The sequence below is a fragment of the Tenrec ecaudatus genome, chromosome 15, assembly GCF_050624435.1.
Source record: "Tenrec ecaudatus isolate mTenEca1 chromosome 15, mTenEca1.hap1, whole genome shotgun sequence".
Classification (NCBI taxonomy): domain Eukaryota; kingdom Metazoa; phylum Chordata; class Mammalia; order Afrosoricida; family Tenrecidae; genus Tenrec; species Tenrec ecaudatus.
Window position 1 is genome coordinate 96,266,261 of NC_134544.1, and position 144,179 is coordinate 96,410,439.

Below are 144,179 nucleotides of genomic sequence, written 5' to 3' on the forward strand. Positions count from 1 at the left end.
TTGCAACATTCTTCTCAGGTGTAGTTCAGTGGCATTAGATTATTGTTTTCAACAATTACCAACATCTGCAAAATTTCCCATCAAACATAACAGAAAACCACCCCCAAAATAATTCTGGCTAGAAACTTTCCTCTTAACATCGAATAATTAATTAAAAGTTCCTGTTTCAATTATTTTGAATAGAAGCCTGATTTAAATACTTACCCATTCCTCTGTAAGGAATGCAGCCTAAACCCTGTCGAATAACTTTGTCTTTGAGCCAGATTTTTTATACCAGTACTTTATTGTGGCACATATCTCAATATCAAAATCTTTATAGCTATGTCTGTATATCATACTTCCTTTCACTGTATCCAACTCAGTGTTTGCAACTTGTAGCACTCTCTACCTCTAAAGCTTTTCACACTGAGGGACCAGAGATAAAAAATAACCTCAGGGAGAAAGTTGACTTGCAGGGGTGCTAAGAACCCACAGGAGCCTGGATAAAGACTGCAGTTAGAACTGCTGTGCTGACTTCTGTGGTAGCTCCACTGCCATGTTTGGAAATCTGCAGAGACAACTCCAGGTCACACTCCTGACCAACAGTCTGAATGCTTATGACCAGAGAAAATGTTACTGTGTGGCCCACAGAAGTTGGAAGGCAGTGTAAGCCCAGGAAACACCTCTCCTGTATGTGATGGGTTGCTGTCAGCAGGGGGCTCAGAATACCCATCACCCACATAGGGTACTAAGCCATGGGAAGAAAAATGACCTTCTTATGATTTCTGTGGGTTCCTGTAACCCCACAAATAACCTTGTTGTTAGGAAACCTTTTTATTCCAATATTAAAAACATAATATGACAAAGTATCTTTTACCCCTTCCCAAATATTCTGAAATGTTATGGGGACAAAGAGTTTTAGGGATGACATATACTTGATTCCCTACATGGTCAGAGGTATGAAACGATTCAGGTAGGCCTAGTCTTGATTCCATTGCATGGTAAGGATAGAGATCGTATTTAATTTCACCAGATCATCTGTGTACTTCTGATGGTAATGGATGTAAAGCTACATTAAACTTAAAATCTGCACAGCTGTCCGCATGATTGGTAGAGTGAAGACCTCAGAGAGAGGGCTGTGTTCTCCCAAGGACTCCACCAGCATTGCTTTTCTAGTGTGAGTCCCAGAGGCAGGGGCCCCATTCAGCCCTTTCCACCTTTACATACCATGCACCTCCCACACGCAAATGCCTGACACGAACCCAAAGGAAACCACAGCACGCATGGACTTAAAATTTATATTCCTTCTCACCCGGAGAGCATTTTCTGGGTGTCACGAATCTTATCCACATGAACATGAAGCATGTGTGGGTTTTCCTCTTCCTGGCAACTCCGGGAGGTGAGTGGTTCAGGGAGTCAGACATGAAGTCTGGGAGTGCAGCATTCGAGCACATGACTCACTGTTTCTCTCTATCCCCAGCTGTACAGGCCCAGGTGCAGCTACAAGAGTCAGGCCCTGGACTAGCGAGGCCCTCACAGACCCTATCTCTCACTTGTGCTGTCTCTAGATTCTCTTTAACCAGCTATCATGTGACCTGGGTCCACCAGGTTCCAGGAAAGGGTCTGGAGTGGATTGGGATAATATGGGAGAATGGGGGCACAAAGTATAATCCAGATCTCCAGTACTGAGTCACCATCACCAGGGACACCACCCAGAACCATGTTTATTTAAAACTGAGCTCTGTGAATCCTGAGGGCACAGCCATGTATTACCGTGCAAGATACCCAGTGATGGGAAGTCAGTGTGAGCACAAACACAAACTCAGTTTCAGCAGAGACAAGGGAATGAAGGCAGTGAGGCTTTCCTCTCAGAAGCTGTGGTTTCCCCACCTTGTCAGCACTTCTTCAGGGACCACCGTGCATGGACTCTAGGGAACCTTCATGCATCTGACCATGCCTTCTTTTCATTGGAATGAGGTTTGTATATCGTTCACCAGGCAGATTTCAGAGCACTATGTATTGCTCAGACCTCAGTTTACAATTTAGATACAACCTACTGCCATTTGTTGTCAAACTTAGAAATATTTAATACAGTTAAAAAATGATCATGTTGTCTCAAATTTTGTCTACATCCTCAGATGTATCTTGAATTTTTTCATTCTAATGAATACTCACTAGTGCACATTGTGCGATAATTTCCTCTTAGAACACCCTAGAAAATATTGTCTATGCCAATACTGTTGTTAGGAAACAAATAATTATTAACAAATTCTCAAAAAATGAATTCAAAAGAAAAAGAAGTACAAAGTGAGGTAAGGGTCTTGCTTCATTTTTCTGCAGGTAGATATCCATCTTTTCTGGTACCATTTATTAAAGATGGCATCTGCTTCCCATTTAATATTTTTTGGGACCTTATCAAAGATCAGTTGCTTGTATGCTGATGTTTTTACTTCTGGGTTTTCGGCTCTTTTCCATTGTTCTGAATATCTGTCATTATGCCAGTACCTCTGTTTTGACTACAGTGGCTGTAAAGTATGTGTAAAGTTAAGGTAGAGCAAGCCCTCCGAATAGCCTGATTTAAATACTTCCCCTTTCCTCTGTAAAGAATGCAGCCTAATCCCTGTGGAACATCTTTACTGTCTTTGAGCCAGATTTTTTTTACCAGTATTTTACTGTGGCATATATCTCAATATCAAAATCTATATAAATGCCTATATCTGTAGATTATACTTCCTTGAGCTTGTGCCCTTTCTGAAACTTTTTCCAAGTGCAGTGGACTTAGTGGTTAAAATCCTAATGTAGTTGACTGACACACTGAGGGAAACCAAGGAGGGTATTTGCAAAGTCACTATATAGCCAGAGCTTTCCTTCTGCGTGAGATCACTGGTATGTGATGTCACATGACTACCTGTGGAGAGTTTCCCATCTTGACTGAATTGAAGGCTTTTAAATTTTGTAGATTTATGTCAAGAAAACTTAGAAACACAGGTAAAAGTTTGTTACCCACACTCATTACAGCTACATGATAACTATCCTACAAGAAAGCATTAATGAGACACGGGCTCTTCATTTTTAAAAAAAAACTTTTTTATGATTTCAAACTTTACAGAGTAAATTTGTATTCCATTGAATTCATACATTGATTGCAATTCTCAAGACATACCAGCATTCTTCCCACTTCAGCCCTCCTTGTGTTTTTATATTAGTCCTCCTTCTTTCCTATTCCTTCTTGCTTTCAAAAGTTCTGATCCATAAGCAAAAGCTCTCCTTTTGATTTAGTATGGTTGATTTTTCTAAGGAGTGCATACCTCTCAGATGTAATTTTTCCCCTCTGAGCCTGTATATTGTTGGGCTGAAACCTGAGTCAGAGGAGTGAGTACAGTTCCAAGAGTGAAGAGTCACTAGAGGCCATAATCTGGGGATTCAAAGTCTACATCAGACCAGTAAGCCTGATCTATTTTATGATTTTGGTTTGTTCCACTTTCTTCTCCCACTCGAATCAGGACCCTCTTTTGTGATCCCTTTAGAGTAATTAGCAGTAGAAGCTGGGCACCATCTAGTTCTTCTTGTCTCAGGGTTGTGGTGGTTGATGGTCCATTCATCCTCAGGATGAATTGTCCCACACACCTTCTATTTTCTTTATTTTTAATTTATTGTACTTCTGTGCTGTCACCTGGGGGAGGGGGAGGTAACAAAGAGAATGCAAGTGTGGCAGGCACAACTGGCAAGTAGGTGGGCACTCTACTGGTTGGAACATCTGTGATCCAGAAATAGGTTCAGCTCTCTTTCAGGCACTGAAAGCTGGAAGAGCATACACTCTGCGGAAGTCTGGAAGGTCATTTGCCCCCAAAATGGTGGGCCATGTCAGTAGAGGGACAGCAACACAGAACATGGGTACCCATATGGTAAGTCCCAACTGTCCTTTCCCACACTTGGCCCAGGCCAAACTCCAGCACCTCTTCATTTGTTTTGAAAGCGTTGTTAAACTAACTCCAATGAAAGGTTTCTTGTTGAAAATTTCTCATGTTTAACAAGATCTGACATCCAATATAAGATGTTCCACATTTAATTCATGCAAAGGGCTTCTTTCCTGTGTGAAATCTCTGATGTGCTGTAAAGCATTGCGTCTGGCTGAAAGCTTTACCACACTCACCACATACATAGGGTTTTTCTCCTGTGAATTTGTAGATGAATTTGAGATTTCCTTTAAGAATGAAGCTTTTGCCACATTCACTACATATATGGGGTTTCCCTCCAGTATGAGTTCGCTGATGAACAGTGAGAGAAGTCTTCTGGATAAAGCCTTTGCCACACTCACCATATACATAGGGGTTTTCTCCTGTGAATTTGTAGATGAGTTTTGAGATTTCCCTTACAAATGAAGCTTTTGCCACATTCACTACATTTATGTGGCTTCTCTCCAGTATGAGTTCGCTGATGAACAGTGAGAGAAGTCTTCTGGATAAAGGCTTTTCCACAGTCACCACATACATGGGGTTTCTCTCCAGTATGAGTTCGCTGATGAACAGTGAGAGCAGTCTTCGTGATAAAGGCTTTTCCACATTCATCACACACATGGGGTTTCTCTCCAGTATGAGTTCGCTGATGAACAGTGAGATCGTTCTTCATTAAAAAGGCTTTGCCACATTCACCACATACATGGGGTTTCTCTCCAGTATGAGTTCGCTGATGAACAGTGAGAGCATGCTTCCTGATAAAGGCTTTTCCACATTCACCACATACATGGGGTTTCTCCCCAGTATGAGTTCGCTGATGAACAGTGAGAGCACACTTCCGAATAAAGGCTTTTCCACATTCACCACATACATGGGGTTTCTCTCCAGTATGAGTTTGCTGATGAACAGTGAGAGAAGCCTTCTGGATAAAGCCTTTGCCACATTCACCACATACATGGGGTTTCTCTCCAGTATGAGTTCGCTGATGAACAGTGAGACCATCCTTCCTGAGAAAGGTTTTTCCACATTGACCACATACAAAGGATTTCTCTCCAGTATGAGTTCGCTGATGAACAGTAAGTTTACTCTTCCTGATAAAAGCTTTTCCACATTCAACACATACATGGGGTTTCTCTCCAGTATGAGTTTGCTGATGAACAATGAGAGCACACTTCCGAATAAAGGCTTTTCCACATTCACCACATACATAGGGTTTCTCTCCAGTATGAGTTCGCTGATGAACAGTGAGAGAAGTCTTCTGGATAAAGCCTTTTCCACATTCACCACATACATGGAGTTTCTCTCCAGTATGAGTTCGCTGATGACCAGTGAGAACATCCTTCCTGAGAAAGGCTTTTCCACATTCACCACATACATGGGATTTCTCACCAGTGTGAGTTCGCTGATGAACGGCAAGCTTATTCTTCCTGATAAAAGCTTTTCCACATTCACCACATATGTGGGGTTTTTCTCCAGTATGAGTTCGCTGGTGATCAGTGAGAGCAGTCTTCCTGATAGAGACTTTTCCACATTCACCACATATGTGGGGTTTCTCTCCAGTATGAGTTTGCTGATGAGCATTGAGATCACTCTTCCTGGTGAAGCCTTTCCCACATTCACTGCATATATAGGACATTCCTGCCACATGAGAATCCTGATGTCCCTTGAGGTATGACCCACTTTTGAAAATTTTCCCACATTGCAAACATTTATATAGCTTTTGTCTTTCATGACTTTTTTGATAATGTTCATTGAGTTTGAACACTTTCTTGAATTTTTGCCCACACTGACTGCATTCATAGGTCTTACCTAGTATATCAATAATCTGGTGCTCATAGAGCGCAGAGTCCTCGATGAAGGTTGTTCCACATTTATTACCTGTGTGTGGTTTATCAATTTCATCAGACTCCTGATGTTGAATGCATTGTGACTTCATGAGCCTGGGTGGTTCACACTCAGGGAATTTCATTTCAGTACAAAATTGCTCTTGTTCAATGTGGAGAAAAGTTTTCTCATCTTCACTGAGCACAACTGACTTCTGTATTTTGTTGCTTCTGTTCTGATTTAATTCTAGAATGATTAAATCTGATTTTACAATTTTTTCATGTAATCCAAACATCTCATCATTTTCCTTTGGAGGAAAATTATTTTTATGCTGAGGATATGTATTAAATTTAGAGCATTGTTCTATTCTGTCCATGCGTCTTTCAAATTGCAAGTGCTCAAGCAAATGATCATCATCTTTCTGGATTTCTATAAAAGAACAGAACATTAACTCTTTTCAACATCTTGGTTTACAATGGACCCCTTAAAATACGCATTGATACAAAGTAGATCTTTAGTGACAATCCTCTTTTATGAATATAAATAAAACACTATCCTTAATGGTTATTGCCCATTGAATGAAATACAATCATGTAAACAATTCAAATGATAAAAAATAGTTTTTATAGAAATCAAGTTGGATATGAAAGTGATGAATAGACACCGATTTGATATTTGCTTAAAGAAGTACATGAAAACATAAAACAAACATAACAGAAGGAAGACATTGAGACCAATAGACCACAGGCGTGATAAGACTTGCTAATTCCAGTGATTAGAGGTTAGATGTATTCATTTCATCCATCTTTACTGAAAGACAACTAAGTACTAGAAAAAGTTGGAAATGTAAAACATGCCAAATGTTCTACTTGGGAGAAAACCATTTTTTACAGGTATATATGAAAGGGACTAGGGTACAGAAACACATTCTTTATGTTAATGGAGCCTGTATTCTAGCTCACAGCTCTCATCTTACAGTGTTGTCCTTGGTGGCGTGTAGGTGGCTGTGATGCCAGAAGCACTGCCACCCAGTGTTTAAAATACAAACAGGATCACCCATGGTGTACAGGTCTTAGTGGAATCTTCAGAAACAAGGACTGGGAGGAAGACCTGGTGATCAACTTCTGGAACATGAACTCCTCAGGTTTAATGGCAATGAAGTAACACTGAGGAAGTACTAAATCCTTAAAGTACAGTCAACAGTAATGATGTGGATGGAGGAAGAGCTTTGGGGACCTTCAATGCTTGACATGGCATGACTGAAAATGAGAAAAAAATAGCTGCTAACATCCTCTAATCATTGGAAAATGGCACACATGCAATATCATGAAAAATGTGCAAGTTGTCAAAACAAAACGGAACGGTAAAAAATTGATAGTGTATGCATTATTCAACTGTAATAGACTGGTACTGGCTATTTTTAATTAGGTAATCAAGTGGTTTATAAGGCTGAGATTGACAAATTCAAGAAGATTGGCATCATATTCATTATCCAAAAGCACACTTCAGTGTCTTCCCTGATGTATAATCTTGTCAGTGGTAGGCTAATATTCATATGCCTGCAAGCAAGACCAGTTAGTACAAGTGTTATTTAGTTTTGTGCGCCAATTAAAGCAAATATAGAAGCATTCACTAAGTTGGAGAAGAGTCCCAGTCACATTCTCTTAATTAAAAATCATGGCCACAATATCCTCTCATTATAGTGCTACCTTAATGATACCTCATACAAGCACAGGGCTAATTACTATCTGCCAGCAGCTTTAACTACAAAAGCAGACATGTTGTTATTGTTCTCCCCGCTCAGGAGACAGTTACTCCACTCCACCTACCCTCAGCACTGGTCTTAAGTTGGTCATCCAATTATTTCAGGGATCCCCAAGGTAAAGATCCTGCCTACCTTGTTAGGTAGGTAGGTGTCTGCCTGTGCATGTGTGTGTGGGGGGGGTGTAGCAGGGGGAACTGCATGCCATGAGATTATATAAATTGGTGAAAGAATGCAAAGCCTTTTTATTTCTGCTCTTCAATTACACAACTCTCCTTTAGGAACCATCCAGAGGGCATTTAAGAGACAAAGTGATAGTTGATTCCTTTAGTGACAGCAACAAAGAGAACCTGATTGCTTTTAAAGCTAGGCATCTTTCAGCTGAGTAGCAAGAAGTCAGGCGCCTGAAGCAGCTGTACACTAACATCTTCCTGGAGGGCAGTTGTGGGGAAAACTCTATCTGGAGATTGCGCATTAGCAATTCTACCTTTGGAGCTTGTGGAGGTTTTCTTCCAACACTAGCACTGGTCTTCCAAGCCCTGTGGTCAGGAGTATAGAGATAAGGCTGCTCACACTTTCATCTAGGTTCTGTTTTCCACAATAAAGAAATTGATGGGAGAGGGGATAAAGAAGAGCTGATATCAAGGAATTCAAGAAGAAAATGTTTCAAACTGTGGTAGTAATTGTACAGTACTGCTCCATGTAATTGAACTATGGGATGTAATGATATCTGTAAGAGCACCCCCAAAAATATATTTTTAAAATATGTATTGAAAATTTCACATGAATTTTTCAGCCTGACATTGATCAATCATACAATGATGTACACTGATGAATGTAAAATTTGGGGAAAGTATCAGTAGTTGGAAAATGTGACCTTAGTAATAGAAATGACACGCAAGTTTACTGATAAAATTTTGGTACTAATGATGAATTCATAGCAAATTCCTTATTAAATACCAGAAATGGAAACTACACATATGGATCTTTCGGAATGGAACAAATGGAAATCATATCAACCACATCTATAGAAAGAAATGGTGGAGAAGCTCATTAGTCAAAACACGCCTAGGGGTTAACTGTGGAACAGATCATAAATCGCTAAAATCCAAGTAGAAGCTAGCCAAAGTAGCTAGAGCACAAGCTTAGAGACTATGTAAAGAATAAACTTGAGGAATAAAAGATTGACTGAGGACTAATGACAGAGACCAGATGGGATGTGGGATGACATGAAAGCCAACTTACACATGGAAATCAAAAGGCTACTCAAAATACAGAAAAGAAAAGAGAGCAATATTGAATATACTATGCATTGTTTGAGTAACAGCAATAAAATCTATTGGAATATACTGCAAAAATATTCTTTAGAAGCAGCAACGGTCATCGTTCGTGTATTGGAACCTGTTAAGAAATAGTGGGTCTAAGGAAGGCACACTGTAAACTAAGGAATACACAGCAGACATGTGCGTAATGAAGAAAGCAAGAATATAAGATGCTGATTGGAGGAACAGACAACTTCAAATAAAAATCTTCCAGGTAAAAAAATATTGAAGGTACAGTGCTAAAGTATGTTCTAAGCTGATAACAATTTTCTTGCTAGGAAGATGATTTTAGATACCTAAAAATAACAGAAGTCATAAATGTGTTTCACCAAAAGGAGTAAAATATGGAGAAACATGTCTGTTAAAGAATTCCAACAGAGAAAGAATTTGGCCATCTCTCTAAGAAAACAGAATAACTTATGTCACCTGCATGAAGAAAACTTTAAAGGAACAGGACAACAAACACGAAAATGGACACCAAAACCTTTAGAGAAACTCCGAGGGGGGAAGCTAAGGAAGCCCAAAGGAGACCTGCTTATGGTGGGGGCTCAAGATCCAAGATGGTGCTGCACAATACAAATGGCAATCCACTCTTACTCAGTAGGGGATGAATGTGCTGAATTCAGAGGACAGTTATAAATTAAGAGTTATCTGTTTGGAGAGAGGCTTGCAAGATAGATTTTCATAGTAAAGTGGAAACATAAAAGAAGGGAATATTTCAGAATGTTAAAGAAAATTATGGCAGCAAACATATAATAGTGTAAAACAAGAAAATAGAAATCTCATCTCATAAGAGCTACAGGTGCACTTCCCTCAACATCTAGGACAAGTGAACTCTCACATTCAAAGTAGCACACACTTTTATGCAATTTCGGACACGTATCATAGATATGAGGCCTTCTCTTTGTTGAATCAACTACCCCAGCCAACTCCCCTTAAGGGATTTTGACCATGCATCTGAAAAAATTCCACTATAGCTTGCTTCTACTACCAAACACAGTTCTCTTGTTCCAACTGAGAGAAAGCTTCTGGGGTGACAACTAGATAACCTGTTTATGAGAAATTACAGACTCTTAGACACCAACATTAACGTAACGTTTGTAAAGCCTGTAGAATTTTGTATTTCTAGGAAAATAATGTTCAAAGGAACAAAGTAAATAGTGTTCTCTCAAGGGTAAAAGACCTAACCCACTAACCTAGGATGAGACAATGAAATGAGAATCGACCTCTTTGAGAATACCACAAACACCGCAAAGTTTTTAACACATAAGACAGGAAAAGCCAATGACGAGGTCAATGACTTGAGAATTCTCCTCACCGATGGAAACCAGGTTGCGATAGTTCTCCAACATCACATCCTGATATAGGGTCTTCTGAGCAGGGTTCAGGAGCTGCCATTCCTCCCGGGTGAACTTTACAGCCACATCGTTGAATGTCAGTGGTTCCTGTAGTAAGAGGAGTCTACTAAATGAAGTATTTTCCATTTGAAAATTAAAAAAAACTCTTACAGTAAAGGAAACAAAACAGTAATAAAAACTACAGTGGTAGTTCATTCCATAATGTGCCATTAACCAAGGACAGGGTAGAAAATATCTGACCTTGCTTTACACTCACACAAAGTAGATAAACACCTATTTGTTATAAAATGGAATTAGGGTTTCTACCGGCATCACCATTATAAGAGGCTCGGTACCTTCAGTGACAAGAAGTATCAGGAACAGTGCAGATCGGGGAGGTCAAACATACCTCAACTCTCCAACATTTTTTGTCAACTCTAAAACAAGTCAGTCCTTCCACACCACTCTGTCTCACTTCTGGGTTTGATAATCTGTTGCTGTGGTCACCCAACACTCAATAGATCAAAGCGGTCTATTAATGAACAAGGTACAACTCAGGATCAGGAACAAGAAGCTATAACTCAGAACCAAGATCAGAATGTTCACAGATATTATCTCCCTTCCTGAGTGCAGAACAACTTTCTAAGCTCTTAATGGCCACTTTAGGACAAGCTCCTCTGGACAACGTTAGGACAAATTCTCCTCAGCCACCTTTGGACAGAATTACCTTTACTTTAATTGCAAGGTCCTCTTGAACCTGCCATCTTTCACCACATGCTCTCCAAGGGGCCCTCGTAGTTCTGTTGGGTGGACCTCTGGAGCCCTCCCAACCTTGCCTAGGCAGGGAAGGTGTTAGGTTGACCCAAGAAGCCATCATATCAAGAGGGAGAGAGAGAACTGCCTGCAGGCATGGTTTGAGAAGAGACAGTGAGAAATTAGCCTGTCATCTGAACTGTTGATTTGGTTTTGTTAGCCCCTGCAGCCACACAGTCCAGAATGAACCCACGGATTAGGGATTTGCAGCTTCCAGAAATTCATGAGCCATTTCTTTGAATGACAACTCTGAGCCACCTGTGTGAACTTACTTGAGAGCTTGCTCCACTCCATGAGCCAACAGCGTGCTGTCTGACCTTCCCAATTGGGTTCCTCAGCCCCTGCAACCTATTATGTGACCAGATTCAACAACTTCACCTTGTGGACTACTGTCCTGGTGATCTGGTTCATCAGCCTTTGCAAACACATCAATGAGGAGAACCCTTCAGACCAGCGGTTCTCAATCTATGGGTCTCAACCCCTTTGGGGGTCGAATGACACTTTCACAGGGCTTGCCTAAGATCATCAGAAAAGACATATTTCCAATGGTCTTAGGAACCAAGATACCGCTCCTCTATCTGTATCCAGGAAGTCCGCCCACATTCGAGTACCGGGCGTGAAGACTATTACCCATGCTATACATGCTTCAAAACAAAATTTCATTTTTTTGTCATTAGAAAGAAATATTTCACAATATATAATTACATATTGTTTTCTGATTACTCACTATGTTTTAATTATGGTCAATTTGTAACAATGAAAACACATCCTGCTCACATTGTGATTCCTAACAGTAGCAAAATTACTACAAATTAGGAACGAAAATAATTTTATGATTGGGGGTCACAACGTTAGGAACTGTATTAAAAGGTGCGGCATTAGAAAGGTTGAGAACCACTGCTCCAGAGTGATACCTGACCTATGGACTTGGGACTCACCAGCTTCCACATCTTGAAGAGTTATTGACTTGATGGCTGTTTACTTTTGTGAGATACAGCAGGGCAGATCATGGACATCCTGAAGCTCTACCTCATAGTGAAGGTCTACTGCTGGTCCTGCAAAATGAACTGTAAGATTCTTGCATCAAGAGCTGTCCAATGAAGATGACGACCAGGGCAAAGGGGACACAGTGACAGGTCCACACAGAGCTTTCCAGCCAAGATCGTGGAACAGGCCGGCAAGATCAAGAGGACAGTATCACTAAGGAGCTGATATAGATGAATTGAAAAAGATGGAACCAAGAAATGAGCTTATATTCAGAAGGCACAATGTCTGAGAGGGACAGAGAGAACAAGCCTGCTCTGAAGAAGAGCAAATCTGCCTACATGTTTCCTTAATATGAATCCCAATGTGTAGCCTATTGATTCTGTTAGCAAGTTATATTTTGTTACTTAATAAAACTTGTACCTGTGATTCTGGACTATAATTTCTATGTGGCCACTGAAAAAAAATGAATGATCTGAGAAGGAGAGAACTGTGTAAAAATAACTGCTGTCAGAACTGGAAAACCATTGGAGGGTAGATTTATGTTTAAGTTCTGCCTCATATGAATCAGGGCTAATGCTGATGGTTGGTTCTCTCTCCTACATCTATAATTAGAGGAAGTGAGAAGCCGTCAACCATTTTTAAATTAGTATTGCTACAAGGCCCATTTCAGATGCATTAATGAGAATGCTGCAGTTTGTGAGATTATTCAACACCACCTTCAGAAAGAAACATTACGGAAACTTACTCAGACAAAAAACCCATGGAATAATGGACTCTCCTAAAGAAGTGATCTTATTTCTCCTTAAAAACTGAGCATAGTGTTAAATTTGAATGATTCTCATGGGTTGGCCATAGAATAATGAATTATTAGTTGAAAGCTAATATCATCCAAAGAATCCTTAGTGATGTATTATGTTCAATGTCAGTAGTTTAGTGTTATTCCTGTGATCAACATATTCTTAATCTTCTCCATCTCAATGTTGAAGTCAGAGTCAAAGTTTATCTCTAATTTCTGCTATTTCAAATTTCCACTTTCCAAGGAACCAAATCAGTATTAACAGGCTTCTGCACTTCCAGTAGGAAATACAAAAAAGGAGAAAATGCAGCAGAATTACCTGAGCCTTGGTCATTTTCTTTGGTCCTTATAACACGGCCAGCAACTGGGATGCTCTATGCTTGTCTTAACTCTATCAGCTCCAATGATGCTCACAAATTTCAGTCTCTCATGAGGACATCCCAGAAATAATAATACCCAAACCAGGCACTTCTTCCTTCTTCCTCTAAGCTGCTGGTTGGTGAAAATCTGCAAGCTGCTACAATGCGAGAAATTTAGTTCCAGATGCTGTAAGGGTTCCTGTCCATCTTCTTAACACAGTCCCCAATACTGTTAACGATCTCCTTATTGAGTGACAGAAAACATGTTAATACCATGAGCAATAAAAGTGAAAACTCATAATTTTCAGATCTGAGTAAAAGATGACTTTACAATAAATAGGGATTGGATAATCAAATATACATGTCAAAAAGAAGAAACAATAAATCTGGACCACTACCTCAAAGCACACAGAGAATTAATTCCTTACTGTGTGACTCTCAAGGAGAATGACAAATCAATGAACCTTTATGATGATTATGTTAATTAAAGCATCTGGAAAATTTGAAATTAGCTATATAACGAACTATTATAAACTGAAGATTATTTTGCTGGAGGAACTGTAAATTGTACAATCACTTTAGAAACACTTTAAAAATCACCATCAAGTAGAGTTACACATATAAGCACCCGATAGGACAAAGGAGAACGGTTCTACAGTGTTTCCAAGACTACAGAGCCACGACAGGCAGCTAATGGGTTAGCAGTCCAACACTTACCACTTGTCAAAACCACAGCTCCATATTAAACACATATATCACCTATTAGTTTGAAATTTAAATATGTATATATGAAGTAAGAAGTATACATCCCCCATAGTGAGTGCACTTTTGAACTCCAAGACAAATAACATTTTTAATGTAGCATTATTTACAATAACCCAATGCACTTAGTTTGTCTGTACGCCTTTCTAGCGATGGCCGCATAACTCCTTCCAAATGTTTAGGTGGGTGTGTCGTTCGACAATGTGAATGAGGAAAAGGAGATCTGGTGGCATAGTGGTTACTGTTGGGCTTCTAACAGCAAGGTCAGCAGTTGGAAACCACCAATTTCTCCTAGAAAGAAAGATGGGGCTTTCTCCTTTCACGAGTGACATGGCTTTCTAGTCCACTAAAGAGTGACACTCTTGGAAACCCACATGGGGCAGTTGTACCCTGTCATATAGGTTTGCTATGAGTCAGTGTTAACTTGATGGCAGTGAGTTTGGTTTTTTGGTTTAAGAGAATTGTGAAAATTGCCAAACAATAGATTGGTACCCTTGAGACTTGGAGTTATGCAAATAAGCTGCCTGACAACCTAACCTGGAGCTGAGTCACACTGGACATCCTGTTAGGTTTAACTGAGACATTTCTGAGACACAAATTGGGATCTCACTACCATCCAAAAAAAAAAAAAAGAGAGAGCGAGCCAGGAGTAGGGGCCTTTGGATCCCAGATTCTTGCACTGAAACTCTTCAATGTAGAAGACAGAGAGCTGTGCCACAAGAGAAGAAGTGATGGGGAGAAGCAGCAACACAGACATGGTGGCAGCAGAACCAAGAGACTGAGACAGAGCAGTGCAATTCCCAGGCCACAGAACAAGAGAGCTGAGTGCCTCTGGGCAGGAGGTTAATACATGAAGTTGTATACATCTGAGTATTTATCTGGGGAACCAGATCTGCCAACCTACACAGAGTTCCATGAGGCTAAGGGACAGAGTGGGCACTTATCTGCAGAACTAAAAGACCTTTGAAACACTTGCCCATTCAGGACAGAAGCCAAAGGGCTGCAGGGCCTGACTTTAGCTGCAGGTATGGCTGTCAAGATGCTGTCCCAAAGTAGAACTGTATCTTGAGTCATTTAGGATCCAAATTGTGTGTTAGGGTACAAAAGTTAACCCTATGCCAAATATAACTTAAGGAGAACATTTATTGAACTTTAAGAGAAAACAAAAGACAAACACACACCGTATGGATAAGTGAGACCATTAGCACGAGGTCAAAATAACAACTGAGTATTCACAGCCTGGGCCCTGGGTAACAGGGCAGAGAACAAAAGGCATGTCCCAGATCATGACTGGTGGCAGATCAATACATCACAGGTACAGGTGGGACTTCAGCAGCAGGAAAGGGACCATAATTAGGACGTGCACCTTATTCAATAGAAGAGCTTACAAGACTGGTCCAGGACCTTCATACACAAGCAATCAAGGCAAGACTCATGACAATGCCCCTTGTTCTGTCCTCAGTAAGGTGACCTCCATCAAGCATACACCTAGGCAGGCCCATGGAGAGGGCTGGCTGCAAAAGAGTGCAGGCAATCTACTTTCTCATGCATTCTCCCGGAGGGGGAGATGCTCTGTATCATTGGTTAATGATCAGAGAGAATTTAATGGCGGCTTAATCAAAGTGGGGACGCAGCAAATGGACACTGAGGTATCACTGTCGTCAGTAACCCAAACCTAAAACCCCACTCACTGCCATCGAGTGGATTCCGATTACAGCGCCCCTTTAGGAGAAGTTAGAACTGCCCCAGGTGGGTTCCCGAAAGTGTAACTCTTTACAAGGGTAGAAACCCTGCTTTTCTGTCCAGGTGTGACTTGTAATTCCGAACTGCTGACCTTGCAGTTAGCAGCCCAATCTGTAACCACTTAGGCCACCACTTTTTGCAAATTGTAGGGCTCAGAACTTAAGAAGCTCTAATACAATTATAAACGGTTGTCCATCCAGTGAATTCTGTCATTCAGGGAGAGGCGCAAAGCCCTCTGGCCCTGACGGGCAGGGCACCCCGGGTGATTGTGTGTGGGCGCTCTCCCCGTCGGACCCCAGAAAGCATGGCTCCCGCCTGCTGCCCCCCCCCCCAGCTCCTCTGCCCCGCCTCGCCCTCAGGAGCCCGGGTCCTGACGCCGCACGTCCGCGCGTCGCTCGCCCTGTTTCAGAGGCAGACACGCACTTGTTCTCCTCACTTACCGTCGTCCCGACAACTTACACTACTTCCCAAAGGCTCCACCGCGCCGCCGGTGCGCAGGATCCTCCTCAAACTCCCGCCGCAGCTCCCGGCGCGACGGGGACGCTGTGCGTGACTATGGCGGCCGCCAAAGGCCAAAATACTCGCCAGATGCTGGCGACACGCACTTCCGGCCCCGCCCTTCACAGACTTGGTGGAGGGCGCCCTGCTTAGATACTTGCTGTACAAGAGGAAAGAGTGAGTGAGTGAGTGAGTGAGTGAGTGAGTGAGTGAGTGAGTGAGTGAGTGAGTGAGTGAGTGAGTGTGTGTGTCCCACTTGTTCTAATTTCATACACCTTATTTGCAGGGCCTTACCTATTCTTTGGTTGGGAAGGACAAAGCAGTGGACAGAAAGGCCATATAAAAGCAATCCATCACTCCACTCTGGTTCATGAGGTTAGTCACTCACTTTCAAATACATATATATTTTTTCTGCTGTGAAATATCAACTAGTTTTGGAATTTTATTGTTTGGGATCATTTAAATGATGTTTTCACTGACTTTCATATATTTTTTCAACATATATATGTACATATATGTACACACTATACTTTACATTTCTCATTATACAGTCATAGCTATAAAACAGGAAGTCTTGGTCATTATCTCTGATGTTCAATTTGGTAGGGTGGTAACACATGTCTAGCTAACACATGAAATGTGATCAATATAAATAAAAAACTGGATTGTAAATTTTAAGGTTTGTTTTTTGAATCGTCACAAAGTAGTGCCATCATGTTATTGCTAATTTATTTATGAATTAAAAACTCATAAAAAATTTAAGGATTGTTTAATAACCTGTGGGGAGATACGCGTTTATGGTGTAGTTTAATTATTTGAATAATTCACAGTGGAGTAGATTTGCAATCAGCATAAAGGTGAGTACTATAAGCTGGAGGTCAGATATACACTACCGTTCTCCAACTCCTTCACCATTTCTAAACCCATCAATTCTCTGTGCTTCACTCCCTGCTCAGCTGGGTTTGACAAATCCATCCACTAGCTGCACAGACTCACACCACACTCACAGGTATGTAGTTAATTGGAGGTTGAAAACAGGTTATACATTGGGATGAAACTTAATTTGAAATCAGGGGCTCGAGTGGGAAAAGAATACTTTGAAAATGATGATGGTGGCATATGTGCAAATGTGCTTGACACATGTGAGGAACATATGGATTGTGATAAGAGATGTAAGAGCCCCCAAAAAAGGTATTTTTTTAAAGAAAAATAAAAATTTGAAAGTAACAAGATACAAATTATATGTAGTTGGCTAACCAGGGGAGCTTTCGAAGCAGATAAACCTTGGAACAAAAATATTCCCTGTTGATACAATTCTTGATCAGAGCATCGGACAGTTCTCTACCAGTGGGGTCTCTCTGCTGCTCACTGGTCTAACTCCAGGTCAGTACAGAAGTTCTGCATTCGGTCTCTGCACTAGCAACCTCTCTACTGCTATGTGACCTAGCTCACAGGCAGTGGATAGCAGGTTTCTCAGCCCTTTCCTGATATCTACATTGGGTAGCTCAGGTGCCAGAATCCCTGCCATCAGATTCTCTGTTACTAACTGACCTGGAAGATCTTCTAGTTAGACCTCTCCACTGTACTGCCACTTGACTCACTACCTTCCTGCAATCACGGGATCACATCCTAAACAATAAAGTTTACAGACACGGTATCACATTTGTGACCATTCTGCTTACACATGGCTCTGCATTATGGTCAACCTACTTCCCAGCCAGTATGCTTTCTGTCATCCAAATGACTCAACCACAACCATCACCCATTTGTTGTTGTTACCTGCCATCCAGTTGGTTACAACCCCATAGGGAACTGTACACAACAGAACAAAGCACAGCACGGTCCTGTGCTTTCTTTAACATTGCTCCCATGCTTCAGCCCATTGTTGTAGACACTGTCAGTCCAGTTCCTTGAAGGCCTTCTTCTTTCCATACCCCTTCACTTCACTCCAAGTTAGTTTGTCCTTTGAGCAATCCCAGGTACTTTCAACTGTCTTCTTCAGGACCACAGTTCAAATGGATAGATTTTTTTGGTCTTACTTTTTCAACGCCAAACTTTTAAAACTCACATGCAAATCATTTTTCAGGCACTAAGTTAAAATTTCGCTTTTGGGCACTGAAAGTTGTCAGTTCTCAGCAGAACTCTAGGTCTCTTGGCAAAGCAGAGCTGTGGTCTAAAGATGCTTTTGCTCTGTGTTCTCCTGTGCCAAGTGACAGTTCCCTAAGGTGGGAGATTCAGATATCTGACCTGGGTCTACAGGGATGGTTGTAACTGCAAGTGATTGACAGAGACCAATTATCTTTATTTACAGGAGTGCAGCCTCAGCAGTCGAGAACAAGACTGGTGAAGCCCTCCCAGAAGCAGTCCCTCACCTGCACTGTCTCAGTTTTCTCCATCACCAGAATTTCCTGCTGGAACTGGATCTGCCAGACCTCAAAAAAGGGACTGCAGTGGATGTGAGCGATATGCTATGGAGTAGTACAAGTTATAACCCATCCTTCCAAAGCCAGAGACACACTAGGAATCAGTTCTTCCTGCAGTTGCACTCCATAAACACTCAGGACACGGCCATGGATTACTGTGCAAGGAGCACAGTGAGGGGATGTCAGTGTGAGCTCAGACACAAACCTCCCCTGCAGGGGAGACATGGGCAGCAGGGGGCACACAGGACCCACTGAGCACAGACGTGTTAGAATGAGCACTTCCTCTCTTAGCTCTCAGCATCCCCCGGATAGTTTTTCTCTAAATTTCTCCTCACTGCAGGCTTAATAGGAGAAACTAGCATTCTCTGTTAGTAGTCCAAATATTAAAAGTGACCCCGACCCTTCATTGGCATCCCATATGATCAATTTTCCTTCTTGGCATACAGATTATCATGATTATTATCATTTATCTGTTCGTCAAAACTTGTTGAAGGGTCAGGTGTCTGACTGCTTTGCTCCCTCTGCAATGTGAGTAGTGACTGGCTGATTTTCTATGTCTGAGATAATTACTGTGGGGACACCTGGGGCTGAACTTGTGACATGTCATTAGTGATGCTTGCTACTCATTGTCTCGGTTTATGCAGACACAAGTGTTCCAGGCAGAGAGAGATCTCTAACATAGGAAACAGGGGAACTGGAATGACCCGTCTGGTTGGAGGTGTCATTTTTGAGATTACTCTTTGGAGCATAATGAAGCAAACATTCAATGGAAGGAAACTTTAATTTTAAAAATAGCAAATTTGCCACAAGAGGAAGAAATTGCAGACTAACATCTCAGAATGCTCTTTAGAAGTGAGAATAGTGGGACTTCTCACATATTTTGAACCTGCGATCAGAGAATCCAGTTCCTAGAGAAGGACATCCTGCTTGACAGAGTGTCAGCAAAATAGGGGGAAATGCTTAATTAGATATACAGAGAGTGGCTACAAAATTGTTCTCTAGGAATAAGTGGGGACAGTCCAAGATGTGGCAGTTTATGTTTTTTTTCTGATGTACATAGAACCATGATGATCAAAGCTGACACCAAAGCACCCAACAACATCTCTGATGAAGTGTGGTGCAGAATGTTTAGATTAATGCTGTTTAGTCAAGTAATTACCTAAATTAAGAATATATTATAGTTTTTTACATTCACAAAGTGTTAAATTGTTTAATGTTTAACATTCAGTATACATACCACTCCTTATTCAGTTTACCTGTATGGCTATTAATCAGGAAAACTATGTGCAATAAATACATAATAAATGTGATATACAAATGAATACAATTGGGGACTCCACTATCATCCACAGTTTCCTGCAAAACAGAATCTCACCATTTAGACAAATGCAGTCCCTCCTCCTCTTACTTTCCAGGCATCTTTGGGAAATGATTCACTAGACCTTACTCTCAGGTATCTCTGGGTGAGTGTGAATCACCTGTTATATGGTGAGCAGAATAGAGTGTAATCCTTCACAGAGGGACTCCACATAGACCAATGGAGTAAATTTTAAAGTAAAAATTATATGCTTATACAACTTAGGTAAACTTATTTTATATAAGAGTATTAATCCCTAATAAAATGTAAAAAAAGAAAAGAGGAGAAAAAAATGATTAGGGCAAAGACTGTACAGATGTGCTTTATACAATTGATGTATGTATATGTATGAACTGTGATAAGAATTGTATGAGCCCCTAATAAATTGTTAAAATTAATAAAAAAAAGAGTATTAAATCCTCTTAAGTGAAGTAACCATTAAATAAATGATTCTGTAAGAATTAGATTTCCAAGGCGGCGGAACTACGTGGGCCGGAGGGAAGCTGAGCCGCAGCGCACCGGCCTAGCTATGTCGGAAACGGGTGACGAGCAGCCAATGGAGACGACCGGCGCCACGGAAAACGGGCACGAGGCCGCCCCAGAGGGCGAGTCGCCGGCCGGGTCCGGCACCGCGACCACGACCACGACGGCGACTGCGACTGTAGCCACCACGGCGACCGCCGCCACCCCGGCCGGCAATCAGAATGGCGCCGAGGGAGACCAGATCAACGCCAGCAAGAACGAGGAGGACGCGGAAAAAATGTTTGTTGGTGGCTTGAGCTGGGATACCAGCAAAAAGGATCTGAAAGACTATTTTACCAAATTTGGAGAGGTCGTTGACTGTACAATAAAAATGTATCCTAACACTGGACGGTCAAGAGGATTTGGGTTCATCCTCTTCAAAGATGCGACCAGCGTGGAGAAGGTACTAGACCAGAAGGAGCACCGGCTGGATGGTCGGGTTATTGACCCTAAAAAGGCCATGGCCATGAAAAAGGATCCGGTGAAGAAAATCTTCGTTGGGGGTCTGAATCCTGAGGCCACTGAGGAGAAGATTAGGGAGTACTTTGGCGAATTTGGAGAGATTGAGGCCATTGAGCTTCCCATGGATCCAAAGTCTAACAAAAGACGAGGCTTTGTTTTTATCACCTATAAAGAAGAGGAACCTGTGAAGAAGGTTCTGGAGAAAAAGTTTCACACTGTCAGTGGAAGCAAGTGTGAAATCCAGGTGGCCCAACCCAAAGAGGTCTACCAGCAGCAGCAGTACGGCTCTGGGGGCCGTGGAAACCGCAACCGAGGGAACAGAGGCAATGGTGGTGGTGGTGGAAGTGGAAGTCAGAGTCAGAGTTGGAATCAGGGCTACGGCAACTACTGGAACCAGGGCTACGGCTACCAGCAGGGCTACGGGCCCGGCTATGGCGGCTACGACTACTCGCCCTATGGCTATTACGGCTACGGCTACGACTACAGTCAGGGTAGTACAAATTACGGGAAGAGCCAGCGACGCGGTGGCCACCAGAATAACTACAAGCCATACTGAGGCCGTGGCAGGCACGACAGCTGACCGCGCCGCTCCGTTTGGATATCAGTGAACACAATTATGTACCAAATTTAACTTGGCAAACTTTCTATGGCCTGTCCCATGTGCATCTTATTTAAAATTTTCCCCCTGGAAATCACTCTCCTGTTTACTATTTCCAGAGCTAGTTGTGTTAGCAGCGTGTGGTGTATCAGAGGCCGAGCAGCATCGTGGGCCTAATTTAACACCAGGTTCCCCCAAACCCGAGGGGTGGGTGTGCGCCCTGCTGCTGCTCTGTATCCGGGGCCTGCAGGCCCTGGTGGGTAAAGAGTAAACTTGTATCTTAGGAAACCAGTGTCACCTTTTTTCACCTTTTAATTTTATATTATTTGTGTCATACATTTCCTGTTAACGGAAGTGTTAATTTTACTGTACTTTTTGGTACCTTTTAGGGAATCTAATGTATTGTAAGGTATTTTACACGTGTCCTGATTTTGCCACGACCTGGATATTGAAGCTATCCAAGCTTTTGAAATAAAAATTTAAACCCCCCCCTAAAAAAAGAATTAGATTTCCACGTGCAGAAGAATGAATCCGTGTATCAGATCATGTCCCCCACCCGCCACACACAGGCATACAACTAAAAATATCCAAAGATCTAAGCATGAACAATAAAGTCATTTTTAAGTAATTTTAAGAGTGTGATTTAAAATTTTTATTTAATGAGAAATAACCATATGACAGCAGAAGCAAGAAGCATAAACGACAAAGTAGGTTAAAGTCTGTCTTATCACAAAACTGGCTTGTGACCCAAGACCAGAGGCACAAGTGTGGGTAAAAATACTAATAATTATGGCTAACGGGGGCTGTATAATCTATCTGTGGGGTCAGTTAAATTAAAGACATAAAAGTTAACTCAGAAGCTTATGATGAGTAAATTTTGTTATCAAATTGTTAATCTTCAAAGACTTTTTTTAAACTAAGGAAATAGAACATGAAACACATTATGAACTCTGAACACAATGGAAACCTGCAATGATGGGCACATGTGTGGATAGAAGAACTGAGGAACTGTTCCCCATTGGGACATTGTGCTCACCTATTCTTTTAGGTATGAAGAGTTGTCCTCTGATAGTTTCATAGGAAAATCTTACAAATTTCACACTATAGCATTGAAGTAGCCTAACTCAAATTCTTTGTTTTTTCCCCCTAAGAGCTCAAAGAACATGGACAAAGAGCATGAGGTGAGTCTCTGGGGGATACACAGCTGAAATTTTAAGAATTCCATTTGTAGTTTTCCACCTATAAAGTTAAGATGGTAATGGTGCCTCTACCCACATTTGTGTATTTATTCAAAAATGCAATAAAGTGCTGTGTTCTCTCCATTTAGTATAGTAAAATTATACATACCTTACTTTACCCAGAATGCAGTGTCCTTCCAAAAGCACATCCAAAAAGCATCAGTGCCATTGAGTCATTTCCTCTCAAAGACACAAGGGGCCAGAGTAGCACTTCCCCTGTAGGAGTGTTAAGTTGCAAATCTCAGTGGGAGTGGAAAGCCTCATCTTCCTCCCAATGAACCACTGGTGGTTCAAACTGCTGACTTTGTAATTAGCAGCCCCACTCATCATAAACAACACGCCTGAGACTCCCTATGATACTTAGGACATTCTTATCTGCTCTTGTGATGACCTTCTCAGCAGTCATGCACTTCACTTACTGGTGTCAACCCTTCCTTCTGCTGATAAAACAACCCAGCCCTGGGAGAAGTGCCTCAACTCTGGAATTCCCAGGTGTCCAAATTCAATTATCAGGTCTGAACACAAGTCACCTTTGAGTGCTGATCCGGGTTTTCCTTGTTACTATGTTAAAAAGTGATTTTACAGAGAAAAAGCAAGCGTGAATGTGCATGGTGGAGAGACACAGTGGATGTGTGTGAGGGTTTTGCTGACTGGAATGTCCCTATGTTTGCAGGTGTCCAGTGTGAGATGCAACTGGTGAAGGCTGCGAGAAGCTGGAGGCAAACTCTTGGGGGGAAAAACTGTCTACTTCTTGGACTAGTGGGGCAGGATCATCACTTCCTTCAGCTGAGGCAGGGCCCCATGGAAGGGTGCTGACAGCTCAAGGAGCGGATGCAACAAGTGTCGTGTCCTTCACCTAAGGGACAGTTGACAGTTCCCCCCTTGTTCCCTGTAACATCGCTGAAGCAGGATGACCTGCAAATCAGCTATGCTCCTTCTTCCCAGCTTCCGACTCCCCTCGACTAGCCATGAAATTCCTTATGCCTTGCCCGTATAAATTAATGCGCTGCAGTTGCTGGGAAGCCTCCTTCCTCATCAGGGAACAGGCTCCACCTGCCTCAGCTTCTTGTATCAGGTCTCCTGTCTTTCTTCCATCCCCCACCATCCTCCTTCCTGTGCTCCTGGTCGCTGCAACCCTTGTGGATTTCCAAATGTAAACTTTGAGCAACAGGTTGGCCCCAATTTGACCCAACATGTTGTTGGCAGTAGCCTGGTTTCTATCTAATAAAGTCACTATTACTTACAGATCCTAAGCCAAACATCACAAAGAGGTGAATTCATTTCAAATACAGATACCATCCCAAATGGACACTTTCTTATGTCTTTTTGAAAAATTGGTTGTTGGGACAGGGTCTCAAACTCACACTCAGATGTGTGACAATTTCCCCCTGAAAGCATTTTATTGGAGCTCTTACAGAAATCATACCAATTCACGCCGGTCTTTTCTTTCTTTCCAACTATTTGTATTTTTATCTCTGTAATATTATATTATCCTTGCAATTGAACTTTTTCTCTTTATACTGCTTCTGTTTGTTTTCCAGGTTGCTAAGCACAGAAGGAATAGGAGCACAAACATAAGAACTACTGCAAGGGTTTATAGGGGATGGAGAGGTTAGGGCGGGAGTTAGGGAGAGTAGGTTTGAGGGAGCAAATGATGCACGTGGGATGGGGAGGGAGCACTCTTTAGAACTGATGATGATTACACAACTCATTTTAAAAGTGCTTTAACCATGGAGGCAGGAGTGAACGTTCAAAAATAAGTTGATTGGGCAATGAGTGTACAACTCTTATTATGATTGAACTACTGAACTGTGTGATAGGTGGATTACATGCCTATAACACTATTAAATTGTTTCGAATGAATAAAACCATAAAAATAAATCCACAGATGATCATGTACTGTAGTTAGGAGGCTAGAACATAATATGTCAATAGTATTTTTTTTCTTTTTCTTTATTGTCTTTTATAATAACCCCTTACTGTATTGCTTGCCTCTCAATACATGATATTCTAGATATTATCCCAGTCATCAGATTTCCTGTAATTAGTGTTCAATGCATCGAGTCTGGTCTTCAGATGTTTTTGAGGTTCAAGTGGGATAGACTCAAAGGTTGTACTTTGGCTCTCCTGGACTTGTTTTCATTTGATTCCGTTTCAACCTGAATTTACTTATAAGGCCTGTCCCACAGTCAACATGGGCCTGGTTTTAGCTGCTGATAGTGAGCATGTCCATTGTCTCTTCTCACAGATGGAGTCAGTCTGTGCATTCCATCTGGAGAAGGTCATGTTATAGTCGCCTTTTGTGTTGTTGGCAAAAGGTATTTGCAATGAAGAAGTTGTTGATCTTGCAAAGTTCTGTCGTGTGATTTCCAGCTACATTTCTATCACCAAGATCATATTTTCCAATTACTCTTCCTTCCTTTTTCTTTCCAATTGTCAACAATTATCAAAGTATCTTGATTGCATGTGTGATTTCAGACTGCACACATTGGCAGAATTCTTCAATTTCTGCATCAGTAAATTTAGTAATTGATGCATAAATTTTAATGGAAGTTGTATTGATTGGAGTTTCTTATATCTGGATAGACATTATCCTATCACAGACAGCATTGTTCTTCAAGATAAAATTTGAAATACCATTTTTAATAATTAATGCAAAGCCATTCCTCTTGACTTTGTAATTCCTGGCATAATTAAACTGTATGATTTTCTGATTCAAAATGGCAAATACAGACTATTGTAGTTCATTAATGCCTAGGTATCTGCCTTTATGTACACCATTTCGTTTTTGATGACTTCTAATTGTCTTAGGTCCATACTCTGTACACTCCAAGTTTCAATGACTAAATGATATTTTCAGTGGTTTCTTCTTATTTTGAATCCTGCCCCATCAGCAAATGAGGATTCTGAAGGCTTTCCTCCCTCAGGCTTTATCGATCGACAGCATTATGGTCCACAGTGCTTTGAGAAGGCACTTCTTCCTCAGTCGTGTTTTGAGTGTCTTCCAGCCTGAGGGGCTCGTCTCTCGGCACTATCTTTGACAATGCTCTTGTTCTATGCATGCAGATTTCAGTATCGCACACGGTTTCATAGCTATCCATATGTTTCCCTTGGCTAATTTATATGAAAGGGAAAACTTACTCCTTGTTTGCAGTCTGGAAGCTCTGTTGAAACCTGTTCCCTTGGTTACTTTGCTGGTACTTGAAATACCAGTGGCATAGCTTCCAGCATCACAACAACACACAAGGCGCCACAGGATGACAAACCGACAGGAAAGTGATGCCCCAGTGAGGGTCGCAGCAGTACATCAGTGCAATACCATGTGGAGTGTTTCCACAAGCTGCTGAAGCACGCATCTATGCCAAGAAGTTTGGAAGACAGTGACTCATCCAACTGACTGGAAAAGAGCCATGTTTGCACTCATTCCAAAGAAAGGTTATCCAACAGAAGGTGAAAATTATTTTAAAAATCACTGACATCAAATGCAAATACATTAACAGGAAACTCTCAGAGATTCAGGCTTGATTTAGAAGAGGTTGTGGAGCAAGGGACACCATTGCAGATCTCAGGTGGGTCTTGGCTGGCAGGGGAGAGATCATGATCACGAAGGTGATTTTCCCAGGGCGAGGCTTATCCATTGCACTCCGGATGTGCTGACCCCTGCGATTTTCCCAAATGTGGGAAACGCGACTGCATAATTTGTGGTAGTGGGGGACTGCGGTCACGCTCTTCCTTTGGTCATGCTTCAGAGCAGACCTGTCCTTGGAGAGGGATCTTACGCTTGGTTAAGGAGAGGGCCATAAACAAAGACCCTGGAAAAGATGGATTGACGCAGTGAATGCTGTCAATAGTATGTTTTATTGAATAAAATAGAGGGAAGGTTTGCGGGGGTGGGGAGAGGATAGGTGATTTGTTCTTCAGGAGAAAGGACTAAAATATTTCACAGGTTTAATATGGGGAGATTCCAGTAGATGAAATGTCACACTTCTCATTTACAGAGCTAAGGCACAGATTCAAGAGATAAGTGGATAACAATTTGGGGCCAAGTTGAGACCCAACAAAATAAAACCAGGGTCTTTAAGGTCAAGACTTCTGAGTACGCACTGTTGTATCTGAAAAGTTTGACCCTAATTATCCACTATTGATAAGTGCCAATTGGACAAGGCCACATAGACTTTCCCTGGTGCCTAGAGAGTAAAGCTACTTCAAACATGTTAGGAAACTGAGAGCTACAGGCCTAAGTACTATGAGACCCACTGGATCAGATACAAATGTCCTCAGGAATTGTGGTTTCAAGGAGTCATAGCCATATCCTTTACATGGAAAACCTTATGTGTCCTTGTTTCAGACCAGGCTGCTAGTGGTGCCATTGACGAGTCACAATACATTGATCATAGTTCTAGTTAAGATTTCTAGAAATAATTTCATCACCTCAATATGTATGCGGTTCCTTGTGCAGTTAACAGCTACCAAATGCTCTGTCTCACGTCTCACTATCACTTACCAAAAACGTATTTAGTGTTCCTCCTGAAAGGAGTCTCTGCTCTTCCTTCAGAATGTACATTGAAATATTACTCATGGGGTCACAAAATGCCTCAAGCCCACAAAATGCCACAGGCCCTTAAAAAAAAGTTGACACATTCTTTTTTTTCAAATCGTCTTATTAGGGACTCATACAACTCTTATCACAATCAATACACACATCAATTGTGTAAAGCACATATGTAAATTCATTGTCCTCATCATTCTCATAACATTTGCTCTCCACTTAAGGCCCTGGCATCAGGTCCTCATTCTTTCCCCTCCCTCCACACTCGCTCATGAACCCTTGATAATTTATAAATTATTATTTTGTCATGAATTTCCCTATCCGATGTCTCCCTTCACCACTTTTCTGTTGTCCGTCACCCAGGGAGGAGGTCACATGTAGATCCTTGTAATCAGTTCCAACTTTCCAACCCACTCTCTCCCTCTACACTCCCAGTATCACCACTCACACCACTGGTCCTGAATGGATCATCCACCCTGGATCCCCTGTGTTTCTGGTTCCTATCTGTACCACAGTACATCCTCTGGTCTAGCCAGACTTGCAAGGTAGAATTGGGATCATGATAGTGGGGTGAGGAGGAAGCATTTAGGAACTAGAGGAAAGTTGTATTTTTCATCATTGCTACATCACACCCTGAGTCTCCTCCCCGAAACCCTTCTGTAAGGGGATCTCCAGTAGCCTACAAATGGGCTTTGGGCCTCCACTCCACACTCCCCCCCCCCGCCGCCCTTAGTCACTATGGTAAGATTTTTTGTTCTGATGATGCCTGATACCTGATCCCTTCGACACCTCGTGATCGAACACGCTGGTGTACTTCTTCCATGTGGGCTTTGTTGATTCTGAGCTAGAAGGCCGCTTGTTTACCTTTAAGCCTTTAAGAACCCAGACGCTATTTCTTTTGATAGCCGGGCACCATCAGCTTTCTTCGCCACATTTGCTTATTCACCCGCTTTTTCTTCAGTGGTTGTGTTGGTAAGGTGAGCATCATAGAATGCCAATGTAATAGAAGAAAGTATTCCTGCATTGAGGGAGTACTTGAGTTGGGGCCCAAGGTCCTTCCTCCACCTTAAATTAAACCTATAAATATATGCACATAGATCTATTTCTGCATCCTCATATATAAATATATATGCATATGTACATGTTTTTATCTAGGCCTCTATAAATGCCCTTTGCCTCCCAGCTCATTCCTCTATTTCCTTTGATTTTCCTCCTGTCCCACCATCATGCTCAGTCCCCACCAGGGCTTCAGCAATTCCTCTTGGTTACATTACCCTTGATCATGCCCTACCAGGCCTCCCACACTCTCCTCACCACTGATTTGGATCACTTGTTGTTCCCTTGTCCCTGGCTTTGTTAACACTACTGCCTTTCCCCCCACCTTCTCCTCTCCCATGTCCCCCGGAATTGTCAGTCCCATTGTTTTCTCCTCGAGATTGTTTGTCCAGCCTATCTTATTTAGACAGACCTGAGAAGATGATAACATGCACATAAACAAGACAGAGCAAAACCAAGCAACAATATACAACAAAACAACAACAACAAAATAATGACAAAAAACAACAACAACAAAGTATAACAAGAAAGAAAAGCTTGTAGTTAGTCCAAGAATCGTTTGTTAGCCTTTAGGACTGTTTTCCAGTCCAGTCTGCTGGTACGCCATGCCCTGGCCCCAAAGTCCACCTTCAGCATTCCCTGGGGACCTCGTTGTTCCATTCCCTTGCTGCTCTGTTGCACCCCCTTAGTATTTTGCCTAGGTGTGGTGGGATCAGGTCAGGTGCAATTCCCACACTGTGTCTCCGGTGTTGTCCCCTGTAGGGCTATGGGTCAGTGAGGGGCGTCATGTCTCATAGTGGGACTGGCCAAGTGGTCCTTTCTGTGGACTGGCTGTTCTAGTTGGGAACATCGTCCTCATGCCAGATGTGAGGCCAGATGTGCTCCACTTTCTCCTCCTCCCACTTCATCTGCTCCCCTGTGCTCTGATTAGATATGTCCGACTACGAAAGCTGCAGATTCAATGCCAACCTTTGAAATAAATTGTTCTGGTGAGTGGGTCAGGTGTCCACTTAGTAGTTGAGATTGGGGCTGGATCCCCAGACTTCTCCACTGGTTCCCTGCTCCAACGCCGACATGTTGCATTCAAATCTTGGAGCACTGGGTTGAAGTCTGGTTCCTCTTTCCCTGTGGAGATTTAAACAATACCCTCTCTTTGGGTGGGTTAGTGCCCTGTGCCCCCACTAACCATTTCTTTTTTATTACTCTTTATTCCTTTTGCCCAGCTATTTTTTAGGTGTCTGTCATGTGTATCCCTGTATTTGGTCTGGTCCCTGCCATATTACCTGGTCCTCACCCCCCAGGAATGTTTGTATACAGTAGCTTTTTCCCTATGCCTTAAAAAAAATTTTTTTAAAGCTTACCTCAGCAGACTCATGTGGTACTTGTCCTTTTGTGCTTGACTTACTTGGCTTAGCATTATTTCCTCCAGTACTTCCCATGCAGCGTTGTGCTTCATACGTTCATCACTGCTTCTTAGCGATGCATAGTATTCCTTTGTATGTATATACCACAGTTTTTTAATCCAATCATCAGTTGATGGAAATTTGGGTTGTTTCCAACTCTTTGCAATTGTGAACGGTGCCACAATGAATATTGGAGCACAGATGTCTGGCCTTGGTTTGTTTCTTGCCTCTTCTGGGTATATGCCCAGTAGGGGGATTGCTGGGTCATATGGTAGCTTGATTTCCATCTATTTAGATATGGCCAAATCGATTTCCATAGGGGCTGTACATCTTTACAGGTCCACCAGAAGTGGATGAGAGTTTCTGTCGCCCCACAGTCCCTCCAACACTTGTTGCTTTCTGATTTTTTTAATTGGGCTACCTTTGAGGGTGTTAGATGGTACCTCATTGTTGTTTTAATTTGCATTTCCCTTATGGCTAAAGATCGGGAACATTTTCTCACATGTTTGTTGGCCATTCAGATTTCTGCCCCCTGTGAAACTTCTGTTCAAGTCCTTTGCCCAGCTCTCAAGTGGGCAATCAATTTTGGGGGGTTTTTTTGGGAAGCAAGCAGAGTATTATAGATTTTAGTAATAAGGCCTTTGTCTGATGTGTCATTGCTTAAGATATTTTCCCAGTCCGTGGACTCTCTTATTATGCTCTTGGTGAATTCTTTCGATGTACACAGGTGTTTTATCTTCAGTATATCCCATTTGTCAATGTGTGCATCCTCTGTGTTTGTGTCCTTCCGTATTTCTTTTTTTTTAATATAGTTAAAGTTTATTTTTTTAACAATTTATTAGGGGCTCATACAACTCTTATCACAGTTCATACATATACATACATCAATTGTATAAAGCACATCTGTACAGTCTTTGCCCTAATCATTTTTTTCTCCGCTTTTCTTTTTTTACATTTTATTAGTGACTCATACAACTCTTATCACAATCCATACATATACATATATCAATTGTATAAAGCACATCTGTACATTCCCTGCCCCAATCATTCTCAAAGCATTTGCTCTCCACTTAAGCCCTTTGCATTAGGTCATCTTTTTTTTCCCCTCCCTCCTCTTTCCCTCTCCCTCATGTGCCCTTGGTAATTTATACATCGTTATTTTGTTATATCTTGCCCTATCCGAAGTCTCCCTTCCCCCAGTCCTTCCGTATTTCTAATAGCCTGTGTATTCCCTGTGCCAAATTCTTAAGTTGGTCCCAAATCCCGCATTGATGGCCCTAATAGTTTGGGGTTTAACTTCAAGGTCTGTGATCCACCTTGAGCTTGGAGTGAGATAAGGGTCTTGCTTCATCTTTCTGCAGGTAAATATCCATTTTTTTCTGTTAAAGAGGGCATCTGCTTCCCATTTGATATTTTTGGGGCCCTTATCAAAGATCAGTTGTATATATGCTGATGATTTTATTTCTGGGTTTTCAGTTCTTTTCCATTGGTCTGAGTATCTGTCATTGTACCAATATCAAGTGGTTTTGACAACTGTGGCTGTATAGAATGGGCTAAAGTCAGGTAAAGCAAGCCCTCCCACTGTGTCCTTCTTCTTGAGTTTTCTGCTAATTCTCGGCTTCTTCCCTCTTCATATGAAGTTAGTAATCAGTTATTCCAATTCTTTGAAGAAAGATAAAGGTAATTGTATCGGGATGGCATTAAACTTATATAAGGTCTTTGGCAGAACTGACATTTATGACTATATTGAGTCTTCCAATCCACGAACAAGGGATATTCTTCCATTTGTTGAGGTCACTCTTGGTTTCTTGTAATAGTGTTCTGTAGTTTTCCCCATATAGATCTTTTGTTCTTTTAGTCAGGTATATCCCTAGATATTTCCATTTATATCTGGCTATTGTGAAGGGTACCACCTTTTTTATCTCTTCTTCTGTGGTCTTATCCAATGTGAATAATAATCCGGTAAACTGTGTTTGTTGATCTTGTATCCTGTCACTCTGCCAAACTCCTCTATTGCTTCCAGTACTCCCCTTGTGGACCTCTTGGGATTTTCTGTATATAAAATCATATCATCTGAAAATAATGACAGTTTCACCTCTTCCTTCCCCTAAAGAATACCTTTGATGTCTCTTCTTTGCCTTATGCTATTAACTAAAACCTGCAGAATGATATTAAATAAGAATGGGACAAAGGGCATCCTTGTCTGGTTCCCTTTTTCAGTGGAATTGTGTTAGTCTTTTCTCAATTGACTACCACGTTGAGTGTTGGTTTTTCATATAAAGCTTGTATTGTCTTGAGGAATTCCTATCTTCCATTCCTATCTTCTCAAGTGTCATAAACAGGAATTGGTGTTAGATGTTGTCGAATGTTTTTTTATGCATCTATCGATATTATCATGAGGTTCTTATACTTTTTCATGTCAATGTGATGAATAATAATAATGGTCTTTCAAATGTTGAACCATCCCTGCATCCCTGGTATGAATCCCACTTGGTCATAGTGAATTATTTGTTTTACATACTTTTGTATTCTGTTGGCTAGTACTTTGTTAAGGATGTTTGCATCGATGCTCATTAGGGATACCAGTCTGTAGTTCTCAATTCTTGTGGGATCCTTGCCCGGTTTTGGTATCAGAGCTATACTAGCTTCATAGAGGGAGTTCGGTAGTTTGCTGTCTTTTTCTATTATCTGGAAGAGTTTGTGTAGTATTGGTGTTAGTTCTTCCCCAAATGCTTTGTAGAATTCTCCAGTGAAGTCATCTGGTCCAGGAGATTTTTTTGTTGGTAATCCCTTGATAACCTTGTTTATTTCTTCTATTGCTATGGGTCTGTTGAGATTTTTGATGTCCACCGAGGATAGTCTAGGGAGTGATTGATTTTCCAAGAATTTGTCCATGTCTTCCAAATTGCTCAATTCATTGCAGTACAATCCTTCATAGTACTGTGTAAGTATCCTTTTTTGTTTCATTCGGGTCTGTTGTAATGTCCTCTGTGGTCCCTTATTCTTGCTATTAAATTTGTTCCCTCCTTTCTTTGGTTAGGTTTGCCAGTGGACTGTCGATTCTGTTTATCCTTTCAAAGAACCAACTTTTAGCAGCAATATTTTCCCCATAGGGAAATCTCAGCCCTGATTTTTATAATTTCCTTTCTTTTTCATTAGTAGGATTGTCCTGCTGACTGCTCTAGTTGTTGTAAATTTTGTGCAAGCTTATCAATCATGAGTCTCTACTCCTTTCTCATGTGTGCATGTATCACTATGAAACTTCCTCTGATAAGTGCCTTCCTTGTGGCCCATAAGTTTTGGTACATCGTGTGCTCATTCTCATTGGTTTTTAGAAATTTCCTAATTTCATCTCTGATCTGTGGCAGTACACATTCCTTTTGCAGTAGAGTTATTCATCCTCCAATTGTTTGCTCTAGTTTTCTTTGTCTTCGTTTTGTCGATTTCTAGCCTTATGGCACAGTGGTCAGAGAGAGATCTGTATATCAATGTGCTTAAATTAATGTAGATTCACCTTTTATGCCAACATATGGTCTATCTTTGAATATGTGCTATGTGGGCTTGAGAAGAATGTGAATTTGGATGAATAGCTCTGTAAATATCTATCGGGTCAAACTGTCTAATTGTAGTGTTTAGATCTCTAGCCTCCTTGTTGAGTTTCTTTCCCTATGATTTTTCTCAGTGAGCAGTGTGTTGAAGCCACCCACTATAATTTTTGAGGCTGTGATTTCTTTTTTCAATTTTTGGCGTGTTTGGTTGACATATTAAGCGGGTCTCTCATTCAGGGAATATATGTTCACAAAAGTTAGTGGTTCTTTGTCTACCATTCTCTTGAGTATTTTATAGTGTCCCTCCTTATCAGATACTTTGGAAATCATCAAACTGATATTAGCATTTATTTAAGACCACAGTGCATTAAAACACAAAACCAAAACTAAAACAAGTGGTGCATATTCCTGACCAGATTTTAGAGAACAACTGTGTTTATGGCCTTTAAACAACTATCAAAACACTTAACAACATAAGGCATTATTAGGTTGCCCTTTATTGTTGCTTGATTCATTCATTTCAAAAATATGGTATCTCACTGTAAAACTTTACAATTCCCTAATGACAAAGACATTTAACATGTTATCATATCCTCACCAACATACCTTAATCTTTGGTGTCTGGTTTGAATTTTTGGTTTTCTGAGGCTTGTGTGTGAGGAAGTGATAGGTTGTTTTACTTTTTATTTTTTCTTATTTAATTTATACTTTCAGATATATGTGCAGCAATATTATCTTCTGGTTGTTCCTCTGTTCCCCTTGTTGTCATTTGTCCCCAAGGGCTCTTTTTTGTTTGTGTTTTCTTTGTGGCTTTCATTGATCACTATTGCAGTCCTATAAGGCAGAAGTGATATTTCCTCTATACAGATGAGAATTTTCCAATGACTAAAAAATTCTTAGTATCCATGGTGATGCAATGGCTTAAGTGTTCAGCCACTAATAGCATGGTTGTTAGTTTAAACCCACCAGCCACTTTGCAGGAAAGCGATTAGGCTGTCTGCTTCCATAAATATCTGAAGTCTCTAAAGCACTGTGGAGTAGTTCTACTCCATTTTATTGGTTCACTATGAGTTGGAATTGACTTGGTGGCATCAGCGTGTTTCAGGGTGACTGTTCTAATACCTTTTACCTACATGACACGTGGCCCTTTCCTCTCATTAAACGAAGATTCTCATCAGCTCTGGGGTTGAGAGAATTTCTTTCTTTTGACATTTTATTAGGGACTCATACAACTCTTATCACAATCCAAACATACATCAATTGTGTAAAGCACATCTGTACATTCTTTGCCCTAATCATTTTCAAAGCATTTGCTCTCTACTTACACCCTTTGCATCAAGTCCTCTTTTTTCCCCTCCCTTCCCGCTCCCCCTTCCCTCAAGAGAATTTCTTAAGAGGAAAAAAAAAATCTTATACTGTGTGCCAAATTTACTCTCTCCCCTTACACCAGATTGAACTTTACCCAGGTGGGCCCCTATCCTACAACAGTCATACACTGTTCTAACATGAGAATGATAGGTATTTGCCTCAAAGGAAATGTCTCCAACTCAAATCAGTACTCAGACTTAAATTTATACCATATTGAACATTTTGTATCAAAACTGAACACATTACTAGTAGTTACATTTTACTAGTAGTTTTCTATTTATTGGATTGTTTTTGCTCTTTTTCTTGCTTTGAATTAGTATTTTATAAATATTATTTACATTAATTGAATTATTAAATTATTCTTGCATGAACTTTTTAAAATCTATCCTGTTTTATAACATGAATTTTTAACAATCTTATTTTATGTTTAGACAATAATACATTCCTTCCATTGAGCATAAGGATAATTTAATAACATATTTCCAATTCTTTCTTCCTTATCTTCTGTCCCTTTTTAAACAAAATCACTTGAATATAATAGATAAGTATACAAATTTGTTATTGTTTTAAATATTAATTATCTTTAAAGACAATTAAAATAATAAACAATGTTAAATTTTCCTTAATTTAATTTATTATCCCTGAAGAAATTCTTTCAGTGTTAGCATCAGACATATACTATTGTAAACTTGATTATAGTGGATTTAATCATGGAAAAATATGGTACAAGGTCACTTGATTTCCCTCTTGACTCAACCTGAATTTTCTCTAGGGTTAAATATCTTTTTATTTTTCTATGAGAGTAAGTCCTTGTCTGTTTTAAACTTATTATGAATAGACTTTTATTTCTTACATTTAATTTTTATCTTTATGTAATTATAATTGTCTAGAAGTGTTGGACACACAGAGACAATAACTGATTAAATCGTTTATCAAGGACAGGACTGAGCAGCACTTCACACTGTTGTACAGAGGGTCACTTTAAGACAGAACTCAACTCAACAGCACCTAACAACAAGAAACCAAAGGAGATCTACACAAATGGAAGAATGTCCCTGGCTCATGATAGGAAGGCTCATTATGTAAATATCAATATTACCCAACACAAATTTTAAATACCATTCAATACTGATCCAAATAATAACTTCATTCCATAATCAAATGTTAACACTAATTACTAACTTCATATGAAGGGAGAAGAGACCCAGGATAAGCAAGAAAGATCAAAAGTGCAACAAAGTAGGAGAACTCACACTACCCAATCTCAAAACCTATTATACAGCCACATTAGGCAAAACAGCATAGGACTGATCAAATCATAGGTACACTGACCAGTGTGTGTGTGTGTGTGTGTGTGTGTGTGTGTGTGTGTGGTGGTGCGGGGGGGGGGGGGCAGAGACAACTTACAAATAAAGTCAACCACCTGTAGGCAACTGATATTCAAGAAAGTGCCAACAATTAAATGGGAAGAAACCATTCTCTACAACCAATGGTGATGGCAAAATTGGATCTAAATCTACAGAAGAATTACACAGGACCCATATGACTTCTCATGTACAAAACTGAACTCAAGATAGATCAAAGACCTACCTCCATGTACAGACCCATAAAGATCACCAGTGGGAAAACAGTTACATACTTAAGGGCCCAAATACAGGGCATACACGTTTCAAACACAGCAGAGGAGGTCCACATAAGAGAAGCAAAATAACTGAGTAATTCTTTGTATAATAAGACCCATATATACATCAAAATAATTCAATAAGAGAATTAACAAACAAACAAAAAAAGAGAATTAACAATTATTTCCTGGACTGGAAAACAATTATGACCAATGACACAGGGGCAATTATATACCACTAAAATATATAGAATGATGCAAGACTTTAATAAGAAAAAAATCCAAATAACTCAACAATAAAGGCAGTAAAAATTATACCTAGACAGTTAATCAAAATAGGCATCTAAATGTCAAATAGACACATTAAAAATGTTCCTGATCAAGTGAGCACTCGGCTTGCAGCAACCATAGAAAATGTTCCTGATCATGAGCCATACAGAAGATGCAGATATGAAAAAAATGTAGATATATCATGTTACACTGAAAATGGTAGCCCATGAAAAGAAGGAAAGAAAAACAGAAATAAATGTACCAGAGAAGAAGCAGAGAGATTGGAACTCCCAGACACTGCTGCTGGTAGTTCTGTCCAACTACTCTGTAAAGTGATATGGTGATACCACAAACAAATGGGATAATAAACTGCATGTATTCCAGCAAGGCTTTTAGTGGGTATACTAAGATCACAAATTAAAGATAGACATATGAATGCCCATGTTCATCAAAGTACTCTTCAAAATATCATAAAATTGGCAATAACCAAAAGCCAACGAATAGAAGATTAGATAAAGCAACTTTGGTACATACACAGAATGGGATACTATATATGTGTAGGACACCGACAAAGCTCATCACTACACAGATAGACCTAGAGAACATTATGCTCAGTCAAAGCAGTCCATCTCAAAAGGGCAAACATTGCATAAGCCAACTATCAGCATAAACACCAACACAGAGTCTGAAACCTATTCTCAGATTAGGTAATCATTTCATATGATGCCCCAGGCAATGTTGTTACATGACTCTAGCTCAGCTCAATTTAATAGTATCACTTACTTTGCTGTTATTAAAGGAACGGAAATATTCCATTGGACTTAAAGCTGGAATATCCTGGAATGGAGGCGCAGATGACTGCTAACCCAGAGTCGTGGGCTTCAGAGTATGATGCAAGGATTTCAAATGGTAAAGCCAAATTCAGAGGAGGGAATGTTATTAGAGGTTCAATCCGTGGGTATCAGAGTTGAAGTTCTTTCTTTGTTTCTTTTGCTTGGCTTTGCACTCTCCAGAAACAAACTTTAAAAATCCCCCCAACCCCACTTGCCTTTCCAGCACTCTCAGGTGCATTCAGGGTTATTATATTTGATGATTGTTAGTTCTGTGATGTGGCTTTGTTAAAGGGAGTGGTGATTAATCTAATCTTCTGACTTTGATCATTTTTAAGGGAGCACTCTGAACCAAAGTCTGGCTTGGGACCTTAAAAGTATCCATGTCTCTCCCTCGGGGGAATTATGGGCCCAGGAGAAAATTTCTGACCCTGTCCAGGATAGAACTTATTTTTCTCTTTTCCCTCACCTCCCCTCCCAACACACTCACATCTTTTCCCCAAGTTACAGTAGTTTACCACCTGTGACCATAACATCCTGTTTTGGTGTCATTCGCTTGTGCACTTAGGCAATTATATCTTGCAGATGACAGGAGCTGTATTATGGGGGAAAATATTGTTCCCTCTGTTCCTCTTGGTGTCTATATGGATTAATCAGTACAGTAAACTCGTATAATCAGATATCATATTTCTCCAAACACTATAATTACCAGCTATTTGCCCCAGGACACCATATCTTCCCCTCAGATATCTTTCTAATGAAAGCATCTCCCAAAGAGCACATTAGTCTGCTGATGAAGAGCAGCCCAGGCTAACCCTTAAACTCTAGAAACGAGAGTGCACAGCCATGGGCTGCCCAGGTCTCCCCATTCACTGAACAGATATGATTATGCACAAATTCCAATTGAGTCTGCTGACCTAAGGTTCCCTGGTGGCAATTATAAAAAGGAAGAAAAGATGATGAACAAGAGAAACAGTGGATATCTGTGATAGTTTGCTGAACAGGATGTCTTTGTGTTTGCAGATGTCTAGGGTAAAGAGCAGCTGGTAGAGTCTGGGGGGAGACCCGAGGCTAACTAGACAATGTCTCTGCATTTACCAGCAGTTATGAATGGATTGCATCAGCCATCTCCAGGGGAGGGCCTGCAGTGGGTCTCAATTACTAGTACTAATGTTGGTACTACACCCTACATAAGCTCAGCGGGTGGCTGATTGGCAGTCCCCAGAGATAATGACAAGAACATTCCCTATATTCAAATAGTCAGGCTCAAAGTTAAGGACATAACCTTGTATCACCATAAAAGAGACACTGTGAAGGGAATCATTAAATGTTTATACACAAAACTCCCTACAGTGGGACACTGGACTTCAATGATTGCTGAGGACCCTCGGACCCAGGGCTCAGTTCCAGCAGACCAAACAGAGAGGAGTTAAAAGCTGACTTCCTGTCTGTGTCACGGGCTTCCTCTCTATCTTACCGTTTCCCTTGAGGATCTCTCTAGATGTGTGGGTTTGTACCAAACACTGAATTAAAAACATTTCATTGTAATATGAGGAAATGCCCTTCTGTTCCCAAAGAGCAGAAGACCACACAAGGAGGCACATCATGCAGAGGGAACAAGGCAAAGCTGAAGGACCTGTCTGCTCTGACACAATCCTGTCCCCAGGAACTGCTATGAGGAGGAGAGGATATAGGATGGGTAGGGGTTCCCTGAAATGTGCTCAGTCCAGGGTAGACCAGCGAGAGCACAGTGGTATCCTCAAGCCACAATTGCTCATCAGAGCTGGCAGGTGGCCTAAAAAACTAAAAAACTGGTGGCCTAAATCCTGCTACCATCCTAAGCCACTGACTGGGAATCAGGACAGAAGAAGTGACTGGTTTCAGAGGGCACATTTGGGGTCCTTGGAATAGTGTGCTCCTGTGCTTGAAGCAAGGAGAGGTACTTATTCCTGAGGAAACTACACTTTCCCTTGTGGGTTTGATTGTATATAAATACCCAAAGTATTTATAATGTGTCAGCTCTTAGAGACCATGTTAATTTAAATAATTTCATTTCATAATTTTGATTTAAATATAAGTGAAAATCAATAAATTTCAATGTAGCTTTCATTTTATTTAACTCATGATTTTCAGGACACACGCACGCACCATGTTGGGAGGAAGGGCAGTCAAAAGGAGAGATCCAGGTGCTAGAACAAGGTCCTGATCCTCAGCCCTGTATGCATTCCTAGCTTACAACTAGGCCAGCTAGCCAGACTTAAGACAAAGCCATCTTGGAAGAAAAGGCTCCATTCATCTGTTGAGCTTTTCAATCGGGCACTAGAAAAGATCTGGAATGGAACCATCTCCTCCATGCCATCTCTTAGTCATAGAGTCAGAAAAACGGAAACAAAATTTGAAGCTGCAAAGTTTTATTCTTGTTTACCAATTAACTGAACACAGCTAGTGAAAATTTGATTGTATATTCCTTTGATCATATTTTTATCATTTTGATGTTCCAGAATATTGAAGTACTTAGTGCACCTGAGTATATGACTGACCAAATCTAACCCCATGGTTGGTGCACTGGAAAACAAGCCCAGTATATCTGAGTTAAGAGTCCAAAATGTTCCTTGATAGTTCAGGGAGTACTCATGAACTCATTCAGGATATGTTTAGTAGACCTGACGTCCTTCTATTTTCAAAGGACAGAAAGCCATACACGGAGGCACACCATAAGAGGGAACAAGGCAAAGCTGAAGGACATGTCAGCCTTGATTCAAATCTGTCCCCACTAACTGCAATTGGGAGGAGAGGATATAAGATGGTTAAGATTTCCCTAAAATCTGCTCAGTCCTGCATAGACCGGCAAGAGCATAATAGAATCTTCAAGGCACAAATGCTCATCAGAGCTGTCATGTGGGTCTCAAAAACTAGCTTGCCTAAGTCCCGCTGCCGACCTCAGCCACTGTGAGTCAGGACAGAAGAGGTGATGGATTTCTGAGGATACATTTAGGTCCCCTCAGGTCGTGTGCTCCTGTGTTTGAAACTAGGAAAGGTGTTCTTTTTTCCATAAAACTCTTGTCTACAGTTTCCCTTGTGGTATTGATTGTATAGGCCCCCAAAGTATTTATAATGTGTCAGCTCTTATAGACCAGTGGTTCTGAACTATATTAATGCCATGACCCTTTAATGAATTCCTCATGTTGTGGTGACCCCCCCAACCATAAAATGATTTTTGTTGTTACTTTATAACTGTAATTTTGCTACTGTTATGAATTTGGCGACACCTGTGAAAGGGTTGTTCAATCCCCAATGGGGTCACAACCCACAGATTGAGAACCATTGTTAGACATATTAATCTAAATAATTTCATTTCAAAATTTTAAATTAAATATAAATGAATATCAATAACTTTATGTAAATTTCCTTTTCTATATCTCTTGACTTTCAGGAGACACTCAGGCACCATGTTTGGAGGAATTTAAGTCCAAAGGAGAGATCCAGGTTCTAGAACAAGATCCTGGCCTTCAGCCCTGTATGCATTCCTAGCTTTCAGCCAGGACAGCATGCCAGATTTAAGACAAAGCCATCTTGGAAGAAGAGGCTTTATCCATCTGGTGAGATTTTCAGTCCGGCACTAGATAAGATCTGGAATGGGACCTTATCCTCCATGCAATCTCTTAGTCATAGAGTCAGAAAAACAAAACAACAAAGTAGTTAGAATTTTAATCTGCAAAGTTTTATTCTTGTTTATCAATTAACAGCACAACTGCATGAAATTAGATTATGTTTTCCTTGGAATCATATTTTCTGCCATGATTTCCACATTTCAGAATATTGGGTTTTTTTAGTGCACCTTCAGTATGACTGACCAAATCTAACTCCAAGCAGTGTTTATGACTATTGTTTGCAGATTCACAGTGAATCAGAACTGACTACAGGACACCTAACAAGTACACAGCATCAGCAAAACAGTATCTGCTATGTTTAAGACTAGTATTGCAGTCACTGTATCAATGCCTCTCCCTGAGGACTTTACAGAAGGAAGTGTCTTCTCCATAGTCATTGCAGTCAGCACAGAATATCTTCAGATTATCACACTGCAGTCTGAGGACACTGCCACCTATGACTATGTAGAAAACACTGTGAAAATTCACATCCTGAAAATGTCCCAGAAACCCAGGTCAGAGGGAATGACTTTGACAATTTGCGTGCTGTCTCTCTCTATTTTTCTCCACGTAGTAGTTAAAGCTTTGAGGAAAAAAAGCTTTCATTTCCTGTGCAATATTTTCCAATTGGGGGCTGTTAAACCAGGTCCACAAATGAGAAGAAACTTTCTTTGACTCAAATCATACAATTAGGCCATACACACAGTCACCAAATCAATTCTAACTTATAGGAGCCTTGTAGGGTCTGGAATGCAAATTATTTGGAGGCACACCCTTTAATCATCTGTCCTAGAAGCTGGATTTCAGGTGGTCAATGCCCTACCCACTGTGCATCTAGGGTTTCTTAATGCTCATAGCACTTAAACAAAATAAAACCAATGTAGTACTGTTTTAGATTCCTTGGGGGGTGATTCTGATGCACTGTGTCCCATTCTGCACAGAGCAGAACTGCATTTCTATTTTAAAGGCTGAGACCTTTGAGAACTAATTCATTAAGCCTGACTTACAAGGTATTCTGGGTGAATCACGATTTGGTTGAGTGCAGTGTTGTAAGGACTTAAGCTTGACTCGTGTGCCCCGATTTTAGAATTTAGAAAAAATGGTGTCCAGGTCTCTTTAATCACTAAAATAGGTAACCTTTCTCTTCCACACCCAGTTTTGCTCCTTCACAGTGTATTATTACCCAAAAGTCAATATCCTCCTTTTCTCAGAATGTGCCCTTTGTCTCATACCCCATTCCACCCTACTTCACAAACTTAAGATTAATGCTTATCTTAGTTTCTATAAACTGCTTGCTGAAAGAAATGTGGAAGCCTCAACCTTTCTTTGATTACACTTTGTAATATCCTCAACCCCTACTGATTGCCAAACCGACTATGGTTTTTGCTCTTATAAACCTACCAGAATATCATTTTGTGCCTTGGGGAATTTCAGAGAGTTTGAATCCTCCCAAAGTCCACTAGCTAAAATAAGGATTCCCAATCTGGACATAAATGAAATTACACCACTTATGCACATCAGAAGGCTACATTAGAAGAGTGAAATGGAGGAGGGGTCAAGATGGCAACCAGGTGAGCCACACATACTGAAGGCTCTTTTGGACATGGCGGGTTAAGTGTCCTGGTAGTTGAATGGAAGGATTCTGGTGAGAGATGCCCCTGGATCTGCCCCCCACCCCCACCCCACACATCTGTCCTGAGCCGTAGACTCAGTGATCTGGGATCGATTCTTGGGAAATCTCGGCTCATCAGGCTGAGTGACCCCAGTGCACCCCCACCACTGCTGTGAGCAGTGATTTACTCACTCCACACCCAGGCCGGGCCTCCACACCAGGAGCTGCTTGGCTGCCCCGCTGAGACACGCAAAGCTATGGTGGGACTCCCTACAACAGCTGCCCACACATGGGACCCCACTAGGAGAGAAATTTCCCTTTCTCGCAGTTCCCCTCTCCCCACGTGGCAGCAATCTGCCTGGGCCCAGTAACTGACCTGAAATCTACCAGTAGCTGGCTTGGTGACTTTCACTAGGGAAAATCCGCCCCCATTGTTGCCTGGGACCTCGCCACCAGCACCCTGGTCTGCCTGCCTGCTCCTGTCAGCTTCGCTACTGCTCCCTGTCTGGGAGGCTGCATGACGGTGCACCCTTTCAGGTACCAACGCTGGGCACTCTCCACCAGCATGCACCCGCTGCCGAAGCCCATCCAGCTTCTACCCACAGAGCCACTTCAGGCTGGCCCATGCCACTGCGGTGGCCTGAGGGGTTCCCAGTGCTGGCAGCCCCAAGCGCTAAGCCTGCCTGCCCCAGCCCGCTCCCACAGTGCAGAGGGCTGGCCCCACTGCCCCGTGTTTCCCACCAGAACCACTTCTGCCCTTTCCTGGCCTGGCCCATGCAACTGCAGAGCCCTGTGCAGCCCTGCGGGGTTCACAGCACGGCCCGAATGATAAGCGTTCTTGCCTGCTAAGGAGGCTAATGACAATCTTTGGGTTTCCTGCTGGAGCTCTTTCTGTCCACTCCAGATGGCCCAAGCAAATGCAGTACCCCAAGGCGTCCCCAGCACCAGCGGCCCCAAACGCCTTCTAGCCCCAGCCCAGTTACTGCTGGCAGAGGAGGTGGGCATCTTGGTCTGGCATTTTCCACAGCACCTCTTGCTTCCCCAGTCCTTTCAGGCTGGTGGAGTTGGCTCGCTGCTGTGGTGCGTTTCCTGGATGCCTAACCTCTGCCTACTGGCTAAACACAACAGGCCTGCAGGGACCTTGGGAAGAGCATGCTTCATCTGAAGAGCATTCATTCCCACATAGCCTGGCTTTGGAGCCCTTGATCAGCACCCTTCGGGTGACAGTGAGCTCTCCCCAACATATGCCTTCAATTCGGCATCTTTAAAAATTGGAGGCAAAGGGGGAAAATAATCTGTTTTTCTTTTTTTTTCTTTGACCATTTGCATTATTATCATTTCTTTTTTGCTTTTTATGTTTTTCCCTATTAAAAATTTTTTTTTAACAAGGAAAAAGACTAAGTGTGCCCTGACAGAGCAGGTCAAAGGATCCTAGGAGCATACATTTAGGCTCCAGCATCCACTCCAGTCACTGAAACTTCTCACCACTGTTGGCCACTGAACCATCAATGGACTCTGCCTACTAAGGAGTCTGACCCACCTCTATAGAAGGTCATATGTAGCCCCCAGAAGCACCTTTAATAGTAACAAATGGAAGGTGTTAAGGGGCCCCTGGTGTCCCAGAAACATGGGGCCTATGAACCAATCGAGGAAAAATCAACAGACCACATCAGTCCCTACAAAAATCCAGAGACAAAACACAGTAGCAGAGTTAATGACTCTCATAGAAGAATCAGACACAGATCTGTCACAGAAGGAAATCTTCAGAAGTCTGCTCAGAGTAATACAGGAGCTGAAGGAAGCAATGCAGAATAAGGATACAATGATAAAGGAGGTGAAGTCCACAATAGAGGGGATGAAGTCCACACACCAAAGGGAAACACAGGTGCTAACGGATGAAGTAGCAGAAGCCAAACACAAGCTTACAGAATTTACGATTACACTTGAGGAGGCAGAGAACGGTATAGGTGATCTCGAAGACCCACAAACAGACATATGCAATTGGGAAATACCGTCAAATAGGAAAATCAAAGAAGCAGAAAATAACCGGAGATCAATGACAGATGCTATGAAGAGGAATAATATTCAAATAATTGGTCTACTGGAGGAGAACACACCACAGAAGTCGACAGCCAAGATAGTGGAAGAATTTCTGGAAGAAAACTTTCCCACCTTAATGTGTAAGAACCAGACACTCGTACAGGAAGCTGAACGAAACCAACTAGACTAGACCACAAGAAGAACTCACTAAGACATATAATAGTAAAAATATCCACCTTTGAGGAAAAAGAGAAAATTTTAAGAACAGCAAGAGAAAGGAAGGCAGTCACATACAAAGGATATCAGGTAAGAATATGCTGAGACATATCAGCAAACACTATGAAGAGGAGAGAGTGGAGAAACATCTTCTAAAAGCTGAAAGAAAAAATGCCTCCTCCAGAATCCTTTACCCTGCCAAATTATCCATTAAGATAGATGGGAAAATAAGGGTCTTCCAGGACAAGGAAAGAATAAAAGAACATGCTGCAAGACACCTGACCCTGCAGAAGATACTGGCTGACTCATTGTGGCCAGAGGTTCAACCTCCACCAGAAAAAAACAGACCACAATATACCCCATCTCTATCCAGAAGCCAAAATGCCAGCAACAATTACCAAGACAACAGGGCCTAAGAGAGAAAAGAAGACAAAATAGAATATCTCTACACTGATATGAAAGGATAGGAAAACACCCAAAACACAAGACAGGGTGTAAGAACATTGAATGCACAGATTGTAATAATAACTCTGAATTCCAATGGACTCAATTCATACACGGAAAGAAAGGAGACTGGAGGACTGGCTCAGAAAACATCATTCATCAAGATGTGCCTTCAAGAGACACATCTTAAGCACACAGGCAAAAATAAACTAAGAATAAAGGCTGGCAGAAGTATACCAGGCAAACGACAACTTAAAAAAAAGCATGGGGGCAATCTTAATCTTTGACAAAATGGATCTCAAGGTTCAAACCATAAAAAGAGACAAGGAGGGACACTACATAATGCCTCAAGGCCCATTAAACCAAGAACCAGTTAGCATATTGAATATTTATGCACACATTGGAGCGACAAATTTCATCAAACTATTAAAAAGATGAAAAAATAAATCACATATTGAACCATCATAGAAGGTAACTTGAACACTGCTATCAGGGAAAGACAAATTAATTAGGCAACTGGGCCTGACATTTATACCACTTTCCATACAAATACAAATAATTCACATTCGTCTCAAGGTCACATGGGTCATTTTCAAGAAGAGACTACATGCTGGGACACAAGTCAAGTCCGTGTAAATTCAAATACATAGATATTATTCAGACGTCTTTCTTGGATCATCACGTCACAAAGCTGGACATTAATAAAAGTACATCCAGAAGAGCAAGGGCAATCAATTGGAAGAGCAAGAGCAATAAAAAAGATAAACAATTATCTCCTGTGACATGAATGGGAAGGCCCAGATTACAGAGGATATTAGGAAGTGTCTAGAAAGTAATGAGAATGAGAATACAACATATCAAAACTTATGGGATACTGCGAAGGCAGTATGATATCAGAGGTAGCTTGATATCATTAAATGCATATAAAAAAGAAGAGAGACTTATGACAGATAATATTATCACAAAACCTCCAACAAGTAGAATAGGGTCAGCAGAAGGACCCCTCCAATAGCAAAAGAAAAGAAATAATAAAATTCAGGACAGAGTTAACCAGTGGAAAGACAAAAGATAAATGCAACTAAAAGCTGTTTCTATGCAAGGATCAACAGAATTGACAGACCACTGGCGAATCTGTCCAAGGATAGGAAAGGGCAAGCATCCATAGCCAGGATGAGGGATGACACAGGGGTAATTACAACAGACCCAGATGAGATTAAGCGGATAATCAAAAACACTATGAAAGTCTGTATTCTAATGAATTCAGAAAAGAGGAAGACAAGGATAGATACTTGAAAAAACAGTCCATCCCTACATTATCTCACACAGAGGTCAAGAATGTCAACAAATCTATTGCAAAAGAAATAGAGGGTCATCAAGAAGCTACAAAAAAATAGCCTCTGAGCCAGAAGGCGTCACAGCAGAATTCTACCAAGAATTCAAGGAAGAGTTGACTCAGATTCCCCACAAAGTATTCCAAAGCATAGAAAATGGTGGCAAACTCCAAAACTCATTCTACGAAGCCAGCATAACTTTGATACTCAAACAGGGCAAAGACCCCAGAGGTATAGAGAATTACAGACCAATACCTTCAATGAACATAGATGTAAAAATCATTAACAAAGTAATGACCAATAGAATACAAAAGAATATAAAACATATTACCTACATTGACTAGGTAGGATTCATGCCAGGGATGCAGGGTTGATTTAACATTAAAAAATCCATCAAAATTATACACCACATCGAGAAGAAAAATGATGAAAAAATATATGATAATATGCATAGATACAGAAAAAGCATTTGACAACACGCAACATCCATTCCTAATTAAAACGCTCACGAAGATAGGAATGGAAGGTAAATTCCTCAAGCAGGTACAAGCTATCTACGAAATGCCAACAGGCAACATCATAGTTAATACAGAAAAGACAAAAACAATTCCACTGAAAAAGGGTACAAGACAAGGATACCCCTTGTCCCCATTTCTATTCAATATTCTACTGGAGGTTCTAGCTAACAACATAAGGCAGCAGAAGGATATCACAGGGATCCAAATGGCAGTGAAGGAGTGAAACCATCTATTTTAAGATGATATTGTATATTGAAAACCCCAAAAGCTCCACAATGGGAGTACTTACAGCAATAGAGGAATATAGAAGAGTGGCAGGATACGATATCTACAAAGAAAAGTTGGTATGTTTGCTATACACATTGGACGGAACCATGGAAGAAAGCATCAAGAAAGCAGCACCCTTCACAGTAGCCAAGAACAAACTGAAATATCCAGGAATATATTTAACAAAAATCCTAAAGACCTATACAAGGAAATTTACAGGATCCTACTACAGGAAACCAAAAGCAAACAAATGGAAGAATATCCCATGCTCTTGGATTGGAAGGCGCAACATAGTAAAGATGGGGCCGGCCATACAAGCTCAATGCTGTTCTGATTCAGATACCAACAACCTTCTTCAAAGAATTGGAAAAACTGATCACCAAGTTCATATGGAGAGGGAAGAAGCCCAGAGTTAGCAGAGAACTCTAGAAGGACAAAGTTGGAAGATTCGCCTTATCTGACTTTAATACTTATTACACAGCTACCGTGATCAAAGCAGTGTGGTACTGGCACAATGACAGAGACTCACACCAGTGGAAAAGAATACAAAGCCCAGGAATAAAACCATCAGCATATAGACAACTGAACTTAAATACGGGTCCCAAAACCATCAAGTGGGAAGGGGATGCCCTTTATAACAAGTGGTGCTGGAAACAATGGATATCCACATGTAGAAAAATGAAAAAAGACGTTTACCTCACCCCATGCAAAATAAACTCAAGGGGGATCACAGACCTAGAAGTAAAACCCCAAACCATCAGGATCATCAAGGAGGGAATCGGGATACACCTAAGATCATTGACCCAGGGAATTCATAGGTTCACTGCAATAGGGAAGGGTACACACACAGGTGAACTGGAAATCAACAAATGAGACTTATTAAGAATAAAACCCCTGTGTGCCTCGAAACTTGGCCAAGAGGGTTACAAGACTACCCACAGACTGGAAGAGGATTTTTAGTAATGACACATTGGACAAAGTACTCATTACTAAAATCTTTAACACCCTCATGGCCTGCAAAAGGAGGAAAACAGTTAACCCCTAAGTGTCAGGGGAAGCCAGCCCCTAACATCATTACAGGTACAGTAGGCGCAATTGTACAGCGATAAGTAAAGATCATAGCAAAGTTATAGAGAGCATGAGAGATAGAAGTATTGTAATAAATGGAGTCAGACATGATTCATGGTAGCATGCTCACCTCAGCCCCACTTGATGCTCCACGTGGAGGGAGAGAGAGATCTTTAATGCTAGCCCGGGCTTTTTATATTCTCCAGGGACATGCAAGCCCCCTAATTACAGGTGAGTACAAATGTCACAGAAATGGGGTGTGCTATAGTTAGCACAGTAATGAGAGGGGTTAGTCTAGGAACAAACATGCAATAGTAAGAGGAGGGATTGGGGGTATACATGTGATAAGATGGGCGGATAACTTAACTTTGATGTCACAGTCAGTTTGGCCTGTTCCCTGACTCAACTGATAGAGATCATTATAGGTAGGGTGAGAACACTTGGTTGCAGGCCTCAGGGAGGAATAGTTTATTGTCCCCAGTAGCAGGGAGTGAGGCCTGCCATATAGTCTGGTGACTAACTGCCATCGGGAGGATGTCTGTAAGCCTCTGACCTCTCTCAACACCTAAGGAAGAGGGTAAAAGAACTGAAAAGAACTTTCACTAGGGAGAAGACCCACGTGGCCAACAACCATATGAAAAACTGGTCCCAGTCGTTAGGCATAAGAGAAATACAAATTAAAACAACCATGAGATACCACCTACCACCTTGAGGCTAGCTCAAATCAGAAAATCAGAGAGCAACAAGTGGTGGAGGGGTTGTGGTGAAATAGGAATCCTCCTCTACTGCTGGGGGTCACGTAGATATGTATAGCCACTGTGGAAAGCAATCTGCAGATAATTAAAGACAATGGAAATTGATCTACTTTATGACCCAGTCATCCTTCTACTGGGCATATACCCAGAGGAGGTAACAAATAAAACATGACCAGTCATCTGCAATGCAATGTTTATTGCGGCACAATTCACAATCGCAAAGATTTAGAAACAGCCTATGTTTCCAGGGGATTAGTAAACTCTAGCACAAAGCACGGATGATCACATGGAACACGTCGTTTCATAGGAAGAGTTGGAAGGAATCACGTTAAGCGAGGTAAGCCAATGTCAAAAGGACAGGTATAACACGAGTCCCCTGAGGTAAGGAATACAAGAACAGACACTTATCTCGCAAATCACAGGAGGCATCACAGCTAGTCAGGGGGAGGTCAGACAAAACCCAGGGAGGTAATATATGAGTCCAACATAAAGAAGGGGAAAAGGGGAAGGCGGAAGGAGAATGGCGGTGGGGAGAAACCGCGATGATGATATGGGGGGAACATGGCACTAAGCCACCCAGGAAGAGAGGATTGGTTGTGTCCCCATGCACCAAACCAGGAGGGCAATGTAACAGGTGGAGGAATCCATAAAAAGACTGGTCTATAGGGCCGGCCCCAATCAGAACTAGCCTGACCACCATAGAAGGGTGTGCATAGAGAATAACATTAGACCTTCTGGTGAGAGAAAGGAACTGACCTACCATACCCAGAAGGAAGCAGAAGCAAATAAACGGGGAGTGGTGCAAACCGTGGCCCACCAAACCCTGAGGACAATAGCCCCGCTCAGGGCAGCCAATGCCCAGAGAGGACCATATGCCCGGCCACACGACATCCCACACTGACCCATAGCCATACAGGGGGCAACACTGGAGACACAGTGTGGGATTTGTGCCCGAGCTGACCCCACCAACCAACTATGGGTGTGCAACAGAACAGCAATGGGAGCAGAACAAGTAAGACCCAAGGGAAAATAAATAGACTCGCCCAGGGTGTGGTACCCCATCAGACTAGACAGGAAAACACGCCTAAATGGCAACAAACAGAACTTGAACTATGTACAGGCTTTTCTTTCCTGTTTTTTTTTTTTTTTGCAAGTCATTGGATTTTCTGTATTGCTGCAGTCATTGTTTTTATGTGTCACTTTGTTTAGTGCAGTATTGTTTTTATGTGCATATTATCTCTACACATCAATCTAGATAAGCTAGGATGGATAAACAATCTGGAGAAGAAAACAATGCTACAGATGGTTCCAAGGAACCTGGGAGAGGGGAAGGTGGGGCAAAGGAAGTGGTGCTAACCAACCCAGGGACAAGAGAACAAGAGATCCAAATCAGTGGTTCATAATTGGTGCTTCAAAACTAGTGGCAAGGAGGGTTTGGGAGGCCTGGTAGGGAGTGATCAAGAGCAATGTAATCGAGAATTACTGAAATGAAAATGAAGGCTGAGCATGATAGTAGGACAAGACCAAAGTAAAAAGAGAGAGCGCAAAGAACTAGGAGGCAAAGGGCATTTGTAGAGGCCTAAATACAGGCATTTAGATATGTAAACATATTTATAAATGATGATGGGGAAATAGATCTATGTGCATGTATTTACAGGTTTAATATAAAGGTAGGAGATGGACATTGGGCCTCCACTCAAGTAGCCCCTCGATACAAGAACACTTTGTTCTATTATGATGATGCTCACTTGTCTGAGATGAGCAGTAAAGACAAATGTGTGCACAAGCAAGTGTGGTGAAGAAAGCTGATAGTGCCAGGCTATCAAAAGATATAGCGTCTGGGGTCTTAAAGGCTTGAAAGTAAGCAAGCAGTCACCTAACTCAGAAGCAACAAACGCACATGGAAGAAGCACACCAGCCTGTGTGATCACGAGATGTTAAAGTGATCAGGTATCAGACATTGAAGAACAAAAAAGCATCATTTTGTTCTCACCTTCCCCATATGAAGGCTGAAGACAAACGTGTGCTAAAGAAAGTGTGGTGACTAATCCACCCAAGGGGAGGGTATTGTTTACATCTCCACTGGGAAAGTGGGACCAGACTTCAACCCAGTGCGGCAAGGTCTGAATGCAATATCCCAGCGTGGAGTAGGGAACCAGTGGAGAGGTCTGGGAGGCTGGCCCCTGCACCATAAATTAAGAGTATTCTGCCCTTCCCCCGAAAAGAATTTGTTCCAAAGGACAACATTGACGCTGTAGCTCCGGGAGATGGACATATCTGATCAGAGCACATGGGAGCAGATGAAGGGGCAGGAGGAGAGAGTGGAACACAGCCTGGTCCACCAGGCTGTGAGGATGATGTTCCCGAGTAGACCAGCCAGTCCACAGAAAGAACAACATGGCTGGCCCCACTATGAGAAATGATGCCCCTCAGTGACTGAGGGCGATACAGGGGACAGCACCGGAGACACAGTGTGGGAATTGCACCTGACCTGATCCCACCACACCGAGGCAAAGCACTGGGGGAGTGAAGCGGAACCGCAAGGGAATGGAGTGGCAAGGTCCCCAGGGAATGCTGAAAGTGGACTTTGGGGCCAGGGCGTGTTGCCCCAACAGACTGCACTGGAAAATGCTCCTAAGGGCCAGCAAATGATCCCTGAACTAACTACAAGCTTTTCTTTTGTGAAGTGTTTTGTTTTGCTCTTTGTCAGTGGTTTGTCTTTGTTGTTTTGTTGTCTGGTTGTATACTATTGCTTTGTTTTCCTCTCTCTTGTTTTCGTGCATGTTAGTGTCCCCACAGGTCTCTCTGAATAGGACAGGCTGGATGAACTATCTGGAGGAAAAACAATGGGACTGAGAGTTCTGGGGGGGATTTGGGATGGGGGTGGGGTAAGGAAACGGTGTCAACAAACACAGGGACAAGGGAACAACATGGGACCCAAAATGGTAGACAGGGGGAAGTGGCAGGCCTGGTGGGGAATGATCAAGGGTAAGGTTGCGTAGAAAAGAGGTATAGCTGTAGCCCAGGTGGTGACAGAGCATGGTAGTAGGGCAGGAGGAAAGTCAAGGGAGATAGAGGAAAGAGCTAGGAGTCAAAGGGCATTTATGGAGGTCTAGACAAAGACATGTACATGCAAATATATATATGAGGATGGGGAAATAGATCTATGTGTCTATATTTATAGGTTAAGTATTAAGGTGGTGGAAGGACCTTGGGAATCTACTCAAACAATCCCTCAATGCATGAATACTTTCTTTTATTAAATTGGAACTCTATGATCCTCACTATCCCGACACAACTGCTGAAGCCAAAGTGGGTGAACAAGTAAATGTGTTGAAGAAAGCTGATGGTGCCCGGCTATCAAAAGAGATAGTGACTGGGGTCTTAAAGGCTTGAAGATAAACAAGCGGCCATCTAGCTCAGAAGCAACAAAGCCCACATGGAAGAACACACCAGCCTGTGTAAATGAGTGGTCCCGAAGGGATCAGTTATCAGGCATCAAAGAACAAAAAATCATATCAATGGTGCACACCTCCATGATAGGGTCGCTGAACACAAATGGGTGCATGAGCAAATGTAGTGAAGAAAGCTGATGGTGCCCGGCTATCAAAAGAGATAGTGTCTGGGGTCTTAAAAGCTTGAAGGTGAACAAGCGGCCATCTAGCTCAGAAGCAAAAAAAAGCCCACATGGAAGAAGCACACTAGCCAGTGTGATCACGAGGTGCCAAAGGGACCAGGTATAAGGTATCATGCAAAAAAAAAATATATATATATATATATATATATACCATATTGAATGAAGGGGGGAGTGCAGAGTGGAGACCCAAGGCCCAAGTGTCGGCCACTGTAGATCCCCTCATAGAGGGGTTTAGGAGAGGAGATGGGTCAGTCAGGGTGCGAGGTAGTACCAATGAAGAACACAGCTTTCCCCCAGATCCTGGATGCTTCCCCCCAACTACCATAATCCGAATTCTACCTTGCAGGACTGGATAGGGCAGAGGTTGTACACTGGTGCATATGGGGGCTGGAGGCACAGGGAATCCAGGGCGGATGATACCTTCAGGACCAAGGGTGTGAGGAGCTATGCTGTGAGAGTGGAGGGTGAGTGGGTTAGAAAGGGGGAACTGATTACAAGGATCCACATGTGACCTCCTCCCTGGGAGATGGACAGCAGAGAAGGGGGGGGGGAGGAAGACTTTGGATAGGGCAATATATGACAAAATAACAATGTATAAATTATCAAGGGCACATGAGGGAGGGGGGCGGGGATGAAGGGGGGAAAAAGAGGACCTGATGCAAAGGGCTTAATTGGAAAGCAAATGCTTTGAGAATGATTGGGGTAGGGAATGTGTGGATGTGCTTTATACAATTGATGTATGTATATGAATGGATTGTGATAAGAGTTGTATGAGCCCCTAATAAAATGATTTTTAAAAAAATGAAAGTGTGGTGAAGGGTGATGGGGACCAGCTATCGAGAGCTATAGTATCTGGGATATTAAAGGCTTGAAGGTAAACAAGCGGCCATCTAGCCCAGAAGCAACAAAACCCATATGGAAGTAGCATACCTGCCTGTGTGATCACAAGGTGTTGCAGGGATCAGGTATCAAACACCAAAGAACAAAAAAAGCCTATCACTGTGAATAAGGGAAAGTGTGGAGTGGGGACTCAAGACCCAGTGTAGGCAACTGGCCATCCCTAAGGAGATGAGCCAGTTATGGTACAGTGTAGCATTCATGAAACACACATCTTTCCTCTAGTTCTTAAATGCTTCCGCTCCCCCATCCCCAGCTCCCACCCCCAGCAATATGATCCCAATTCTAACTTACAAACCTGGCTAGACCAGAGGATGCACACTGGTGCAGATAGGAACTGGAAACACAAGGAATGCAAGACACATGATCCCTTCAGGACCAGTATTGAGTGGTAGTACCAGAGGTTGGAGGGAAGGTGGCGTAGAAAGGGGGAACCGAATACAAGGATCTGCACATAACCTCCGCCCTTGGGGATGGACAACAAAAAAGCGGGTGATGGGAGACTTTAGGCATTGTAAGATATGATAAAATAATAATTTATATATTACCAGGGTTCATAAGGGAGGGGGAAATGGGGAGGATGGGGACAAATGAGGGAGCTGATTCCAAGGGCTCAAGTAGAAAGCAAATTTTTTGAGAATGATGAGGGCAACATGTGCTTGACACAGTGGATTTGTATACGTATTGTGATAAGAGTTGTACAAGCCCCCAATAAAATTATTTAAATAACAAAAAAGACTGAGAGCCCACGAATTGGTAATTTTTTTTAACCAATGACACACTGGAAAAAGAGCTAGTTACAAAAATATACAAAACTCTGTATTCCCTGTGTTTCCAGTTACCACCTGTATCAGTGTACAACAACCGGTTCAACCAGATTTTCAATGTAGAACTGGGATCATGATAGTTGTATGTATGTATGGATTGTGATAAGCATTGTATGAGCCCCCAATAAAATGATTTTTAAAATATATCCTTAAATATATATATACAGAACTCTACAACATATCAATAAGAAAACAAGACCCAACGAAAAAATGGGACAAACATATGAACAGACAGTTCACCAAAAATGAGGTACCTATGATTAACATATAAAAAATGCTCACAATCACTAGCCTTCAGGAAAACCACAATCAGATAGCACTTAAGTCCTACAATGCCAGCCCAAACCAAAGAAGCAAAACAACAAATGCTGGAGAGGATCTGGAGGAATTGGGATTCATATATACTGCTGGAAGACATAAATGCATAGAGCCATCATGGAAAACAATGTGGCACTCCTTAAAACAACCAGAACTTGAAATCCCATATATCCAGCAATACCAAGATTAGGCATCATGGAATTCATAGAAATATATTTTTAAAAGCAACAAAGTAAAAGAGATAAAGCTCAATCGAAGAGAAATATTAAAAACTACAATTGATTTTAAATGGGTCAAAAAGTATCTCAAAGGATAAAGGGTTATATTTTAACTTAACTGCATCTGCAATAACCTACCTTCCAAAGAATGCTGCATGAGAGCAAGGCTATTCGCATCTCTATTCTATGGCCACAGTATTTCTCCAGTTAATGTAGTTAACATGGGTCAAAAGAGAGATCAAATGTAAAATCAGATATTGGTCTTGATATCAATGCACATATGCACACAGCATCAGTCATTAGGCTTTCCCAGTCTCTGTGTTCGTAGGATTTCCTACAGGATTTACACTGCAGTCATACAATGTGGCAGACATTTCGTTCAGCCTTTCTAGGCAGTTTGTGCATCAGCTTAGCCTGAGCTTTGCGGAACATCAAAGAAAATGTAATTGGATACTGGAGGCACTGTCAGTCACTAAATGCATACGCACTGCCACATTCCCTGTATTCATGTGGTTTCTCTGCTGTACAAATCCTCTATTGTCACATGACACCATTTGGGCTAAAGGCCAGCCAACCAGGACTACATTGGTTAAAATCCTAATGTAGTTTACTGACACACTGAGAGAAACCAAGGAGGGTATCTGCAAAGTCACTATATTGCCAGACCTTTCCTTGTCATTGAGATCACTGGTATGTGATGTCACCTGACTTCCTGTGGAGAGCTTTCCCATCTTGACTGAACTTAAGGTTTTAAAATTTTGTGTATTTGTCAAGAAGACTGAGAAACACAGGTAAAAGTTTGTTACCCACACTCATTACAGCTACATGGTAACTATCCTACATGAAATCATTGATGAGACATGAGCTCTTCATTTTTTAAAACTTTTTTATGATTTAAAACTTTACAGAGTAAATTGGTTTCCATTCAACAATTCATACATTAATGGCAATCCCCAAGATATACCAGCATTCTTCCCACTTCAGCCCTCCTTGTTATTATATTATTTATCCTTCTTTCCTATCCCTTCTTGCTTTCAAGAGTTCTTATCCATAAGCAAACGCTGTTCTTTTTATTTAGTATGGTTGATTGTTCTAAGGAGTATACCTCAGATGTTAATCTTCCCCTCCTAGCTTATAGACTGTTGGGCTGAAAGCTGAGTCAGAGGCGTGAGTACAGGTCCAAGACTGAAGAGTCGCTGAAGTCCATAATTTGGGGATTCCAAGTCTCCATCAGAACAGTGATCTATTTTATGATTTTGGTTTGTTCTTTCTTCTCCCAGTCAACTCAGTACCCTCTTTTGTGATCACTTTCAGAGTAATTAGTAGTGGAAGATGGGCACCATCTAGTTCTTCCTGTCTCAGGGTTGTAGAGGCTGAGGTTTGCTGTGGTCAATATATCTTCAGGATGAATTGTTCCCACACATCTTCTGTTTCCTTTATTCTTATTTTATGGTACTACTCTGCTGTCTGGGGAGGGAGGGTAAACAAAGAGCATGCAAGTGTGGCAGGCACAACTGGCATCTGGGTGGTTACTCTACTGGTTGGTACATCTGTGATCAAGAAACACCAGGTTCAGCTTTCTTTCGGGCACTGAAAGAGCAATGAGGTACCCATGCACTGTGGAAGTCTGGAAGGTCATCTGCCCCCAAAATGGTGGGTCATGTCAGTAGAGGGACATCAACACAGAACATGGATACCCATATGGTAAATCACAACTGTTTCCACACATGGCCCAGGGCAAACTCTAGCACCTCTTCCTTTGTTTTGAAAGTTTTGTTATACTAACTCCAATGAAAGGTTTTCTTGTTGAGAATTTTCTCGTGTTTAATGAGACCTGACTTCCACAAAGAAGATGTTCCATATTTAATTCATGCAAAGGGCTTCTTTCATTTGTGAAATCTCTGATGTGCTGTAAGGCATCGCGTCTGGGTGAAAGCTTTACCACACTCAACACATAAAATGTTTTTCTCCAGTATGATTCCACAGATGAGTTTTGAATGAAGCCTTTGCCACCTTCACTATATACATGGGTTTTCTCTCTCTCCAGGATAAGTTTGCTGATTAACAATGAGCTTATTCTTCTTGAGAAAGGATTTGCCACATTCACCACATACATGGAGTTTAGATCCTGTATGAAATCTCCGATGTGCTAGTAAGGTATGGTTTACGGCTAACAGCTTTACCACACTCAATACATACATAGGGTTTATCTCCTGTATAAATTCATAGATGTGGGAAACAGAAAGCTTTCTCCCAAGTCATCTCCCCCAAACATGTTAAGACTTAGGACACTGCTTGCAGCTAATGGTAAATGATTGTCAAGTTACCTCCCTGAAGGCAGTCAGCTGTCAGACTACTGTCTGGTCCCACCACAAGTAGAGTCCACTCCCTGCTGTTAAGAACAATGGGCAACTTCTCCCTAAAGGTTTTCAGCCATCACTTTGGTCCCTGCAGGGTGGGTTTACACCCTACTGATAATGGTTTCTATTGTGATCCAGAGAACAGGTCAAACTGGATCAGTGAAATCCAAAATTAGGCTGCCATCCTGAACCTAGGATCCACTAATCCCTCCTCTTCCTATTGCGTATATATCCCTATATCACACCCCCCCCCAACCCCACCCATTACGGTATTACCTATAGCACAACGCTTTCTTGTGACATGTCTTCCCCTGTAATTGGGGAGTTGCACGTCCCCAGAGAATATAAAAGCCTTGGTTAGCAATAAATCTATCTCCACGTGTACTACCAAGTGAGGCTGAGGTGAGCATGCTACCAAGAAATGCGTCCGACTCCATTATTTCAATTTCTCTTCTATCTCTCATGCTCTCTATAACTTTATTATAATCTTTACTTATTATCATTGTCCAATTGCGGCTACGGGACCTATGATGATGTGTTAGGGGCTGGTTTCCCTCACACATAAATTTTGAGATTTCCTTTCTGAATGAAACTTGTGCCATATTCACTACATTCTCGGGGTTTCTCTCCTGTATGAGTTCCCTGATAAACACTGAGGTCCTTCTTCCTGATAAAGCCTTTTCCACCTTCATCACATCCATTGGACTTCTCTCCAGTATGAGGTAACTGATGTTAAGGGAGGGAATTCTTCCTGATAAAGGCTTTTCCACATTCATCACATACATGGGGTTTCTCTAGAGCAGGGGTGTCTAAATTAAAATGAACAACTTTGATTTTGTGATTTCACTCATCTTCAGTAGTTAAAGCGTTAATGAAGGAAATGGGTGTACAGCATTGCCTTGATCTTCCCTAAGTGCTATTTCCTTCATAATAATTTTTCTATTTACATTTTATTTCAGATTTTACCTCAGGGGCCACACGTGGCTTACAGGCCACCAGTTTGACAACCCTCCTCTAGAATATGAGATCGCTGATGAACAGTGATGTCTTCCTTCCAAATAAAGGCTTTGCCACATTAATTACATACATAGGGTTTCTCTCCAGTATGAATTCGCTGATGGTAAGTGAGAGAAGTCTTCCTGATAAAAGCTTTTCCACATTCACCACATTCATAGGGTTTCTCTCCAGTATGAGTTCGCTGATGATAAATGAGAGCAGTTTTCCCAGTAAAGGCTTTGCCACATTCATCACATACATAGGGTTTCTCTCCAGTATGCGTTCGCTGATGGTAAGTGAGAGCAGTCTTGCTGATAAAGGCTTTGCCACATTTATCACATACATGGGGTTTTTCTCCAGTATGAGTTCGCTGATGATAAGTGAGAGCAGTCTTGCCGATAAAGGCTTTGCCACATTTATCACATACATGGGATTTTTCTCCAGTATGAGTTCGCTGATGATAAGTGAGAGCAGTCTTCCCAGTTAAGGCTTTGCCACATTGATCACATACATAGGGTTTCTCTCCAGTATGAGTTCGCTGATGAAGAGTGAGCCTGCTCTTCCAGTTGAAGGCTTTTCCACATTTATCACATACATAGGGTTTCTCTCCAGTATGAGTTCGCTGATGATAAAGGAGAGCAGGTTTCCCAATAAATGTTTTTCCACATTCATCACATACATAGGGTTTCTCTCCAGTATGAGTTCGCTGATGAACAGTGAGCTCGTTCTTTCAGTTAAAGGTTTTTCCACATTCACCACATACATGGGGTTTTTCTCCTGTATGAGTTCGTAGATGAGTTTTCAGATGTACTTTCTGAATGAAGCCTTTGCCACATTCACCACATACATGGGGCTTCTCTCTAGTATGAGTTTGTAGATGAGCTTTAAAATGTATTTTCTGAATGAAGCCTTTGCCACATGCACCACATACATAGGGTTTCTCTCCAGTATGAGTTCACTGATGAAGAGTGAGCCCATTCTTCCAGTGAAAGGCTTTTCCACATTCATCACATAAATAGGGTCTCTCTCCAGTATGAGTTCGCTGATGAACAGTGAGCTTGTACTTCCAGAGAAAGGCTTTTCCACATTCATCACATACATGGGGTTTTTCTCCTGTATGAGTCCGTAGATTTGTTTTGAGATGTGTTTTCTGAATGAAGCCTTTCCCATATTCATTACATACATGGAGTTTCTCTGCAGTATGAGTTTGCTGATGAGCAGTGAGATCACTCTTCCTGGTGAAGTCTTTCCCACATTCACTGCACACATAGGGCATCTCTGCCCATGAGTTTCACGATATCCCTTGAGATATGATTTACTGTGATAAGTTTTGTCACATTCCAAGCATTTATATCGCTTTTTTCTTTCATGAGCTTTTTGATAAAGTTCATTGAGTTTGAACACTTTATTGAATTCTTGCCCACAATGACTGCATTCATAGGTCTTATCTGGTTTATCAATGATCTCATGCTCATAGAGCAAAGACTCCTTGATGAAGGCTGTCCCACATTTATCACCTGTGTGTGGTTTCTCAATTTCATCAGATTCCTGGTGTTGAATCCACTGTGACTTCAGAAGCCTGGATTGTTCACACTCAGGAAATTTCATTTCATTAAAAAATTGCTCTTGTTCAATGTGGAGGAAAGTTTCCTCATCTTGCTTGAGCACAAATGACTTCTGTGTTTTGTTGCTTCTGTCCTGATTTAATTTCAGAATCATTAAATCTGATTTAACAATTCTTTCATATAAACTGAACATCTCATAAGTTTCCTTTGGTAGGAAATTATTTTTGTGCTGATAAACAGTACTTTCCAATGTATTAAATTTATAGCATTGTTCCATTCTGTCCATGTATCTTTCACATTTCAAGTGCTCAAGCAAATGATCATCATCTTTCTGGACATCTATAAAAGAACAGAAAATTGACTCTTTTCAACATCTTGATTTACAATGGACCCCTTAAAATATGCATTGACACAAAATAGATCTTTAGTAATAACCCTCTTATATGAATATAAATAAACACTATGCTTAATGCTTATTGTCCATTGGATGAAATAAAATTGTATAAATAATCCAAATGTTAAAAATAGTTCTTGTAGAAATCAGGGTTGATATGAAAGTGATGCATGGATACAGATTAGGTATTTGCTTAAAGAGGTACATGAAAACATACAACAAATGTACTAGAAGGAACAAATTGAAACCAATAGACTGAAGGTGTGATAAGGCTTGCTAGTTCCAATTGGTAGAGGTTAGATGTATTCATTTCATCAACCTTTACTGAAAGACAACTAAATACTAGATAAAGTAGTGAATGTGAAAAATGCCAAATGTTCTACTTGGGAGAAACACATTTTTACAGGTATATAGGAAAGGTATTATGGTACAGAAACATATTCTTAATGTTTATGGAGTCTGTATTCTAGCTTACACCACTTATCTTACAGTGTTGTTCTGTGGTGGCTTGCAAGTTGTTTTGATGCCAGAAGCAATGCCACCCAGTATTTCAAATACAAGCAGGATCACCCATAGTAGAAAGGTCTTAGTAGACTCTCCAGAAATAGGGATTGGGGGAAGACATAGTGATCTACTTCTGGAACATGCAGCCCTCAGGTTTAATGGCAATGAAATAACAATGAACAAGTACTAAATCCTCAAAGTACAGTCAACAATAATGATGCAGATAGAAGAAGAGCTTTGGGAACCGTCAGTACTTGACATGACATGACTGAAAAGGAAAAAAAATAGCTGTAAACATCCTCTAATAATTGGAAAATGGCATACATGAAAATCATGAAAAATTTGCAAGTTGTCAAAACAAAATGGAATGTTAAAGATTGATAGTTTATGCATTATTCAAATTTAGTAGACCGGTACTGGCTATTTTTAATTAGATAATCAGGTGGTTTATAAAGTTGAGATTCACAAATTCAAGAAGATTGGCATCATATTCATTATCCAAAAGCACATTGAAAGATCTTCCCTGAAGGATTGGTTTGTCAGTGGTAGGCAAGACCACTTACTACCAGTGTTATTTAGATTTGTGCGCCAATTAAAGCAAACATAAAGTGAGGGATCCAGCCCAATGTGGAATGGGCCCTTAGTAGTTGCATATGCAATTAAAGAAGATAGAGCAGACAGCAAAAACGGTAGAGTTGCCTCATCTCTGGTGCCGGAATAAGAGCGCCAGGACGTTTAACAGTGAGTTCATATGGTAGCGAGGTATGCAAACCTCCAGAAGGCAAGACACAACATAACAGACAAGTGTGAATGTGGGAATATCCTGAATTTTTATTATAATCTGCCGAGAACACTTCCAACCATGGGCCTTGACAAAGTCAGTGCATGGAGGAGCATTTAAAGAAGGCTCCACCAAGGAAGGTCCCTTCCGCAAACCCCGTGAACACTTTGGAATTACTGGTCTGATATCATTATTGAAAATTGTAGCTGATGTCTGGTTCCTGATAATTTTGATCACTTACCCTTTTAGGAAACAACAGATGTCAACTGAGGAATATTCCCCAGAAGTTGAGGTTACTTCCCTTCCTATGGTTTGGAAAGATCCATGTCCTGACTGCGAGCAAAGTGTATTGTATAATAAAACTAGAAACTGGATGCCAGAAACCCCACTTAAGGAATTTATGTTCGATCCTGAGCAGGCTGAGCTAGTGCAACCAAAACTCACAGAAATCTCAGAGGCTCGTTTGGAAGCTTCTGTGTAAGACTTTAAAAAAATTATCATCCTCTTCCCACAGTTTTTCCCTTTCCTTATATTGGTTACAGCATAGGGGTTAAAATACGGCATCCCCCTCCAGGAAATAACCCAAAGAGAAATAGAGCTCCTGACCCTGATTTACCTTATACAGGGGCTTGTAATGAAAATGGCATAAGAATGGTTAACAAAGAAGGTGTACAAGTTCATTTTAGTAGTTTAAGTTTTATGGAAAGGTTAGCAAGAGGAAGGTCCCCGTGGTGTTTGAAGTCCACTAAAACAAAGCTCCCTATTGTGAGGCAACTCATATCTTGGTACAGAAAGACTTTTGGGAGTTTAATTTATGGGAACTTAGTGGAAAAGAAAGAACAAGAAATGAAAACCCTAGAGGAACAGCCCAAGAAGGAACATAAAGAACAGCCAAAGCCTGTCAAGTAATTTTTGATAATGAAATGTATTAATGCTTTAATGATTTCATAGTTAGAACAATGCACCCTAGTTGGATGAAGTGTGCTCAGTTATTGTTAGAAGGTTTATGTCTATCACCCTTGTAGTTGAGAAAGTTGTAGTTTCAAGATGTACTAATTTTTAACCAAGAATCACGATGTGATTTATGTAACTTGTCATGGTCTTGTGGCCTGAGAATTTCCTGATGAATGATCTCAGGCCATAAGCTTTAAGGCAAGAAAAAGAATATATATGCTGAAGCTTTGCATGAATAAAATTGGAACAGTCACCCGCAACCTTTGAGTCGTGTGGTTTCTGTCTCCTCGCCGATGTCATTACCCACCTTGAGGGACCCCTGGACCTTGCTGCAGATAGACTGCAAAAATAATCGTTTTATTAGGGGTTCATACAACTCTTATCATAATCCATACATACATCAATTGTGTAAAGCACATTTGTACATTCACTGCCCTTATCATACTCAAAATATTTGCTCTCCACTTAAGCCCCTGGAATCAGGTCCTCATTTTTCCCCTCCCTTCCCGCTCCCCTCTCCCTCATGAACCCTTGATAAATTATAAATTATTATTTTGTCATATCTTGCCTGTCCAACATCTCCCTTCACTCACTTTTCTGTTGTCCGTCCCCCATGGAGGAGGTCACATGTGGATCCTTTTAATCGGTTCCCCCTTTAAAACCCACCCTCCCTCTATGCTCCCAGTATCTCCACTCATACCACTGGTCCTGAAGGGATCATCCACCCTGGATTCCATGTGTTTCTGGTTCCTATCTGTACCAGTGTACACCGTCTGGCCTAGCCAGACATACAAGGTAGAATTCGGATCATGAGAGTGCGGGAGGAGGAAGCATTTAGGAACTAGAGGAAAGTTGTATTTTTCATCGTTGCTACATCACACACTGTCTGGCTGATTGCCTCCCGAAGACCCCTCTGCAAGGGGATATCCAGTGGTCTAATAATGGGCTTTGGGTCTCCACTTCGCACTCCCTCCCTTATTCACTCTGGTAAGATTTTTTGTTCTGATGATGCCTGATACCTGATCCCTTCAACACCTTGTGATAACACAGGCTGGTGTGCTTCTTCCATGTGGGCTTTGTTGCTTCTAAGCTAGATGGTCGCTTGTTTACCTTCAAGCCTTTAAGACCCCAGATACTACATCTTTTGATAGCTAGGCAACATCAGCTTTCTTAGCCACATTGACTTACGCATCCATTTGTCTTCAGTGATCATATCATGGAAGTGAGCACACAATGATATGATTTTTTGTTCTTTGATGCCTAATAACTGATCGCTTCGGCATCTCGTGATCACACAGGTGTGCTTCTTCCATGTGGGCTTTGTTGCTTCGAGCTAGATGGCCACTAGTTTACCTTGAAGCCTTTAAGACCCCAGATGCTATATCTTTTGGTAGCTGGTCACCATCAGCTTTCTTCACCACATTTGTTTATTCACCCGCTTTGTCTTCAGTGGTTGTGTCGGGAAGGTGAGCATGATAGAAGAAAATATTTTTTCATTCAGGATCTGAATTCTTTTAGACTACTTCATGATAAGTATCAGGATGTGGGAAGGTGAGGGCCAAGAAGAATGGTGCAAACAAATTATTTATTCTCAGAATGAAGGAAGACTGCAAAGCCTGGTATCTAGGTGGAGAGGCATTCACAATTGTAAGCTGGAAGAGTCCCAGTTACATTCTCCTAATTAAAAATCATCCCCACAATATCCTCTCATTATAGTGTTACCTTAATGATACCTCATACCAGCACATGGCTAATTACTATCTGCCAGTAGCTTTAACTATAAGAGCAGACGTGTTGTTATTGTTCGCCCTGCTAAGGAGACAGTTACTCTACTCCACCTGCCCTCAACACTGGTCTTAAATTGCTCATCCAATTAGTTCAGGCATCCCAGATTAAAGATCCTGCCTACCTTGTTAGGTAGGTAGGGGTCTGTGAGGTGGGGAGGGGGCTGCATGCCCTGAGATTACATAAATTAGTGAAAAATACAAAGTCTTTTTATTGCTGTCCTTCAATTACACAACCTTTTATGATACATTCAGAGGGCATTTAAGAGACAAAGGGATAGTTGATTCCTTGAGTGACAGCAACAAAGGGAAGCTGATTGTTTTTATAGCTAGGCAACTTTTAGCTGAGTAGCAAGAAGTCAGCGGCCTGTAGGAGCTGTATACTAACATCTTACTGGAGGGCATTGTGGAGAAAACTCTATCTGGGGATTGTGCATTTCAGCTCTAGCTTTATCCTTGGGGCTTGAGAAGGTTTTCTTCTAACACTAGTACTGGTCTTCCAAGCCCTGTGGTCATGAGTATAGAGATAAGGCTGCTTTCATCCAGGTTCTGTTTTCCACAATAAAGAAATTGAGGGTGGAGGAGGGAGAGGATAAAGTGGAGCTAATACCAAGGAATTTAAGAACAAAACATTTCAAACTGTGGTAGCAATTGTATAGTACTCCTCCATGTAACTGAACTATGGGATGTTATGATATCTATAAGAGCTCCCAACAAAATATTGAAAAACATATATATTGAAAATTTCACATGAGTTTTGCAGCCTGATATTGATCAACCATACAATCATATACAGTGATGAATGTAAAATTTGGGGAAAGTATCAGTAATTGGAAAATGTAACAATAGTGACAGGACATACAAGTTTACTGATAAAATTTTGAGACTAATGATGAATTCATACCAAATTTCTTATTAAGCACCAGAAATGGAAACTATACATATGGATCTTTCGGAATGGAACAAATGAAAATCAAATCAACCACATCTATAGAAAGAAATGGTGGAAAAGCTCATTAGTCAAAACATGCCTAGGGGTTAACTGTCGAACCGAACAATTGCTCAAATCCAAGTAAAAGCAAGGAAAAGTAGCTAGATCACAGAGCTGAGAGACTACGTAAAAAATAAACTTGAGGAATAAAAGACTGATGACTGAAGACTAGTGACTGAGACCAGATGAGATGTGGGATGACACGAAAGACATCTTACATATGGAAACCAAAAGGCTACTCAAAAGGCAGAAAAGAGAGCAATGTTGAATATATTACTCATTGTTTGAATAACAGCAATAAAATCTATTGGAATATACTGCAAAAATGTTCTTTAGAAGCAGCAAAGGTCATCGTTCGTGTATTGGAACCTGTTAAGAAGGGGTGGGCCTAAGGAAGGCACACTGCATACTAAGGAATACGCAGCAGACATGTGCATAATGATAAAAAACATGCCCTTTCCACTTCCAAAATTATTGGAGGAACAGACAACTTAAAAAAAATCTTACAGGTAGAAAAAAAATTTAAGGTATAGTACTAAAATATACTTTAAGCTGATAATTTTCTTGCTAGGAAGATAATTTTAGATACCTGAAAATAACAGAAGTCATAAACGTGTTTCACCAAAAGGAGTAAAATATGGAGAAACATGTCTGTTAAAGAATTCCAACAGAGAAGGCAATTTGACCATCTCTATAAGAAAACAGAAAGAACTTATATCACCTGCATGAAGAAAACTTTAAAAGAACAGGACAACAAATGAGAAAATGGACACCAAAACCTTTAGAGAAACTCCAAGGGCGGAAACTAAGGAAGCCCAAAGGAGACCCGTTTATGGTGGGAGTTCAAGATCCAAGATGGTGCTGCATACTGCAAAGGGAAATCCATTCTTACCCAGTAGGGGAGGAATGTGCTGTGCTCAGAGGACAGTCACAAATTCAGAATTCTCTGTTTGGAGAGAGTCTAGCAAGATGGATTTTCATAGTAAAGTGGAAGCATGCAAAAGAGAAAATTTCAGAATGTTAAAGAAAGAAACTTATTCAAGCAAACATACAATAGTGTAAAACAAGTAAATGGAAATTTAATTTCATAAGAGCTACATGTCTACTTTACTCAACATCTAGAAGAATTCAAAGAAGTGTGCAATTTTATGCATTTTCTGACACCTATTATACATGTGAGCCTTCTACCAGTTGAATCAACTCCCCCAGTCAAATTGCCTTAAGGCATTTTGACCATGCATCTGAAAAAATTCCACTATAACTTGTTTCTAATACCGAACACATTTCTCTTATTCCAATTGAGAGAAAGCTTCTGAGGTGACACTACATAACCTGTTTATGAGAAATTACAGCATCTTAGTCACACTAAAATTAACCTAAAGTTTGTAAAGCCCGAAGAATGCTGTATTTCTAGGAAAATAATGTTCAAAGGAACAAAGTAAATAGTGTTTTCTCAAGGGTAGAAGGCCTACCCCACTAATATTGGACCAGAGAATGCAATGAGAATCTATCGCTTTGAGAACACCACAGACACAGCAAGGATTTCAACACGTAAGATAGGAAAAGTCAATGACAGAGCCAATGACTTGAGAATTCTCCTCACCAATGGAAACCAGGATGCGATAGTTCTCCAACATCACATCCTGATATAGTGTCTTCTGAGCAGGGTTCAGGAGCTGCCATTCCTCCCAGGTGAACTTTACAGCCACATCATTGAATGTCAGTGATTCCTGTAGTAAGAGGAGTCTATTTAATGGTGTATTTTCCATTTGAAGATTTAAAAATATATACCTTACAGTAAAGAAATCAAAACAGTAATAAAAACTAACTGAGGACTTGGTTGAAAATATTTGACCTTATTTCTATATTCGCAACCATCAGCCCAGAAAACTAGCCCAATTTTCAGAAAGATCTCCATTGTTCTGAGAAATAAATGTTTTCAAATACACATTCTCCAGGCCAGCTAATGTGCCCCCACCCCCTACAATAATTCTCCATTAAGGAGCAGTCTTAAAGAAGGTACCATAGTAGATGAATCATTTCTGTACGGGGCTACTTCACAATGCCTGAAGGTTATCTGTAGATCAGAGCAATCAGGTTCTGTAGCCGGCCCAACATAAATGTAGTAAATGCCTGGGGAGGGCTCAGGGCGGGTTTGCAGTCAAGTAGCACTAGCTCAAGATGGTAACTCACACTTTCCTTATTTATACTGTTACCCGCTGATGCTATTACCCATTGACTATGCATATGCTGACGGCATGACATGCACGCCTTATGGAAAGATCTGTAAGTTCCACTATATGTACATCCATTGGAAAATACATTCACGCTCAGTCCTGATCTGGGAAGAGAGTCCCTGTGTCCTACTGTCTGCTCTCTGTCTTTTAATATTTGTCACAATTGCAATGTCACTCCAGAGGATCACTTTTCGAGTGTTGGGGACCTCCATGCCCCAAAATAATGCACCCACTCATAACATTAAAATTTTGAGTTCCAGTGAAATTGCTCAGCGTTATACTCCCACAAAGTAGATAAACACCTGTTTATTATGAAATGGAATTAGGGCTTCTACTGGTATCACCATTATAAGAGGCTCGGAACCTTCAGTGGCAATAAGTATCAGGAACATTTCAGATGGGGGAGGTCAAACATACCTCAGCTCTCCAACATTTTTTGTCAACTCTTACACAAGTCATTCCTCTCACATGACTCTTTGTCTCAATTCTGGGTCTAGTAATCTGCTGCTGTGGCCACACAAAACTCAATAGAACAAAGTGTCTATTCATGAACAAGGTTCAACTTGGGATCAGGAACAAGCAGCTTTAACCAGAACCAAGATCAGAATGTTCATGGGCAATATCTCCCTTCCTGAATGCAGAACAACTTTCTAAGTTATTAAAGGCCACTTTAGGACAAGCTCCTCTTGACAACCCTAAGACAAATTCTTCTCAGCCACCTTCAGACCGTATTGCCTTAATTTTAATTGCAAGGTCCTCTTGAACCTGCCATCTTTCACCACATGCTCTGCAAGGGCCACTCGTAGTTTTGTTGGGTGGACCTCTGGAGCCCTCCTTACCTTGCCTAGGCAGGGAAGGTGGTAGGTTAACCCAAGAAGCCATCATATCAAGAGGGAGAGAGAGAACTGCAGGCATAGTTTAAGAAGAGAGAGAGAGACATTTCCTGTCATCTGACTTGTTGATTTGGTTTTGTTAGCCCCTGTAGCCACACAGTTCAGAATGAACCCATGGATTACGGATTTGCAGCTTCCAGAAATTCATGAGCCATTTCCTTGAATGACAACTGCAAGCCGCCTGTGTGAGCTAACTGGACAGCTCAATACACTCACTCTATGAGTCAACAGCTTGCTGCCTGACCTTCCCATTTGGGTTCCTCAGTCCCTGCAACCTATTATCTGACCAGATTCAACAACTTCACTTTGTGAGGCAGTGGACTGTGGTCTGACCTGGTGAGCTGGTTCATTAGCCTTTGCAAACACATGGATGAGGAGAACCTTACAGATTGATCCCTGACCTCTACACTGATTAGGGACTCACCAGCTTCCATATCATAAAGAGGGATTTATTTACTTGATGACTATTTAGTTTTGTAAAATGCTGGAGAGCAAATCATGGACCATCTTGAACCTCTACTTCATAGGGACCGGTCTACTGCTGCTCCTGCAAAATGAACCATAGTATTCACAGATCAAGAGCTGTGTAATGGAGATAAAGACAAGGGCAGATGGGACACAGTGAGAGAGCCAATGGTGACAGGTCCAGAAAGGACTTTTCAGCCAAGAAAGTGGCAGTCAAGATCAACAAGAGGATATCCCAAAGAAGTTGAGAGGATGCTATAAAGATGGAATTAAGAAATGAACCAACCTATAGAAGGAAAAATGTCTGATAGAGGACAGGGAAAACAGGCCTGCCCTGAAGAAGAGCAAATGTGCTTACATGATTCTTTAATATGAAAGCCAATGTGTAGCCTATTGATTCTGATATCAAATTACACCCTGTTATCTGTGACTCTGAAGTGTAATTAGCCCATGGCAACTGCAAAAAAAATTACTGAGCTGAGTAGGAGAGGGCTGTGGCAAACATACTGGTGTCATAACTGGAAATCTACTGGAGGGTACAGGTCTGTCTAAGCTCTGCCTCATACAAATCCAAGCTGATGTTGATTCTCTCTCCTGCTTCCATAGTGTGAGGAGGTGAGCTGCTGTCAGCCATTTTTAAACCACTACTGCTACAGGGTCCATGTTAGATGCATTGATGAGAATGCTGCTGTTTGGGAGATTATCTAATATATAACCTTCAGAAAGAAGCTTTAAAGGAACTTACCCAAACAAAATCCCATGGAGTAGTGAAAGTGAACTCTCCTAAAAAAGTGATTTTATTTCTCCTTAAAAATTATGCATAGTATATCATTTGAATGCTTCTCAGGAGCTGGCCATAGAATAATAAACTATGAGTTGGAAGATAATGTCATCCAAAGAATCCTCACTGATATATTATGTTCAATGTCAATAGTTTATGTTAATCCTATGATCAATATACTCCTAAACTTCTCCAGCCAAATATTGAAGTCAGAGTCAAAGTTTATCTCTAACTTCTAGTATTTCAAATCTCCACTTTTCCAATGAACTGAATCAGTATTACACAGGCTCCTACAATTCCAGTAGGAAATACAGAAACGGATAAAACACATCAAAATCACCTGAGCTTTGGGCATTTTCTCTGATCCTTATAACACTGCCGGCAACTGGGATGCTCTGTTTATTTTATCTGGATCAGCTAATGATGCTCACAAATTTCAATCTCTCATGAGGACATCCCCAAAATAATAATACCAGGCGCTTCTTCCTCCTTCCTCTAAGCTGCTGGTGATGCACCATCTGCAAGCTGATGGGAGAATACAATGTGAGTAACACATAACCTGTAGGTCCAGATGCTGTTCTTTCCCTCTTTTTTTTTTTCAGCGCCACGTGGGTTTATTTGTACAACAAACAGCACAAGAAGACACCAGCGCCATGCAGGCAGCAGCCCAGGGCTCACACCAGTCCCTCTCGCCCTCACAAAGAACTCTACTTTGTGGGAGCCTGGGGGCCTTTGGGAGCTTGAGCTGGGGCAGGGGCGCCTTTGGGAGCTTTTGCTGGTGTCGTGGCCTTGGCTGGAGCATCAGCTTTGCTTTGTGCCTTGGCCTTGGGCCGGCAGAGCCTCAGACCCTTGGCAATACGTGCACGAGCCCATTTGCCAAGCTTGGGGTGGGCAATGTAGGCCAGTCGGCTGAGCTTGCGGTTGACGCCCATTGGGATCTTGGCCTTGACCTCTGTGGGCTTCACAAGATCCTTGATGGCCTCAGCGCGAGCAGCCGCAGCCTTGGCGTTGTTGGCCTGCATTTTCTTCAGGCCCTTCTTGTTGTGCTTCCTGGCGAAGCGCATGTTCCTCAGGAACTTGGGGTCCACCCCCTTAAGAGATTCGTATCGTTGTGACCGGGGTTTTTTGATGCCGTTTCTGTGCCATTTCCGGGATTGGTTGTACGTGGTGTGGTTCTTGGATTTGGCCATGTCTGCACCGACGCCTGCAGCTCCCGGAACGCCAGGGACCGGAAGAGAGAGAGAAAGTCGCGGTGCAGCCCGTTCTTTCCCTCTTAACACACAAAGTTCCCAATACTGTTAATGGTCCCCTCAATGAGTATTGGGAAGCATGCTTATAACATGAGCAAAAAAATATAAAACTCATTAATTTTAAAACATGTGAATAAAAGATTACTTTATAACAAATAGAGATTGGGCAATCAAATATAAATGTCAGAAAGAAGAAACAAAACATTTGAATCCCTACCTCACAGCACACAGAATTATCAATTCCTTACTGTGTGACTCTCAAGGAGAATAACAAATGAATCTTTAAGATAAATATGTTAATTAAAGCATCTGGAAACATTTTAAATGGGCTATATAAAGAGCTATTATAAACTAATGATTATTTTATAGAAGAACTATAAATTGTATAATCACTTTAGAAACACTTTAAAACTCACCATCAAGTAGAGTTAGATGTATAATCTGCAGATAGGACACAGGAGAACTGCTGTACAGAGCTTTCAAGACTTTAAAGGCATAACAGGATGCTAATGGCTGTGTACCTCTCACCTTGAAGATAGAAGTCCAACTCTTAGCATATGTTAAAACCAAGGCTCCATAATAAACACTTACATGACATCTATTAGATTGAAATTTATATTTATATATATATGAAAAAGTATACATTCCCCAATAGTGAGTCCATTTTTGAATCCCAATATAGATAACGTTTTTAATGTAGCATTATTTGTAGTACCTAATGCAGTTAAGATTGGCGGTTTTCAATCTATGGGTTGAGACCACTTTGGGGGTTGAAGGACCCTTTCCCAGGGGTCGCCTGATTCACAACAGTAGCAAAATTACTGTTATGAAGTAGCAATGAAAATAGTTTTATGGCTGGAGGTCACCACAACATGAGGAACTGTATTAAAGGGCTGGGGCATTAGGAAGGTTGAGAATCACTGAGTTAGACAGTTGGCCTATACACATATAGTCTTTCTAGCTATGTCCCCTTAACTTCTTCCAAATCATTTACGTGGGTTTGTCTCCTGCCAATGCGAACGAGGCAAAGAAGCCCTGGTGGCACAGTGGTGACTGTCGGGCTGTCCTGCAAGTTCAGCAGTTGGAAACCCCCAATTTCTCCTCAAAAGCAGGATGGGGCTTCTATCAACCACAAGTGACATGGCTTTCTACTCCGCCAGAGTTACAGTCTTGGAAACTCACGGGGGCTGTTCGACCCTGTCCTAAAGGCTCACTATGAGTCAGTGTTAACTTGATGGCAGTGAGTTTGGTTTTTTTTTTGCTTCAAGAGGACTGGGCATCTTGCCCAACAATACATCGGTACTTTGTGCATTGTGGTTACGTAAATAAACTATCTAAAATCTAACCTGAAGATCAGTCACACTGGAAATCGTCCTAGGACTAATTGAGTCATTTCAGAGACAAAAACTGGGATCTCACTACCATCAAAAAAGAAGAGCCAGAAGTAGGGGCCTTTGGATCCTACATTCTAGCACTAAAACTCTTCAATCCAGAAGACAGAGAGCTGTGACACAAGAGAGGAAGTGATGGGGAGAAGCAGCAACAGAGACATGGTGGCAGCAGAACCAAGAGACTGAGACAGACCAGTGGGATTCTCAGGTCACAGAACAAGTGACATAAGTGCCTTTGGGCAGGAGGTTAGGAGGTGAAATAGGGGTACATCTGAGTACTTATCTGGGCCACTTGATTTGTCAACCTACATAGAGCTGAGTGTGTTTGGTGTGAGGCTAAGGTGCAGAGTGAGCATTTATCCACAGAATGAAAAGACCTTTGTAACATTTGCCCATTCAGGACAGAAGCCAGGGGGTTGCAGGGCCTGACCTCACCTGCAGGGTGGCTGTCAATATGCTGTCCCAAAGAACTGTACCTTGTGTAGAAAAGTAACCCCTTTGTCAAATATAATTTAAGGAGGACATTTATTAAACTTTAAGAGACAACAAAAGACACACACACATAAATCATATGGATAAGGGAGGCCATCAGTAGTTCAAATGCAACTGAGGATTCAGTCGAGACCCTGGATAATAGGGCACAGAACAAAAGATCATGTCACAGATCATGATTGGTGGCAGATCAGTACATCACAGCTACAGGTGGGACAGTAGCAGCAGGAATGGGACCATAATTGGGACATGCACATTATTAGATAGAAGGACTTACACGAATCGTCCAGGCCCTTCAAACTGAGGAAATCAATTACTGTGCTGTCCTCAGTAAGGTGAGCTCCATCAAGGACACATGTAGGCAGGCCCTGGGAAGGGGCTGGCTGGAGAGGAGTACAGGCAATCTATTTTCTAAGGCATTCTCCCCAAAGGGAAGATGATCTACATTCTTGGTTAATGATCAGAATGAATTCAATGGAAGCTTAATCAAATTGGGGTTGCAGCAAATGGACAGAGTTGTCACTGTCATCAGCAACGAAAACCTTAAACCCAACTCAGTGCCAGCGAGTGGATTCTGATTATAGCAACACTTTAAAAGGAGGTGGACCAGCCCTTTGTCGATTTCTGAGACTGTAACTCTTTACAAGATCGGAAACCTTGTCTGTCTCCCCAGGGGTGACTTGTAATTCTGAACCTCTGACTGGCAGTTAGCAGTCCAATCTGTAACCACTATGCCAGCAACCTTTTGGAAATTGGAGTGCTCACAATTTAAGTTCTAATATAATTATAAATGGTTTCATAACAAGTGAATTCTATCTTTCAGGGAGATGCTCAAATTGCTCAGACCCTGACCAATGGGGCAGCCTGGATCCTTGTACACTGGTGCTTTCCTGGATTCACACTCCAGGAAGCCCAGATCCCTCCTCCTTTCCCTCAAGTTCCTCTGCCCAGTGCTGCCCCCAGGAACCTCAGGGATGCTCACCCTGCTTGGAGTCAGGTGAATGGATTTGGTTTACAACCCAGTCAGAAGTTGAAATCCTTCCTTGTGATGCTTCAATGTGCAAGACAGTAGTACCAGATTTCTAGCTCCCTAGACTGGACCATATTTCTCTGTGGCAAATCTTTGATCTGAATCAGAAGAGGAGGCAATGCTGAAAAAGGCATATCAGGTTCTTGGCCTGTACTTCTTGGGCTAAATAGTGACCTCCCCCACCAACTGGGATCCAGATCACACTCCAAGCTGAGGGTGTTTGCATTAAATAAAAGCCCATTCTCTTTACACAGCATTTTACTAATTTCTCAAATATCATCATCAACTTTGGATTCACATCCTATAAACACAATATTTCGTTTTAGAATAAAGCGCAAGTATTTAAGGCCTCAAAATTCTCAAGCTCCATTGAAGGTAAATATCTTCTTTTCATCAGCAATCTAACTGAAGAAAGGAATATTTTATGAAGAATGTTCTTTACCAGCCCATAGTGCACCTCAGACTATAACCCTTGACATATCTAGTGAAAGTGATCAAGCTGAATCATGTTCATAGATGTCACTCCAACGTAGGCTGAGCTTTTCATCAAGTATAACCTGCCCCAATCCCCTTGCATCCTGGGTATTTTTTATGATATCTATTGTGTGTGAAGAAATGCCTATGTTGGGTACCCATTTATGCATCATAGTGTGGAAAGTAGAGAACGTTGTACAGGTGGACAACAAGAGACAGAGGGACACTACTAGGACATCCTAGACGTACCTTGGCCAACACAGAGATATCCTAAACAAGAAAACCTGCCAGGGGAATCCTTACTTGCTACTCTCTTAAACTCTTGTGTTTATGGATGTCCAATTTTAAAGCCTTTGGGAAAGACTGCAGCCTACAGTCAAGGAATGGCAAGGGCTAAGGTAGATGGGCCATGGCAAGAACCAAGGTGTGGGCAGAAGCTTAAAAGTACAAGATGGATCCAGAAAAGAGATGACTGCTCAACCATTTTGTCATCTTGGCCTAAATTCTGGATTCCAAACTTTCTAGGTAATGCTGACTGATGGCAAACAACACACACTGGGGGAGTGGGCTTATTGGCTTGAGTTCAAGGATGTCCCATCCATAGTCTCAGGTGTGAGTGACGGGTTAGCTGCAAGACTAGAGGATCCAGCCAGAGCAAGTGATCCATGAGCGTTGAGTGGGTTTCAGGATGTTCAGAAGGTCTATAATCAACTGAATCACAATTAAATTCCATGAGAAACTTCAAGGCTAACTGGAAGACAGATTAAATTTGAAGATTCTGGCAGCTAGACACCAGAGTATTCACACAGTATGAATAAACAATTTATGCGTTTTGTCTAAGTTCACATTATTGGGTGAAACATAACAATGATTGTGAAAGTACACTTACTAAAATTTTCTATGAGACCAGTAATAACCTGTTAACAAGGTCAGATCATGAAACTTCAAGAAAACTGGAGACTAATATTGATAATGGATCTACATGAAGAAGTTCTTGAAAATATTGGGAATTGAGTCAAAAACACATGAAAATAATTACATATGATGAGTACTTGGAATCTATCCTAGAATTCATCTAACATGAAAATAAGCACTGTAATATACCAATTAATGTAAAAAAAGGATAATCTAAATAGACAAAGAAACATACTAAGCAAAGTCAAAGGCTTTTAATGCTAAGGAAAAAACCTCTACAAATCCAACATAAAGCAGATATAGTTCAATATATTAACATGCCAATATACATTCCTAAAAAGATAGTCAAAAACATCACCCCACGTCTGAAAAAGGACAAACATAAATGTCCAGTTTTACCAGTAATATTAAAAATTGACTGTATGTTCTAACTAGAGCAATCAGGTTAACATTCTTTTAAATAATAATTTTATTGGGGGGGGTCTTGCAAATATTATAAAAATCCACCATTCGATGGTGTTAACCACACTTGTACATATGTTGCAATCAAAATTTCCAAAACATTTTTTATCATTTTATTGGGGGCTCATACAACTCTTATCACAATCCATACGTACATCCATTGCGACAAGCACATTTGTATATTTGTTGCCATCATCATTCTCAAAACATTTTCTTTCTACTTGAGCCCTTGGTATCAGCTTCTCTCTTTTCCCCTTCCACCCCCCTTAACATTTTTTTAAGGAAGAAGAGCCTACCAAAAAGAAATAAAAATTCCTCTAATCATAATTTAATGATAATATCTATAAAATATTCACGATATGCCATAAATAGCTAATAAATATTAAAGATGTGGTAGGCTACATTTAAACACGCTGAAATAACTCTTGGTACTTAACTCACTAATTATTAATTGCTAATCAGGAGGATGAGGGGAAGGTCAGGGAGAAAAAGGGAACAATCACAATGATCTACATATAACCCCCTCCTAAGGGGATGGACAACAGAAAAGTGGGTGAAGGAAGACATCAGTCGGTGTAAGACATGAAATAATAATAATTTACAAATTATCAAGGGTTCATGAGGGAGGGAGGGAATAAAAATGAGAAGCTGATACCAAGGGCTCAAGTAGAAAGAAAATGTTTTGAGAATAGTGATGCCAACAAATGTACAAATGTGCTCAACACAATGGATGGATGTGTGGATTGTGATAAGAGTGTATGATAAAAAAAGTGTATAATCCCACAATAAAATGATTTAATAAAAAAGATAAAGAAAATACAGCATGATCAAAATTACAGCATTTATCTTACAGAGAAGGAAATGCAAAATTATTCAAATTAGAACCCTGAAACAGAATTTGTTTCGACCCATTCTATGATGAAAGTCATGGATTTAGAGTCCTGCAGTTTTCTGTAGTGTTGAAGGTCCTCATATACTGATGAATTAATGAACTAAAGCAAGGGATTTTAGGCACATATAATATTAGAGTGACAATATAGTTACATATATAGACACACATAAATGTATATGATATACACACACCTATATTAAGCTGGACAGCAGAAAGGATTGATGTTCACCCAAAAATTGAAGTTTGAGGACTTGAACACACTGAGCCATGGATGTTCCAGCTAGAATTGGACCCACGGGCTTCAGTTGGACTGGGCTGGGATATTTTCTTGATAAAAAGCTCTTTCTTATGTATATGTTAGTGTCTATAGTTGTATTTTTCTAGATACTCCAGCCCAAGGCAAGTCCCCATCACATTAGTGACATATGTGGGAAAAAGAGTGTATCTGACATGCTGCTCTTAAAGAAAGACACATCACAAGGAAAGTGTGAAAAGATAATCACCAATTCCCTGACACCAAGTCAGCCCTATGTTCCTCTAAGTCTGTGGATTTTGGGTGGGTGAAAATCTATTTATAACAACAGTATCTGAGGGGCCAGCCTCAATCCCAACTACGAGGACATTTGCCCCCTTCCCCCCCTACCCCTGGAAAAATTTACTTCAGAGGACAACACTGAAGCTACAGCTCAGGGAAAGGGACATGTAGCACACAGGAGAAAATGAAGAGGGAGAAAGAGAGAGTGGAGCACATCCTGGCCAATCAAGCCTTGAGGACAATATCCCCCGCTCAGCGCAGCCAATGCAAAGGGAGGACCTATGGCTGGCCCCACTATGAGACATGACATCCCTCACTGACCCATAGTCCTACAGCGGACAACACTGGAGACACTGTGTGAGAATTGCATCCAATCTGACCCCACCACACCAAGGCAAAACACTAAGGACGTGCAATAGAACATGGGGAGCAGAGTGAGGAAGTCCCAAGGGAGTGCGCAAAATAGACTTTGGGGCCGGGGTGTGGCAGCCTATCAGACTCCACAGGAAAACACTCCTAAAGGTCAACAAACACACCTTTAACTTTTTACGGTTTTTCTTTTTTTTTTTTTTGTCATTGCTTTTTTTGTTGCTGTTTTTTTGTTTTCTTTGGTCACTTTGTTTTGCTGTCTTTGTGTGTGTGTGTGTGAACATATTATCTCTGCATGTCTATCTAGATAAGATAGGCTGGACAAACAATCTGGAGGAGAAAGCAATAGGACCCATGGTTGGGGGAAGGGGGTGGACATGGGATTGGGGGAGGTGGGGGAAAGGAAGGAAGTGGTGTTAACCAACCCAGGGACAAGGGAACAATAAGTGATCTAAAATTGTGGGAAACAAAAAGATTTCTCCCAAGTTGTTTCCCCAAATATATGTTAGACTTAGGACACTGCTCGCAACTAATGGTGACTGTCAAGTTACCTCCCTGAAGACAATCAGTTGTTCCACCACAAATAGGGCCCACTCCCTGTTGTTAAGGATAATGGGTTACTTCTCCCTAAAGGTTTCAGTTTGATCCCTGCAGGGTAGGTTTATATCCTACTGATAATGGTTTCTATAGTGAGCCAGAACAGGTCAAACCTGCTCAGTGACATCCAAAATTAGGCCACTATCATGAATTTTGGGTCCCCTCATCTTGTTACACGTATACCCTTATTCCCTCCTCTTCCTATAGCATATGAACCCCTAGATCATCCCCTGCCATAACTGTATAACCCATAGCACAACCCTTTCCTGTGACGGATGTCTTCACCTTTAATTAGGGGGCTTACATGTCCCCAGAGAATATAAAACCTTGGTTAGCAATAAATCTCTCTCTCCATGTGGACCAAGTGAGGCTGAGGTGAGGATGCTACTATGAAATGTGTCTAACTCCATTATTTCAATCTCTCTTCTATCTCTCATGTTCTGTGACTTTATTATAATTTTTACTTATTGCTGTAAATTGCACCTACAGGACCCATGATGATGTGTTAGAGTGGCAAGGAGGGTGTAGGACGCCTGGTAGGCATTGATCACTGGCAAGGAGGGTGTAGGACGCCTGGTAGGCATTGATCAAAGGCAATGTAACTGAGAGGAATTACTGAAACCCAAATGAAGGCTGAGCGTGATAATAGAACAACAAGAAAGTAAAAGGAAGTAAAGGAAAGAACTAGGAAGCAAAGGGCATTTACAGAGATCTAAATACAGGCATGTACATATGTAAATATATTTTTATATGATCATGGGGAAAAAGATTTATGTGCATACATTTATAGGTTTAGTATTAAGGTAGCAGATGGGCATTGGGCCTCCATTCAAGTGCTCCCTCAATGCAAGAACGCTTTGTTCTATTAAACTGGCATTCCGTGATGCTCACCTTCCCAACATGATCACTGAAGACAAATTGGTGCATAAACAAATGTGATGAAGAAAGCTGATGGTGCCCAGCTACCAAAAGATATAGCATCTGGGGTCTTAAAGGCTTAAAAGTAAACAAGTGGCCATCCAGTTCAGAAGCAACAAAGCCCACATGGAAGATGCACACCAATCTGTGTGATCACGAGGTGTCAAAGGGATCAGGTATCAGGCATCAAAGAACAAAAAATCAAATCATTGTGAATGAAGGGGAGTGCAGGTTGGGGAACCAAAGCCCATCTGTCAGCAACGGGGCATCCCCTTACAGAAGATGAGCCAGTCAGGACACAATGTAGCAACGATGAAAAACACAACTTTCCTCTACTTCCTAAATGCTTCCTCCCCCGCCACTATCATGATCCCAATTCTACCTTACAAATCCAACTAGACCAGAGGATGGACACTGGTACAGATAGGAACCTGAAACATAGGGAATCCAGGGCAGAAGATCCCTTCAGGACCAGTGGTGAGAGTGGTGATACTGGTAGGATGGAGGGAAGGTGAGGTAGAAAGGGGAAACCAATGACAAGGACCTACATGTAATGCCCTCCATGGAGGATGGACAACAGAAAGTGGGTGAAGGGAGATGTTGGACAGTGTAAGACATGACAAAATAATAATAATTTATAAATTATCAAGGATTCATGAGGGAGAGGGGAATGGGGAGGGAGGGAAACAATGAGAAGCTGATATCAAGGGCTCAAGTAGAAAATAAATATTTTGAGAATGATGAGGCAACAAATGTACAAATGTGCTTGACACACAATGGATGGATGTATGGATTGTGATAAGAGTTGTACAAGCCCCCAATAAAATGATTTTAAATAAATGAAGCTATCATGTTAACCTTGTAAAAAACACAGAGCTCTTACAAGGCACAATGCACACATACTCTCTGCACAAAAGGTCAACACTCACATTTATAACATGTAAGGAAACTTAGTAGACTCATAGTCACACTTGATATAAGAAGTTACTATAACACTAAGCTTTAGATTCATGGGGGGAAGCATGACATGCATGCTCCTGAGAGGAAATTCCTATACTTGTTCATATAACAAAGTATTCCCATTACTCAGCCCACATACTGCAGTAGCATCAATGAGTATCACACACACATTTTGCTTTTTTAATGAAAATATTCATACCGACTGAGGTCAGGTTTCTAAAAGTTTCTGTCATCACATGTTGTCTCTATAGTTTCCTTTAAGAAAGGTCCAGCAATGCCCATTCTTCCTAAGAGAAATCCACAGCCACCTCTTCAACAGCCACAGTGTCCTAAAATATCCATTATATTCGGGTTCAGCAAGGTGCCATGCATTCCACTATATGAAAGATGAAGATGACAGTCCTGGGAAATAGAGACTTCATTTCACATGGATTAGACACAGGGGTCTTGTTCTACTAAAGATTTCCAACAGGGTTTAGCTAACCCACCTCACCCACTAGATCAGGGGTTCGCAACCTGTGGGTTGTGACCCCTTTCGGGGTCGAATGACCCATTCACAGGGGTTGCCAGATTCACAAGAGTAGCAAAATTACAGTAATGAAAATAATTGGGGGTGACCGCACATGAGGAACTGCATTAAAGGGCCGTAGCATTAGGAAGGTTGAGAACCACTGCACTAGACACACTTCCTGACTAATTACATGCTATCCCAACGACTGCATGCTTCTAGCATAATGAGTTTATCTCTGTACAGTTTGTGACCAACTGCAACCTTATTCCTATCTCTTTTTCAGAATAGAGAACAGTCAGAACACACAAATCAAACAAATGACCAAAATAAAAGCCTCAATTCCACATTCATATCCTCCCTTCCATTGGAGGGAGGAGACAAATCACCTCCTTGCACAGGACCAACCAGAATATTTATTAGAAGAACATGAAGCACAGGGCGAAGGCAAGATAGCAACCAGGAAACAGTGCAGAATTTGTGCTTCTCCCTGTGGCCCCTCCTTAGCCATTGGAGAGCTACTGATATGAACTAACTAAGTAGCAACCCATAGCCCTGCATTCTTGGAATTGTCTTGGAGAATTCTACATGATCAAGAGCGGACATATTACCTGCTGATAGAGATGATTATTTGGGGAATTATGAAGTTTTCTGAGGTGTATCTATGTTACTCTCCTACTTTCCAGTCACTGCAGTTGCACTCTTGTGTATTTTGTACTTTCATGGAGATAGAACAAGCTATTGAACAGGGAAACACAGCAAGAGTGAAAGGTAGCAATAGAATATAGATACCCTCTGTACACTGGTACAGATAGGAACTGGAAACACAGGGAATCCAGGGTGGACGATCCATTCAGGACCAGTGGTGAGAGTGGTGATACTGGGAGAGTGAAAGCAGGGTGGTTTGGAACCAACTACCAGCATCAACATGTGCCCTCCTACCTGGTTGATGGACAACAGAAAAGGGGGTGAAGGGAGACGTCAGACAGGGCAAGATATAACAAAATAATAATTTATAAATTATCAAGTGTTCATGAGGGAGGGGGAGTGGAGAGGGAGGGGAAAAACGAGGAGCTGATGCCAGGGACTTAATTGGAGAGTAAATGTTTGAGATTGATGAGAGCAATATATGTACAAATGTGCTTTATACAATTGATGTATACGTGGATTGTGTTAAGAGTTGTAGGCGCCCTAATAAAATGATTTTTAAAAAAATGAATAGTGATATCCTCAAAAATTTTCCCACTCTGAGACACAAAGCTACTGTCATGCAATTATTATGGACTACTCCCCTACAAAACCAGTGGACACTCACACATAAATATACACTAAGCCCATAAGATATACTGACAAAAAAGCACAATCTATGAAATATCATAATAGCATGTCCGTCTGTTTGCTGATTGGGAAAATGTAGTTAGATTCCAATTTTCGTATAAGTAGACTGAACTTCAAAGCATTTGACTGGTAAACTGTCTTAGGATCCTAGTACTTATACACCAGGCTTTGAGATGTTTTCACATTTTAGATTTTTTAAAGATGTTTTCCCATTTGCAGATCATGGAAGGCAGACTAGCTGAACATGAAGACCACTAGCATTCCCTCAGCTGTGGGACTGGCCTCTATGACTTGTCAGACTTTTGTTCCCACATTTTTTAAGGATAGACCAGTCCCTGGAGAAGGCCATCATGCTTGGTAAGGGAGAGAGAGGCAAACAGAAAGGCCTTCGACAAAATGGATCAACACAGGGGCTGTCACAATGGGCTCAAACATGGGAACATTTGTGAAGATGGTGCAGGACAGGGCAGTGTTTCATGCTGTTAAATAGAGGGTTTTAGGGTTGCCATGGACACAATGCCACCTAACAACAACATAGAAAAGGTTTCACTTTCATGATAAAATTTCACAGCATCACCAACTAGCTATAACATAAATGTCACATGAGCTTCACTGGTCACTCTACAAATCTGCTACAACAATGTAACCTAATGTCGATCCAATAAGCCTTTCAAAATCTCATCCACAGCAGTGCATCAGGTGCCATGTTTTAAAGCCTTCCCATTCTTTTATGAAGAACCAAACCAAATGTAGTGCTGTCAAGTACATTTTAACCATATAACAGGGAGTGAAATTCCTCGTTAGCGTTTCCAAGTCTGTAAATCTTTACGGGCCCATGTAGCCTCATTGTCAAGAGATATTCTGTGTAGTACAAAGAGGAGACGAAGAAAACAATCTATTCAATTCAGGTAACTGGAACTCATTTGCCTGGAAGAGTCCATGAGTCTCAGACAATACTGCTTACCTCAGGCCCATATAACTGGCTCTTGCATTTACTCAACTGAATGAGGAAATATAACACCCAGGCAAAGCAGACACAGCATTGAGCAAATCAAAACAAAACATGACCAATCTTTCTGAGAGGGCACGCCATTCTAAAACCAACAGTTCTACCCTGGACACATGAGGTGGCTATGAGTGGAAAATGAATCTACAACAACTAACAAAAACAAAAGCAGAAGGTCAAATGGTAATAACTTGTATGAGAAATGCAACAGAGGTGGAGCCTAAGCAGTAACACATGCATACTTACATTTCATGAACTAGCACAGGGAGAAATAAAATGATCACTTTAGGAAACTAGCCAGTGAACCTTAGCATGATAAGGAAATTCGAACAATGTAGGGGGGTTCTGTGATGAGTTTGCAAATACTTAGCTTGATTTCCTTTCTCAAACGTACAAGCAAAGGAGTTGAAGAGCATCCAGGTCTTCATGGCCAGGAGAGGGAAGCTCCAAGGTCACCCACCAAATGAAAAGCTCATTAGCAATAAGTATTCATGGAAATCCCACACTGGAAAAATAAATGGAGCATGAAGAAGCACTAGCAAGAAAGTAAAACAAAAGAGGCAATAGTTACAAGAAATGCAAATGAGGACTTTCAGGTTCATTACCAAATTGAGATGAGCCCAAAGTCACCATTTCCGTCTCAGAGAAAAAAGTTGACCATGTTGAACTCAGAGTACGGAGGTCACAGGGCAAGTCTTTTTGGTTTGTTTTGTTTTTCTGTTGTACATTAAAAATAAAAATCACTGTCATTGAGTCAATTCGGACTCAAAACACTCTTATAGAGCAGTGTAGAACAGGTCAGGTGCGTTTCTGAAACTGCGAGTCTTTAATGGAGTAGAAAGCCTCATCTTTCTACTGTGGACCAGTTAGCAGTTTTGAAAGGCTGAACATGTGGGTACCAACCCAACACATAGCGTACTACATCAACATGGGTGCACATTGTTGTTATAAATTGGAGAAAACTAGGTGGCAACTAACAAAAAAAGGCATTCTTTTCAATGCCTCTAATTAATTAATTTAATTAGGACCCAGAGAAAGCATCTTTCCTGAAAATAGAAGGGAGGTGAACATAGGCACTCTGTCAGCTGATTTCCATTCTGAAATCATTCTGTGTACCTGCCTATCCGGACCTTTTGTTTAGTGGTGGTTTTCGTTATCTGCCCCTAGTAGACTAATTAATTGAATCCATTGAAAATAGTGATTTGAAGGCTGTAATGGGAATTAACTAATGGATAGCCCAAGAGTTTGTTCCTAAAGGAGAAAATACCAGACGACAGGATATCAGGAAGGAATGTTCTTGTTATGTTTTAAGGATAGTCAAACCCCAGGTTGACCAAATAAATTTAAATAAGGATAAAGGATGTCAGAAAGGTGTGTCATTGAGACTTCAGTGAATAAAAAAACATTGAAATAAAAAAGTAGCATATTCCAAAAAATCATACCATTGTGTGCTCACCTTCCCAATATGATCGTTGAAGAAAAATGGGTGCAAAAGCAAACGTGGTGAAGAAAGCTGATGGTGCCCAGCTATCAAAAGATATTGCATCTGGGATCTTGAAGGCTTGAAGATAAACAAGTGGCCATCTAGCTCAGAAGCAAAAAAGCCCACATGGAAGAAGCACACCAACCTGTGTGATCAGGTGTCAAAAGGATCAGGTATCAGGCATCAGAGAATAAAAAATCAAATCATTATGAATAAGGGTGAGTGCAGATTGAGTACCGAAGACCCATCTATAGGCAATTGGACATCGCCTTACAGAAGATTGCAGGCAGGAGATGGGCTAGTCAGGCTGCAGTGTAGCAATGATGAAAATTATACCTTTCCTCTAGTTCCTAAATGCTTCTCCCCGCCCCTCCAACTATCATGATCCCAATTCTACCTTACAAATATGGCTAGACCAGAGGATGCACACAGGTACAGATATGAACCTGAAACACAGGGAATCCAGGACAGATGATTCCTTCAGGACCAGTGGTGAGAATGGCGTTACCAGGGGTGGTGGGGGGATGATGGAGGAAAGGGGGTGGTGGAAAGGGGGAACCGACTACAGGGATCTACATTATAACCTCCTCCCTGGGGGATGGACAAGAGGAAAGTGGGTGAAGGAAGATGTCAGACACAATGGATGTATGTATGGATTGTGGTAAGAGTTGTATGAGCCCACAATAAATGATTTTTAAAATAGCATGTTCCAAAACAACTCTCCTCCACAAATGGATCAGTTCTCAAAACTGTCAGCAACAATTTTTTTTTGCACTTCACAAGAGTCCACAAAAATGTTAATCTAAGTGCATTTAGCCTCAAATAGTGAATAAGTGGACAAGAATAAGGTCTGGAATTGTCCACATGTGACTCCCTGCCCTCACATCTGGCCAACTCCCAGCAGAGCTATCAGACAGTGTAGAATTCCCTTTAGGACTGCCACACCTGTATAGCTTTACTGGAGCAGGCAGACTCATATTTCTCCTGCACATTTCTGGTGAGTTTGCACAGCTGCCCTTGCAGTCGGCAGCTCATTTTATAACCCACTGTGACAAATAGGTTCCTTTGTTCATATATCCCACATACAATAAAGTATCATTACAGGAACACATAAAAGACCAACAGAAAAAGAAAAGCAGCCCCAGAAAAGGCCCACCAACTTGTAAGGGACATTAACTCATGACACATCTGGCAATGCAGGGCTCTGACTGCAAGCACTCACACTTCAAGGTGTAGGTGCTTAAATGAAGTCTCTGTGTAGTGCAAATGACTGAGCATTCGGCTATCAAACAAAAGATTGCAATTGAAGGCAATGTAGCAGTACCCTACAAGAAATCAACCAACTTCTGAAGTTAGCCACTGAACATCTTACGGAGTATAGTTTTACTCTGAAACCAAATACAGTCACTACACCATATGGAATCCAATGGCAGGCACAATGATTAATATTTATCAAGTATTATCTAATTGAGATAGAAGGAGCTCATTGGTAGCCAATCCTTTATGCCATGAATGCACAAGGACCTTTCAAAAAGGTCATGGAAAAATGGAATAAAGACAGTGGACTTTATCCATGAACCTTTTGAAGCCACTACATATCTGTTCCTAATAGATTATGCTAGACAGTTCAAGATTAAGCTAATTAGAATGTCATAATTTTTTAATTTCTCAAATATTGTACATCTTAAAAATCTTTAGGATACCTGTTCATCTTCCAATCTTCCACGAAAACTCAGGAAGACTATTAAGCTATTTACATATACCATCTCTCTTGAAGATCTATTAAAGTTGATATTAATTTTATTCTCTAGCTATGGTAAAGAGGCCAGTTAGGATACAGTATATCTACAATTCACATAAAAACTTGATAGCTGAAAATTAACAATACGACTTTATTTTTCTGGGTCCTGCAAAGGTTACAAATTCAACCGTGTGGTTTCTCATGTTATAGTTAGAAACTCAACCTCATTGTATAGTTTTGAGTTTTCCTTCAATGAAAAATTTCCAACTTATATAGGTTCTGGCTTTTCTAAGTGTGTGTACTTGCTTGCATGTGTGTCTTGCTTCATTTTTGATGTCCCTGAGCATTATAATGGTTACCATGGATAGGTGTTCATGGAAAGGCTGGAAGTGTGTGTCTACTCAGTCTCCAGGGAAGAAAGCCTGGGTGATTTACTTTGAGAAACCAGTCACTGAAACCCCTCTGCAACATCCCTGTGCAATGACACACATGGAGTCTCCAGGAGCTGGTGTGGGTTTGACAGCATGTTTGGCCTGGTTCATTTCTAAGGGAAAAATGAATTCTGGCTTCATTTGCTACCCTCAAAGCTGGCAGTTCAACCACACCAGCACATCTGCAAGAGGAAAATGAGGCTGGTTGCTCCTGTACAGATTTTGATCTCGGACACCTATAACAGAACACTATGAGAGAGAATTGACTTTGTGGCATTGAGTTTGTTTGGGGAGGTTAGGGACAATGAAAGTTTCTAGGTGGCACAAATAGCTTTTACTAGACTGTTTCACTGAGGCTTGATCGGGTAAACAGCCTGCATTACTGTGGAAGCACAGGAGATCTGCTTCCACAAATATCATGCTCCAGAAACACTATGGAACTCACATGACATAGCCACAAGATGGAATTAACTTCATGGCACCTAACCAAAGGGGAAATTGAACACAATGATCGCATATTCATGTCTATGTATGCACATGGATAGTGTGTTGGAAATATGACTAAATCAGAATAACAAACATAATTCCCATTAAGAATCGCCATGTCTATAATGAAAAACATGTCAGCGTGGCCCATCTAAATTAGCCCGTGAAGAAGCCCTCTTGCTCCAGTGGTTAGAGGACTGGCAGCTCCATGAAATGAAAGCAGTTGTGTTCCATGAGGTGGCCATTGGTAACACATGGACTACAGCCTAGAAACCCTAAGGAGGAGTGTAAGGTGCTATGGCATCACTCACACAAAACCCACTGTAGTGCAGTAAACAAAACAAGCCTCTTATCAAGAACACGTGGATAAAAGACTAGAACATTCAAGCACTACCATGCAGTGGGGCACAGAGAAAATGGTAGCTTATTTTAAATAAGATCCTATCTTACTATATACAGAGTTATATATCTGGATGTTGCCTTGAATTAGAAATAATTGAAACAATTTTTAAAATGAGGAGCTATTAGTAGGACACAGTTCGTGCACAGTAAATTCAAACAAAATGAAGAAACAGTTAAAATATGAGAAGAAAAACCAACAGGATAAAACGAATTTACATACATAGAATTTGGTTCCAAGAAACTGTTGTATGCAGGTCTCAAGGTTGGTTAATCAGGGCCACGCCCAAAGGGATCAAATGAAAAGTGTACTGGAGCTGGCTGCATTCCAATGCTCTCTGCCTGAGGCCATGTTACCTACAACCTTGGTTCCTGGAAAGAAAGCACTCAATGGAGGTTTACTCTATGTGGGACTCTGCCATCCAAGTGAGGACTTAATCTATGCTGGGATTTGGGGCTGTCGCTGCTATTGTACCCTTCTGCAAAGCAAGAACTTAACCAAGCTCTAATACAGGCTTCAGTCATCAGTGGGGTGGCCTGATGATTGCAAGGCTCGCTTCTCCTTTCAGTAAAGGCCACTCTGGGGTCCCCATGCTCTCATGCCCGCGACCTGACAAGGAAGGACGGGGCCCAGGCAAAAAACACCCCCAATCGCGCCTTTCTGGAGCGAGGGGTGAGGGTGCAGGAGGAGCTCTGAGCAAGAAAACCGGCCTGAGTATTCCCAGGCCCGAAGCCTGAGGCCTGCAACCAGTTCAGAAAAGATTTAACTGGAAATGTCCCAGGTCTCGGCGACCTTGAAACACTGGCAGACAGGGTGTGGCAAGTGTAATGTCCACAGGAACCCGGACCCAGCTAGGGACGCCATGCCTGCGGGGGATTCCGCGCCCGGGATCAGCACAGAAACACAGAAACTCACCCGCAGAAACTCATGGGACGCTCACCTGGATCCTTCTCAGTCAGAAGTGGGTTAAGCAGGAAATTGCATCACCTGGGGAGGGGAGAGGGTGGAGTCTGTGAGAAGGGGCGGGGCCTAGAGATAATGAGGGCGACCTGGAAGGAGGGCCCTGGAGGTGAGTCTCTGGGCCTCAAGTGGCTATGGATTCATTCTTAGTAGTTTCTTCTTTATCTGGAAACCCTGGTGAAACCTGTTCACTTTGGGTGGCCCTGATTGCATTTGAAACACATTTGTATTTGAATCACAACACAGAAGCCCAGATAGAAAGACAACCTGAAAGAAAAATGGTGGGTGGAAGGCATGCTTCCCAGGGTAAGACAGATAAGGGATGGCTAGAAGAACCCCTGTACTGTCTTCAGTTTGGTGACCTCCATCAAGGACACACAGGCCTGCAAGCCTCTAAGAAAGACTGCCCCTTCCAGGGCTGCCTGGAAAAAGGTGCAGGTCATCCACATTCCAAAGCCCTCTGCCTGAGGGCCAGGTTACCTTCACCTTTGCTTCCTGAGGAGAGAGCACTCAATGGGGGCTTACACTATGTGGGACTCTGCAATCCAAGTGAGGACTTAGTTTATGAGGGGATTTGAGGGCTGTCACTGCTATGGTACCCTTTTGCAAAGCAAGGTGCTTACAAGTTAAGCGCCAATACAGACCTCGGTCATCAGTGGAGTGCCCTGATGACTCCAAGGCTGGCCTCTCCTTTCAGTAAAGAACATTCTGGAGTCCCCTGCTCTCATGCCCAATAACTGACAAGGTGGGCAAGAACCCACCATCAATCGGGCATTTCCGGCATAAGAGGTGAGGGTGAATGAGGGGCTCTGAGCAGGTAAAGGAGACCGGCATAATCCCAAGCTGAAGGCAGAGAGGCTTGTAACCAGTTCAGAAAGGATTTACCTGGAAATATCCCATGGGGTCGCGATGACCTGGAACGCGGGCAGACAAGATGCAGGAACTGTAATATTCGTGGGGATCGGGCCACAGCTGGGGATGCCGGGCCTGTCGGAGCCACTGAGCCTAGGAACAGCATAGAAACATAGAGATTTACTTACCCTACTAGGACCCTCGCACTGCACATTCTCAGTCAGAGGAAGTGGGTTCGGCAGGAATTGACATCACGTGGGTAGGGGTAGGGTCTTTCCCAAGAGGCGGGGTGTTACGCTTAATAGAATAAAATAATTTGTCTTAAGTTACTCCATTTTGAAAAGCTTAAGTGCCACCCCCATTCTAAGAGAGGTATGTTATCTTGGAAAAGCAAGTCACTGTGACCTTACAACTATCTACTCATAAATGTGAGCAAGAAGTTTTGCAAAATCATCTGGTCCAAGATAAGCTGAGCAGGACGTGCTGAACTACCCACATCCCTGTTATCTTGTGTAAACACCCTTTCCCATTCCTTGCTCTACCGGCTCGCCTTGCTGGTTTTAAGTGTATAAAAGGGAAAGCAAAATTTGGCCGGACGCTGCAGTGTTGGACCCTGCTTGGCCATGCTGTAGCCCAAATCCGGATTTGTCTTTTTGTCTATTTGTCTTTTTGTCTTTCTGTAATAAAGTTTTGCTTTGTTACTTCACAACTGCTTGTGGGTCAGTGGTCTATGTTGGGCGCAACTCCGTAACACAGGGCATGGAGGTAATGAGGGACTCCTGGAAGTTCTGCTAAAAACTCTTCACTTTGGGTGACCCTGCTTGCATTTGAAACACATTTGCATTTGAATCACAGCAACACAAAATCCATGAGACAAAGACAAAGTGACAGAAAAGTGGTGGGTGGAGGGCATGCTGTTCAACTTCTTAGACTTTTGGTAATTAGCAATTCAGGAAGAAAGTACATATTTAAAACAAACAAAATTGAATGGTCTAAGTCTTTCCTTTAAGAACAGTTCTAAGTAGACCGAGGTAATAAAGTGAGCATAAACCTGATAAAAATGGGCCTTGTCTTAGTGACAACTGACCACATCATTGATTGATTGAAAACTAGCAATTCAGAGAGAAAGAACACCTCAGTAACTTAGCTGAGGAAGTTTCTGATCTATTTCATTGTTTCACCTAAAATAACATGGGCTGCAAGTGGTTTTTCTTAATCTGAATCCATCTAATGTCCCATTAAATACCTTATATACATTGTTCTGTCCTTGACGGTCAATGACCCACAAGATTTTAACCTTCCCAAACTCTACTGTGGCCAGACTTGTTTATCATTGCTGTTGAAACAGCTAGTGAAAAAGCAGAAGTTGGGCTCACAATGAAAAGTGGTCAGGGATCATCAGGCAATCATGGAAAATGACTTAAAAGGCTTTTGACAGAGGACAATTTCTGTCGGACACTGAGATGGAATGAATTTCTCTGCCATGGAAATGTGTTCCTTATCAACTCTGGAAGAAAGCATATTGCAATCTAAAGACCAGCAACACCAGTTTCTTCTCTCTTTCTCTTGTCCCGAGTCTTAGTCTGCTTCTTTACTTACGTCTGCCTATTTGTCTAAGCGTTTTACTAGACTGCATTCAGTTTCCAGCACAATGGATTAATAAAGTCAGTGATTCTTAGTAGGTTGGGTACCCATAAAACATTTTTTAAAAGCCTTTACTGATTTCTTTTGTCTTTTTTGTTTGAAGTGAACTTTTTTTCTATAGTTAAAGACCAGTTCAGTTTGATTTTTGGTTTTCTATTTTTTGTTAGTCACTTAGACCAATATTTAGATTGAAAGAATAAGAAATCTTGAGGGATTTAAAAATATATGTACACTGCATATATTTACACCGCCCATCTCTCAAGAAATGGAAATCAAAAGCAGTATCATTTTAAACACTCCATGCAAATAGTTCTCTTTCTTTTCTCTGCCCCATCCTCCTAGGCTTGGATGTTTCTCAATATACAATTGCTCACTATTGCTCTCCTATCCCTGTTCCCTCCCTGTCCTTTGCCTCCTCACAGTCATCAAAATCTTATCCTTTCAAGTATAATCCAAGTTCATTTCATAATGCTAGTATTATTAAACATTTATGTTTCTAACATTGACTGAGTTTGCTAAGCATAATGTTCTCTAGTTTTTCCATGTGATAAGAGTTGTATGAACCCCTAATAAAATGTTTAAAAATTAAAAAAAATAAAATAAACAAGTGTGCATATTTCTGTTCATATTGTATTATTTACTTCTTTAGGGTATATATAAAAATAAAGAGACTACTAGATTTCAAAATATGTGTGCTTGCATTTGTTTAAGGAAGTGTCGTACTGATTTCCACCAGAAATGTATGAGCATTTCAATTTCTACTCTTTGTCTTTAGTATTTATTATTTTGTCATCTTGAATTTTGATAAATGTGTGGGTGTCAGGTGGTATTTCCTCATTGTTTTAATCTATTTTTCTCTTCTTGCTAGTGAACGTTAACATTTCTTCATATGGTAGTTTGACACCCAGATGTCATCTTTAACAAATTGTCTATTTTTGTCTTGTACCTATTTTTTCGATTGGGTTATTTGTATTTTTCTGGTTAAATATTTTAGTTGCGTACAGATTTTGGAGATTTGCCCTTAATTTGATGTATTATTACTGAATGGTTTTCTCAATCTGTGCGTTTTCTGTTAATTCTTTTGATGAATTCTTTCAATGTGTATAAATGTTTATTCTTTTTAGTATGTCTCAGTTCTTTACTTTTCGTTTATACTGCTGATATGTCATTATGTTCAGAGTGTGACCTTTAGTTTGTCCCTAAACTTTAATTGTTAGCCTTTATGGTTCTGGGGTTTCTATTTAGGTCTCTGATGTATGGTGAGTTCATTTTTGTACATGGTGTGTAGTATGGGTCTTCTTATTCTTTTTTGTTGTTGCAAGTAAAGACCCAATGTAATTTGGATTTCTTAGAGAAAAGGTTATCTCTGCCCCTACTTACTCTGTCTTAAACCTTTATTAAAGATTAGGTGTCTATAGGTATTTGATTGTATTTCCGGTGTTCAATTATAATCCACCAGTCTTCATATCAATTGTTGTACCAGTACCAGGCTGTTTTGTTTGCTATGGCTATATAATATGTTTTAATGTGTGGGTGTTAAGACTGCCTACTTTGTTTCAATTTATTAATAGTGTTTTATTTATATCGTTTCTTTTTTGAATCACTTCTACTGATTTCAGAGGCTTATACCTATTCTCTTAGGAGAGTGTGGCAAAAACAATTACATTGCACATTTTTGGGGACTGTTAAGTAGGATGGTATCTGGACGGCTGTGTCATAAATGCAGGTGGAGGTCACAATGGACAGTATTTTGGCTTATTGGTTAATCTAAGAATTCAATAGGGGTTGCTTTCATAGCTATGTGTTAATCCACGTAGGCTAGAGAAAAAAAACTCCTGGATAGCTTGATGACCTCATTTGGAGTGCAAAAGAGATAAATAACTTACTGGAGGCCAGATACACTCACTCCCTGTAAGACATTCCTGTTGAAAAGGCACTTGTATCTATACTGATGCACCCAGAGCCCTGGAACTGGAGGAGCCACATGGAGACCCATGCCAGCACTTAAATGCTTCCACTGCCCCTGGATCCACAAGAGTTTCCACCCACTGGCCAGTGGTCTTCCTGCATTCAGCATTATTGCATAGCTCCACAAGTCTAAAGAGGAACTTATTAACCAGTATTGGACATATGGGCTAATATTGGACTTATGGACTTGACCTAGACTGGGCTTGGATGTTTCTCAATATATAATTGCTCTTTTATATAAAGCTCTTTCTTATACATATTTGAGTGTCCATGAATTTTGTTTCTCTAGTCAACCTGGACTAGCACAGGTGGGTTTGGGTTTTGTCTTTGTTTTTTTTTTTGCTAATTCTAGCTCCACAGACATTGTTATCTTTGATGAATCTGAATCCACCTGATGTCTCATTCAGTATCATGTATCCATTGGCTGTCTTCTGTGATCTACATCCCACATTGCGATTTTACCTCCCCAAACAGAACAGACTTCTTGAATAAAGCCTTGTTATCTTGAAAGTTTGGAATATGACTGTTTGTCATCACCATTGAATAGCCACAGACATTGCAGAAGTAGAGGTCTCAAGGGAACATGGGCTGATTCTAAATTGTCAATCATGAAAACAATGATTTAAAAGTATATTTTCTGTGGGCAATTCTCATTGTACCATGAGATTGAAGAACTTTTTATGAGAACTGTGATAATTGGGAAGTTGGAAAGAAAACATACAACAAAACAACTCTAATATTTTGGCAACGTGTGATACTCAATTGCTGATGACAAAATGGGTATATATGCAAATGTGGTGAAAAAAACTGATGGTGCTCGGCTCTTAAAACATATAGTGCCTGGGATCATAAAGCCCTGAGGTTAAACACAGGACTGTTTAGCAGGGAAACAACAAAGACCACATGAAATCATAACAGCCTGTGTGATCATGAGGTGTCAACAGGCATCAGAAGAGTTCAAAAACAACCAATCAAATTGATGTGAACAAGCATGACAAAGTTGAGACACCGGTAAGACAATTAGACAGTCCCTTACAGAAGGGCTATATATAAAGGATGATATATCCAGGGTGCAGTATAACTCTGATTAAACACATAACTGTCCTCTAGTTTCTTTTAAATATTTCCTTGTCTTACTATTACACCCTTAGATTTACCTCACTAATCTTAATAGACCTGCATGTGTATAATTGAGACCATTTGATGCACGAAATCCAAGATAGATAAACCCCTAATAAACAGTAATGAGAATAATGATTCCCTGAGCGTATGGAAAGGAGAAGGGAAACTGATAGCAATGTTGACTGTACAACCCCAGTCGCAGGGAACTAACAACAGCATTGTAGGTGAATGCGTACACTAGATGGTGGAAAATAGGGCAATAATAATATATATATATAAAGGGTTGATGGGGGTTGGGGGGGGATAAAGGGGAATTGATATCAAAGAGTTCAAGAAGAAAAAAATTCTTTGAAAATGATGATGGTACCAATTGTACAACTAGGCTTGATCTAATAGAATGATGAATTGCTAGAATATCTGTAAGAGCTCCTAATAAAATAATAAAACCAACTGCAATAATAATAATAATAATAATAATAATAATAATAAAAGTTTCTTCTGTTTCCTTCTTGGTACGTGAAGACTACAATAGGAAACAGAGTTGGGCAGGAGGAGGAAGGGGGTCCCCTTGACTGCCATTCTGACTCATCACATACCACTCATCCAGTCACTCCACTTGATATCTGGTAGCTTGCCTTGCAGTGTCCTCAATGGAAGTGGTCTCAAATGCTTGGCCAGGGAGTGTGACTGAGGAAAGGTATGTATCCACAAGCAATGCTGCAGCAGACTGGTAGCTGCCAGCAGAGAACCCTAAGCCTTTCTCTGAGGCCCGAAAGCATACTCAGTGTAGGCATAGAGTATCTGGGATAAGGTCTTGGGGAACAACATTGGCATGGCATGTTTCAGACTGTGGATGTTCAATGCAAAAAAAGGACAGTAATCATGGAATATTTGGTTTATTTTTTAGCCAATTTGTGATTCAGCTGAAAGGAGAGGGCCAGGAGTAATTTCAGTTCAATGATTAGAAGGTATCTCTGGGCAGTAGCTCTGCCTGTTTATTGCATGTGACTTTTTGCGTTTTGTTGTACACTTTTCTTCCATTCCCCCATGGACCATCTACTCTGGAAACTGGGACCGAATGTTCTGTGTAGTCTTCAGGTTGTATCTACTTTTTTTTTTTTGTGGTAGTTCGTTCAAGGATTGTTTGTTGGCCTTTAGGAGTGTTTTCCAGTCCAGTCTGTTGTGGCACCACGCCCTGGCCCTAAAGTCCACTTTCAGCATTTCCTGGGAACCTTGCCACTCCATTCCCTTGCTGGTCCGCTACACTCCCCCAGTGCTTTGCCTTGGTGTGGTGGGATCAGGTCAGGTGCAGTTCGCACACTCTGACTCCAGTGCTGTCCCCTGTAGCGCCACTGGTCATTGAGGGGTATCATGTCTCATAGTGGGGCCAGCCATGTTGTTCTCTCTGTGGTCTGGCTGCTCTAATCAGGAACATCATCCTCACGGCCTGGTGGGTGTATCTACTTCTTATCCTCTCTGGTTGGGAGATGAGTCACTTTGTTTTTAATGTATCTCATACACAAAAGTGGTTTCCAAAATATGTTTTTTAAATTTTAAACAGTTTTATTGGCATATAATTCACAAACTATATAAATCAATAGTTCAATCATATTTTAACAGTTTTGTTTCATATTATTCACATATCATACCATTCAATAGTTTGATCACATCATGAAGAGTTGGAGAAAAAAAGAAGAGTTGTACAATCATCACCACAATTAAAAAATCATTTTATTGGGGCTCATACAACTCTTATCACAACCCATACATACATCAATTGTGTAAAGCACATTTATACATTTGTTGCCATCATCATTCTCAAAATATTTAGTCTCCACTTAAGCCCTTGGCATCAGCTCCTCATTTTCCTGCTCCCTCCCTGCACACCCTCCCTCATGAACCTTGATAATTTATAAATTATTATTTTGTCCTATCTTGCATTATCTGATGTGTCCCTTCACCATTTATTTCTTTTTATGATACACATTGAAACAACAAATTTAATGAACACAGATTAGATATCCTTGAACCCCAAATAAGAACGGACTCCAAGGGGCAAAGGTGCAGTTTCTACATTAGCAGTTGCTTGGTTAAATTAGTAGAGTGTGTTAAAGGTGTGGGGTTCATTAGAAGAAGTAGCTATGTTCACTGGTAGAAGACTGAGTCAATTTTTCAGAGTGCAAATGAATTAAGAGTCTCATTCAGATAATCAACATCATTCAATGTTGGTCCAAATTTTGTGGGGGCTAAAATGTGACCATTTGGATCCACATCCTGCATTATCAGATAAAAACCTGGCAGGTTGCCTCCTTAAATGTCACAGAGTCACCTTTGAAACAGTTGATCTTGATACTTGATGATGCCATGTATCAAGACACCCTGGAAAACAGTGGGCTCAAGATTTCCGGACAAGAGATTTCTTTTCCAAGGACAGCACCAATTCTTGTTCAGAAAAGACACATAAGTGTTTCCAAATGCTCGGAGAGTTCAAACAACATAGTAGTCATTGAGATGGGGAGGTTCACAGTAAAATATTGGGAGACCTAGAATTTGCATTTCTGAGGGTGAAGTAAATGGGTCACCATAGGGCACCACTTTCCAAGTTGAATATTGGCTGTGGAGACTGCTGTTCCTGGGGCTGAGAGCATGAGAGGCACACTCACATTTGACAAGAACTTCAATTGAGCTGAGCTCAAAGAGAAAGAAGAACCTTGGTAGTGGCCCTCTTTCAGGATTTAGGAGATGCAGCTCCATTATTCTGTGCCCAGTGATCGGTCAAGTTGATTGTTGACATCATTGAAGGCAGGAATTTGCAGGCGTCAGAGTGGTACATAGCAAAAACTGAGTAGGTTACAAGGGACATGAAGTGCACAGCAACTTGGCTTGAGAATGTTTTCGAAGGCAAACACTCACTGGTAGGACGCTGCACAACCATGACCATGTCCACGAGATTCCCTGAGATGTCCAGTGACAGCAGGCAAGGGCCAGCGTGCACGGGGAATCAGGATCAAGCGGAGGTTCCAAGGGCAGAAGATCGGGGTCACAGCAACACCCAGAAACTTTGACAGGATGCTGCATCTCAAAACTCCGAAGAGCAAGGTCATCTGTTGACAATCCATCAGCAGGCAGGGGCTCAGAGGGAAGGTGCACAAGTGTGCGTGCTGTGTGCCTCATGTCCCTGGACTTCCTGGACTGCTGATGGGCATCAGTCACGAGGACGCCTAGTGCGACTCCCCTTTGTGGAGGCTGGAGACACTGAGCAGATGGAACTAAGGTGGGAAGTGGGGAGACACTGGATCACACAGGACTGCTGACATTGAAGGCAGGGCCCTCAGGGTACACAGCAGAGCTGCCTGCCCAGGAGGGGTATGTGGAACCAGGACACACCCAAGCACAGCCCCCAAGCTCACTGTCTTGCAACTAGAGTCAGAGAGCAACGCCTGACCCTGCGTGGATTAAAGGACTGCAGATGCCCCTCAAGAGCCTGGGCTTCCTTCCAGGCCGTCCACTCCGGGCTGGTCAGTGCTGTGGGCTCCACGTGGTCCACGGAGGTGCAGTCCCTGCCTTGTTTCCACAGCTCATGGCGCTCAGGTTGCAGAATGCACGCGAAGGCGTCCATGGGAAAAGTGACCCTGGCTTCCCTGCAGCTGCACTGAGAAGCAGCTTTACCTCAATTAACCCAGTGCAGGAAGGCGAAACTGATGGATTACGCACAGTTGAAACCGCGATGGAAGCCAGCGTGGGAGCCATAGGGGAATGTGACTATGAACGCGCCTGCTTCCTGGGTGATCGACCAAAGGGAATGCATTTTCCCTGAGGATGCTGGGTGAGATGAGGGCCACCTTGTGCCGCAGGAAGTTCTCTCGCAGACACTAGAACTGCCAGGGAGCTTTTCCAGGCGGGCTCCTTGCTCAGGGGGCACCGCATACCAAGTGTTGTGCTCCCTGAAGTGCAGGTGGCTGATGCTGTACAGGTCCTTGTCCTCCGTGTGCCAAGCGGAGGTGGTCTGCCACGGGCCAACGTACAGGGAGGGGTGTTGACGCCTTTGACAACAACTCCACACTCCTATTACAGGAGACCCTGGATCGTCCCCAGGTGTGTGAGGTTCTGATGCTCAGTCTTTTCACCAAACAAGGAGCCGCATACCTTAGCCCCATAAATGGGAGAATGGTACAGGCGGTCCTTCCAATGTTCACTCCAAATCCTCAACATCCCGGTGTGTGGGAGTGCAATATCTGTCAGTGTGAGCCAAGTGGCGATGCTCCTTTACTGTCATGGATTTCTTTATTTTATGGTCTTGTAAAAAGACACCTGCCTATCCCTTAGCTACTTGCTGCACAGGACTGGCTATGAGGGTGTCATCCACATTTTTATTTCTGTCGGCTGTCCACACTTTGGTGGGATTATCTTTGCCAGGCCTGCATAGTAGGCACCTTGGTATTCCATAAAAACAATATATTTGTTGAAATCCTTAAATTCTTCCATAATAGGCCAGAAATTCATGATTTTTAAAACTTGAGTTCTGGCTTCAATAAATCTGGGACTTCAGGTTGCAAAATAAAGTCATAAAACCCTGTTCTCATGGCTGTTCTGTGTATCTTGGAATTCTGTGCTTTTGTTTCTTTATCTCTCTGAAAATTTCTTCCAGTGCATTGATTTCTCCATGAGAGCAAATGTACTTTCTCCAGGCATGTTGATTCACTAAGGGAATTCTACTACGGAGGACAGCTATTTTTTTCTCCCAGAGACAGGACTTGTCCACATGGAGCAGGTTTTCCCAGACTGCCCCTGCCTCAGTATGCTGCTCTGGAAGGTTACTCAGTTGGAAGGGTATCTGTATTAGCTGATACATAATTTCAGTTGCAATCATGTGAAATCTCCAATTCCACTAACAAGAAGTGCCTCCAGGGATATTTTAAAAAGTAAATCTAAAGACAATAATTCAGAAACCTTCAACATAAGTGAATGTTTCCAGAAATGCTAGTAAATAATCTGGTAAAGAAAAATAGCATGAAGATGGTAATATCAAAAATAACACTTAATGTAAAATATGAACCAAGAGAACTAGCCAAACAGACTCAATGACATCAGTTCGACCCTATAGGACATGGTGGAGATGTCCTTGTGCTTTTCTCTGGCTGTAACTCTTTTTTAAATTTTATTTTAGCCCATTATGGTTTGTTCTCTACAATATTTTGTTGGAGTTCAACGATTTGCACTCGTAAGCTATATAGCCAAGAGGCAACAGAGTGTAACACAGAGACTTATTCTGAAGTCTTTGTATTGCATGCCATACAGTCTGCTTCGGGGAAACAGGTGTAACGAAACAAAACAAACACATAACTTTCAAGGTTCCAGAAACCCAGCAGAAAATAACAATTTAGTGTATTTGTGGGTGTTCACATATGGAAAACAGATATTGTGCAAGTCTTAAATTGACGCCCAGTGCTTCTTTTGTATAGATATTATAACAATATGCAGTACTTCACCTACAAAACTTTCTTGTTGAAAAGTTCTCTAACATGAGTGGCTTTATTATGCAGAGACAATGTTTGTAGAAACTCACAGTGGAAACAATCCAGTATCGACAAACCCTAGTGATCAAACACAATCCTTTTAATATAAAGTGAGGGCAATGTATACAGTATGTCCTAGCTGTGGGTATTATGAAACAACCCAATTTTTCAGACCAAAAGGCACTCACAGCTAAGGATGACATAAACTATGAACCAAGCCAGCAGTTAGATTGGTTCTGTGACAAAGGTAACACTAAGCAGAAAACTCACTTCCTTCCATCTACAAATCATATATGTATCTGAACACCCTCATGACTAATTTGGTCAAGCACGTGGAAGGCAGTTCAGAGCTGTCATCTCCCTAGCAGAGCTGCCACATGGATAATCCAGGCTTCTGTTTTTCCTGAGAGCAACCTGCCATACGTGTTTCTGAGGTGTCCATCACTGTACACTTCCAGACCAGGCCCTGTTCCGGACTGACACAGAAAGTACCATTCCTTACGAGTATTTTCCTTGGCCAGCTCCCAAGTCCCCTTGGGCAAAGCAAAGGGGGAAAGAGCTTTTCCATCGCTGTCTTTTTGTATGGGAGCATGAGGAAAAGTGGAGGGAGCAAGGCTTCTTTACTCTAACAGCAGGAGGCCACTTCAGTGTGGTGCTGGGCTCAAACCAGCCTATTTCTTGTGCACTGATTTTAACATTTCATTTTCTTAAATGGCAGGTATCCTACCACACCCTCACCAAAATAAAAAATGAATTGTACACTGGTGAAGACAAATAGGTAAACATTTATACAAGAAAATATAGGCTTAAAGAGCATGGCACTATAAATGCTCGCATGGCCAATCTCACTGAGCGTGCTCAGGGGTGAAAGTTGAGCACTAGGTTTTTTGCTTTTAAAAAAAGCTTTAGAACCTAAACACAACTCTAACACAGAACATTAAAACATTGATGAATTTATCCCTATGTAGCAATACTGTTTTACAAACCAAAGGTGGATGGTTTAATTCAGAGCCGACCATCCATACATCAAACCATGGTGTAAGACTGATTTATTATTCTCAGCAGCAGGAAATCTTGATACAATCCCTTCATCTTCAAAAGGGTTTTGATCAACCTTACAAGGGGAATATGGCAGGATGTGAAAGCCCAGCAGTTAAGACAGGTGACATGACACGGGTTTCCCGTTTATCAGCCCAACCTTCCCCTTAACCTTTCTGCATCCTTGTCAGAACAGCAGAGCACAGTGTCAAGAAGATCCACTTACATTCTCATTGTTACCAAAAACCAAAGACACTAATGCCTGGAACAGAATGTTCCTCAAATTGTACCCATTTGTACATTCCTGGCAGGAGGAATCTCAAAGGAGCTCCTTTGGCCCATTTCAGAAAGCCACGCCTTGTCCATATAAACTTTAATATACCAATCATTGTGTTCATTGGGTTGATATCCAATCCATTTTATGAATTCTCTAAATGTGTTGCTGAAAAGCAGTAATAATATCCTTGTGAATCTTTCTTCTGGCTAAATCTTCCCATCAATCAATTTAGCAGTGCCTCTGTTAAGATATATCCAAAGCATCTTCCAAGTCCCTTCGTTCTATGAACTCTGCCACCAAATTAGTGAAGAATAAGCCAGACAGGAGATACTTGCTGACAGACGTGGAAATTAGCAACAACAGCAACAGGCAATATGTCACAAGAAGGTTGAAATATCTTGAATGAGTTTAGGAATTTTCTCTGGTGCAGTGGAGATGTCCAATACTTTAGACAAGCTGAAGAGCCACCTTGCTTATTAACAGCTTTGTTTTAAAGTCCTTTAAGAACTAGCTTGTATAAAGGTCTTTCAGAATGCGTGCCTGAAAAGAAAAACCGCTTGGAGGCCCTGAATTCTTCCCTAGAACAAGGTGTCCTTACAAAGGTCAATCCAGCTGCTTCTTTGATCTCTGCTTTCTGAGAACCAAGATCCAGCTATAGGCAGTGCTCCCAGAAGAGGATTTGAGGTGTCCAGTTGGTAAGGAACAGACAACTCCTTCACACTTGTGCAGCAATGACATCAGGTCCTCCTTTCGGCATCTCCATTCCATTCCATTCTTCAGCAGGCTGCACAACACTCTAAATAAAGAATGCTACAAAATGCAACTCACAGTAAGATGAAGTTTCTTGAACACTGATCAGTGGACCTATGCCTCCCAAAAGGCTTCTGACGTGGCTGCCCTGTCCAGGAACCACAGAGGATTCATGGTGCCCACTTTCATCCTATCAGGATGTCAGTGTAGGAAGTATGGAAGCTGTGATCAATTCTAGGTATGCAATTAAATGAAAGTTTTCTTTTATGAAAAAAGCTATTTAAAACCTATAATGTTTCTGATTAGTCTCCATTGCCCAGACTGCCTACTTGATCTTGGGAGGTGATAGGGATGTGTATGGTTTAAGCCTTCATGGATCTTCAATTTCAGCTTCCTTGTGTAGCCAATACACATGCAGCAAATCACCAGTGGTACCTGCATGTCACAGGTCCTCTGAACCAACATAGTAATTCTCACCAATCTTGGAGAAGCCCCAATCCAACTGAACCCCATAGAGGAAAGGCTGAGACAAGGCTTGGGCCCCTCAAGTTGTTTCATTCAATGCAACCCCATCATCCCTTTATTTAGCTGGAGCAGACTTGGCAATGGAAGCTAGCATCATAACATGGTGCAGTAATGGAAGCAACTGGACCAGGAAGAGGAGGGGTCTGCTCCAATGATGTCATAGCCATTGGCTGCCATAGGGGGTGAGATTGGTCATGCAGCCTTGTGTCAGGAGTCATGATTGTAGAGGGGTGGGGCATGAAGGGTGCCGTTCTGGAAACAGTGCTGATGAGAAGCAACATACTCTGCATAACTGATTGTCACCTTCTCACTTCGGTACCTGGTGAGTTTGATCGTTTTTCGGAATTCACTGGTAATTGGAGCCTTAAAACCACCTTTCCTGAGCAATGAGTCTATGGTCTGGAACTGATCCCAGTCTTGTTCTTTAGCAACCTCAGGTAAATATGTGGCTGTACATTTGATGCCCTTTTCACTGATGAATTCAATTAGAATTCCATTGACCCCTACCTCCCAGTCCAGGTAATCACTGGCAACCTTAAAGTTAGTAAGGAGGGAGACAGACCAGAAAAGCTTAGGTAGCTCCTCTCGCGTCATTGGGGGAAATCGACTGTCCATAAGTGCACTGGTTAACGAGTATTCCCTGAGTCCTGGGTGAAGATTCACGGCTGAGAAGGTTCCAATGCAGCCCCAGAGAGGTGACAGTAGAGCACATCAAAGCTGTAGCAGCACATCTCTGCAGTCACCACCAGGTTCTTGGTGGTGTTGGAAGTTCCGTTGGGCCAGGGGAGAGGGCTCAGGGCTCCTGATGTGGGATTCATTCGTGTAATTGGATAATTTTCAGGCCCCAGCGTTAAGTCCGATACATTTTCCCGTCCATGGTTGCTGTCCACATGCTGTTTGTTTTTAGGAGGTCCTGAAATAGAGGCGGTCACAGTTGTGGACTGGTTCCCGTGACTGTGTATTCCGCTTGCTGCTGCCAACTTGGGCTTGAGTGGAGAGACACACCGTCTTTTTCCCATCCTGATTCTGTGCCTGAGGTCTGGAATGCTGCAGAACCTGAAAACACAAAGTTTGTATTGTCAGGGGAATAGCTGTAATAGAGAAGAGGAGCTGTTTTGTCTCTGGAGTGAATTCTCTTCCATTCGATTCCATTCCTTCTTCCTGGACCTTTTCTTCTGGCCCAGTTGCAGCCAGGGTGGACGGACCTCTCTCGCTCGACCTTCTCATTCTGCTTGCTGGAGCCCTGTGCCTGGGTGGGTGCTCCCAAGAGAAGCGGGCCCACAGGTGGCCCGTATGCGAGATGAGCATGGAGTGAGCTGAGAAAGGACATGGGGGCAAAATGGAAGCGGTGATGGCAAGAACTGCTAGAGGTATTCCCCAAGCGACTGTAGACCAAGTGGAGCCGCGACACAAGTCCTCCGCTATCGCAGCAGGCACCCCAGGCTGTAACTCTAGACAAGCGCTAAAAGCCTTGTCTTTCAGCATGGAGCGGCGGGTCACTGGAACTGTTCACTTGGCAGCCCAATGGGGCTCCCACAGGGCTCCAATACGGGGCAGAAAAAGTGAAGATTTCACTGAACTTAGTAGGAAAAACAAAATTTGCGCAGGATGACTTCAATGGTCAACTTAAAAGTGGGTGAATCATCTTTAAAAAATTAAGCAGCACAAAACAGAGATAATTCATCAAGCACTTCAAGGGAAACATGCAATAGCCATCCTGATTAAAGCTAAAAGCTGAACCTTGGAAAAACCAGTAGAAGTACACAAAGCATTGGCTATGAAAGACGTTTGTGTAACTCTCCGTGTTAGGCATAAACCTGAAAGTAGTGAGAGCGCTCAAACATTGTGTTACCACTGGGGTGGTTGCATCTTAAGTTCATAGAATTTAGAAATAATGACCAGCAGATTTGAAACTCAGTATGAACCACCATCACAGGCAGTCCTATCTAGTTCCAGCTTTCTCATCCTGCCTCCCATTCCCACGCCCCTAGAGATACCAGCAAAAGTAACCCAAAAAAGGGTTAAAGAAAACAATTCAGAAGTTGTGAGATCTAAGTTATTTTATAATTTGAGTCTAGTTCCTAAGTTATACAATCTTTAGAAACATTTTAGGATTAAATAAATATATATCTATATATACATATCCAATTTTTGTTATAAAAGTGAAAGCATAGCATAAGGAGCCCTGAGTGGGGTGGAGGTCAATGATCCACAGCTTTGTCTCTAACACAGAGCCTGGCAGTTTAAACTCAGCCTACACCACATAATTGAAAAATATACCCACCTCATTTTACTAAGACAAGCAAGGTAATCTTATAATAGAATAAACCCCCCATAGAATTCAGGAGCACTGCACCAGTGCATTCTCTTTAAGGCTGTAACCTTTATGCAATCTGACTGTGCCATCTCTCTCTAGGCATATCTTTCTCCTGTTTCTACAAGAAACAGCTGGTGAATTGGAACTAATGACTATTATTTTTCATCTAACATCTTAATCATTGCATTTTCTGATTTCATATGTATAAGAAGCAGAAAATTGAAACAGAAAATCAAATATGTCTATGTCACAAACAATCTGCATCATTGGATGCATTTATCCTCAGTAGGTGAATGTTAGAGAGAGTCAAATTAAGACCCAATTATGACTTGCATTCAGAGACAAAGCATATTTCATTGAACTCAAACTAAAAGCTTTTCTTAGAGAGAAAAAAAAAACAAAGCAAGAAAATACTGGCTTCTGATAGAAAGGACGTTGTTTTAATATTGTATGATTTGAAGGAAAAAAAATACCAAGGAGCAGGCACTGACCTCTACTAGATTAACATTTCAGTCCTTGGAAAATCGCAGGCTTGATAAACACAAGGTTCAGAGAAAATATAGGAAAACGTTCATTGAGATGAACTGACATGGTAACTGCAGCAATCAGCTCCAATATAACAATTGTGAGTATGATCGTGAATTGGGCAGAATTTATTCCACCTTGACATAGGCTAACTATAAGTCAGACCAGAAGGTAAGTATGATTCAGGACCAATTTCAAAGCCCTTAACAACAAGAACAGCCTAAAACATCCAGTCAAAGACACATATTTTAGGATCCATAAATAAAATTTATGAATTATGTATCTGAAAAAAATATTCTCACCATAGGAATGTAAATCTCTCAACACAATTTTTATTGGATTAGACCCACCCAGATTCCAAAGTGAAAATCCTATCAGTCTTTTACTTAGGCCTGTGTTTTCTTCACCCACCTTGTCATTGATTGATCCACTCTTATGCCACACCTAGTAATCATCTTAGAAACATCAGCAACAAACTAAATGCAATGCCTTTTTCCTAAAGCCTTAGAGAATTTTACTAGAAAATGGAACAAAACAGATCTAATTGCAAACCCAAATATCTTAAAATGAAGAATTTAATTAGAAAATAACTCTTTAGGGGTAGTATGAAAGAGACCAGACCAAAACCAGGGATGTACATGGTAGACAATGGTGGAGGAGGTGGGGAAAGGAAAACAAAAGGATAAATACAAGGAAGAAAAGGATAGTGGGGTCATAGGGCATTAATCCACCCAAGGGGAGGGTATTGTTTATATCTCCACAGGGAAAGTGGCACCAGACTTCAACCCAGTGTCGCAAGGTGTGAACGCAATATCCCGGTGTGGAGGAGGGAACCGGTGGAGAGGTCTGGGAGGCTGGCCCCAGCACCATAAATTAAGTGGATTCCTGCCCCTCCCCCGAAAAAATTTTTTTCCAAAGGACGACATTGACTCTGCAGCTCTGGGAGATGGACATATTTGATCAGAGCACACAGGAGCAGATGAAGGGGCAGGAGGAGAGAGTGGAGCACAGCCTGGCCAACCAGGCCGTGATGATGATGTTCCTGAGTAGAGCAGCCAGTCGACAGAGAGAACAACATGGCTGGCCCCACTATGAGACATGATGCCCCTCAGTGACTAAAGGCGATACAGGGGACAGCACCGGAGACACAGTGTGGGAATTGCACCTGACCTGATCCCACCACACCGAGGCAAATCACTGGGGGAGTGCAGCGGAACAGCAAGGGAATGGAGTGGCAAGGTCCCCAGGGAATGCTGAAAGTGGACTTCGGGGCCAGGGCGTGGTGCCCCAACAGACTGGACTGGAAAACACTCCTAAGGGCCAGCAAACGATCCCTGAACTAACCACAAGCTTTTCTCTTGTGAACTGTTTTATTCTGTTCTTTGTCAGTGGTTTGTTTTTGTTGTTTTGTTGTCTGGTTGTATACTGTTGCTTTGTTTTCCTCTGTCTAGTTTTCGTGCATGTTAGTGACTCCACAGGTCTGTCTGAATAGGACAGGCTGGATGAACTATCTGGAGGAAAAACAACGGGACTGACAGTTTTGGGGGGACTTGGGGTGGGGGGTAGGGGGGGGTAAGGAAGTGGTGTTAACAAACCCAGGGACAAGGGAAAAACATGGGACCCCAAATGGTAGAGAAGTGGGAGTGGCAGGCCTGCTGGGAAATGATCAAGGGTAAGGTTGCTTAGAGAAGAGGTATACTCTAGCCCAGGTGGCGATGAAGCATGGTAGTAGGGCAGGAGGAAAGTCAAGGGAGATGGAGGAAAGAGCTAGGAATCAAAGGGCATTCATGGAGGTCTAGACAAAGACATGTACATGCAAATATATATAGGAGGATGGGGAAATAGATCTATGTGTCTATATTTATAGGTCAAGTATTAAGGTGGCGGAAGGACCTTGGGCCTCTACTCAAACACTCCCTCAATGCATGAATACCTTATTTTATTAAATTGGAACTCTATGATGCTCACTCTCCCGACACAACGGCTGGAGCCAAAGTGAGTGAACAAGTAAATGTGGTGAAGAAAGCTGATGGTGCCCGGCTATCAAAAGAGATAGTGACTGGGGTCTTAAAGGCTTGAAGATAAACAAGCGGCCATCTAGCTCAGAAGCAACAAAGTCCACATGGAAGAACACACCAGCCTGAGTGAGCGAGTGGTCCCAAAGGGATCAGTTACCAGGCATCAAAGAACAAAAAATCATATCATTGACTGCACACCTCCATGATAGGATCGCTGAAGACAAATGGGTGCATAAGCAAATGTGGTGAAGAAAGCTGATGGTGCCCGGCTATCAAAAGAGATAGTGTCTGGGGTCTTAAAGGCTTGAAGGTGAACAAGCGGCCATCTAGCTCAGAAGCAAATAAGCCCACATGGAAGAAGCACACCGGCCAGTGCGATCACGAGGTGCCCAAGGGACCAGGTATAAGGCATCATGCAAAAAAAAAAGAAAGATATAAGTGTGTGTATGTATGTGTATATATGTGTATATGTATATATGTATGTATATATATGTATATATATCATATTAAATGAAGGGGGAAGTGCAGAGTGGAGACCCAAGGCCCAAGTGTCGACCAATGGAGATCCCCTCATAGAGGGATTTAGGAGAGGAGATGGGTTAATTAGGGTGTGAGGTAGTATCGATGAAGAACACAGCTTTCCCCCAGATCCTGGATGCTTCCTCCCCCCAACTACCATGATCCGAATTCTACCTTGCAGGGCTGGATAGGGCAGAGGCTGTACACTGGTGCATATGAGGGTTGGAGGTACAGGGAATCCAGGGTGGATGATACCTTCAGGACCAAGGGTGTGAGGGACGATGCTGGGAGAGTGGAGGGTGAGTGGGTTGGAAAGGGGGAACTGATTACAAGGATCCACATGTGACCTCCAGCCTGGGAGAGGGACGGCAGAGAAGGGGGGAAGGGAGACTCCGGATAGGGCAAGATATGACAAAACAACGATGTATAAATTACCAAGGGCATATGAGGGAGGGGGGAAGGGGGAGGGAGGAGGGGAAAAAAAAGAGGACCTGATGCAAGGGGCTTAAGTGGAGAGCAAATGCCTTGAGAATGATTGGGGCAGGGAATGTATGGATGTGCTTTATACAATTGATGTATGTATATGTATGGATTGTGGTAAGAGTTGTATGAGTCCCTAATAAAATGTAAAAGAAGAAAAGAGAAAAAAATGATTAGGGCAAAGACTGTACAGATGTGCTTTATACAATTGATGTATGTATATATATGAACTGTGAAAAGAATTGTATGAGCCCCAATAAATTGTTAAAATTAAAAAAAAGAAGAAAAAAAAATAAAAAAGAAAATAACTCTTTAAATTCTCCAAAATAAAAACATCATGATGTATGTCATTTTTTTCTTGAATAAATGTGAAATTCACAGTTCACTTCTTTAAACTTGGAACCCCCTAATAACACAAACAGTTAGAATGTTTAGAAGCTAACTTAGAAGATGGATAGTTTCTTCTCAAAAATACTTTAAGAGACAGGCCTGGTGACTTACTTTTGACAAAAATCTTTGAAAACACTGAGCCACAGTTCTCCTTTAACAAACACGGGCCACCGTAAGTTAAAAACAACTGGAAATCAAATTACCCTAAAAACTCTTGACACTTGAATGTATGGATGTGCTTTATACAATTGATGTATGTATATGTATGGATGGTGATAAGAGTTGTATGAGTCCCTAATAAAATGTAAAAAAAGAAAATCGGAGAAAAAAATGATTAGGGAAAAGGCTGTACAGATGTGCTTTATACAATTGATGTATGTATATGTATGAACTGTGATAAGAATTGTATGAGCCCCAATAAATTGTTAAAAAATAAATAAACACAACAACAACAAAAAACTCTTGACACTGCGAATATGAAGACAACTATCTCTCACAAGCTTTAAAAGATGTCCTCTGAGATTGTCACTAGAACAACGAGCGGGGGGGTGAGATGAAGGGTCAGGTCTCCACCATGACTTTCACTGCCTCCCTCTCTCTCCAGACAACTGCTGCCGTGAACAAGGGTGGGAAAACTCTATGGACAGCCACGCCAGAGAGGCCATGGGTGAAGCCTCATGTTGCAACATCACTCTGGATGGCAAGCTCCAAGATGCTGAGTGGGTCCCTGCCCTCATTCTGACAAATCTGCTCCAAATAGAATCCTGACATGGGAAGGTTAAGCAGCATCTGCTCAAACCTGAGGGAGAACCAAGTGGGTGACCCCAGCCCTCTGCAATCTTGGTTCCAGCACCTTTAGTCATTGAAAGACATTGAGTCAAGGCTGACTCATAGAGACCCTGTAGGATAGGGTAGAACTTCCCTCGTGAGTTTCTGAGATGGTGCCCTTTACCATAGTACAAACCCCATTTTTTACTCCCATCGTGCCACCCTGTCAGAAATATATAGGGAAAAGTCCTAGTCACACTACTTACCTTTTCAATTCACAGTTGTAGAGGCTGGCAAATCTCAGATGTCACTGTGAACCCTTCTCTTGATTCAAGTAGGTTGAGGGCTTGATGAATCCCAAATGGGCAGATTAGATGGTAGGCTCATTCCTCACGGGCTGTGCAAACGATGAATCCAAGCTATGTAGGAAATATGGCAAGATTCTGCCTCACGTCTGGAGATCCACACTTCTGGTGAGTTTCTGGACCTGGCCAAAAGCTGCACAGCTTACAGAGAGGATCCACTTACATTTATACTGGGCAAAACCACACCCACCAGGATAACACCTCCCAATCCTGGCTGCTGACTACAAATCTCTTCATGAACGTGATGGCATTATGTCAAGCATTGTCATGTAAGCTGACATTATGGCCGAGCCAAGTTGACACAGAACCTCAATCACACATGACTCACTGTACCATTAACCCATGTGATTTCAATAGCAGAAAAACTGTGAAAGGGAAGGCGGGATAAGCAATACACTTCCAGAAATAGCTTTATGAAACTGAATCTCATATGCCATATGGCTTTGACGTTTTGAATATTTATCAATCTTACTTCTGCACTTAGGACAAGTCCCCTGATATTAAGTCTACTGTGACTCAGAGCCACTTTCTAGAAAATAGGAGAAGTGCCCCTTTGGGTTTCACAAACACACTGACTCACTGCCATCCAGTCGGTTCTCACTTGTGACAATCCTACAGGAGAGAGTAAAACGGGCGCTGTGAGTTTCTGAGTCTCCAACTCTTTGCAAGTATAGAAAACACTGTCTTTTCCCTCGGAACAACTGGCTGTTTGAAAGTGAACTTGGGGATCACAGCCCAACTCTTAACCACCACACCACCAGGGCTACCATTGGGTTTATGATACTGTAACTCATTCCAGGAATAGATGGCCTTTTATCTCTCTCCAGGGATTGGTTGGTAAATTCAAAGCACCTGTCATATGGTTAGTATAAAAGACCTAATCAACTATGTTTCCAGAGGTTTGTCTCTCCATAGTACAGGACCAATCACTTCATCCCACTGGATGGGTTTAGAGGACTGACCTCCAGGGAAAAGTCCAGGACTTTTTCTTAGTTCTTACGTGGGTTTAAGGAAGCATCACTAATTGTGGGTTTTCCATTCAACATTCATTTTCTTATACAGTCGGTGGGTCAAATCCAAATTAAGGGCATTAGCCGTAGGATAAGGCCCTCTTCCTCTATTGAGTCAGAGGCAAGGTCCTTATCTGCTGGCAACATCTGTGGGCCTGACCTGCCTTAAACAGCACCTTGTATGTTGGCATCAGCATTACTTTGGGTCCTAAAGGTTTACTGAGTAGGATTTTTTGGTCCACAGAACTCTGATACAGCTCTCATTTCATGCTGTAGTCATGTCCTGCTTCTGTCTTCCCAATTCTCTCTAATGCTTTCAGAGACAAAAGTTTGTGGAGTCACACCTCAGGAAAATCCCCTTACCTTTATCTCAAAAAGATTATGAAGAAATAAAAGATATACTGCCACACCCTGAATCCTTGTACCATAGAATACCTTCATACATGATTCCATCATACCTGATCCATTCTGCAGTGCCACATTTATCATAAAAAATAAACCAAATCCAGTGCCATTGTGTCCATTCCCGCTCATAGCCAACCTATGGACAGTTAGAACTGCCCCCTAGTTCCCAAATGCTACCAATCACAGGCTCCCAAAATAATTGGTCCTACTGCATGTCCTCTTCTCAGGAAAGCAGAAAAATTACCCACAGCCTAGCTGTGAATTGAAAACGCTTCTATTATAGCACAGAATTCAGAATAAAATGGGGAAAAAATTTCTCACTGCCATTGAAAATGAACAGATTAATAGCAACTATGTAGGAAAGGGTAGAACTTCCCCTATGGGTTTCTAAGAGTGTAACTATAGGATTAGAGAGCCACAATTTCTCCCATAGAATAAAGTACAGTTACCTGCTTTCCACCACAGGACCATTCCATTTCCCCTCAAGGAGCAGTATCAGGTACTTTGGTAAACACTGCAATAAGTCTTTATGGGAGCAGAACTCTCATCTTTCTCAATTGGAGACCTGGTGCATATGAAGCCTCCAACTCTTGATTAATAGACCAACACAGCCTACTACTCGACCAGAGATCCAAATCTGACACTATTACATAACTGACATGCTACTGAGAATTATGATCCCAACAAATTCATACAGGTAATGAACCACTGCACACAGGGAAGATATTAAGACATGCCCCGAAGGCCCTGAAAAGATAATGAGGTGTCAAAGAGATAGTGAACAGTACACCTGAATCTGTTTGCCTTGTATATATTGAGTTGAGCAAGTAAATCCATATCTTTCAAAATACAATATCGAATACACTCAAGTCCTCCCCCCAAATAGACCCAAATGTGCTACATAGGCTCATTGTATAAGAAAGTGATACAACATATGTAAGGCTTTCAGAACAGAAAGTTATTCTCTCCCAGTTTGGGTGGGCGGAAAGATAAACTTAGGTGACTGGCTATAAGGGATGGCTTTAACTACAGTTGGTCCTAGGGAAAGGTCCTTGTCTCTATTAACATTTAGGGTCCTGGCATTCCACCTCCTTGTCCCTAGGAATGTGTCAAGTCCAGGGTGTTTGCAGAGAGTCTGAGACTTCTCAGATGAACCATCTGACCCAAATAGGGAGCAAAGCAGTTCAGATTGTGGAGATTCCAGGTATAATCCACCACCCCTTTTTGGATATATCTTGCAGCACCATTTTGAGGAACTGCACATCGATGGGAAGTCATGACACAAGAAATTCCAGCTTCCTACAACACAGGAATTGTGTGCATCATTACAAACTGTGGATATCCTTGATAACAATGAGCATTCCAGAACACTACATTGTCCTTATCTAGGACCTTTACATGGATTAAGAAGCAGATGTGGGAATAGAACAACTCAATATTGCATGGTTTTAAATCAAGAAGAGTGTGCCAAAAGGACAAACATATCAGTTTTGAAAGGAGTATGACCATAGTTCTTAAAGGTGTGGATGGTGAGACTTCCTCTTACATACTTTCAATCTGTTTTCAGAAAAGACCTGTCCTTGGAGAAGGACCCTGAAAAGAGCAAGGCCCTTGACGTGATATATTGACACAGTGGCTCCCACATGGAACACTCACTCTTCTATGCCAGGAAATGTGTAGGACAATTCACTGGCCAACTGACTGGAAGAGATCCATCCTGGTACCCGCTCCAAAGAAACGTGACTAGATAAAATTCTCACCTTATAGAACGATATCATTGAAGTAAAATTTTGCTGTAAATCATGCAATGAATGCAGCAGGACATTGACAGAGAGCTGCTGGAGCTTTAGGCTGCATTCAGAAGAGGATGTAGAACAAGGGATCACCACTACTGAGGTGAGATGGATCTTGGCTGAAAGCAGAGTATCCCAGACTGCAAAGACATTTGACTGTGTTGATTATAATTTACTATGGGTAGCCTTGAGAAGAATAGGAATTCCAGAACACTTCATGGTGCTCCTGTGGACCCTGTACATGATTCAAAAGGCTCTTGTGGAAACAGAAGAAGGGGATACTGCATGTTTTAAAATCAGGAGTGTTATGTGACCTCTCCCCATACTTATTAATCTATATTCTGAAAAAATAATCAGATAAACTGGATATTTTTGCCCTTAATCATTTTTTAATTTAAAAATGTTATTGGGGGCTCTTACAGTCCTTATAACAATCCATACATCAATTTTAGGAAGCATATTTTTTCGTTCATATTTTACCAGCATTATTTTCTAACCATTTACCTTCTGAGCCCTGTGAGACAGACTAGGAAAAGAAGCTCGATTTTTTTAATCTGCTAAGTAATTTGCCCGTTCCTCCCTCCCATTTCAGAAAACTGACTGCTAGTTGACCAACCCATTCTCCCTCCGCTTATGGGAAAGTCTCTGCTGGTGATTAATTTTAGAATGTACTCCTATGTCCCCAGGTTCTGGACACTACAATTAGTTTAGATGATTCTCCAATATATCGTTGGTTCTGATTCAATATTGCTCCCTTGGATGTTGTAATGGTGTAGTTAATTTTGTTATGGTAACCAGGATGTTATAATCTATTTTGGCATTATTTCTTTTATGATAAGAAATGTACTGTGTAATGCATGCTCACTCTTCTTGAAGTTACAATTAACCCATTGATGTTGCTTTCTGCTTCTGTTTATGCTTGCTTGAACCCTTGGCAGGTGATAAATGAGTGTTTCGGCCTTAAAGATGGACTGAGATGTGGACTCAGAACTGCAATCAAAGAATCTCTGTTAGATTCTAGCAGTCCGGTTATAAATGAATAAATTATCAAGACATGATATTGGCTGGCATTTATTTGAATCTGAAACACCTTGGTATCAGGTCCTCTTTTTTCCTCCTTTCCCCCTCCTCCCTTGTGACCCCTTTTTAAATTATAAGTGATTATAATTTTCATATATTACACCAACCACTGTCTGCCTTCCCACATGGTTTCTGTTTTTCTTAACCCTGGTGTGTGTGTGGGTGTGTGTGTGTGTGTTTATGTCTCTATCTTTTAGATTTGTTTCCCCTTCCGCTCCCCACCGTCTCCCTACCCTCCTGGTTTAGCTATCGCCATTACTGTTCCTGGATTCCGTGCATCATAAGCTCTTATATCATGTCTGCCCTTGCACCCATTCTCCGCTCTAGACTAGAGTGAAAAGTAGGACTGGGGTCATGAGAGTGTGGGGTGAGGAAGCCTCAAGGAACCAGAGGAATATTGTGTGTTTTTATCGGACCTACACTGTGCTCTGGTTGACTCATCTCTTCCTAGTGATGTTTCTGTGAGGGGATGCTCCATTGTCTATAAAAGGGTGTGGGGTCTCTGCTCCAATCTCTTTCATTCTCAACAATGTGTTTTTATTTTGTGGTTCTTTGTTTGATTTGGGTCTTCTGATGCCTGTTACCTGATCCGGTAAACACGTCATGATCAGACAGGCTAGTGTGCTTCCTCCATCTGGGCTTGTTGAAGAAGCTGGATTTTATGAAGAAAAATGTGGCATTAGGATTGAAGGAAAGCATATTAACAACACTACAATATGCAAGTGACAAAACTTTGATGCCTGAAAGTGCGATTGACTTGTAACATTTGCTGATGATCAAGTACTGCAGCCTTCAGTAAAGAATAAAACTCAATATAAAGAAGACCCAACTCTTCACAAGTGCAACAATAATTAACATGTCAATAATTTCATCTTGTTTGAATGCACAATGATTGCCCCTGGAAGCACAAGCCAAGAGATCAAGTGAACCATGGCCTTGGATAAATGCCCCTGGAAGCAGAAATCAAGAGATCTGGTGAACCATGGCATTGGATAAATCTGCTACAAAAGACCTCTTGAAAGTGCTCGGGGGAGAGGGGGGGGAGTATGTTACCTTGGAGATCTTAAGGTGTGCCTGCCGCCTTGGTATTTTCTATTTCTTTCTTTTTCCTCAAATCATTGTATTAGGACATAATCCAGACAACATATCATTCAATAGTTCAATCATGTAGTGTAAACGACTATTATAATCAGTTTCCAACATTTTCTTCCTTTATATATTCCTTGACATGAACTCCCCACTATCCCTACCTCCCATGTTGTACCCTCCAGGAACCCTTAATGTAATTTTAGTTTTTATAAAGTCACTCAACCTGGGTTCTATATACCAAAAATATACAGAAAAATACATAACAGAGTCAAGAAGACTGTGAACAATAACAACATAAAAAAAAAAAAACAGAGACAAACCTCAATTCAAAAAACAAAACAAACCAGAAAGTAATAAAAAAAGACTAAGGTCAAAGGCATCAAAAGTGAGATCATATGACAACTATTCAGATCAGGTTTTTTATTTTAATCTACTAGATAGTAATCTATAACCATCTGTATAACAGTCTGTCTGTTAGTCACATCTTTTAATTATGGTCAGAGAGAAATCACTGGAGGCTTATTTCATGTATAGATCCTGCTAAAGTATTTTGGCTTTCAACTGTCATCCATAGCCTTCTGTAAATCAGAGTTTAAAAAGTTAAGCTCTGATACTATTATTTCCTTCAGATTTGGATGTTATTATTGACAATCCTTGGAGCATGCATGCTGGTGCTCTTCTTCCATGTGGGCTTAGTTGACATTACAGTTAGATGGCTGTGAGTTTGAAAACAAGCTTTGAGACACCAGTCACTATTCTTTCTGATAGCCAGATACCATCTAATTTCTTCACCACATTTTGCTATAGCACCCATATCTTCTGTGTTTCCATAAAAAGGGCACATACTGATCAGGACCATGCAATAGGAACTAATTGATCTTAGATTGAGCTAAAATTAAGTGTGACCTTCATATCCATCCCTAACTCTGTGTGTTCTATCAAACTGTGGTTCGCCTTAGAGACATCCTTGTTCTTTTATGGCACAGAACTTTATCGATCATCTTCTTGGAGCATAAGATACTTATGTTTATAGTGTTATTGATTTAGCCCATAGAAATATATTTAAAACACAACTGAGAAAAGGAAATTAAACAAATGTACAGCCTTAGTATTTTCCATTGCCTGTGAAAACTGAATGTGCAAGTTGTACATTCTTCAGTGCATAGAAAGGAAGACTGAAGATGAATCAAAGTGTTAGAATGTAGTAATGGGAAAAAACAACCAAACATTTAAAGTACCATGGTCTGCCAAAAGTGAAAAAAATCTGCCTTTGAATATATATGTCCATAGTGCTCCTTAAAGGCAGAGATGGTGAGACTTTATCTTATCCTTTGGACATGTTCTCAGGAGAGACCAATCCCTAAAGAAGGACATCATGTTTGGGAAATTAGAGGACATTGAATAATAAAGGAAGCCCCTTAATGAGATGGATTTACACAGAGGCTGCAAAAAATGGGCTCCAACATAAGAACATTATCAGGATGGCACAGTACTGAGAAATGTCCCGTTTTGTTCTACATAGGTTTGCTATGAGCTAGAACAAACTCAATAACACCGATGAGAAATCAGGGTGGTAGAGGGATGAAAGGTTGTGTACTCTAACCTACATTTATGACAATTGATTGGTTTATCACATAAGATCACCCATGGTGGACCATTATACAAATGGCAAACAATATTCATAATATATAAGAGTAACCAAGCACACTTCTATTGTCTGTATTCACTCACATCTACCATGTATGATTGAGAAGACCTCCTCACTAGAACTTCCTCCAATGCTCTAAATCTTAATGGGTGCAGAGTCTCATCTTTATTTGCTAGAGAGATTTGAGGTAACAGACCTATAAATAAGCCTCCACACCACCTGGGCTCCAAATTTTATACGGTGACATGATTGCCAATCTACTGAGCACCATGGCCCGACCAAGTTCACAAAAGAAAGAACCACCTCAGGGAAATGAGATATGCATAAGAGAAAGCATGCCAGAGACCAACTGCAAAGGCAGTGAAGGCAGGAAGATAGAGGGTGACAGTGCTCCAAGATGTGAATGCAACATGCTGGCGTTGAGTACGGAACTAGTGGAGAGGTCTGAGGGGCCGGCCCTAATCCCAACTACGTGGACACCTGCCCTTCCCGCCAGAATAATTTATTTCAGAGGACAGCACTGAATCTGCAGTTCCGGGAGAGGGACATATCTGATCCGAGCACATGGGAGCAAATGAAGGGGGAGGAGAAGAGAGTGGAGCACAACCTGGCCCGCCAGGCCTTGAGGACAATGTTCCTGCTCAGAACAGCCAGTCCACAGAGAGGACCACATGGCCGACCCAATATGAAACACGATGTCCCTCAGTGACCTATAGCCCTACAGGGGACAACACTGGAGACACACTATGGGAATTGCACCTGATCTGATCCCACAACACCGAGGCAAAACACTAAGGGTGTGCAACAGAACAGCAGGGGAACAGAGCTGCAAGGCCACCAGGGAATGCCAAAGGTGGACTTTGGGGCTAGGGCTTGATGCCCCAACAGACTGGACTGGAAAACACTCCTAAAGGGCAACAAACAATCCTTGAGCTAACTAAAAGCTTTTCTTTCTTGTGTTTTGTTGTTGTTTTTTGTCATTGGTTAGTTGTTGTTTTGTTGTGTATTGTTGTTTGATTTTGTTCTGTCTTATTTTTGTGCATGTTATTATGGCTACAAGTCTGTCTAAATAAGATAAGTTGGATGAAGGATTTGGAGGAGAAAACAATGGGACTGACAGTTCCAGGGGGAGGTGGGGGTAAAGGAAGTGGTGTTAACAAACATAGGGACAAGAGAAACACAAGTGATCCAAATCGGCCACGAGGAGGGTGTAGGAGGCCTGGTAGGGCGTGATCAAGGATAATGCAATCAAGAGGAATTACTGAAATCCAAATGAAGACTGAGCATGGTAGTTGGGCAAGGGGAAAGCCAAAGAAAATACAGGACCTAGGGGGCAAAGGAATTTATAGAGGTCTAAATAAAGGCATGTACATATGTTAATATATTTATATATGAGGATGGGGAAATAGATCTATGTACATATATTTATAGGTTTAGTATTAAGGTAGCAGATGGACATTGGGTCTCCAATTAAGTACTCCCTCAGTGCAAGAATACTTTGTCTTATTAAACTGGCATTCTATGATGCCCTCCTTACCGACACAATCGCTTAAGGCAAAGCAGATGAATAAGAAAATGTGGTGAAGAAAGCTGATGGTGTCCAGCTATCAAAATATATAGTGTCTGGTGTCTTAAAGGCTTGAAGGTAAACAAGCAGCCATCTAGCTCAGAAGCAACAAAACCCACATGGAAGACACACACCAGCCTGTGCAATCACAAGGTTTCAAAGGGATCAGGTATCAGGCATCATCAGAACAAAATATCATATCATTGTGAATGAGTGGGGAGTGCAGAGTGGAGACCCAAAGCCACTTTGTAGACCATTGGACATTCCCTTACAGAAGCATCTCAGGGAGGAGAGGAGCCAGTCAGTGTGAGATGTAGCAACAATGAAACATACAACTTCCTTCTAGTTCCTAAATACTTCCTTCTTGTCCCCCACCCCACTATCATGATCCCTATTCTACCTTACAAATCTGGCTAGACCAGAGGATGTACACTGGTACATATAAGAACTGGAAACACAGGGAATCCAGGGTGGATGAACCCTTCAGGACCAGTGGTGTGATTGGCGATACTGGGAGGGTGGAGGAAAGGTGGGTTGGAAAAGGGGAACCGATCACAAGGATCTACATGTGACCTCCTCCCTGGGGGATGGAGAACAGAAAAGTGGGTGAAGGGAGATGTTGGAGAGTTCAAGATATGACAAAATAATGATTTATAAATTACCAAGGGTTCATGAGGGAGGGGGGCTAGCAGGGACAGAGGAGACAAAATGAGGAGCTGGTGCCAGGGGCTTAGGTGGAGAGCAAATGTTTTGAGAATGATGAGGGCAATGAATGTACAAATGTGCTTTACACAACTGATATATGTATGGATTGTGATGAACTTTGTATGAACCCCTCATAAAATGATTAAGAAAAAAAGATAGGGGGTAAATACCTCCTCCAAATTAATACACCCTATTTATGCTGAGTAGAGCATGGTGAATGTACCCTGGAATGTCATTCAAACAAAGCAGACTTGTGTTCAGGCTCTGATCTTTTAGTTTGGAGCCTAAGATATAACTGATGACACTCCCCCACAGAGATGACTGTCGTGGAGGTCATCCAGCACCCTAGATATCCACCCCTTTAATGGTTTCTCCATCTGAAAACTTATCAGGGAAGTAACAGGTGGAAGTAACCCACAGACCATGTCGTTAGCTGTCCAACACTTCCATCACAGAATCACTAGGGACCATTCCCTACCTTACAGGGGTTTCCAAATAACATCAAAGTTTAACTACATAAGCATTGAGAAACACTGCCCAAACAAGATGACACAGCAAATGAAGCATCACAGGTAGGAAAGGTATGCAAAGCCAAGCTTCAAACATGGCAAGATAGGAACGATAAAGAGGGTAAACTGTACCCCCAAATCTGGGCACCCTTTTTACTGAGTAGAGAAACCCTTCATAAATTATGAATGGACGCAAGAATACATTCATGGCAGGCAAAAGAGAACATGCTTCATTTATGTAGGAAAACAACATAGAAAGAAATACCAGGAAAGGATGGCTTCCCAAAGGGTTGAGGAGGTGGGAAATAGAAATTGAAGGTATGGTTGCAGGCAATGGGGCGCTCTCTCAGATGAAGTGGGGAAAGTCCTTTTCACTTTTCAACATCTGTGATGCCTCCATGCCTAGGGGATCCCCATACATATTGGCATCCATGGGGCCTAGTTTCAGAATGTTCCAAGGAAAGGAACCTTGCTTTAAAAAGGTATCCTGTGCTCCTGGGTGTTGTTTCCTGAAGGTGGTCAGCAGCCCCTCTGCCTGCTAGCTTCTCTCTCCTCTGATCTCTAGTAAAAAATGAGATGTGAAGCAAAAAAAGATGAGCCATCAATCAGGCGCATGATCAAAGGCATCCAACCCTTATCTCTATCTTCCCTCTTAATCAGAGCAAACATAACCCAATCATCATAAACCTAATAAAACCTCACTAAATTATGAAACACTAGCCAAATGGGATTGAGATCCAAAGGCAGAAAAAAGTTAGGATGGAGAATAAAAGGCAAAGACGAAACATGCTGTCAAATATTCAATGATGCCCTATGCAGGAAGAGCACAGGTCAGAGGGTGAAAAGTCTTATGGATCCAATGGTGGTACAACCATCACAGGGCTTGTGTAGTTCTCTGAGAAGCTTAATGTGTTTTGTCCAAAGGAAGGTGACACAGTGAGAGAAAACGGCTGTTCTCCAGGGAAACATTTATCTTGGTTGCACTCCAACCAAGCTATGACCTGATTGACAGGCTAAACTCTACTGACATGCTCCTACAGGAGCCATCTTGGCACTAAAAAATACTAAATATCAGGATTAGATATACCCCTTTGGATTTATGGGACTATAAAACTTTTTATGATGAGAAGGCCTTGTCTTTCTCTCACACACAATCGCAACCCTAACACATTATGCACTGTGTCACCCACACAAGTAATTTCAAGACCATAGAACATTGTGAACCAGACTTGGGGTGACCACTAACATTCCAGAAATAGTTTCATCATATAGAATCTCATGTTTGCAACACAATTTTGTTATTTTAGATGCTGATCTCTGTAGCTCATTTCCCATGGGAAACATTCACTATCAGTTAGTTGATTAAGACTCTCAGTGATCCTATACATCATAGTACAGGCGCCCTTGTGGGCTTCCAGAACTAAATTTTCAGCTCACCGTGGCCTCAACTTGACCCAAGGTGTTGCTGGTGGTAGCATTGTTTCCTTCTAGTACAGCAATGGGTTATTTACAGAAACTATGTCTAACATCACAACGAGATGAATTTATTTCAAGGACAGATACTGTCTCAAGTGTACACTTTCTGAATTCCTGACATGCTGGTTTCATGTTTCTATCTCTTTTTTAGAGGTTACTGTTTGGGACAGGGGCTCAACCTTGCACTAAGATTTATATTTTTTTTCCAAAATTTATTTTATTGGGAGCTCTTATAGATATAATACCAATCCAAAATCCAATCATATTAAGAAATATTTATAATTGGTACTAGAATCAGTTTTAAAATATTTTCTTTTTTGAATTCCTTTAAAAAAATTTTTTTGAGGGCTAGTACAACTCTTATACATCCATCCATTGTGTGATGCACATCTGTACATCTGTTGCCATGATCATTCTCAAAACATATGCTTTCCACTTGAGCCCTTGGTATCTGCTCATTTTCCCCTCCCTCCCTGCTCCCCCCTGCATCATGAATCCTTGATAATTTATAAATTATTAATATTTTGTCTCATCCTACACTGTCCGATATCTCCCATCACACACCTTTCTGTTGTCCATCCCGCAGATCTCTACTCCAACCTCCCTCATTCTCAACATGTTTTCGTTTATGTGTCTTCTGATGCCTATTACCCAGTCCCAATGGCACCTCATGATTACATTGGTGGTGTGCTTCTTCTATGTGGGATTGTTGTTTCTCTGCTGAATGGCGACTTGTCTAAGTTCAAGCTTTTAAGACCCCAGACACTGTATCTTTTAAAAGCCAGGCACCATCTGCCGTCCGGTTTTGTCTTCAGCAATTGTGTCAGGCAGGTGTACATTTCAGACTGCCAATTTGTTAGAACATAGTGTACTTGTACTGAGGGAGGTATGAGCAGAGGCCTGAAGTCCGTCTACTACCTCAGTGTATTGCCACATACATAGGCCAATACCTCTTTTTTTGTCGATTAATGTATTTACATATGCAAATATGTGCGATAATTGCTAATATACCAACCTCTGAATACTGTTTTTGCTGTGTCCCATAGGCTTCAATATGTTGTGATATCATTCTCATTGTTTCTAGGAACATCCTAATTCCAACTCTTTTTTTTTTTTAACAATTTATTAGGGGCTCATACAACTCTTATCACAGTTCATACATATACATACATCAATTGTATAAAGCACATCTGTACATTCTTTGCCCTAATCATTTTTTTCTCTTTTCTTTTTTTACATTTTATTAGGGACTCATACAACTCTTATCACAATCCATACATGTACATACATCAATTGTATAAAGCACATCCATACATTCCCTGCCCCAATCATTCTCAAAGCATTTGCTCTCCACTTAAGCCCTTTGCATCAGGTCCTCTTTTTTTCTTCCTCCCTCCCCCCTCCACCCCCTAATTTCAACTCTTATTTGGGCTATTTGTCTTCTTTTAGCCGTGTGTTGAGTCTCCATGTGTCTGTGTTAAAAAAAATTTTTTTTTAGTTTTTAGTATTTAGTCTCCATGTGTTGTTACATTTTTAGTATTTCTATGATTGATTTCCAATTTCATAGTAGGGTGGTGTGAGAGCTTATTCTGAATGTTTTTCTCTGTTTGAATTTGCTAAAGTTCACTATATGGTCTATCTTAGAATATGTGGTATGTGCCTTGGAAAATATCATGGTTTAATTTTTTTCCTTATCTAGGTTGAGTTGTTTGATTGTGCTATGCAGCTCTTTAGTTTCTTTATTGAGTTCATTTCCTGTTGATCTGTCTTTCCTTGAGAGCAGTGTGTGGAAGACCCTTGTTATTGTGGATCTAGTGAATTCTCTTTCCATCTTTTTGAAGATTTGGTTGATATATTTCAAGGTTCTTTCATTGTGAAGATATATATTTATTACGGCTGTATGTTCTAGGCCTATTGATCCTTTTTCATCATGTAATGTCCATTCCTCTTTCATTATGTAATTTAGCTTGAAGTCTATTTTGTGAGAAATTCATATTGATACTCCAATTTGCTACTCTTTGTCTTTTGATTGGTGCATTTAATTCATTGTTATTTGGAATTATTAATTCTAACTGTAGGTTACTTGCTGTCATGTAGTTTTGTTTGGTGTTGTTCTTCAGAATTAGTGTTGAGCAGAGATGATTCATGTCTTTTGTTTCCCCCCTAGATTTGTATGGTATTGGGTACTAGTTTCAGTGTGTTGACTTCTGGGTAGTTTTACACGTTGTGTTGGTAATGTATATTTGTGCTCAGGAGTTGTTGAATTCCTAATCATAGAGGTCTGGGCAATATTTTTTGAAGCTTTTTAAAAACAATTATCTAAATATTTCCTTGACTGTAAATACCTTAACTTCTACTTCATATTTGATGTATATATAGCTTTGCTGGATATAGGATTCTTGGTTGACAATATTTACCTTTCAAAATTTGTGATATGTTTTACAATTTTCTTCTTGCATTATTTCTAAGGAGGTAATTGAGCTTATATGTTTAGCTTGAAGGTGAGTGATTTTATCCCACTAAAATTTGGAAATTTGTAAACTGTATGACTTGCTTTGTTTTGAAGAGGGCAGCGGATCTAACCTATTTGGTGTTCTCTCTGCTTTCACGGTTGTTATTGTCTCCTTCTTTGTGATATTGGGGAAATTGCTCCCCCATCAGTTTTATATTTTATCGGTTTTCTTGTTTGTTTCTTCTGCTCCAGTATTCCAATGAGATGTCTATCATTTCTATTGATGGTGTTCCACATTATCCTCCAGCTTTCTTCAATGGTTTTGCTTTTCTGTTTGCTTATTCCTCTGGTATTCCGATGTCTGCATGGTTTTCAGGTTAATTGATTTGTTTTTATATTTTCTCCCATGCTATTGCTCAGTTCATGTAGCACATTAACCCCACCTCCATCCCTGTTATCTATTTACCAACTGGGTTTACGATCTGGGTTTCTTTGGGGTGGGAGGTTCTTATTATTTCAGTTTTTACTTTTTTTTGTCATGATTGATTCCCAACTCTGTCATATGGTCCTAAAAATAATTCTCTTATAGGTTCGTTCTGGGATTCCAATGACTTATTTTTGTGTGTGTGTTCTATGGGTTTCAGCAATCTTCCATTGTTGGTGTTTGTTGATCTCTATTCTTTGTGCTTATGCTGTTATCTTTTGTTTGCACTGTGTAGTGTTTCAGCTGTAGATGGTGTGCAGATATTAGAGTTGGTTAGAGAGAAGTGGGTTGGCTCTTTAGATTAGAGGAAGAAGATCAGATAGGGGTTGAAATCATGCTCTGTGGAGATGAAAAAAAGTGTGCTAGAGATGGGCAGGTAACACGAATAGGAGATATGATCCCAAGAGTAGGGTGTAAGTGATGGCATTAATCATACGTAGTCTTCTGGCAAAATAAAATGCTTTTTGTTAAACTGAAAAAGAGCATTTGGAAATATGTGCTAGTACTTGCTAGTTTATGTGAAAATGTGTCTCACTGAGAAAGGGAAGTGGGTCTTGATGTAGCATAGGGTAAGGTATATGACAAGTATAAATAGTAATCTACCAGGGTCACTTATGGACTCCCCATATAATACAGGGAGGGTGCAGCACATCAATGTTTTGTTAATAATACAATATACGTTTTTTTGGTAACACCTGGTTCCCAGCTTTAAAGTACAGTGTCACATGGGAAATAGTGGAAAGGTATCAGAATTCAGGGCCACACCACACTATCCTTCCTCAATGAGCAGTCCCAGATTGAAAACAGGCAATTGGACTGGAGGCCCAAGGTGTTAGGGGATGTGTTTCAAATCAGTAGGACGAATCAAGGAAGTAAATCCTACCAAAAGTACATCACTAAGTAGAAGTAGAGGGAGCTTCTGAGACTTGGTGGTACATTGAGTTCTGGGTTTTAAGTGGGGGGGGGGGAGAAGAGGTGTTATGATTTTTTTACAGGAATATATATATATATTTGTCTGTTATATTCTGACCGGGAGGTAACTAATGTTAACTAGAAGATTCATTCTGGCATCCCGAGAAACAAATATCTGAGAAACATTTTAAATGGAAGCTTTCATGAAAAATGTGTACATATATATACATATATATGTATGTATATATATTTCATCAATAAGACCAGTCTTATTGGTTTGAGAGATTAATGACAGTGAACTTTTTGACAGTAGATTTTTTGCTTTTATATATGAAGAAAAAAATATATACACGAGGGGACAGTATAGCATCAAAAAAACACACTTCTGTAGATCGCTAATGTTGCCTCCACACATTATTATATTAATTTCTCTATTCATGTCTTTTATCTAAGACATATCAACTTTTAACCTGATGTTTTTTGGATTATAAAAAATGATCAAATGTCAATAACTTACACCTTTATCCCAAAACACTATAACTCAGTGTTCACCAGAACACAGAATGGAAAAATAAAGAATATTAGGGGGACCCCCACTAAAGATGGGGGGGAAATCTGCTATGTATTTAAATTTTTTCACAAGCCAACCTTATCACCTTCAAAGTACTCTTCATTGCACTTAATACATTTGTCAAATCTGTGATTCCATTCTTGGAAACATTTTTCAAACTCATCTGCTTGGATAGCTGACACCTCCCTCATTTTATTCTTCACATTTTCTACATTGTTAATCGCTGTCCTTTCATGTTCTGCTTCATTTTCAGAAACAAAAAGTTGCCTGGTGCAAGGTCAGGCGGGTAATGTGCATGGGGCAAGAGGGGCATGGTATTTTTTGCCAAAAACAGGTGTACTGAGATGGCTGTGTGAGCAGGTGCATTGTTGTGGTGGCAAAATGTCCCTGTCTGCCACAAATCAGGCTTTTCTTTATCACACAGTTACACATTGCTTCAGAACCTGTAAATAAAAAGCTTGATCAACAGTCTGACTTGTTGGAAAGAAATCCAAATGAGATATGAGTCCACATTTTTCTTCCAATCGGGACGTTGGCTGATGTCCAGAATAAGATTGGTCATCAATCGGCATTTCACCTTATTTTTAAACCTCTCATATATTTGGGTTTTTCTATGGTTGTTCTTATAAGATATGTTCAATATCACAACAGTTTCTGTGGCATTTGTGCTGAGCAAGAAACAAAATTTCACAGCTACACACTGTTCTCTTAAATCGGCAATGACAAAAAAAAAAAAAAAAAGATGAAGTAAACTGCTTTTACGGGGAAAAAAAAATCACTATGACCAGAGAGAGAACATTCCCAGGAAATGCCAGAGAGAACATTCCTAGGAAATGCCACTGGGTGCACTAAGTCAGCGTAAGTTGTTCCATGCTTGCCAGTGGGTAAAATTCATACTATGAAAACTCCCCTCCACCTAGCGCAATTCCGTATTTTTTTGTTTGTTTGTTGGGATGTAATCCATTGTATAGCAATGTTGAGAAATTCCCTGACACAAAAGGGCAGGCGATTTTTCCGTCAGGTGATAGGAGCTCAATATTTTGAAAATTTAAGGTGGATAGACTCCAGTAGATGAAATAGCACCCTCCTCATTTAAAAACTTAACTCATGTATCCAAGAATTAGGTGGACATGAAGATACCAAAATTATGGACCAAGATGAGAACTAACAAATTGAAAACAAAATAAAATCAGAATCCTGGAGGACTCAAGATTCTTGAGTATGCACTGTTGGACCAGAACACTTTGATCCCAATTATCCATTACCGGTCAATGCCCCTACTATATGGACACATATAGATTCACAGTGGTGCCAAGAAGGTGAAAATTACTTCAGACATGGTAGAAAAGTGAAACATACATGACTGATTACTATGCTCAGAAACGCATGCCAAATGTTTCTATACCAGCAACAGTATTGGACCTGATATCAGGAACTGTGGTTTCCAGAATTGGCAGCAATATCTTTTACATGGGACATGAAAAAATATGTTCGTCCTGGAAAAAAACTCCTCTTTGCATCCTGGTTTCAGACCAAGGTGTCAGTGGTGTCATTGACCAGTCACAGCATATTGGACTCTGTTCTAGTTAAGACTTCCATGGACAATTTCAGCACCTCTATATGTATGTGGTTCCATGTATAGTGATTCACCTACCAAATGCCCAATCTTGGTACCACTAACATGAATGTTTTGAGTTCTCCCAGAATGAAGTTTCTGATTTTCCAGCATAAATTACATTGAAATAGTACTAATGGTACCAAAGAATGCCACAGTCCCTTAATACCAAGTTGACATATTCTCATGTTATACATATGCTTATCATAAGACTGCCATAGCCCCGTAAGTATTTATACATATGAAAAAATATATACGTCCACAAAAAAATGTGGTACAGCATTAATATCTTTTTAAACATTAATATCTTTATTAAAATTTTAGAAAATGGATAAAATATTTCAACATTCCTACATATTGATGGTGGTATAAAATAATATTTCTATATTAAAAAAAGTGATGATTCATAATACTTTTTTGGAAATACAAATGTCAGAAGATCAGAAAATTGACTGGAGATTAAAGAATATATTACACTACTAAAGATTAACATAGTTTCTTCATAATTCCCAAAGCTTCTCAGCAATATGGATTCTAATATGCACACTGAAGTTTTGTAGTCAGGAAATCTGTCACCACATTGCATACCTTCATAATTCTTCCCTCCACTGTTAGTTCTTGTATGTTTAATGATGTCTGAGGATTAAGTAAAAGTTATCTTACACTCCTTAGATCAGTGGTTCTCAACTTTCCTAATGCTGTGTCCCTTTAATATTATTCATGTTTTGCTGACCCCCAATCATAAAATTATTTTCCTTCCTACTTCATAACTGTAATTTTGCTACTGCTATGAATCATAGTGTAAATTGTACTGTGCTTTCCAATGGGTTTAAGCAACCTCTGTGAAAGGGTTGTTGGACCCCCAAAGGGGTCGTGACCCACAGGTTGAGAAATACTGCCTTAGTTTCATATGGTTTCACCCTAACTATAAATTTTCATGTTGATTGAGATTTTAGGAATGAGTACAGACTTTCCCACATTCCTTATATCCTAAGGCCTCTTTCCACTGTGAATTCTTGTATCTTTAGATAGATTACCAGCTTGAGTAAAAGTTCTCCCACATTCCTTATATTCCTAAGGCCTCTCTCCACTATGAATTCTCATATGTACTTTGAGGTGCGAGGACTTAGTAAAAGTTCTCCCAAATTCCTTGCATTTATAAAGTCTCTCTCTGTTGTGAATTCTCATATGTTTAGTGAGACTACTAGATTGAATAAAAGCCCTCTCACATTCCCTACATTCATAAAGTCTCTCCACTATGAATTCTAATATGCACTTTGAAGAGTGTGGATTTAGTAAAAGTTCTCCCGCATGCCTTGCATTCAAAAGGTCTCTCTACACTGTGAATTCTCATATGTTGAGTGAGCTGTGAGGATGTAGTATAAGTTCTCTCACATTCCTTACATCCATAAGGCCTCTCTCCACTGTGAATTCTCATATGTTTAGTGAGATTACCAGATTGAAAAAAAGTTCTCTCACATTCCTTACATTCATAAGGCATCTCTCCACTGTGAATTCTCATATGAAGTTTGAGGTGTGTGGATTTAGTAAAAGTTCTCCCACATGCTTTGCATTCAAAAGGTCTCTCTGTACTGTGAATGCTCATATGTTGAGTGAGCTGTGAGGATGTAGTGTAAGTTTTCTCACATTCCTTACATTCAAAGGTCCTCACTCTATTCAGAGAAGTCATATTTCTAGTGAAATGTGAAAGTTTAAAAGCTTTAGTACATTCCATACAATCACAAAGCTTCTCTCAGCTCTGCATTGTCATGTGTTGAAAGAGGCATTTGAATTGAGTAAATGCCTTCCCAAATGCTTCCATTCAAAAGATTTAGCTCCACTGGACATTCCCATGTCATTTGTGAGTGTTAAAAGCTCTCCAAAGATTTTACAACAGACTTTATATTGATTGCATTTGTTTCCTGCTATAAATTCTACTGGAGTGTATATATTGTTTTTTCCACAAGTCCTAAATTGGTCATCACTGAATGAAGTGTCAAATTGCTTGTTATGCTCTAGTGAAGAAAAATCCTTGGATGACTTTCCATACTAAAGACATTCCATGGAATATAAATATCCTGACCTTTTAAATTTAGAAATAATTAAAATCTGACTGGAGAACTCATCAATAATATTTTCCTTATACATTCTATTCAATGCCAAATATATTGTTAAAACAAGAGGTTGAAAAGAATTTTTTTACATTTCATCATTAACATAGGTAGTAAATAGTTTTCTCTCTCAAATGTCTAGTAAAACATAAATTAAAAAATATGAGTCTGATACAACTACAGCTGTCACTAGGTTAATGAAATGGGTAGAGATTATATATCTTATATACTCGAGTTTCTTCAGCACAATGTTTTATGCTAAAAAAGCCCCCCAGTATTTTTGTGGAAAAATTGGGTGCCTCAGCTTATACTTGAGTATATACAGTAACTAGATATAAAATATATTTCAAATACTTATAATTCACATAGATCAAAAGTGTATAGTGGCAGTAAGGTTAACAAATATTATTACTGATAGAAGGACACACACACACATATAGATATGCAATAAAATATTTGTGGTCTACTATTAAGGTAAATGTTGAAAATATGAATAAACAGAGTGGAATTTCTTTAGCCAAAATTGGCTCAAAGTAATATATATATATATATATATATATATATATATATATATATATATATATATATATGTACACACACACACACACACACACACACCATATTAAATGAAGGGGGAAGTGCAGAGTGGAGACCCAAGGCCCAAGTGTCGGCCAATGAAGATCCCCTCATAGAGGGGTTTAGGAGAGGAGATGGGTTAATTAGGGTGCGAGGTAGTACCGATGAAGAACACAGCTTTCCCCCAGATCCTGGATGCTTCCTCCCCCCAATTACCATGATCCGAATTCTACCTTGCAGGGCTGGATAGGGCAGAGGCTGTACACTGGTACATATGAGGGCTGGAGGCACAGCGAATCCAGGGTGGATGATACCTTCAGGACCAAGGGTGTGAGGGGCGATGCTGGGAGAGTGGAGAGTGAGTGGGTTGGAAAGGGGGAACTGATTACAAGGATCCATGTGACCTCTTCCCTGGGAGAGGGACAGCAGAGAAGGGGGGAAGGGAGACTCCGGATAGGGCAAGATATGACAAAATAACGATGTATAAATTACCAAGGGCACATGAGGGAGGGGGGAGAGGGGAGGGAGGGGAAAAAAAAGAGGACCTGATGCAAAGGGCTTAAGTGGAGAGCAAATGCTTTGAGAATGATTGGGGTAGGGAATGTATGGATGTGCTTTATACAATTGATGTATGTATATGTATGGATTGTGATAAGAGTTGTATGAGTCCCTAATAAAATGTAAAAAACGAAAAGAGGAGAAAAAAAATGATTAGGGCAAAGACTGTACAGATGTGCTTTATACAACTGATGTATGTATATGTATGAACTGTGATAAGAGTTGTATGAGCCCCTAATAAGTTGTTAAAAAAACACAAAAAAAACAAAGTAATATATACAGGATATAACAATATGATGTATTACACATAGGTATTTCATCGAAATATTAAGTGTATATTGAAATATAAACTGCAATTATATCATTCTAGTCATAGTGGCCCTATAACATAGAAAAGAAATGTCATTTTCATGAGAATAGTGTCATATTTATCATAGAGTGTTGCTGATATGTGACATCCACAGTCCTTGCAGTTACATGCCAAATGCTTAATCCAATGCACCATCAGGGTTATTTTTCTGTGTCTGTATGTATATATTATATAAACATACATTTTACATGCATCTACTATTATTTAAGGTGAGAATAAAAATGTTGTGGAAAATTCTATTAGTTACAATGTTTTGGATGACTCAACTGTCTCAAAATGCCCTTTGATTGAGTTGATTCTCAGATCTACCTTACAGGACCATGTAGAAACTCCCCTGTAGTTTCCTGAGACTATAGCTTTTTACGAGACTAGAAGGCCTTATTTTACTTGTATGTAATGACTGGTGGTTTAGGATTGCTGACCTTGTGGTTAGCAGGGCAATGAGTAACCCGTGTATGAAGTGAATTAAGTATTGGGCTGGTAAGTGATGGTGCTGTGGAACAAACAAACCTGATATCCATACATCAGAGGAGGTGATCTACTTCCAGAAACATTAACATATTCAAAACATACTATGTAGAATTCCACTTTATAATACTTTGTCACGATGATTTCAAATGTATAAAAAAGCAGTGGGTGAGTATGTGTAAATGGTTTGTTGATTGTGCACAGATGGTTGTTTTATATATCATATAGCACCTGGTTTTTAAATATGTATAATACATATATTAAAACATATATTAACATGTATATATGTAATATATGTTTTTATTAGATGATTTGACAATTTTGGCTCATAGTGACTAATCTGTAAGAATTAAAGGAGATCACCAAAATATTTCTTCCACAGAATCATTGGAAGTTCTGAATTGCCACATTTTGCATTATTAACTGGATAATTAATCATCTGTAGTACATTTACTTAAAATTCCAAGATATTTGATTCAGCCTTTTTCTTTGTACATGTATTTAAATTGCATAATATGCCATTTAAACTGTATCCTGAAGCACTGTTTTCTATGAAGTAAATTATACTCACCTCAAACGTGGATTGTAGGTGTTATCCTGCTGTATACGGCCAGGAAATTCACAGATTTTTTGTAATATGGAGGCACTTGTGTCATTTTTCAAAAATGTTACCATTACATCTTCAGGGGGTAGGTTTTCTGAATCATTTACATTACAAGCAGAACCAATTACGTAAGTTGGAATTCATAGCATGAAACAAAACTTAAAAGCATTAAACACAGGTAGTTGTGAGACAAGAAATTGGGTCACAGTTTGTTCCTTCAATATTTTGGCAATGCACATAATCTAATTGACAAGTAAATTCATCCTTGAAGATTAACAGGAATAGTTGTAACATATATAGCTGTCATTAAAAGATCAAATTAAAAATAATAGTGGACACAAGGCAGATATAATATTAATGATAAAAAGGGAATCTTCCTTTTCTTTTTTAATCTTTCATGAACATAGGTGTATTATTATGCCTACAGGTAAAAATCAAAGACACACATGCATAATTATCTTCCTAGTCAAATGGGACTTTTTTCTAACTGTTTTATCAAATGCAATATCTTCTATTATAATATAGTCAATGTTTTCTACACACAGTGGGTCTAGAAGAATGTTCTGTACTCTACTGAAGCATTTCTCTTACTAGTCTGAGACAACAAAATTAGTCTTACCAACATGGTGCCCACCATGGAAAAAAGAGGATAGTATTAACCAATTAACGTAAACCTGAAACTAATTTAATACTTTGATTTTCAACATTTCAGGAAATAGGCAGTGGTGAATTATTTGCAAATAAATTGCCTTTTTTTTACATTTTATTAGGGGCTCATACAACTCTTATCACAATCCATATATATACATACATCAATTGTATAAAGCACATCTGAACATTCTTTGCCCTAATCAATTTCAAAGCATTTGCTCTCCACTTAAGCCCTTTGCATCAGGTCCTCTTTTTCCCCCCTCCCTACCCGCTGGCCCCTCCCTCATGAGCCCTTGATGATTTATAGATTGTTATTTTGTCATATCTTGCCTTATCCGGACTCTCCCTTCCCCACCCCTTCTGGCCACCAGGGCTGCTTTCAATTCTGGCAAAGTGGATATTGTGCCATCAATGAGCCCTTCATTGATCTGAACTACATGGTCTACATGTAGCAATATGATTCCACCCATGGCAAGTTCAATGGCACTGTCAAGGCTGAGGATGGGAAGCTTATTGTCAATGGGAAGGCCATCTCCAGGAATGAGACCCCGCCCACATCAAGTGGGGTGAGGCCAATGCTGAGTATGTCATAGAGTCCACCGGTGTCTTCACCACCATGGAGAAGGCTGGGCCTCACGTGAGGGGCAGTGCCAAAAGGGTGATCATCTCTGCCCCTTCTGCTGATGCCCCCATGTTTGTGATGGGCGTGAACCACGAGAAATACAACTCCCTCAAGATTGTCAGCAATGCCTCCTGCACCACCAACTGCTTAGTCCCCCTGGCCAAGGTCATCCAGGACAATTTTGGCATCGTGGAAGGACTCATGACCACAGTCCACCCAAAAGACCGTGGATGGCCTCTCTGGGAAACTCTGGCGCGATGGTCAAGGGGCTGCCCAGAACATCATCCCTGCATCTACTGGCGCTGCCAAGGCTGTGAGCAAGGTTATCCTGGAACTGAATGGGAAACTGACTGGCATGGCCTTCTGTGTCCCCACCCCTAATGTGTCCGTCGTGGATCTTACCTGTCGTCTGAAGAAATCTGCCAAGTGCGATGACATCAAGAAGGTTGTGAAGCAGGCATCTGATGGTCCCCTAAAGGGCATCCTGGGCTACACTGAGGACCAGGCTGTCTCCTGTGACTTCAACAGTGACACCCACTCTTCCACCTTTGATGCTGGGGCTGGCATTGCCCTCAACAACCACTTTGTAAAGCTCATTTCCTGGTATGACAATGAATTTGGCTACAGCAACAGGGTGGTGGACCTCATGGTCCACATGGCCTCCAAGGAGTAAGAGCCCCTCTGGACCAGCAGCCTCAGCAACAGCACTAGAGGAAGAGAGGCTCTCATTTGCTGGGGAGTCTTTGCCCCCAATTCAATCCCTTAACATACTAAGAATATAACATCCGAACCTCCTGAAGGAAGGGGAGGGGCTTAGAGAGCCCGACCTTGTCATGCACCATCAATAAAGTACACTGTACCCAGAAAAAAAATAATTAACTAGAAATAATGAAGCTATTCTTACCCACTATAGCCAGGTTTGTGAAGGTCTCCACCATCACATCTCTGTAGAGTTGCTTCTGGGAAACATCAGCAATGCCCATTCTTCTGTGGTAAAATCCACAGCCACATCCTCAACAGTCACTAAGTCCTAAAAGAGCCCACACAATCTCTTTCATCTGAGGACTAAGTATTCAAATATGTGTGGAAAGAAAGATGAGGCTTATAATTTTGAAGTTCTTTCATTTTATCGTGATTTGACACATGATTATGGGTTCTATAGGGTCTACCTTTGGGTTTTCCCATTATTCTCATTCTCTAACAACATACATTCAGTTATCCAAAGATTTCTTCTCATCTCATAGACTTATCAATATGAATAATCTTCAATATGTTTGTGAAAAACTTCCATCACCTTTAATTCCAATTTTTCCTACTCATTTTTGTGAAGTCTCCTCAAGTTTATAACATAGTAAACTCATCACTTCCTACTTAGCATGTTCAATTTCAGACTATTTTCTAATACAAGATTTTATAATAATTCAGAAATTCTTTATTATAATCAACATATTCCTTATCATAGCCTCTCTCTCTTTCTCTTATATAGGGGAGTGGAAACAAATTCCACAGTGACAAGTAAAATGTACCTACAATATTTTTTAAACTAAATGAATGTTGAATTATTAATAATTAACAAATACTGTAAGACTGGCATAGTATTTGTTTGTTTGCTTGTTTTTTTGCCTCAACAACCATTTACAGGAAATAGCATATGATCAAAAACAGAGAGAATTGAACACATAATTAAAATGGCTTCTTAAGTATTTGGGAAAAATATGTCATCAGTAATTGACTGTGTATCAATGAGTATGTTTACACAAACACATGCAATACTGCAAATGGTCTATGGTCCAAAATTTGCAAAACAAGTACTTGTCTACAAACTGGTGGTTATCCAAATGGTGGCAAATTCCAAAGAAGAAATAGTTAAATAGAATGAAAATTTAAAACATTATTATCAAACTAATGTAAAATTCTACTGAAAATAACCCAAAAAACAGCTGCAATTGTAGATAAATGGAACTTCCAGAGACTAAAGAAGAATTGAGTAGAACTTCTAGAATTACAAAATTTTGATATTATGGATGATATCAAATAGTTTCTGTAAAATAATTCTGTAAACTAATATCATTAAAATGTTGGTTTTCACTGTGCCATAACATTGGAAATAAGCAAAAGGAAGATAAAGAAATCAAGGGCAAACCATTGGAGAATGAATAACTCTCTACTGCAAAAGGAGAATGTACTGGCTCAGATCAGAGATGAAATTAGGAAATTCCTAGAAACCAACGAGAATGAAAACACGACACACCAAAACTTATGGGACAGAGCAAAGGCAGTCATCAGAGGAAGTCTCATAGCATTACATGCACACATAAAGGAGGAGAGGTTTATGATTGATACACTGATACAAAATTTACAGCAACTAGAGTGGGGTTAGCAAGAAAATCCAACTAAAAGAAAAAGAAAAGAAATAAGAATTAGATCTGAGATCCAGAAGAGAGAAAATAAGAAAACTATGGGGGGGAAATCAATGCTTCTAAAAATTGGTTCTTCGAGTGGATGGACCAAATTGACAAACCTCTCGTGAATTTGACCAAAGAAAGGAAGGAACACATCAGAATAGCAAGTAAGAGGGATGAAAGAGGGAGTATTACAACGGACCACAGTGAAATCAAAAGGATAATCACACAGTAATATGAAGAACTGTACTCCAATGAATTTAAAAACTTGGAAGACATGGATGAATTCTTGGAAAAACAATCCCTCCCTAGATTATTCACAATGGCCATCAAGAACCTCAACACACCCATATCAATAGACAAAGTATATCAAAGAATTATGAACCAAGGCCATCAAAGAATTATGAACCAAGAAGACACTGGGACCAGACGGATTCACTGGTGAATTCTATCAAGCATTCAGGGAAGAATTGACACCAATCCTACACAAAGTCTTCCTGACCATAGAAAAAGATAGCAAACTTCCAAATTCCTTCTATGAAGGTAGTATAACTTTGATACCTAAACTGGACAAGGATCCCACAAGAATTGAGAACTACAGACCAATTTCCCTAATGAATATCAATGCAAAAATCCTAACAAAATACTATCCAAGAGAATACAAAAATATATAAAACAAATAATTCACCATGACCAAGTGGGATTCATACCAGGGATGCAGGGATGGTTCAACATACGAAAGACCATTAGTATTATTCATCACAATGAAACGAAGAAATATAAGAACCACATGATATTATCAACAGATGCAGAAAAAGCATTCTACAACATCCAACACCAATTCATGTTTAAGACACTCAAGAAGATAGGAATGGAAGGAAAATGCCTCAATATAATACAAACTATATATGAAAAACCAACAGTCAATGTGGTAGTCAATGGAGAAAAGACAAGATCAATTCTTCTGAAAAAGGGGACTAGACAAGGTGTCCCCTGTCCCCACTTCTATTTAACATTGTGCTGGGGGTACTAACTAACAATATAAGGCAAAGAAAGGACATCAAAGGTATTCATCTGGGGAAGGAAGTGAAACTATCGTTATTCGCAGATATGATTTTATATATGGAAAATCCTAAAAGTTCCACAAGAGGAGTACTGGAAACAATATGGCAGAGCAGCAGGTTACAAGATCAACAAACAGAAGTCTAATGCAATACTATACACATTGGACAAGGACACAGAGGAGGAGATCAAAAAGGAGGTACTCTTCATAAGAGCCAAACATAAATTGAAATATCTAGGGATATACTTGACTCAAAAAACAAAAGACATGTATGAGGAAAACTACAAAACACTATTAAAAGAAACCAGGGACAACCTCAACAAATGGAAGGAGATCCCATGCTCGTGGATCGACAGACTCAATATTGCATAAATGTCAATTCTACCCAAAGCACTATATAAGTTCAATGTTATCCTGATCCAAATTCCAGCATCTTTCTTCAAAGAGTTGGACAAACAGATTACCAACTTCATATGGAGAGGGAAGAAACCTAGAATTAGCAGAGAAACTCTTCAAGAAGAAGGAGCAAGTTGAAGGGATTGCTTTACCCGACTTTAACACCTACTACACAGTCACAGTGGTCAAAAGAGTGTGGTATTGGTATAACGATAGATATTCAGAACAATGGAAAAGGACTGAAAACCCAGAAATAAAATCATCAGCATACAGACAACTGATCTTTGATAAGGGACCCAAAAGTATCAAATGGGAAGCGGATGTCCTCTTCAATTCATGGTGCTGGAAAAAATGGATACATAGCTGCAGAAAAATGAAGAAACACCTTTACCTCACTGCATGCATAAGAATAAACTCAAGGTGGATCACAGACCTTGAGGTAAAACCCCAAACTATTAGGGCCTTCAATGAGGGAATTGGGACGAACCTGAGAACCTTGGCACAGGGATTACATAGGCTGTTGGAAATCGGGAAGGACACCAACACGGAGGAGGCACAAATTGACCAATGGGACATACTAAAAATAAAACACTTATGTATATCGAAAGAATTCACCAAGAGAGTAATACGAGAGACTACAGAATGGGAAAACATCTTTAGCAATGACACATCAGCCAAAGGCATTACTAAAATCTACAATACACTGTTAAACTACAAGAAAAAAACCATTTGTCTATCAGAAGGTGAGCAAATGACCTGAGCAGGAGTTTCTCAAGGGCAGAAATCCAAATGGCCAATAAATATATGAGAAAATGTTCCAGAACTCTAGCCATAAGAGAAATGCCAATTAAAACAACTATGAGATACCACCCTCCAATATTGCCCAATTCAAGAAATCAGAAAGTAACAAGTGTTGGAGGGGATGCGGAGAGATAGGAACTCTTGTCCCCTGCTGGTGGACCTGTAGGTATGTACAACCACAGCCAGATTATCTTTGCCCTAATGTTCATTGCGGCACAGTTCATAATTGCAAGGAGTTGGAAACAACCGAAATTCCCATCAAAGACGAATGGATTTAAAATCTCTGGTACATACATACAATGGAGTATTACGTACCCCTAAAAAGCAATGATGAACGCATGAAGCACATCATCACATGGGAAGAACTGGAGGAAATTATGATAAGTGAAGTAAGCCAAGCACAAAAGGACAAGTACTACATGAGTTCACTGAGGTAAGCTTAAAAAAAAAATTCAAAAGGGGCATAGGGAAGAAGATGCTGTATACATACATCCCTGAGGTGAGGTCCGGGTAATATGTCAGGAGCCAGACTAAACTCAGGGATACATATGGGATACATATGGTAACCCGTTAAAAGGGAGGATAGAAAAAGGTATGGGTAGCCGGGGGAACCGGGCACTAACCCACACAGGGGGAGGGTGTTGATTGTGTTTCCACAGGGAAAGAGAGACAAGACTTCAACCCGGAGCTCCAAGACAAGAACGCAACACACTGACATGAAGCAGCGAACCAATAGAGAGGCCTGTGGGGCCGGTCCCATTACCAACTAAGTGGACGGCACCACCCTCCCCCAAAGAAGAATCCATTTCAGAGGACAGCACTGACGCTACAGCTCAAGAAGAGGGGAAGAGGGACTGGTCTGGTCAGAGCACACAGGAGCCAATGAGGGGGTATAGGGGAAGAAAAAGAAGAGTGACGCACATCCTGGCTCACCAAGCCCTGAGGACAATGTTGCTGCTCAGAAAAGCAATGCACAGAGATGACCATAGGGCTGGCCCCACTGTGGGACACAGCGTTCCTCATTGACCCATAGCACCATTGGGGACAACACTAGAGACACACAGTGAGAATTATGCCCACTATGAGCCCACCATGCTGAAGCCAGCCCTGGGGCCATGCAGCAGAGCAGCAGGGGAAGCAGAGCAATGAAGTCCCCAGGGATAGAGGCGGTGCCAGGATATGGCACCCCATCAGACTTGACTGGAAAGCACCTGTGAAGGAAAACAGACAGACCCTGAACTATTCATACGTTTGTGTGTTTGTTGTTGTTGTTGTAGCTATTGTTTTACTTTCTGTTGTTGCTTCATGGTACTCAATATTGTGATAGTACATAGCATGTCTACCTGGAAGGGATAGGCGGAATAAACAAGCCAGAAGAGAAAACAAGAGGATGACAATTCCAAGAGGACATGGAGGTAGGGGTGGTGGGGGAAAGGAAGAGGGTGTTAACAAGACCAGGGACAAGGGAATAACAAGTGATCCAAAATCAGTCTCAAGGAGGGTGTGGGACGTCTGGCAGGGCTGGATCAAGAGCAATGTAACCGAGAGGAATTCCTAAAACCCAAATGAAGACAGAACACGATAGTGGGACAAGAGGAAAGCACAAACAGAGGAAAGAACTAGGAGGCAAAGGGTAGTCATAGAGATTTAAATACAGACACATAAAGATGTAAATATATTTATATAAGAAGAGGGGGGAATAGATCTATGTACATATATTTATAGGTTTAGTATTAAGGAAACAAATGGACAGCTCAAGTATTCCCTCAAGACAAGAACACTTTGTTCTAAAATTCAGCAGTCTGAGGTGCTCACCTGCCTGGCACGATCGCTGATGACAATGGGTGCACAGGCAAATGTGGTGAAGAAAGCTGATGGTGCCTGGCTATCAAATGATATAGCACCAGGGGTCTTAAAGGCTTGAAGACAATCAGGCGACCATCTAGCCAAGACACAACAAAGCCCACAAGGAAGAAGCACACCAGCTTAACCCAACACAAACGCTGAAGACAAAGCAGGTGCATGGGCAAGTGCGGTGAAGAAACCTGATGGTGTCCAGTTGTCAAAATATATAGAATCTGGGGTCCCATAGGCTGGAAGATAAACAAGGGGCCTTCTAACTGAAAAACAACAAAGCCCACAAGGAAAATGCACACCAGCCTGTGAGATGACAAGGCATTGAAGGGATCAGGTATCAGGCATCAAAGACAAAAAAAAATCATAGCATTTTGAATGAGGGGGAGTGCAGAGTGGGGACTCAGGGCCCATCTGGGGGAAATTGGACATCCTCTTGCAGAAGGGCTGTGGGAAAGTGATGAACTAGTCAAAGTGTAGTGTAGTAACGATGAAACATACAATTTTCCTCTGGTTCTTGAATGCTTTCTCCTCCCCCTTTCCCCCCCCCACTATCATGATCCCAATTCTACCTTACATAACTGGCTGGACAGGGAGAGGTACACTGACATGGATAGGAACTGGAAATATGGGGAATCCAGGACAGATGAGCCCCTTAGGAACAGTGGTGAGTGGCGATATCGGGAGGGTGGAGGGAGGGTGAGGGAGAAACGGGAAACAGATGACAAGGTCTATATGCAACCTCCTCCCTGGAGGATGGACAGAAGAGAACTGGGCGAGGAAGACGTCGGATGGTGTAAGATATGATAAAATAATAATTATTTATAAATTATCAAGGGGTAGAGGTGAGGGAGGGGAAAATGAGGAACTGATACCAAGGGCTCAAGTAGAAAGCAGGTGTTTTGAGAATGATGATGGCAACATATATACGAATGTGCTGGACACAAATGATGTTACATATAGATTGTAAAAAGAGTTGTATGAGCCCCTAATAAAACAATTTTAAAAATAAATAAAAAACCATTTTAAATGTTGGTCTGTTTTATTGTAATTATAGTAATCATTACATTAGGGGAAAAAGCAAGTAATTCAGGCAGAAAAACAAAATGTCATGTAATTTAAAAACAGGAATTACACTATTTGAAAAGTGTTAAAATATTCTGATTAAATAGATATATGGAGAACATGGTATCAGGATTACATGTAATCACTTTAAGAGCCTGTGAAGTACAAAGAAATATTTCTTGCTGAAAGTTATGAGAATGTGAAGAAATTACTAATGAAGATAAAAGATGATAGCACTGAGAATTGATTACAGCCCAGAAAAATGAAAAAAAATCCATACAAATAATTTAACAAGCTACATCCTAACAAGTTTGAGCACAATTTGAAATCAAGATTAATATTTCACTTAGATTCATAATCAATATCCTTAGAAACAGCAGTCAAGAAATCAAAACATATTTTATTGGGCTATCTTCTGCAAAAGACCTATGTAAAGTGTTGAAATCAAAGATATCACTTTGGGACTAAAGTGAGCTTGACTCAAGCCATGATATTTTCAACACCCCATATGCATTTTAATGGACACTTACTAACAAACATGTAAATTAATTCCTTTGAATGTTGTGGTACTGGTGCTGAATATTGACTATTCCACAGACAGCATGAAGAATGAACAAATCTCCCTTGGAAGATGGAGCAGTGGTGGCACACTGAACTGCCAACTGCTAGGTCAGTAGTTTGAAACTGCCAGCCACTTCACTAAAGAAAGACAAGGTGCTCTATGACTGTACAAAGTTACAGTGTAAGAAACCTCCAGGACAGTTTGACCCCCAACTTTAAGGGTACTGTAATTTGGAGTCATTTCTATGGCTGAGTTTGTATATTTTGTTTTTGGTGTCTTGGAAGAAATGCAGGACCAATCCTATGAAAAAGCAAAGATGATGAGGTAGAATCACCCATACATGGGATATGTTACAGGAAAGGAATCGACTGAAGGAAAAGGAAAAATTGCTATTTAAGTCAAGAAAAAAATGGAACTACCTTCAATGGCTGTACTTGAACAATAGCACAATATTGGAGTGAATTTATTTCGAGCATGATGAATATAGTGCAAGGCTAGGCAGGGTTTCCTTCTGTTGTACTGAAGGGCATCATCAGTGAGGAATGCTTCTATAAAGCTTACCATAACCATAAATAAAAATAAGGAGTAAGAAATTTCTACTTTATGATCAACTGGACACATTGTCATCAGACTCATTACTTTGATGAGGCCATTAGAGGTGTGTCCCCAAACAGTGTAAGATTTCAATCTATCACCTGTAGAACTCTAATGAAAATGTTCCACTGCCTGAAGGGAATAAAGAAAACCATAGTGATGAAGCAAGGGTGACTCTGGATGCGCTAAGAACTCATGTCCTTTAATTGAGCTTCATATTTACACTCTTCTCAGAAAGTTCTATTGCCCATCTCAAAGAACCAAGCCCCAAACTGGAATGTTGACACCTTATAAAACTAGCCCCAAATATCAAAAGGAAGATCATCAGAGTAATCCAATACTTGAGACCACATATGCATCTGATAGCAATAGAATGCTTTATAAAGCTTAGGCTCTTGCCCCCTCCCCCTCTAATGCTTTTACCTTATGGTATAACTTCAGGTCTTGGGGCATAGAATTCCCAACAATTCCAGTCCAACCTGACTCTGTGAAATGCAAATACCCTAGGTCTCTGTAGTACTTCACCATTTTTGTAGCTCAATCCTCTTGAAATCAAACTAACTGTACTCTAAATAAAAAGCAGAGACACTGGGAATACTGGAGTCAGGCAAATAAATTTGGTTCACACCCAGTCAGAAGTTGAAATCCTTTGTGATGCCTGAAATTTCAAGACAGTAGTCCCGGGTTTCTAGCTTCCTAGAGTAGCTTAGATTTTTTTTTTCTGTGTGGCAAATCTGCTACCTGAAACAGAAGAGAGTGTGGACTTAGGCATGTGAGGTTCTTGACCTGCACTTCTTGCTCTAAGTAGTGATCACCTGCCCCACTTAACTGAAGGCCATGGTCCAATCTGAGGGAGTTTATATTAAAAACAGCTCACCATATCCTTAGAGAGCACATTACTCCATTTTTCAGGGCTGCTTCATTGGCAGTCATGTTAGAGGAGGAGGTATTTCTAAGTCTCAGGGGATGAATGGATTTGAGGTCTCCCCAAAATGGCAAGTGTGAACTTGGATTACTGTATAGACTTGGGAGTTTACTGCTTAAGTTGAGGACTGACCTATACTGTGAATCGCTGGCTTCAAAGAGAAACCCAACCACTTTCATTTGGTATCACAATAGATGAATTTTCAGGACAAATATATGTTTCAGTCCAAATCAATAAACTCATTGTGACAATATTTTTGTTAATTTGTTTCCTTGCCATTACAACATGTGCAAATTACTTTAAAATAATTTAGAGAATTATCATATGAGATCAATGCATTTGTTGCTGTAATTTTTTGTACATCTTTGCATCAATAATTATTCTTTTCATCTCTATTTTATTTCAATGATCTTTTTCCTGATTATTTAACTATAACACCTACATCCCCTTGATTTACAGAAATCTGGGAAAATTTATAAATATATTTCCCTAATATCGTAATTATTATTTAAACAATAAGGAATTGATTCTATTCATTTTGAGTAACAGTCACACCTTATTCCTGTTTCTTATTTCCCCACTACCACATTCAGATAATTCCTATTCTTTTATTTTTTATTTCAAAGTAAATATTTCTCTACCCTAACTTTGGCATGATTTCAAGTTCAATGCCTCATCATTTTATATATTTTCTTTCATTTTGATAATTCCTCTAATGTCATTATTCACATTTAATATATATCTTTACACATAATGTTTAATGTTAAAGTGGAAGTATTAAAGATATAAATAACCTCAAGCCCCACTGAAGATAAATATTGTTTTTCATAAGATATCTAATTTAAAGAAGTTGTGTGAGTCTGGGTCGACTAGAGAAACAAATTCATAGACCAAAGTATATAAGAAAGTGATTCATTCAAAAAAGTGATTTATATACAAGAGCAATTGAATATTGAGAAAACGTCCCAGCTCAGTCCACATCAATCTCCAATCAAGTACAATACCAATCTCTAAAGTCTTCTTCAGTCTTATGAAATACATGCAGTGATGCTAAATGCAGAAGGATCACAGGCCAGTGGGTTGGAAGTCTTGTGGCTCCAGTGAAGTTATAAGCATCTCAGCGCAGGCAGAGGTCTCTATGTGGCTTCTCTGGCTCCACAGTCTGCTTGAAGCAGGGTAGGTCCATGTGGCTTCTCCAGCTTCCAGGGTGTAGTGCAATGTGTCTTGTCAGTAGAGCATCTCTCGGGGAGTGAGATGAGAGAGAGAAGTGTATGCCACCTCCAAGGAGGAAAAACAGGAGTTCCAGAGTTTTGAGGAGAAGGCCATACTCACACAGAGTCCTCTTTGGTTATAGCTTGATTGACAGGCCAGACTTCACCGCTTCATTTGTAATCCTCTCAAATTGACACCAGATAATGTAACTATCACAGAAGTGATATTTTATTAAGGAAGTTTTTACCAGACCACACTCCATCCACCTCAGTCCATAACCCTTGGCATGGTTGGATAAAGTGATAAAATGAATCATGCTAATCTATGACATTCCAACCCATCTGAGCTCTTCCTCAAACTTTATCAGCTTGCATTTCCTTGAGTAAAATAATCTAGTAAGTGTTAAGAAATGACTAAGGTTGGGGGAGTCC

The 144,179-nt window shown here is 40.9% G+C and overlaps 2 protein-coding genes, 1 non-coding gene and 3 pseudogenes across 3 annotated transcripts; 2 read left to right on the forward strand and 4 right to left on the reverse strand.

The window, feature by feature from the left end:
• Nucleotides 1–3,130: 3,130 nt before the first annotated feature.
• On the reverse strand, nucleotides 3,131–5,610 carry LOC142427737 (uncharacterized). The gene is given in 2 exon segments (XM_075532882.1): nucleotides 3,131–4,320; nucleotides 4,322–5,610. Coding segments are annotated over 2 exon segments (1,521 nt in total). The 5' UTR covers nucleotides 5,572–5,610; the 3' UTR covers nucleotides 3,131–4,049.
• A 14,822-nt stretch (nucleotides 5,611–20,432) lies between these two features.
• On the forward strand, nucleotides 20,433–21,594 carry LOC142427830 (heterogeneous nuclear ribonucleoprotein A/B pseudogene; annotated as a pseudogene).
• Nucleotides 21,595–26,310: 4,716 nt separating this feature from the next.
• LOC142428179 (U1 spliceosomal RNA) lies at nucleotides 26,311–26,474 on the forward strand. The gene has a single exon (XR_012780151.1). It is a non-coding gene; the product is annotated as a U1 spliceosomal RNA (small nuclear RNA).
• Nucleotides 26,475–58,096: 31,622 nt separating this feature from the next.
• LOC142427616 (uncharacterized) lies at nucleotides 58,097–59,813 on the reverse strand (annotated as a pseudogene).
• A 10,678-nt stretch (nucleotides 59,814–70,491) lies between these two features.
• On the reverse strand, nucleotides 70,492–71,142 carry LOC142427744 (large ribosomal subunit protein eL29-like). Its single transcript, XM_075532886.1, has one exon. The coding sequence runs from the start codon at nucleotides 71,074–71,076 to the stop codon at nucleotides 70,594–70,596; it is 483 nt and encodes a 160-aa protein (XP_075389001.1). The 5' UTR covers nucleotides 71,077–71,142; the 3' UTR covers nucleotides 70,492–70,593.
• A 31,281-nt stretch (nucleotides 71,143–102,423) lies between these two features.
• Nucleotides 102,424–103,235, reverse strand: LOC142428065 (AMMECR1-like protein pseudogene; annotated as a pseudogene).
• Between the last annotated feature and the right edge of the window lie 40,944 nt (nucleotides 103,236–144,179).

What these genes read in the sequence shown, in the direction of transcription:
- LOC142427744 (XM_075532886.1), bottom strand. Translation starts at nt 71,076, where the DNA reads ATGGCCAAATCCAAGAACCACACCACGTACAACCAATCCCGGAAATGG.